The following is a 144,179-nucleotide window of genomic DNA, read 5'->3' on the forward strand; positions in this document are numbered from 1 at the left end:
AAGGTAAAATGCCCCATGAGCCTGTAACGGGTGGGAGGGGTGCCTATAATTGCAACCTAGAAGGAAGATGTAAAAGAAAGAGGTATTACTTCCAAAACGTCACCTCGGCGTTCTACCAAACTTACTGCATGTCTAAAAGGGTCCCTGGCTATGCCGTACTCACTGCTCCTGGGTCACTGCCCCGCTGTGTCTGCCCTCCCCGTGGGAGTTATTTAAGCTTCATTAGGAAATGTTTTTTTAACCCCTCTACCTGTCAGTCTGCATAGCTACTGGCTGTGTGATTGACAGTAGTCAGAATCGTGCAAAAGAAAATCTGATGCTGTTTTTTCCATATTTAAAAATACATATAAATGGAAAAATAGATTGTTTTCTGGCTGGTTTGATCTGTAAAAATCAGTAGAAATGGAACATTGGGGGCCTTAAACATAACTCCTAACAACTTGGTCAACAAGAGAAGAAACTGTAATTAAGTTACCATACATTGCCTCCCAGTCTCTGAGTGACTGGTTATTGCTGAAGGTGCCATCAGCACTAAAAGAAGGTGTGTGGTCCTTCTTCGAAATTTCCAGGCTGTTTGTCTTTGTCTCAGGAGGTGCCATCAATGACTGACTAGAGGATTGACCCATATCCCGGTTCCAGTCTTTATAAACGTCCTCTTGGACGCACATCAATCTGCCGCTGACAGTAGTAAGTCTGATTGTCAAGCTCCTGCCTTCTTAAACATGGCTACATTCAGGTGATTGTTTCTGATCCTCGATATCCCTCGCCACAGCCACATCACACCACACCTGAGAGACCTGCACTGGATTCCTGTCAATAAGAGGATCACCATCAAGCTCCTCACCCACGCACACAAGGCGCTCCACAACACCGGACCGGCATTCCTCAACAGAACACTCACCTTCTACACCCCAAACCGACAGCTCTGCTCCACCGACCTCGCCCTCGCCACCGTCCCACCCCATCCGAAGAGCGACCACCGACGGCAGATCGTTCTCCCACCTCGCCACCAAGACCTGGAACACCCTCCCCATCCTCTACAGCAGACCCAGGAACTACTAACCTTCAGGAGGCTTCTCAAGACCTGGCTATTCGAGCAGTAGCAGCACCCCTCCCCTCCCCAGCGCCTTGAGACCCTCATGGGTGAGTAGTGCGCTTTACAAATGCTTGATTGATTGATTGATGGACCCTATGAGGCAGTGACCATGGTGCCTTGAATGGTGGTACTAGAACACAAGTCACTCTTAAATAGGGTTCTAACCTTTCCTCCTGGATTCTGGCACCTAACCAATACCTTGCCCCCATGTCAATACTCATTATTTGGGCAAAATGGTTGGCAGACTGAAATGGCTGGCTCCTAGGGCTTCCACTGCGGTGTCACTATTATGATGACAGTGATGGACCCACGAAATACTGGAATGCTGGAGCACATACAGTAGCACAGGGTGGAGTGTTAAGATAATTGCACAGAAAGCTATGGATCAACCATTCAGTGTCTTCACTCTGTATGACATATATCCTTAGTGTTTTGTTAAATATCTTTGTGCATCTTTCTAACTCCCTATTAGCTTAGTATGGTGTGATTGTGGTGCACCATTCAACTTCAGCATCTTTACATCTTTAGTTCAAACAGGGAGGTTTTCTATGAGACGTTTCCTGCTGTTACCGTTGCATGTTGCACGCACTCTTCAATGGCTGTCACATTTAATTATTTCTTCCTATGACATCATCTTTGAGCATGCTGTCTGAGCTATAAATTTTGCATGCTCTTCTTCATATTTACTTTGCATGATGGCCACCTCAGGGAGGTTTGCTGGGTGTCGCAACTAATAGTCAGCTGGATTATCAATTGTTGATCAATATATCATGGAGAACGTGTGTTTCTGTAACTATATAGCTCAGTGGTTTATGGCCAGTTATTACTGAAAAGTTGTGCCCAGGGAGATACGGTGGAAAATGGACCCAGCACTTGTTTATGGCGAGTGCCTCTTTGTTGAATTTAAGAATATCTATTTTAGGCGTCAGAAAATACCCTGCTTGCATATTCAACTGTGGCACAAATGTCTCGGTGTTGTTCTTGTAGTATCACTACCCCCATGCAAATCGAGCTGACAGCGATGACTAATTTGGTTCTTTTCTTTTCTTGGTATTCAAGTACTTCAATGTGGTGTCATGTACATAGATTATCCACTTCGGTGCTAGGCCTTTTCCCCCCTGTGCTAAGCCTTTTTTTGCTATTTGAGGTAGTTCGCGCTTAGGCCCCTGTAACTTTTTGACCACATAAGGTATCCATGCCAAATTTGTGAGCATTTGTTACAACATCATGGGGAATTTAAAGGTACCCAGGATTTGTGGATTCCCCAGGAGGGGACCCAGAAATTAGCCAAAATACAGCCAAATGTTGATTTTTTGGGGAAAAAGTGCTGCAAATGAAAGCGTCTGGGTTTTTCCCTGCAAATGGTATCAAAAAAGGGTTTGTGGGGATGAAATCACCATTTCCCCAGCTTTTAGGGAATGACAGACGTTTGTCAGAAAACCAAAATGTTTTACACAGTTTTGGCATTTTTCTGGGACATAGCCTATTTTTGCTATTTTTTGTGCTTTCAACCTCCTTCCAGTTAATGGTAGAAATGGGTATGAAAGCAATAATGGATGCTGGAAAGCTATACATTTTAGAAAAGTAGACAGAATTCTGAATTCAGCAAAGGGTCATTTGTGTAGATCCATCAAGATTTCTTTGTAGAAACTAATGGTTAAATATAGGGATAAATTGAAAATTAGTTGAAAAAAACAGCCTTTTGTGTCAATGTTTTCACCTGTAACTTCTTCTAATTATGACAGCTCTTTGAAAGCAATATACTGTTACATCCGCTGGACCTTACTGGTTGTGGGGATATATAGGACTTGTAGGTTCACCAAGAACCTGACGAACCCAGAGTCAAAAACTGAGCAGCAACTTGCAATGGTTTTTTATTATGTACCGGGTATATAGCAATTATTCTGGGCAAATGTATACATGGAAAAATCAGTATGAAAGACACCTATGTATTCCTGAAATGGGAACAAAATATAGAGTTTAGAAACAGTAGATATTTGCATATTTCCGAAGTTGGGAATACTCATACAAGCATGAGAATTATCGGTCATTTTTCAAAATGACTTCTTTTTTACCCATTGTCTTTCATTCGGAAGGCAGAAATGCATCAAAAGTCAATAGGTAATAACAGTTGCTTTACAAATCTAAATTACCCTAAGTCTCCCGATAAAAATGGTACCTCACTTGTGTGGGTAGGCATAGTGCCCACGACAGGAAACGGCTCAAAACGCAATGTGAACACACCACATTTTCACAATGAAAAATTACCCTTTTTTTGCAAAGTGACTAGCTGTAGTTTTTTAACCCTAGCTCTGCCGGCACCTAGAGAAACCTAGCAAACCTATACATTTTTGAAAACTAGACACCCAGGGGAATACAGGATGGGGTGACCTGACTGGCTCACACCAGGTTCTGTTACCCAGAATCCCTTGCAAACCTAAACAATTGTCAAAATAAACCATTTTCCTCACATTTCTGTGGTGGAAAGTTCTGGAATCTGCGTGGATCCACAAATTTCCACCCACCCCGCATTCCCCAAAGTCTTCCAAGAAAAACTGTACCTCACTTGTGTGGGTAGGCCTATTGCCCGCAACCCAAAACGGCGCAAAACGCAACATTGACACACCACAATTTCACAGTGAAAAATTACCCTTTTTTGGCAAAGTGCCTAGCTGTAGTTTTTGAACCCTAGCTCTGCCGGCACCTAGGGAAACCTAGCAAACCTATACATTTTTTTGAAAAAAGACACCGAGGGAAATCCAGGATGGGGTAACTTGACTGCCTCTAACCAGGTTCTGTTACCCAGAATCCCTTCGAAACCTAAAAAATTGTCAAAAAAACATTTTCCTCACATTTCTGTGGTGGAAAGTTCTGAAATATGCGTAGATCCACAAATTTCCACCCACCCCACGTTCCCCAAAGTTTTTCGAGTAAAAGGGTACCTCACTTGTGTGGGTAGGCCTACTGCCCGCGACAGGAAACAGGGCAAAATGCAACTTTTTCACAGTGAAAAATGACCCTTTTTTGGCAAAGTGTCTAGCTGTAGTGTTTAAACTCTAGCACTGCTGGCACCTAGGGAAACCTAGCAAACCTAGACATTTCTGAAAACTAGACACCCAGGGGAATCCAGGATGGGGTGACCTGACGGCCTCTCACCAGGTTCTGTTACCCAGAATCTCCTGCAAACTCTAAACATTGTCCAAAAAAACAAATTTTCCTCTCATTTCTGTGGTGGAAAGTTCTAGAATCTGCGTGGATCCACAAATTTCCACCCACCCCGCGTTCCCCAAAGTCTTCCGAGAAAAACGGTACCTTACTTGTGTGGGTAGGCCTTGTGCCCGTGACAGGAAATGGCACAAAACGCAACATGGACACACCACAATTTCACAGTAAAAAATGACCCTTTTTTGGCAAAGTGCATAACTGTAGTTTCTTAACCCTAGCTCTGCCGGCACCTAGGGAAACCTAGCAAACCTATACATTTTTCAAAACTAGACACCGAGGGAAATCCAGGATGGGGTAACTTGACTGCCTCTAACCAGGTTCTGTTACCCAAAATCCCTTGCAAACCTAAAAAATTGTCAAAAAAACATATTTTCCTCACATTTCTGTGGTGGAAAGTTCTGGAATCTGCGTGGATTCACAAATTTCCACCCATTCCGTGTTTCCCAAAGTCTTCCTAGAAAAACGGTACCTCACTTGTGTGGGTAGGCCTACTGCCCGCTTTTGAAGTTGAAGATCAATGAAGTGGAAATGATCCAGATGCGTTGAATTGTAAAACTCAATTTATTAAGCAAATTGTGTCCAAGAGAAATGCCCCATCGGAGGACCCCCTTCTTCCTGCTCCGCTGCACACGCTTCCACCTCGCATTCAAAACCCGCAAACCCCCACCAACTGACATTCTCTCTTCCGCACGCAGCTCGAGCAGCAAAAAGGGTTGATCCACAAATAAAAGAAAAACATAAATAAATTACAATAGATTGAAGCATAATAAATACAACAAAAATATAACATAGATAAAGTAATCTAAGTTCTTATGGAGACAAAAACAATTGCGAATACAAAAGGACTAACAACTATTCCCTTAACAAAGTGATATAATAACATGACAATTAGGTGCAATAATAATCCTTCTGCCATGATGGTTTACTAAGGATGCGACACGATAACCTCCTGGTGCAAGTGTTGTGTGTGATTGATAATTCCTCATTCGTCTTATTACTAGTGGTGTCAGTATTAGAATTACCAGGTTTTGAAGAACTGACACTCTGCTCTTTGTCACACCACAACCTACTTTCAAGATCATTACACAAAGTCACCTTTCTGAGATTCCACCATCGCCTATCATCCAACCACACACAATTTCCGCTAACTTTCAATACTTTCTTTGGTTTAGACCATCTGGACATTCCAGTCTTTGATAGACCTTCAAGTGACGTTCTCACCAAATCTCCAACCTTGAACACGCGTGTTCGCCCTTTTATCTTCTCATTGTGTCTCAAAGCATATCTGCATTGATATTCACTCACTCTCCGCTCTAAAGTTTCCCTAGGTATTCTTTTAACGAGTTCCTTCCTCATCCAAGCTGGAGTGATTTTACTGCATGCCACTCTCCCCTTAAGGAGACAAAACAGAGTCTCTTGTGTGGCAGAATGAGGAGTGTTACGATAACACCGCAACATCTTCTTGACAGAAGATGTACAATCCTCACCTTCCGTATCAGCCAACTGTATGCACTCTTTCAATACCCGGTTGAACCTCTCAACCATCCCGTTCTCTCTTGGATTGTAAACTGCAGTAGTGATGTGTTTAACACCATGTTCTTTTAAATATCCTTGAAATTAATTAGCTAGAAATTGCGGACCATTGTCCGTAGTAATGGTTTCAGGATAACCCTCCCTATGGAAAATTTCTTCACAAAAATTGATGACACTAGATGCTTTGATTTCCTTTACAAAAGCGACCTCAGGCCATTTGGTGTAATAATCCATTAAGACAAAAGCAAACTTGCCAGTTAAGTTTTGTAGAATTGAACGGCCCACAAATGTCCATGGCCAGCTTTTGCCAAGGTCTATTTGGGAATGCAATCGGCGTTATGGTGGTTTCTTGCGAAGTATGTGATTTATCACTGCACATGCAAGCAACACAATTCCTCACACACCTGCCAATGTCCTTATCCATGCCTGGCCACCAAACATCACACCTTGCCCTTCTTTTCATGCTAAACATGCCTGAATGCCCCTCATGTAAAAGGTTTAACAGTCTATGGCGTAATCCCACAGGCACTACTAATTTATCCGTTCTTCTGACTATTCCAGTTAGTGATTCAACGGATAACTCACACCAAATCATTTTATACTCTGACAGCTCCATACTCGAAAACACATTCCGATTGCACTGATCGGTCAAACTCGAAACGATACGTTGGAGCACAGGGTCAGCCACAGTGGCTTGTTTCCATTCCTCTACACTAATTGCTACATTGCATGCCTCTTCGACTGACGCTATCATGCACTCCTCATCCAAATCCTCATGAATTTTATCATCTTTGGAGGTTCCTGGAAGGGGTAAACGTGATAAGCAATCGGCATAGACGTTCTTGAGACCAGGTAAATATACCACCAGAAAGTCATATTCCTGTAATTTATATAACCACTTTGCGATTCTAGGAGTGGCTTTCCCTGCCCCCTTCGTCGTGCAAATATCTATCAAAAGTTTGTGGTCGATCCTTTATTCAAACTTGGTACCCCAAATGTACGTTCTGAAATGGTTGATACCCCAAAAACATACAAGAGCTTCCTTTTCGATAACGGAATACGTTGCTTCCGCACCTTTTAAGGTGCGAGAGGCGAATGCTACCACCCACTCGTTATTGTCTTTTTTTTGCATTAAGACAGCGCCTAACCCATAGGCATTAGCATCCACAACAATAATGGATTTTTTGTGAGGATCATAAGGCTTAAGGGAAACAGCTTGACAAATGTCATTTTTCAAACTGACAAAAGCTGTTTGACATTCAGGGCTCCATACAAAATTAGCCCTTTTTTTCATCAACAATCTCAAACAGTGCACTTTGGAGGCAAAATGATTTACAAATTTAGAATAGTATTCCGCCAACCCCAAAAAGGAACGGAGTTGTTCTTTATCTACAGGGGGTGGAGCATTGTTGATTGCATCGAGAAGATTCTTTTTGGGTTTAACACCGTCAGCTGACAACGTATGCCCTAAATAGTCAATTTGAGTTACAGCAAACTTGCATTTATTAGCTGAAGCTGTCAATCCAGCAAGTTGCAATTTCATGAGAACTTCCTTTAGAATGAGATCATGCTTCGTGAGATCTTTACCCCAGACTAGCACATCGTCTTGAAAAACAAGCATGTTGTTGATACCCTTAAGAATGCTACACATTAGTCTTTGAAAAACCGCCGAAGCAGAAGCTAACCCAAAGGGCATTCTGAGAAATTGGAATGCACCTTCAGGGGTGATAAACGAAGTAAGATGGCGTGAAGAAGAATGTAACTTTATTTGGTGGTATGCATTGGATAAATCAATAGAAGAGAAATACTTGGCATCCTTAACTGAAGTTATCATCTCATTAATGCGTGGAAGAGGGTGACGGTCTATCCAGTTATTTTTATTTAAGTCTCTTAAGTCAACACACATGTGTAATTTTCCATTGGGTTTGCGTGCCAAAACAACTGGACTAAGCCAATCTGACGATTCAATAGGCTCAATTATATTCTCCTCACAAAGCCTGTCGAGTTCTAACTTTAATTGTGGTCTTAAAACCAAGGGAACATTGTGGACCTTGTGCACTACTGGAAGAGCATCAGACTTCAATATGATGCGATGCTCAAATTTATTTAAACAACCTAGTTTTGCCTTGAATAGCTCAGGGTACTTCAAACTCCAAATTGAAGTGTGAGCGTCATCCGTTAATAAAACCTGACTGGGATGATTCGGATCGAGTATCATTCCCAAACTTTTCTGTTCTTTCCATCGCAACAAGGCCCTACCTTTCTCAACTACATAGATGTTTGCTTGCACATTTCTAGTTTTGTAAGATATGTTACCAACAAAATATCCTAAAACTGGAAGTTTATTTCACAGGGATAGGTAGGGTTTTAAATACTTTTCTGCCCTCGACTCCCAGATTATGTTTTAGAAGAGCTAATTTACGTGAAGCTAAAAATGTTTCACCCCCAATTGCTTCCAGATAAGTTTCAAAGGACTCTTGCCAGCCTTCCCACTCCATGGGGGGCAACCCGGGGTTTTGTAAAAATTTGGGTGGAGCTAACACAGAATTTGAATCCATGGTTGCAAATTGCACACTAAAATATGTTACAACAAATATTAATGGACCAAAAATAACATCATGACAGTGTATTACTAATAAATTAATAAAATGATCACCATCGTCTGAGGTTTGGAAGTAATGCGACAAATTATTCTTAAAATAATAAATTAATATAACAAAAGTAGACACCGTTGGCAAATGAATACACAAGTAAGGAGTATTCTGGTTAAGTTCCAATCCATAAGACACTGAAGCAGCTTGTTGGATAAAGTTAAATTGAAGAATCAAACAAACAAATAAATAAATAAATAAAGTAGACACCGTTGTCAAAGAAGATAAGATGGAACTCTACCACTGTACTGTACTTGTGAAATTGGATTGAACATTGTTGCTAAAACGCTTGGAAAAGTATTTTATCCAGTTAAAATGAGTACGAATCAAAATAAAAGTTGTTTTGCGATGTTTCTGTGTGAACGGGATGGTTGCTGGGATACACAGTGTCTTGAAAGAAGATTGGCTGGTTGCCACGCAGTGATGCAGCTTACGTTACGCGATGACGTCCTTTTGACGATTTCCTGCTGTGCAAGGGTGATCAGATTATACGTGCGCGAGGTGCGCAGCTTCCTGAAAACGCTGCAGATAGTTCAACGGTGATTGCACGTTCAAAAAAATTAACACAATCCAAGATAAAAACACCTACATTCTTCTTTTTCTTCTTCAAATACTTGCGCACGGTGCGAGGATGCGCGACGAAGCAACGCTGTGCACAGTAGCCTTACAAACGGGGGACACACAGTCTTATTTGACTTCAAAAGTAACAGGTTTCACTGTATTGATGCAAATCAAATGCCACGCGCGCTTTTACTAAAACGTGCTCACCTCTCGATGGGGCAACGCAAAGTCATATGGACACATCAGATCGTCGAGGCTCGATTTCTGCCTCCGAAAACACTGGTTCCCCGTATCTTCCTTGATGACATAATTGACGTTATGTCTCTTTACACGCTGAGTTCAATCGTCGCCACTTTTGAAGTTGAAGATCAATGAAGTGGAAATGATCCAGATGCGTTGAATTGTAAAACTCAATTTATTAAGCAAATTGTGTCCAAGAGAAATGCCCCATCGGAGGACCCCCTTCTCGCTGCTCCGCTGCACACGCTTCCACCTCGCATTCAAAACCCCCGCAAACCCCCACCAACCGACATTCTCTCTTCCACACGCGCACGCAGCTCGAGCAGCAAAAAGCGTTGATCTACAAATCATATCGTAACACCCGCGACAGGAAACGGCGCAGAACGCAACTTGGACACACTACAATTTCACAGTGAAAAATGACCCTTTTTTGGCAAAGTGCCTAGCTGTAGTGTTTAAACTCTAGCACTGCCAGCACCTAGGGAAACCTATACATTTTTTAAAACTAGACACCCAGGGGAATCCAGGATGGGGGGACCTGACTGCCTCTCACCAGGTTCTGTTACCCAGAATCCCTTGCAAACCCTAAAAACTGTCAAAAAAAACACATTTTCCTCTCTTTTCTGTGGTGGAAAGTTCTAGAATCTGCTTGGATTCACAAATTTCCACCCACCCCGTGTTCCCCAAAGTCTTCCTAGAAAAACGGTACCTTACTTGTGTGGGTAGGCCTAGTGCCCGCGACAGGAAATGGCACAAAACGCAACATGGACACACCACAATTTCACAATGAAAAATGACCCTTTTTTGGTAAAGTGCCTAGCTGTAGTTTCTTAACCCTAGCTCTGCCGGCACCTAAGGAAACCAAGCAAACCTACATATTTTTGAATACTAGACACCCATGGGGATCCAGGATGGGGTGACTTGACTGCCTCTCACCAGGTTCTGTTACCCAGAATCCCTTGCAAACCTAAAAAATTGTCAAAAAAAACACATTTTCCTCACATTTCTGTGGTGAAAAGTTCTGGAATCTGCGTGGATCCACAAATTTACACTCACTCCGTGTTCCGCACCTGGTTTTGCAAGGGGGTCCCATGAGTTTTTGGCCCTGGGCTCGGCGACCATCTAGGGAAACCTACCAAACCTACACATTTCTGGAAACTAGACACCTGGGGGAGTCCAACGAGGTATGGCTTGCGTGGGTCCCCTAACGTTTTCCTACCCACAATCCCCTGCAAACCTCAAATTTAGCTGAAAAAAATCACTTTTTTCTGAAATTTCGGTGAGGGGAAAGTTCTGGTATCTACGTGGATCCTCAAATCTCCTCCCACCCAACGTTCCCCAAGGTCTCCCGTTAAAGATGATACCTCACTCGTGTGGGTGGGTCAAGTACCCACGACAGGCAAGGGTCCAAAACCTATTGAGGCGACACCAAAATGACCTATCACAAAACAACCTGGTTTTACAAGGGGGGTCCCATGAGTTTTTGGCCACGGGCTCAGCGGCCATCTAGGGAAACCTACCAAACCCATACATTTCTGAAAACAAGACACCTGGGGGAGTCCAGCGAGGTATGGCTTGCGTGGGTCCCTTAACGTTTTCCTACCCAGAATCTCCTGCAAATCTCAAATTTAGCTGAAAAAATCACTTTTTTCTCAAACTTCTGTGTGGTAAAGTTCTGGAATCTACGTAGATCGACAAATTTCTTCCCACCCAGCGTTCCCCCAAATCTCCCGATAACAATGATACCTCACTCGCGTGGGTGGGTCAAGTACCCGCGACAGGCAAGGGCCCAAAACCTATTGAGGCGACATCAAAATTACCTATCACAAAACAACCTGGTTTTGCAAGGGGTCCCATGAGTTTTTGGCCATCTAGGGAAACCTACCAAACTCACACATTTCTGAAAACTAGACACCCGGGGGAGTCCAGCGAGGTATGGCTTGCGTGGGTCCCCTCACATTTTCCTACCCAGAGTCCCCTGAAAACCTCAAATTTAGCTGAAAAAATCACTTTTTTCTCAAACTTCTGTGTGGTAAAGTTCTGGAATCTACGTGGATCGACAAATTTCTTCCCACCCAGCATTGCCCCAAATCTCCCGATAAAAATGATACCTCACTCGGGTGGGTGGGTCAAGTACCCGCTACTGGTTCCCTGGTCGAGAGAGGAGTAAATCCCCTTGAACACTAATGGAACATTTTATTCATCACCTCTCGGCATTTTTCGTTACTTCGCTGTTTACTTTATTTGACCTCATTTATATTGCTCATTGGATTTATGTGCATGTGATCTTATGCACTTGAGATGTACGTCTGGCCTCTCTCTATGTTTTGTTGTAGTTCTACTCCATGATATATTCGGCCTAATATTATACATTGGGGGCTATTCGGTACACCATCTATTGGCAAATGCTTTTACTCATTAAGCAAGTCTGTATATCCTTGAGTGTACGGATAGTATAATGTGGATTTCTCTCTACTTCTATCCATCCAAGCTACGAGTAACCCTTTTGAAAGAATTGACTGGCCCGGCTCCATTCCTAGCACGGTGCCCATTTACACATCCTTTTATTGATGATGTTTCGGTGGTGGACATTACTGATATCTATTTTCTCTTCTACTCTCTTTATCTTCACTCTTTGGTTTCTTTTTAATTTTGTTTTAATTTTGAATCTGATTATCTAAACTCACTTGGTTTTGGTCGCTTATTTCGTTGTTTATGTCTAGATTAGGTATCCTCTTTTTCTTTTTCCCAGCTGCAGCTCTATGTAATATTTAAAATATTTATTCTAATTTCTTCTTTTCGCCCACAGACCAACTGTTTTTATTGTTGAATAAAGCCCGGCACTATAATTAAATGATGTTGGAAATGAAGATGTATAACTCACTTTCCACTTAAGGACTTACTCTATGTGCCCTGAAAAAGGAGCTGTTGACTTATTATAAGATCTCCGAAACGCGCGTCAGCGCTTGTCTTCTTTGTATTTTCTAGTCATTGTGTTTTTTGTAATTTGTTGTTCACTGTCTTGTCATACTGTTATGGTTGTTCTTCATTCGTAGATCTTTGATTTGTTCATGCTTTATTATTGTTATTTATTTTTTGCCATTGTGTCTTGTGCTGGATAAGATGTGTTTCACTTTATCGCTGTCACCTACCTTGTATGATATTTTTTATCTTTATTATATTAAAAAAAAATGGAAAATTAAAAATGACAATAAATTAATTAACTATTTTCTGTACACCTGGGGGCGCTAGAGGGCGCACAGCGGAATGGCTGCCTCTTGAGACAGCTCCACCGGACGGGAGAAATAAATGGCGCGAGAGGCATGATAAACGGAGCGCTGCAGCCTGCAAATATCACGGAGCAGATCGGAAGGTGGGCTCCACAGATGGAGAGTGCGAGGGCTGACCGAGTGACCAGCTAGCCCCAGAAATACGGACTTCTTCACTCGGCGGTGAGCGCGAGCAACGGCTCCCAAGATGGCGGCGCCCGGGAGTACGTAGCCGAGAAGCTGCTGGCGGACACTGTGACTGACTGAACGGCTGCCGGCCAAGAATATGCTTAAGGCGCTGCGTACCCCTTACATGCGGTGAACTGCCGTGGAGGGTCCGGTGAGTCGGATGAAAACGGCGAGACACAAAAACGGCCCCGATTGGCACTGTGAGCCCCGTGCTGGGACTGCTGCTGGAGCCTCACGGGGGAACAAGATCGTCACATATGGGAGTTGCGAGATGCCCGCCTGCCTGACTACCTGATGCAGTGGTGAGTGCTGGCTATCTGGCTACGGCACAGTTGCGTGACTGGGGGCAACTAGCAGTGGCGGATGAGGCACTTATGAAAAGCCGGGACCGAGGTGGACGCTAGCCCGGGATCTTTGGATCGAACGACTGCCATTACACGTGGATGCCAGCAATGCCATGGCAGTGTGATGATGGCCGCCATTGTTGATGCGCGTTGGAATGCAGGTGGCCGGATCCCCGCGACACCGTTGAAACGCTGCAGCTGCGGGCGTAACGCAGATGGCCACATGAAATTGCTACTCAGACGATAAATGCTGGGCATCAGTCGGAAACCGGTGGCGCTGGGTGGCAGCGGCGAAAAACGCGAGGTGTGAGACGACGAAAAGCCGAGGTGCCAGCAAGGGGAGATACGGTGAGCTGCGCACACGCTGTTCTGCTAAGCTGACATACATCACAACTGCGGGGTGGACAGTGCCGCCCAATACTTCTACGAGCGGGACCTTTGGTGGCCGGCGAGGGATTCGGACGCGATGGGGAAGCCGGAAAAGTCACAAACCAAACTGACATTTGAAACCAAGCGTCAGACCAAAGGCGCTACATCGCCGCCAGACGAAGTAACGGACGTGGGAGAGCTGACACCTCCGGGCATGGCGGAGGCGCTGAGAGCCATCCAGCAAAGCTTGCAAGACATCCATGGTAAACTGGATACCATCACGCTGCGGGTCGACAACATGGCGGCCAAACTGGAGGGGCACGGTGAGCGACTGACGGAGGCGGAGACCCGACTTGGGGCGGTGGAAGACGTCTCACAAAACACGGCCCAAAAATGTGCTGAGGCGGAAAGGCTGCTGGAGGCGTTGAAAAGCAAGACGGAGGATTTGGAAGCGCGGTCGAGGCGCAATAACGTGAGAATTACGGGAGTCCCGGAGTCCACCAACACTGGCCGGATGGAAACATATGTTGAGGAGCTGGTTAAGGACGTTGTGAGCGCGGAGAACCTGTCTCCACTGTTCCTGATTGAACGCGCGCACAGTTCACTGGCCCCGAGGCCGAAGCCAGGGGCACCCCCGCGCCCTATAGTCGCCAGGGTCCTCAACTACAGGGACCGCGATGCAATCCTCCGCATAGTGCGGGAGAAAAAACAGATCACGCACCAGGGAAACACACTGGCATTCTACCCAGACTTCACGTTCGCAGTCCAACAGGCGAGGAAGGAATTTAATCCGGTCAAAAAGAAACTGCGTGACCTGGGGATTGATTACGCCATGCTCTATCCCGCCCGGCTGAGCATAACGCATGGAGGGCGCGCGATGCTGTGTCACTCGCCTCGCGAGGCGCATGAACTCATCAAAAAACTCGGAACCAAGCGCAAAGAGAAGCAGAGGGTTGATCAAGGTGCGGAAACTGACTGATGTATTGCAAAGTGAAACACAAGAAGGCTGGTGCAGATACTCCCCACCAAATGGTGCAGCTGTGGCCCTGTCGAGGTCTGTGGGGACCGACAAGGATGAAAATGAGACATACGGACTGTCAGGGACGGTGAGTGCGACCACTGCGAACAAGGATATTCGGGCTTGTGCCAGACTGGTGACTGGTAACTTTACTAATACTGCAGCTCTGCGGGGGTAAGCGCTGGCTCCTGTCTATGGGACTCTGGAGTGACAATGCCATAAAAAGATAGAGCCCACATAATGATGGACGTAGCCACTCTGTGACGAGTTGCCGTGTAAGTCGCGGGCCTGGGAAGGGCCCAGATATCTGGGTAACAAGAGAAATGGTCCCTGACAGTCAGGGCTGGAACAGGGGCCTGAGGGTCAGACATGGGAGGGATGATAAGCAAAGGACTGTTTGCTGCCCATTAAATAGCAAGACAATACTGTTGCGATTTGGATGGAATGAATCGTAAGGGCTGCTGCGCTGGGCCTTGGGGAGGGTTGTTGAGATGCCTGCATTGATATGGGAGCTATTGAGCTCCGAAGCATAATATAATCCCGTCCCCATCCATTGAGTTGGATGGAGTGGTGCGTTCTAGGCGGTCCCCCGAAGAGGGTGATCCCCGAATTCAGTTAATTCGATGTTTGATGTTAACTATGGGGTGTGTCTTTGGCATGGTTGGGGTGCTAAAGTGGGTGGGGGGACATGGGTTGTGGTTGGGATGTTGAACTGTTGGTCACTGCGCATGAGATGCATCGCTGAACTCCAAGTACCATTGCTGAGGACTAATGGGGCCATTGCCCGCTGCGACAAATGCTGGGGCGCACTCACTGAAAGTGGGGGTGAATGATACACACATGTCGATACTGATCGATGGCTGAGAACAGGATAGGGGAGGGGTATCTTAGACTGCTAACGTGGAATGTGCGGGGGCTGGGTAACCCCAAGAAAATTAGGCAAACTCTGGCATACCTAGACAGGCAGCGCATAGACATTGCACTAATACAGGAGACACACTGCGCACCGACACGCCGAATAAATGTGGGGCGGAGATGGGCTGAATCGGTACACCATTCATCCTACTCCTCGTACGCACGGGGGGTATTAGTGCTGATCAGAAAGGGGCTGAAATATATGATAGATAAGGTTGAGACTGATGCAATGGGGAGATTTGTGCTACTGACTGGTCTCCTGCGGGGACAGAGACTAGCCGTGGTAAATGTGTATGGGCCTAACGTGGACGACCCGCAGTTCTACCACTTACTGTGGGGTAAACTGCGTGAATTGCAGGCCCCTCATGTAATTTGGGGTGGAGATTTTAACCTTGCGCTCTCTGAGGATGTCGATAGATCCGGAACGACGACGGAACCACACAGGCGCGCGCTACGTGTCCTACAAGATATAATGGTTGACAGGGCACTCACCGACATCTGGAGAAGTAGACATCCGGATGAGTTGGAGGCCACACATGTAGCTACATCACACGGCAGTTGGTCCCGCATAGATTACTGGCTAGTGACTGGGGATATAGCATTGTGGACACGGGAAGTTAGGCACTTACCCAGAACACTCTCAGATCACAGCCCGGTGCTCCTCTCTCTGGAGCTCCCGAACTACACGCCACCTCCATTCAGTTGGAGATTTAATGCCAAAGCACTGATGGACCCCGTATATGCCGATACTATTGGGCAGGCGATACGGGACTTTTGTGACAATAATGCGACTTCTACGACCGACTCGGGAGTACTATGGGAGGCTTGCAAGGCCACCATACGAGGAGTCTGCATAAGCACTAACGCAGGTATTCTAAAAGACATTCGACAGCAGATACAAGCCAGGGAAGACAAGTTGCGACTTCTAGAACGGGAGTATGAGAGCACACAGAATGTTCGGATACTAGGGGACATTAGGAAAACACTGTCTGAATTCCAGAGCTTCGCGGAAGACGAAATTAAATATACAACTAAAAGACAAGTGGCGAGGGCGTATGGGGAGGGCGGCAGACCGGGCAGGCGCCTAGCGACTACCATATGCGAGGGACGTGCCCCACAAAACATACAGGTGATTCGTGGGCGCCAAGGGGAGCGGAAATATGGTGAACAAGCAATACTGGGTGAATTTGTGGCTGCGTACGGTGAACTGTACGCATCCAGGCCAACGGCCAATGAGACCGAAATCGCGGACTACCTCGAAGACGTGGCGATAGCGTGGCTGTCGGACACACACCGCGAATACCTATCCCAGCCTATTACGGTAGAGGAAGTCACTGAGGTAATTAAGTCGCTGCCGAATGGTAAGACGCCGGGCCCCGATGGATTTACTGGCGAATTTTATAAGGCGTTTGTTGACCAACTAGCCCCACATCTGGTGGAAATGTATGGTAATGCTCATGAGCAACAGCATTTACCGCCAACCCTGCGAGAGGCGATGTTATTGGCGCTACCCAAGCCACAAAAGGACCCGGAACTTTGCGACTCCTACAGGCCGCTGTCCCTTATAAACGTGGACAACAAGATATTGGCAAAATTGCTTGCGGCCAGACTTAACCCGCTCATGCCCAGATTGGTCCTGCCCGACCAATCTGGATTCATACCAGAACGCTCCACTGCACACAACACGCGAACATTATTTGCACTCACGCACTATCTAACACCTGAGACGAAGACGGCGGCGGTCTTCTTGGACGCAGCCAAAGCCTTTGATTCTTTGGAGTGGACCTATATGAGCACGGTGCTGAGGAGGATGGGCTTCCCGCCCATGTTCCTCCAATGGATCAACTTATTATATGATGCACCTGTGGCACGGGTTAGGGTGAATAATTATATCTCAGGCACCATTGATATTCGGAGGGGGACGAGGCAGGGATGCCCCCTGTCCCCTCTCTTGTTCGCGCTGGCGTTGGAGCCCCTTGCGTGCAAAATAAGACAGGGGCACCATTACTCGGCCCTGCAGTTCCCGCAGCGGCCACTGCACATATCATTGTACGCCGACGATATGCTACTCTTTGTGAGGGACCCACAGGCCAATCTGAATCGATTGTTGAGGGAGTATATAAAATTCGCGCGGCAATCCGGGGTCATTATAAACTGGGCCAAGTCCATGATCATTCCCCTGACTGACAGCACGCAACCACACCCAATGGACTATCCTCTGGAATGGAAGATGGACCCGATAAAATATTTGGGTGTGTGGTACCACAGGGACCCGGAAGTCGTGATCCGGACTAACTACGGGACGGTGATTGACGCACTAGAGGAGAAGGTGGGGAGGTGGATCCAACTGCCACTATCGGTGGCTGATCGAATCGCTATCGTTAAAATGGTGGTACTGCCGAAGTTACTCTATCTATTCACTAACATCCCAATTCACCCTCCAGCGGAGGTGTTCCGACGGATTACCTCGATGGTCCTTCGACTTATCTGGGCGGGAAAGACGGCTAGGGTGGAGATGCGGACATTGACGTTGCCCTACAGTAGGGGGGGGTTCGGGGTTCCTGACTTCTGCCTATACTACCTCTGCGCACAAGCACAGTATGCACATTTTTGGTATCACAAGGTCCCGTTTCTCACCCACACTGCGATTGAGGAGGGGGATGCTATGCCAGTTCCACTTGAGGCGATTATCACCCATCGCAGGCCTCCTTTGCACATGAACGACATAAACACCATCGATGCCACAAACAAAGCGTGGTATACCATGGGCAGAAAAGCTAATAAATTGCCACTGTATGCCCCGGCACTCCGGCTTCAATGGCACCCGGCAATATCGGTCACGCAAGAAAAAATGGGACTGGAACTGCTGCGCCAAGTGGGCATTGACACCATGGGGGACTTGTACGAAGATGGGACTTTTAAAATGCTAGAAAACCTGACATTTATCAGTAACATGACTGCCTTATTTCGCTTTAATTATCATAGACTGCAAAGGGCTATGAAGCAGCTGTACCCAACGTACCCGCTGGAACCTCCTGGGCTAACCGCGTTGCAGTGGCTAATCACCACGCCTGCGAGAAAACACCTGGTGTCCACACTGTACACGAAGATGCAGGAGGACATAGCGGCAACCACGAATGCTTCCATGGAGAAGTGGAATGGCTGTCTGGACACTCCGCTAACAGAGGATGAATGGGCTACCGCCTGTACTTTAACGGGCATGCTGACACCTAATGGCAATCTCCGCATTCTGCATTTCAAATACTTACACCAGACATACTACACACCGGCCAGACTACACCGATATGGGCTGCGGGTGGACTCTAGATGCGAGCGCTGTGGGGCAGACGGGGCAGATTTCATACACCTGGCCTGGTCATGTGAGGCAGTTGGAGAATACTGGGTGCAGGTGACGCAGATGATTGGGGCTATGGTGGGCGGGGAAGTGTGCTGCGAGGTCAAAACCTGTTTGTTGGGGCTGCTGCCTGACTTTCGAGCCCTAAAACGTAGATTCTGTATGGTTGCGCTGCTAATGGCCAAAAGGAGGGTCTCGATATGTTGGAATGGCAGGCGAAGCCCGAAGCCTACGGACTGGCTTACGGACTTAACGTATTGCAGAGATACCCTGAGGACTTATGAAGAAGAACTTCCTACCGGATCGCAGCCCAGGGACTACTGGGTGTATCTAACCCAATATTTGCAAATGCAGCAACAGACTTAATAAGCGACTAGCACATGTGATAAACGGCGGTGGGTATGGGAGACCTCTGCTTAGGAAATGAATAGACAAAATTGGATGAAGGATGCTGTTGTGACGTGACCGCAATGTTATGATTGTTTTCTGTTTGTACACAATTACAAATGCCAATAAAAAAAAAAAAAAAAAACTTTTCAAAAAAAAAAAAAAAAACTATTTTCTGTACACCTTTGGTCTGTGGGTTTGATCTATTGTATGGACATATTGCCTATCAGTAAAATACATATGTGTAGGAAGTTTAGTCTGTTTTGCTGAATACTTTAATTCCCTGAATACTTCCTCACTCATTTAACTTACTCAGGGTCCCTCATCCGTAGTTTTGTTGGGTCAAGTACCCGCGACAGGCAAGGGCCCAAAACCTATTGAGGCGACATCAAAACGACCTATCACAAAACAACCTGGTTTTGCAAGGGAAGTCACCTGGGTTTTTGTCCCCAGGCTCGGCGGCCATCTTGGGCAGCTACCAAACCCAAACATTTCTGAAAACTAGACACCCGGGGGAGTCCAGCGATGTGTGGTATCATTTTACTCGGGACAACAAGGTGAACGCTGGGTGATAGGACATTTGCGCCAGCACGGTGATTCCATGCAAACATTTGTGGAAAATCTGTTTTTTCAGCTAAAATTGAGGATTGCAGGGGATTCTGGGTAGGGAAACGTTAGGGGATCCACGCAAGCCATACCTCATTGGACTCCCCAGGGTGTCTAGTCTTCAGAAACATGTGGGTGTGATAGGTTTCCCTAGATGGCGGCAAGCCCCGGGCCAAAAAGCAGATCCCCCCCCCAAAAACGGGTAGTTTTGCTATAGGTAATTTTGAAGTCTCCACAATACAATTTGGGCCATTTCCTGTTTCAGCCACTTTGCCTACCCACACAAGTGAGGTACCATTTTTATTGGGAGACCTGGGGAAACGCTGGGTGGGAGGAAATTTGTGGATCCACGCAGATTCCAGAACCTTCCCACACAGAAATTTGAGAAAAAGGTGATTTTTTTCAGCTAAATTTGAGGTTTCCAGGGAATTCTGGGTAGGAAAATGCTGGGGGACCCACGCAAGCCATACCTCGCTGGACTCCCCCGGGTGTCTAATTTAAGAAATGTGTGGCTTTGGAAGTTTCCCAAGATGGCCGCCGAGCCCGGGGCCAAAAACCCAGGTGACATCCCTTACAAAACCAGGAAGTTTTGTGATTGGTAATTTTGATGTCGCCTCAATAGGTTTTGGGCCCTTGCCTGTCACAGGAACTTGACCCACCCACGCAAATGAGGTATCATTTTTATCGGGAGACCTGGGGGAACGCTGGGTAGGAGGAAATTTGTGGATCCACGTAGAATCCAGAAATTTCCCACACGGAAATTTGAGAAAAAAGTGATTTGTTCAGCTATATTTGAGGTTTGCAGGGGATTCTGGGTAGGAAAATGTTAGGGGACCCACGCAAGCCATACCTCGCTGGACTCCCCCGGGTGTCTAGTTTTCAGAAATGTGTGGGTTTGGTAGGTTTCCCTAGATGGCCGCCGAACCCGGGGCCAAAAACTCATGGGACCCCATTGCAAAACCATGTTGTGTTGTGATAGGTAATTATGAAGTCGCCTCAATAGGTTTTAGGCCCTTGCCTGTCGCGGGGACTAGGCCTACCCACACAAGTGAGGTATCATTTTTCTCGGAAGGGTAGGGGGTAGGCTGGGTGGGAGGAAATTTATGGATCCACGTAGATTCCAGAACTTTCCCACACAGAAATTTGAGAGAAAAAAAATTTTTCAGCTAAATTTAAGGTTTGCAGGGGATTGTGGGTAGGAAAACGTTAGGGGACCCATGCAAGCCATACCTCGCTGGACTCCCCCCGGTGTCTAGTTTTCAGAAATATGTGGGTTTGGTAGGTTTCCCTAGATGGCCGCCGAGCCCGGGGCCAAAAACTCATGAGACCACCCTTGCAAAACCAGGTTGTTTTGTGATAGGTAATTATGAAGTCGCCTCAATAGGTTTTAGGCCCTTGCCTGTCGCGGGGACTAGGCCTACCCACACAAGTGAGGTATCATTTTTCTCGGAAGGGTAGGGGGTAGGCTGGGTGGGAGGAAATTTATGGATCCACGTAGATTCCAGAACTTTCCCACACAGAAATTTGAGAGAAAAACATTTTTTCAGCTAAATTTAAGGTTTGCAGGGGATTGTGGGTAGGAAAACGTTAGGGGACCCATGCAAGCCATACCTCGCTGGACTCCCCCCGGTGTCTAGTTTTCAGAAATATGTGGGTTTGGTAGGTTTCCCTAGATGGCCGCCGAGCCCGGGGCCAAAAACTCATGAGACCACCCTTGCAAAACCAGGTTGTTTTGTGATAGGTAATTATGAAGTCGCCTCAATAGGTTTTAGGCCCTTGCCTGTCGCGGGGACTAGGCCTACCCACACAAGTGAGGTATCATTTTTCTCGTAAGGGTAGGGGAAATGTGGGGTGGGTGGAAGTTTGTGGATCAACGCAGATTCCACAACTTTTCACCACAGAAATATGAGGAAAATGTGGTTTTTTAGACACATTTTTAGGTTTGCAAGGGATTCTGGGTAACAGAACCTGGTGAGAGCCAGTCAAGTCACCCCGTCCTGGATTTTCCTGGGTGTCTAAGTTTAAAAAATGTACAGGTTTGCTAGGTTTCCCTATGTGTCGGCTGCTCTATGGCCCAAAATCCACAGGTAGGCATATTGCTAAAAACAAATCCATACCTAGTTGGCTTTCTGCCACCCTGGGAGGGATATCGGGGGTGGGCTTGCCCCGATATGCCCCCAAGGGGGTCAGCGACACTGTGGCTATTTTGGGGGGGGGTTGGGGCATTGGTATGCCCACTTTGGGCAGCCCCCACGCTTACAAAAAACCAGCGTAATCGTTGGCGTCTAGTGGGCATTTTGCCCCCCGGGGGGGCAGATTGAGAGCTACTGCACCCATCCTTCTCCCAGGGGGGGCAAAAAGGCTGTCATTTTTGCAGGTGGGGGCATTGGCATGCCCGTTTTGGGCAGCCCCCACCCTAATTGACATTTGCCCCAAAAAATCCCTGGCATCTAGTGGGCTTTTTGCCCCCCCCTGGGGGGGGGCAGATTCGGGGCTGCTGCCCCCGGGGAGCAAAAAGGATGTAATTGTTGCAGGTGGAGGCATTGGCATGCCCGTTTGGGGCAGCCCCCATCCTAATTAAAATTTGCCCCAAAAAATCCTGAGCATCTAGTGGGCTTTTTGCCCCCCCGGGGGTGCAGATTGGGGGCTAATGCTCTCATCTGCCCACCAGGGGAGGCAAAAAGCCTACTAGACACCAGGGATATTTTGGGGCAAATTTTAATTAGGGTGGGGGCTGCCCAAAACCGGGATGCCAATGCCCTCACCCTAATTAAAACTTGCCCCAAAAAATCCCTGGCGTCTACTGGGCTTTTTGCCTCCTGGGAGGCTGATTGGGGCTAATGCCCCCATCTGCCTGCCAGGGGGGCAGAAAGGCTGTAACTTTTGTGGGGGAGGGGTGGGGGCATTGGCATGCCCATTTTGGGCAGCCCCCTCCCTCATTCAGATTTGCCCCAAAACATCCCTGGCGTCTAGTGGGCTTTTTGTCCCGCCAGGGGGGGAGATGAGGGCATTAGTGCCCATATTGGACAGCGCCCACCACTAATTATAATTTTTTTTTAAAAACCTGGTATCTAGTGGGCTTTCTGCCCCCGGGGGGGCAGAAAGACTGTACCTTTGCAGCGGGAGGGGCGGGGCAATTGGCATGCCCATATTGGGCATCCCCCACCCCTAATTATAATTTTTTTTAAATCCCTGGTATCTAGTGGGCTTTCTGCCACCCCCCCCGGGGGGAGGGGGGCAGAAAGACTGATTTTGTGGCCGGGGTGGGGGCATTGGCATGCCCATATTGGGCAGCCCCCTCCCCTAATTAGAATATAAACAAAAATCCCTGGTATCTAGTGGGGTGGGGCAGAAAGACAAAATTTGCCCAAATTCTTATGGGGAGAGGAAAGGCCCTTGCCCAAGGGGACGCTCACCCCTCCCTGGTGTCTAGTGGGTGGATCCCTGCTTGGGGATCGCCCTCCTGGGGCAATCCCCAAGCAGAGATCCACTGGCGAGGGGAACCATTGGAAAGGGCAGATTCTCCCCTTTCCAATGATTTCGAAAGGGGAGATTCTCCCCTTTACAATGATACCCCTCCCGTCTTTCTATGTGCTCAGGGGGCTGAGATAGCCCCCTGAGCACGTAGAAAGTGAAAATGAAATGAGCCTAAAGGCTAATTTTATTTTCGGTTTCTGTGAAATGACGACAGCGCGACGTGCATGCTGATCGTCATTTCACAGAAACCAGGGAGGGGGCCTCGGGAGCTGGGGAAGCTCTTCCCCAGCTCCCGAGGCTTTGGGGGAGAAAAGGAAATCCCTCTGCTGTCTACAGCAGAGGGATTTCGTGCCCCTGTCCTCATGACCGATGGCTCCATCATGAGCACTGGAGCACCGATGCTCATGACGGAATCATTCCGGATTGAGCATCGAAGGGGTTAATTTATACTTTCAAATGAAGTGTGGTGCACTTCTGACATGGAACAGGGTTTTTGCGAACTGGCATTATTGATTTAGCAGAGATGCCAGATTTGGAATGAACCACCTGCAATAGCCGAACATACACAGGAAACTACAGACTTACGATATATTTTGAAGGAGTGGAGCTTTTAGAATTTTCTCTGCTTTCTTGGGGTCATTGCTCATGCCCTACTTCACTGATGTACTAATTTGAAAAAATATACACAGAGAAATGAATTTCAGATATTCACACTTCTCATGGTGTAGTGGGAGGCCACACTATGTGATTCTTTGAAAAGTGGCCCTCAGTCAACAATAGAGGTTTGGGGTATTTTTTGCTTATATTAAGTCCCTGATGCTGATTACTTCTTTAAGTCCTGACAGGGCTTCCTGGATGGAGTTCCGTAAGAACTCTACCTCAGAGGAGATTCCAAAGCTTGGCCTTTTGTAGCTTTGCAGCCCTACTTGTATACAGATTTAGTAACAGATTGGCTTGATTTATCAAGTAGTCATTTGTGATAGCCTTAATTTAAACCCAAATTGTAAGCTCATTCCAGTCTGCTGAGGCCTGTTAGTATGTCGCCAATTGTGGCTGTTAGGTGTCACTCCCTTTTGATCACTTTGTTGGGTAGCCTTATGACAATACATATTCTTACTGCTCTTGGTTATTTGGCCTCGGTGGCAACAACCATAGGCTACACCTATAGCATTGGTTGTGACACTCTTTGAAACATCAACATTTTCCAATTTCTTGAGTTCTGCTTCTACTGACAGACTGATGTGGAACCTTTTCTCAAATGTCTCAGTGCAATTGCTTTGATGGTGGTATCAATATGTAACTTAATATTCTTTGATCTGAAACAAATCTGGAATTGGCCTGAGCGGGCTGGATTTGCTCTCCCACGGGGACTGGGAGCTTGTGCCTGCTGTCTCCAACCAACAACGCAGCCCCAGTTGGAGACAACTCAGTGCGCATGTTGGTTTGGCCATCCTGAGACAGCCGGCCAAACCCACATGCAGCAGTGCCCACCACTCCTCCTCCGTGCATGTTACCACGATGGTACCGCCCCTGTAAAGAAAAGTAAAATGATAATAAGCCTGTTAAATAATCTTTCTTTTCACGTTTTGCATCTGCTGGTGGGCGGGCATCGCTCCTTAGTCGTAACAGAGGAGTCACCTCTGGTGCACCATCTGGGAGCCACTGTGATAGACATTGCCAACTCACTGAAAGGGACAGGGGACTTGCGGCAGCCATGGATATGTTGGATAGAGATCCATGAATTTATGACACCAGACGCATGCACAGCCATTTGTGCAGACAACAACTTGGTTGACATTCCCGCCTGAGTTACACTGTTTCGCTAGCTGGCAATGACTTTAGGGTGATGGGTTTTTCTTGAAATGAGCAGGGGTGGCGACGCTTATTCCGGAAAGGCCATATGAGCTGATACGACCTTTCCGGTGCAGATGTCTTAGACTTGGTGGTCTAAGCAGTCCAATCAATAGTATCAATTCTGTTCTTTTATATTTATGTGGTGGTGCCACTGGATCTTTCAAAACACATATAAGCTTATTTGTGTGCAAGACCTTCCCGTTGCCATTCAGATTGTACCCCTCCGACACTGCTTCTTCCTGAGCGATGTAAGGAACTGCCAAGAGTCAATAGCACATGTGCGTTTTCTGACAGGGAGCACTGTTAAGCCTATCGTCATGCAAGTTCAGGATGTTTCCCCTCAAGGCAGTCCCTGCGTCCGTGCTGCTCCGATGCTTGGTGTACAGTACTCAGTTGTTGTCGCACTTTGAGCACACCAGCATCAGGAATGCCCAACTCCGTTCCTCTGTGCTCTTCATCGCCAGGCTAGGTATACTGGTCTTTTGTGGGATAAATGGGCAAAGTGGCACTCTCAATTTTGTCTACCGGGAATAAGGTGATTATACTATTACAGGAGATAACACACACTGTCTCCAGTCCTGCACTTTTCACCTACAAATCTTTGATTTCAGATGTGTTAGTCCAGTTAGTTCAAGGGAAGCAAATCCAGACTGCAACGATCAAAATGCATTAGCCGATCACCAAAACGTCCAGGACTGGAAACATTGTTCCCAATGAACTGGAAGAAAGTGGTAACCCTAACTTGTGATGTGTATGTCCTGGCTACAGGAGAGGTGGATCGGAGACAATGATGTGCTGAAGTCATCCTCTTCAACAGTGAAGATGACACAATACTGTTGCTCTCTATAGGAGAAATGAGCCAAAGGAGTCATGTCCTTTTTAAAGTATTCTGTTTTATGCATCCCGCACCAGGGTGCAGATTGTGTATTGCTTGGCTGGACACTACAGTGAAATGGTTAACTAAAATTTGCAACCAATTTTAATCTCAGCTTTGGGCTCAGCTCCACCTTGAATGCTTGTCTGGACTCTTTGTATTCCTCTGTAAGGTTTGAAGTTAGCCAAGAGCTTTTGATTTGACTAAAATCATATGCATAACATACTGAATTGTAGGGGCTTTCAGCCGTCTGCCTTCAACCATTTAGTCTGTTATTGTGTAATTTGAATTATTCTCCTTCCCACTACAGCAAACATTACCTGACATTGGCTAACTTCACTGTGAGCGACGGTATTCTGTCCTTTCACAAAGGGCACAGCCACAGGCAAAGTGCTTTTTCAGATTAGAAAAATATTGTTGCTTTTAGCCAATATTTTCTTTTTTGTTTTTTATATTTATGAGGGTTCGGCATCCTCTTCAACATTAAAGTTTTGCAAGTAGCTTAATAAAAACAAAACAAGCACTTACAAAGCCAAAAGGCTGGAGGTCAATTTCAGGCCCATGCTTTACCCTTGCTAGTTAGTAGAAGATGTGAATACTAGAGGTGCTGCAGCTACAGTTGCCATCCAGGTTCTTTACCAGCATGACTTTTGTTTTCAAGTCCGGCTGGTACAAAAATGAGGGAAATCACCTAAAGTCAGTATTTTTCCCCTTATCAGTCCATACTTTTAACAGTAAATATAAGAAGAAAGCACTTTAAAATGTCTTCTACAGCTGCCTTAAGAATCCCTGGCAGATAATTAAAGCAAACAAAAATAGAAACAGGCCTTGGAAAATTGTGAAATGTCAAATTGTGTGATTCCGGGCAAATATTTTATTTCACTGTTTCCATTTTCTTCACCGAGCTGGCGCGGTCAGAGGGTAGGAACGAAGGCATTCGGAACCACGGATTGCCAACACTGCACTTTTCAGTGTTTTTTCTCAACGCCATCTCGTTGACACCAGAGACCTGGGACACCAGGGCGTATGATTTTATAGCTTAAAGTAACCACTTATTAGGGTGCTGTATCGGTGGTAAGTATTAGTTACTACCACTACCAATAAGTGTGTGAACTTTCTGGTCCTGAAGAATTGCGGTCAACCTGACCGATGCAAGAAACATGTTGACCACTATTCACTAGAGCGTAATTCAGACACCCTCACTGTAAGATTACGCACGTTATTGTTCTTAATTAAGAGTGGGACCTTTCTTATTAAAACTTGTTTTCTAGGATCTCCACTACTTATTTTAAACACACCTAGTCTCACACGCACATCACAATAGGGCCCTCACTTGCACTCACCAACCGGCAATGAATGGAATAAAGATCTCCACTAAAAGGCGCCTCTAAGGTCGCCGATCGGGGATTGCAGCGCCGCCCCGATTCGGAGCAGACCTGATGATGATACTTGACATCTGGGCCACCTGCTGACGATACGTGACAGCTTGTTCTCCGGATGTGTGAGGGTCTTTTTCCAGAAGGAGAGACCTTCTCCTGACCTTCTTCTTTCCCCAATCTTTAACAGCCTCTCTAGGAACAGCATACCTTCGTATTTTCATTCTCATTTCTGGGCTCAGTATGCTGGACCTGTCTTAAAATAGCCCCCTGTTCCTCCACTTTTGTTACTTTTGTTACAAATCCATTTTCTTCATTCTCACATATTAGAGCTCCTTCAAATATCTGAGTTCAGCATGTCAGCTGGACAAAAAAAAACTTTGTTTGATTTAATAGACCAAACTTTTGCTCCATGTATAAACAAATCAAGTCCACTTATAGGGTGCACATGAGCCATGACTTGTCTCTTAGTTCACTAATAGCATTCTCATAAGGGCAGGCCAGCAATGTTTCTCAGTTCAATTTTAACAAGCATTTGCAATGCAATAGGTCTCACATTTGTGAAAGCTAGAGTTCTTGCTGTTGAAAATGACAATGGTTTTTACTTTTGTTTTTTTGTATGCAGTGGAGTGATGATATTTGAATAGCGATATTGCCATTTGTATGGCCTTGTGGCGCTGGAGAACAACAAAATGGTAAATAGGTTATGAGGAAAGGGAGACAAGAGTAACATCCCGGAAATAGCAAACACTTACCGGGAATGGAAGATTGCTTATATCCTCAGAAAACCTAATCAGTATGGTTTAAGAAGTAACTAGGTAGGGTATGTAAACGTGGTAGTGTTGAGCCGATATATAACAAGCACTTTGAAGTCCGACAATTAAGATTAAACAGGAGCCCTCCGAAAACAGTGTTAAGTTTTATCTCGGTCTTTGAATGCACTACAATGTGACCTGGATTGCAGTGTGCGCTGCTGTGACAGCAGCTGGGTGACATCCCATTCCCTGTAGGTGTGCAGTAACAGTTTTTGGGAGTGGAGCACACGTTTTTGGCAGAGAAAGAGTATAAACATGGCACAACTTGTGACCAAGAAAGAGAAGTCCTTTTTTGTATGGAGTGATGGTTTGTGTTAGAAATGGGGATCTCTAGTTGGCAGCGACTGGTGCCGATGTCCAAATAGGGATCCTGCTTCCTAAGTCAGAGTAAGGGGCTAAACCCTTTGATAACCCCTGCTCAACCCTGTGGTAACATAGTACGAGCAGTCAGGCCTATCTCAGAGGCAGTGTGTGAAGCATTTATGACCATACACAACAACGCAGTGAAGACACTACAAAGGGACACCACACAAGTAGCTATAGAAAAATAAGTATCTTTATATAGGCTTAACACAAGGCTCAAAAGCAATCAAGAAACCACAATGCACTCAATTACAGATTCACTTCAAAGCAATAGAGGCACTCAAAAAGCGCGTGGAACGAACTTAGTTCGAGGCCGGGGTCCACGCGACCCGGTGATGCACAATGTACCTGAGATTTAAAGGGGCACGGCACGCAGCCTCACAAGGAAGCCTGATGACAGGCGGACTCGCAGCGGCCACAGCTCCCCGCTGTAGCAGTCCGCGGTGTGCACTCACGATAATCCTTGGACGGGGCTTAAAGGCGGGCACCCAGCGGTACCCGCAGGTGATAGCAAGATCCTCCAAGTGGCGACTAGGTTCGTCTTGACATCCAGAAGTAACACACCCTGTAGGGGTTTTAGCACAGATCTTGATACCCCAAAAGTCTTTGTTCTCAAAAAGTCACAAATCACTGAACCCTGCCAGAACCAGTTTGGTGTCGTCCCGGAGCACTTTGTTTTCGAGACTACATCCTGCCTTTCAGGGAGAGGGGGTCTGCCATCAGGCGCACAGTGGGAGGTGGAGCCATCATACACCTTGCCAGGCACAGCCCTGCTCAGATCAAAGGGTCACCCCTCCCCATACTCCAACTGCAGATCTCTCAATTTAATCCAGGTCACTCTCGGCCTGCCATGACCCTCCAAAACCAGACAGCCAATACACATAACAGCAGAGCACATGGGATGGCTTAGGCAAGAAAATACCTACTTCCCAAAAGTGGTAGTTTTAAACACAGAATATAAAAAAAATCGTCACTAAAAGATGCCCTTTAATATTTGGCGCTCAGGCATACTAAATTCGACTTTCCTACCATGTTCCTTGGGTCAATTAGGATTATACCAATTCATACAGTCAATTTACAATAGGGAGCATTCGCGCTGTGGCACTGAATGGCAGTGGCACAGCGTCCAGAGCATCTAACACCAGCAAACACAGAAGAGACAAAAGCGAAAAATGGAAGTGAGACCCACGCCGATGGTGCCAGGTCTAACAGTTTGGCTATCGTTGGAGACCACTTGTCATGCAAGCCCTTGAGCTGGGCTTTTAATGTTCCAAAACACCTGTGTAGTCTCACTTTAAATGTCCATATGGGGAAATAAGTGAAATTACTTTAGTAGCAAGGTCCCAGCTCAGAAGAAGGCATTTGGACATTTTAATACAAATGATAACCTTGAAACTCTTCCCTGTTACCTGTGGCACAGTCAGGAAATGCACCATATTGTCAACTGTTTCGTACATATTGCATTGTGTGTTTCTACACTTGGCCCAATTTAAACTTGCGCATGTTTACAATTTGAATGTAGTTTCCTGTTATATTGTAACAACAGTCGCTCCTTTCGGTTTTAATGTGCTGCTTACAGGTTATTAATGCATTAAGGTACGATTCCGTACACTCTCTACCGTGACCCTTTGATAATACTGAATCCAGCAACAACCGTTACTTTTAAAAGTCCTTTACAAAAAAATATAAGCATCGGGTAAATAAACCACGCTGCCATTTCACCTGCCGCACCTTAAAAAAAATAACTGGTATTAATAAATTTTAATCCTTTTCTTCTCCCTTTATCCTGAACTCCCTGCTTCCACTTCCCCCGCTTTTGCCCCCCTCCGTCTGCTACCTCCATCTCCTCTGAGCTCCAGCTGCAGCTGTGAGGCAGATTTCAGAGACAGCGCGCGGAGGTCAATACGGCAATGCCGAAGTCAGCAGAAAAAGGCGATTGTGTTTTTTTAAAGAAGGGAAGCCAAAACAAGCCGGTATGCATGACACAAGATATTAATAGGACAAAATCAGAAAAAGAGGGGTTTGCATACAACCATGTGAGCAAGGAATGCATACAAACACCAGCACACAACATCAAATAAAACAAGCATTGGCATAGCCAATAGGACTCGCTTTTGGGACCTTATAAGTATTTAGTTATGCAGCACAATATCCTTGGTGCAACAACATCAACTGTTGCATGGCTAAACACTTATAAATTCCCAAAAGCGAGACCTATTGGCTATGCCAATGCTTGTCCTTCTTGCCTACAGCTTTCTGTCACAACTCGTGAAAGGTCTTCCTTTTTCCCTTTTAGGGTATTAGTCATGAGACTCAGCGGTCCCAAGAGCCCCACGGATGCTCATTCACCATTAGCCGTGGCGATTTGGAACAGAAACTCTCTAGGACAGAAGCTATGCTAATCCTTAAATTTAATACTGCCACTAGTGGCCTTAACGAACTCTCTGAACTTTACAAACTAAATTAAAATCCTATTGCAATCAACTGGAGACAAGTACCTTTCAGTGGCCATTCATGAGTAAGTCATAGGTTGTTACTCGTTTTACCAACCATTGCACATTCTACGGACATCGCTTACTCGCTCAACTTTCACGACAGTCAATTCTTCCCACACCCGATTTTTTACCATCAATTTCATACGTCAGCAACCTTCCGGGTTCAAGCACGTTCACCCTCAAGCATTACATCAGATATACACATAAATCTATTTGTTATTAAGAGAAAGTTTTCTAACTTGACAAACACGAACTTCGCCAAAGTAGCGTCTTTAACGCCACAAAGAAGTCTTTTCTTTATGTCTTCAACACGAGAACCACTCAAAAGAGAACCACGTATGCCGACGCAACACACGTCAGCACTAGCGAGACTGGAATCGTAGACGAAAGCGACCGACAAACTCAGGTATGCCCCGCTGTCACTTTTTCGAACTATTGAGGACGAGGTTCTACTCCCCCAGTTAAACTACGTTTCAATTCATTCTAGCTCTGATGAGAATTCAAACCGGTGACAACTCGATCAAAAACCCAGCGCACAGGAATGACGCGCACCCAATCGGTTGTACACTAAGGTAACCAAGTCAATTCTTTCTAAACAATGCCGTTTTCTTCCACTATGTGTTTCATCAATATACTAAAAAGGCTCCCATGCTCTATCCCCAGCATCTAAGTGAGGATCTCCTCAACTCACCAGATACAATCGTCCCCCTTCCTCTTCCACACCGAAAACTTGATGATAAAAGTAAGCCATTTCTCAAATTAAGCTTATATTTATAATTGAGACTTTAATGGATGTTATTACACCTCCTTTTTTCACTCTTCTCCACTCAGGTTTCTACCCTCTTCCTAAAACGCTTGTCTCCATTCAAACCAAGGTAACTTTATTAACACAGAAACTAGCAATGTGTCCAAAGAGGTACAGGGGGCCCCTACTGATACAGGCTTCTCCTTCCTCACCCTACAGGTCCTGATGAGAGGCCCGGCAAACCAAGGGTCTCGAAACGCGTAGACCTTGTATAAAGACCACAAGAACTTGACAACTTTCTAAATAAGAATCATTCATAAATATACATATTTTTTTGTATGCTCTATTTCCGTGGTCCAAACAGAAAAGACTGTAAAATACGTTCTTTATGTGCTAATTTCCTGATCAAAAAGCCTGTGTGATTGTATGACTGGACAAGATTGTTTGGTATGCGAGAACAGTATGTAAGTTGCGAGTGATTGATTGGTGTGGTGTAATTATTACTAACTATTTTTCACTTTTTGTCCATTGTGATTCCTTTTTTTTTTAAATTGCTTCGGCAATAGGAAGGTATAAAAGCTTTAAAAGAAAATTATTAAAATATTGATTAATCCAAGCAAAAGATAAGTCTTCGACACTTTTTGTTTCATCTTCAAGATGTGTCCTCTTAAATAAAATGGAGTTTAAAAACTTAGCGCAGTACTAGCAGTGTTACTGTTCAATATATATGCATTCACCATTAGAGCATGTATTTACTCCCAGTGTTGTTATGATCTCAAATTGTGGCTTAGACACTTCAGATATGCAGGTACAGCAGAAGTTCTGGAGGGAGGTTAGCATTCATATTCGGTCTAGTATATACAACTTCATTCGGTCTAGTATATTAAATCACAATTTTGCCTTGTCTGAACAGTATCCGCATATATGCAATGAGTCCAGTTTGAGGGTCAGATGGTCGATATATGCAATTAATATGACTGAAAGTAGTTGGTTCTTTTTTTAGGTACTTCACCCCAATATGATTTTGGAGTAGAAACGCACTAAAATGTTTGACTAAAACATTCTGTTGTGCTGTTAACCGGGATTGGTCAGAGTCCCTGTTATTGATGCATTTATCTAGGAGTGTTTCAATTCGCTGTAGGTAACCTTTCAGTTACTTCAAATGCAGAGGGATAGAAACTCTGCCCAGTTTGAAGGCAGGGCGCTGTAGGGTAAAAACGCGTCCAATTAGACAGGGTGGAGTAGGTATCTGGTGTTCTATGGTGGGGGCCTCCTAGACTCCAGAGAGGTGCATTAAAAGGCGAGACTGTATAGTTCTGTTTCCAGGAACTTACTGAAGCGGAGGTACACCCAACTCTGTAAAAGCAGGGGATGCTGAGATGCATCAGTGGTGGTATGTGCGCTCCTTGTTAGAGCAGGTGGGTGCAGGTTCACGATGCTTGTGTGTGTGATCCCACCACAGAAGCTGCTGTTGCTTGCTAGTATGACCACTTTGCAGGGTGCATCTTGTCTCCAATGAACAGGCACAATTTTGAGGATGTTGTGAAAATCAAGTTACTAGAGAGTCAAAGGAAAGGACTGGAAGCAGCAGGATTCAGAACTTGAGCTGGTGGGTGGGATGCAAAAATCATGACCTCCACGGCAATAAGCCTGTCACAGGTAGCTCTTCCGGGCTGTGCTGCGGGACAGGGCCAGCACTGCGAGGGGGTCACATGAACAGTAGCCCGGCCTCCTTATCACGACCAGCAGACGTGGGAGGGAAAACAACACCACCAGCCCTCGCTGGGTTCACAGACTCAGAGATGGGGCCGCTCGAACCCTCCGTGCTGTATAAAAGCGAGCACTTGTATCCTCAGAAATATAATGTATGTTAGACTGCACAATTAAGAATAGCCAGGGCATGAAAAGGCGTCATGCACACAGAATGATAAAGCGGTTTGTTTGTGGAGATGGAATATGGAGTGGCATATGTTCCCAGCCCTGAGACAATGCAAATGTTTTTTAAAGTATCAAGAAAAAAATAACACATCTCAGCCCCACAGACAGGGCCTCACACGGTCCTGTTCTAGGGACCTAACCTGGGCTTAATTTGTGACAAAAAAAACAATTGACGAAAAAAGAGGAGGAAAAGGGAGGAGGGAATGCGAGGAGCAGAGGAGTCAGAATGAAAGTGACGAAAAGGGAGGGGGGAATGCGAGGAGCAGAGGAGCCAGAATGAAAGTGACGAAAAGGGGGGGGGGGGGAATGCGAGGAGCAGAGGTGCCAGAATGAAAGTGACAAAAAAGGGGGGGGGGGAATGCGAGGAGCAGAGGCGCCAGAATGCTGTATAAAAGCGAGCACTTGTATCCTCAGAAATATAATGTATGTTAGACTGCACAATTGAGAATAGCCAGGGCATGAAAAGGCGTCATGCACAAAGAATGATAAAGCGGTTTGGTTGTAGAGATGGAATATGGAGTGGCATATGTTCCCAGCCCTGGGGCAATGCAATTGTTTTTTAAAGTATCAAGAAAAAAATAACACATCTCAGCCCCACAGACAGGGCCTCACACGGCCCTGTTCTAGGGACCTAACCTGGGCTTAAGTTGTGACAAAAAAAACAATTGACGAAAAAAGAAGAGGAAAAGGGAGGAGGGAGATGCGAGCAGAGCATCAAAGAGCTGGGCGAAAAGGGAGGGGGGAATGCGAGGAGCAGAGGAGCTAGAATGAAAGTGACGAAAAGGGATGGGGAATGAGAGGAGCAGAGGAGCCAGAATGAAGGTGACGAAAGTGAAAGTGATCGCGATCAAGCGCAAGGCGAGGGATGTGCTTAATGAGCATGAGGAATGCCATATGGTGCCTATGCTCAAGTCCGCTGTAGCTGGCGGTAGCATTTTTTGAAGCCCTCCTTACTTGAGGTCTCCGCTAGACCAGCGCAAGCGCTGGGTCGGGTGAGACCTAAAAATGAAAGGACACTGGTCGCACACACGCTGTAAGCCCCTGCACAGCAGAAAACAAAACAAACAAGCCTGTTACTAAACAATTGGAATGTCTGACTTGGTCTACTGCAAAATTTAACAGGACACACAATTTAGAGCTCACAATTTTTACGCTTGAGTAGGTCAGCAAGTCATAGCTTTCTCACTTTGCATTCTGGGACCTGCAGTCAAACCAATGCCAAGAAAAACCTTAAATGGGCGAGATCCCCTACATGAACCTGGGAATTTTGGCAACAGTGTGTGTGTGTGTGTGTGTGTGTGTGTGTGTGTGTGTGTGTGTGTGTGTGTGTGTGTGTGTGTGTGTGTGTGTGTGTGTGTGTGTGTGTGTGTGTGTGTGTGTGTGTGTGTGTGTGTGTGTGTGTGTGTGTGTGTGTGTGTGTGTGTGTGTGTGTGTGTGTGTGTGTGTGTGTGTGTGTGTGTGTGTGTGTGTGTGTGTGTGTGTGTGTGTGTGTGTGTGTGTGTGTGTGTGTGTGTGTGTGTGTGTGTGTGTGTGTGTGTTGTGTGGTTGTGTGTGTGTGTGGTTGTGTGTGTAAGTGCTAAAAATTAATCTGCCCGAGATGATGCGGCCGACCTATTGCTTGCAGACTGTGCATACAACCTAGAGTGCAAGTTATCTGCCAGATTTTGATAAAACCTGGGGAAGGTTTATTTTTACCTGGCCACGTGAGTCCTCCCAGCTGATTGGCACTCCTCTAAATAAGCCACTCTCAATAGCTTGTTCAGCTTCCTTCCTGTGTGTCCCTGGGAACTCCTTAAGCTTTTCAATTGCCCTTACTAAACAATTGATGAGCTGGTAAACTCGTGGCAGAGTTATTTCATCCCTTTGCAGTGCTTCTGAGAGTGTTCCAATTTCATGAACCGCATCTGCAACACCAGCTAGATTCAGCAAAAAATCGGAAGATGTCAGGATTTTATTCAGCCCGCGGAAGCAGACCAGTGTTTGGCATCACGAGAAGTATTTAAGCTGGACTGAACAAAATGCTGGTGAAGGGCTGGGTATGACTCCCACACTGCTCTTATTGCCCTTTTGCTAGCAGCAATCCACTGAATTGAGAATACTCGCCCAATTTTCAGAATTGCACATGCAGAGATCCCGCTGATTTTTGGGAGACTGGTGGTACACAGCATCCAGTTTTTCGAAAAATGCAAGGTGCTTAAGGCCTGGCACTGTATTAACCGTGTCCACTATACTGAGCTCAAGCCGGTGGCATAGACAGTGCCATTTTACAAGGCGAGGGTATTTACAACATAGCCTGTCCAAAACACCAGAGTTTCTCCCCAGCATTACACTGGCACCATCACTGCACACCCCTATCCAATTGTCTGCAAGGAACTTGTTGCACACCCATGTTTTTCAAGACATTTCAACAGTGAGGACTCAATGCACTCTGCATCTCCCCTAGGCAACTCAAGCAAGTCAAGGAAAAAGGCGAGGGGCTCTTTTCCGTTGATAGCAGCACGGACATAAATAATTAAAACGGTCATGGAAGAATGGGTTGTTGACTCATCAATATAAACTGAGATTTTAGGAGCCTGTTCAACGATGCCGATGCAAAGCTTTCTCTGCATTTCATTAGCATTGCAATCAGTTATCTGTGTTGCAGTGAATTTGCTGTGTGGAATCAAGCCCACATCTGACTCATTAGCAACCTGCAAGGCTACTAGACCTGGAAAGTCTGAAAAGGGTCGATTATTTTTTGCACAAAAGTGAAGCGTGCAAAACACCTTAACTGTTGAAGCATGACAATGCCTCTACAGCTACAGGATCGTTGACAGCAGTACCTCCTTCTTGGATGCAGCTCGGATATCACATGTGTTAGAATGGGCTTCAGAATTGTTATGCTCATGGGTTTTTTTCTGCTGTGAGTTAACTGGCTAGCTTTTGTTAGGCCAGATGAAGCAATGCTCCCAGTGACCCATTCTCTAGTCTAGACAAACCCACACCCTGTGATGCTCCAAGTAGCGTAACCTCACTGCATGTGTTGCAGCCAAGGCGGCCATATTCACTGTTTAGCCATGGATACTTTTCTTTAAAATGAGCCCACTGATTGTGGTCCCAACACTCTGGCAAGCTGGTATCCCTTTCAAACTGGTGCCCGCATCCTGGATCTTTGGTAGCTCATTTGTGAGCTACACAAAATTGACAGTCCTGTAGTTGGGAGATGGGCAGGTAAGTCAACGCCATCTAAGAAAGTTAGGGGCGGCCGTGCGGGCAAGTTACGTCATCTTAGAAACTCCCGCTTTTGAGCAGGATGGACTGCGTCTACCCTGTAAAATAAGTGGGGGGACGCCGTCCACCCGCATGGACCCCCTACTCATGCCCTGCTGTCAGCTCACAAAACTCTGAGGTACAGGCTTCAGGCTACGACAATATTTTCAAATCACCATGATCCTCGGAGGTTACCAATTTTTGCATTTTGCACTTGTACGTCAGATGGCGGATGCCACAACCCTGTGAATCCATGAAAACGAGTGCTGTGACACCTTTGACACTGTGCCCCATGATCGGCTTCTGCGCAGGTTAGAGGAGTGTGGTATTGGGGGCACGGTGTACAATTGGTTTGCTTCATTTCTGAGTGAGCGGCAGCAGGAAATTTGGTCTCCTCCCCTATCTGCTGTAATTCTACCATTGAAGGTGGGTGTCCCACAGGGCGCTATTTTAAGTTCCACACTTTTTAATATCTCTAAGGCCCCACTTTCTCACCTAGCAGAGTCACACAGAGCGAAGATCGTCTCTTACGCAGACGATACTCAACTATTGTTCACGTGTGACAAAGGGGTGAATTTCAGAGGGATGGAGAATATGTTTGACGAAAGTCTTCTCGTGGTTACCTCTCAATCAACTTAAGTGCAACCCTGAGAAGTCCAAAATATTTTTTTTTGGGTGCCCTCCATGTGAGGAGTGGAGCCTTTGGTGGCCCCAAAATATGGGTCCTCCCTCTGCTCCAGTTAGTACTGTAACGAATTTAGGAGTGAGGCTTGATGCTTGCTTAGTAATGAAGACTCAAATACAAGCTGTTGCAGGCACATGCTTTGGTTTGATAAATATGGTCAGGAATTTCCATCCTCTACTTCCAGTGGAGTACCGTAAGATCATAGTGCAAGCTCTAATTACATCCAGGTTGGATTATGTAAAAATCCTGTATCTGGGCCTTCCTGAATATTTACTCAATCGGCTACAGGTTGTCCAGAACGCCGCCGCCAGAGCTATTCTTATGGTAAGTCCCAGAACGCACATGTCACCCCACCTGAAGGCATTGCACTGGCTCCCAGATAGGAAGAGGATCCATTTCAAAGCTTTAGCGCTGGCCCACCAAGCATTCCATGGTACGGGCGCCGTGTATCTGAGAAAGACGATTCATCACTATCAGCCCCAACGAGCTTTAAGGTCCTCAGGGCAGTCCCTTATGCTCATCCCTAAGTTTGCTCGCTCCCGGATGGGGGGACGTTCCTTTCAGGTTCTAGCTGCATGCTTGTGGAATGACCTGCCTCTATATCTCAGACAGGCCCAAAACGTGCTCCTTTTTAGGAGACAACTAAAAACATGGCTGTTCCAGAAATAGTACTTCAGTAGGGTAGGTGGAGCTCCTCTGTTACACCACAGGGTGGTGTGACCACCTTCCAGACAGGATTTAGTGTATTGGTATGGGGTGGGTTGCCTTGCCAGCACCACTCAGTCTGCATGAGGGGCACATTTGGTGTCCCTGTGCATAGTTCGGTTCAAACCAGTCCTGGGAGCCATTGGCTCCCGCTCTGGTGCGAGATTGAACAAAGGACATGGGAGTAACCTCCTCCCTGTCTAGACCCTCCCCTGGGAGGGTCCCCTGAATCTTCCCAACCATTTCCCTACGGTACTTAAGGGCTTACCTGGGTGTAGGTCTCTTGATTTGTCGTGGGATAAGATTCAGATCAGACACCACTACACTTCTACCATCTGGGCACTCTGGACTTCGTTTGGGCCTGACTTCATCTCCCTTCCAGTCTACTGCATCGCCTGTGCATCATACAGGAACCTTCCAAGGCCTGTGAAGCATCAAAGACACCTGAAAAATCTCCCTTGGAGTGAAGGAGTCAATCCCCTGCATTCGCAGGCACCGCAACTAAGTCGACCAGTCTGCAGATCATGAGCTTCTCCGGACTCCGTGGGCTCCGTAACACAGGTGGTGGTTTTCGACAGCGCCCGAGCCCTGCCCTGCCCTCTCACCAAGTTTGAGGCCAGTATTCCTTGTGGGGGTTGCAATAACCAAACCCATGTGCATTGCATCCAACTTGCAGTTGCAAAGGTCTGTTGGCTTCTTTGCAAGAAGATCTTCAAGCTCCAAGTAGCCCCAACCATGTGCACCTCCAGTGACCAGAATCTTCAGCCACACCACATCATGTGCATCGTGGCCTACATGTTTTGGTGAACTGCTTGAGGTCCTCTCGCGACTGCAGTGCCTCCTGCCTGTGGGTCCACTTGAGGGTCACACTTGTTTCTTTTGGGCTCCCCTGATTGCTCGGGCCTACCCTGACTCCCCTGCCTTTGGTGAGTCCCCTGGACCTTGCTGGTCCAGACGTTGCTCCTTCTTTGATTCCTGCTAGTCTTGCCTTTGCCATGGCTTGTTGGTGCTCCTGCCGGACACCGACCCCTCAGCACTCAAATTTATTTGTGGGACAGTTCGTGCACAGCTCCTGGTCCCCCACAGCATTGCCTGGTCTTCACAGCTGCAGAGTCAAAGTCATTGTTATCCATCCTGCGACACCCGACATCGGAGGGAATTAATCTTCTAAGTCTCCTGGTCACCCCTGAGTTACATAGACTCTGTCCCCTCTGCTTGCAGGTACCTCTCATCTAGAGTCCATCCTTGGATTCCACCGGACACTTTCTCCTTCTTCAACAGCGGCACTTTCCTGAAGTCCTCCATTGGGTTTGATGGTGGTTTCTGACACCACTTCACACGTATGCACCTGGCTTCCCTGGTGTAGGTAACGTGGGTACTAGGGTATCCACGGGTGAGGTGGCTCTCCAACCTTCTGTCTTCCACTGGGTTTCTTCAGGGTCCACTGGGAAGGGTCCTTAATCTTTAAAAATCCAATTGCTTCTTGCACATAGAGTTGTACGGAGCACCCGGTCGTGTTCCACACTGCACACGCTCTCTGTGGGATCCTTATCTACTTACCTTGGGTGGTTCCTTGGGGTCCCAGCACTTCTACGTCCTCTTGACACTGTCTTGATTCGAGTTGTGGTTCTTATACAACTTTCTTAGTATATGGTTTGGTCCGCCCGTGGGCACTGTGTTATATGGTTTGGTCCGCCCGTGGGCACTGTGTATTTTGTGCTATTTACTGTGTTTCTTTGCTAAAGTATTGTGTGCATTGTGTTTATCTCCATGTTGGAGATATTGGAACGTACTAGAGAGTATAATATAATAAATACATATTTTTATAAGTACTTGGTGTGGCTCTTTTCACTTCATCTATACTATATGATTGCATTCTGGTAAAACAAGCTGCTTTACACTCCTTCTGGACTAAGCCTGAAGGCTGCTCTCCACAGCTGCCACTTAGAGACCTTTCTAATGTTGTCTAAGACCTCTTAAATCACCAAAGGGTTGTCTGGACTGGTGCAAGGTGCCCACTTACATTAGTGGACATCATATACCAGTCCAGCTTCTCACAGGTGGTACTCGCCATTTAGATTTAAACATCTAAAGTGCGGGTGCCACGTTTGTCTCGAGAGTAAAGCAATAGAACAAAAATGTGCATTTTTTTACTTATGAAGCAATTGCAGCACCCGCGCTTTAGCTTAAGAGGTTTAACACTAAAGCGGGGGTGCCGCCATTGTAAGCAAAGTAAACAAAATAAACAGAAAAAAAGACATGCATGGAGGAGAGCGGTTCCTGTCTGCAAGAGCAGGCAGGAGAAACCTATTCAAGAAAATAGTGCTGCGAGGCAGTAATTAAAACGAACTGAGTAACAACACATGAAACGTGGTGTCCTCATGGGAGGTTACAAGATGAGAAAAGGCGGTATTAAGACGGAACAATTAAGCCTATTGACCAATAAAAATACACAATTTCCAAAAGACAGTAACAGGAGCCAATTGAAAAGAGGGGCGGGAAATGGGCAGAGCTTCAAGTCCATACCTCAGTACAGCATGCCTCGCAGAGCAGCGCATGAGCTCCAGGCTTGGCCTAAAAACTTTCACATTTTATGAATACATTACCAAAGTATGATGTGATAACATACTGTCATTTACAAACAGCACAGTTTTTGCTGAAATGGCCAACAACATTCCCACTGACCACAGTTTTACTGAGAAAACTATATAGCATAAAAACAACTATGTGTGGAAATCATGTTTTTGCAAATATTTATAATTTGAATATCACCAGGTAAGATGTTCTGATTTTTTTTTGTTTCTATTAAAATCTTTGCTTCCATCACACTTCAGAAACTTTTGATATATTCGTACAGTTCATTTCCAAGCTATTTAAATGTGTGTTGGAAAAAGAAACTGACATTCTACAGTCTGTCATTTCAAACTCCCTGTACCACAGAAAGATTGTTAGACAGTTCATTTTACAAAATCATCTAACTTTGAAGTCAGAGAAAGAAAAGTAAACACCAATATCTGCGATAAAATAAACAGATAAGCAGCAATTTGTAAAAAGACATAATCTGACATTTGACCTCTGTCTTTGAATGCATAGCTAATGTAACAAGTAAAAACTAGATGTAAAGGCATTTATTATTGCTCATTCATTGTCTGAATGCACAGAACACCTGCTCTTTACCAGCTCGCCAGAAAGACCAGTAGTTCCTAAAAATAGCTCTGCCTGATAAAATCTGACACGCCATAGCGAGTGGGCGAGTAGATTTCTCAGGACAGAAATAATGCAGACCATCCTATATATTCTATTGTACTTTGGCAGTTCCTTCCTGGCCATGCCATCTGTGAGCGCAGCAATAAACCTAAACAACCAATCAACGTATAAATTAATAAAACTGTCATTACCATTTTAATGATGTGAGCACTGGTGAGTGTGATGGCGGGGCGATTCCTGCTGTTCTTATTGACTGACAGTAGCAGATATGACACAAAAAAGTGTGAAGTTCGCTTGTCAGATTTGCCGGCTGTCTTGCAACGGCCAGCCCGACATATGCAGCACTTCCGCCGACACCAAGCCAGCAACTGTATTAACAGACGGGGGATGGCGGACATAATCCCCAGTCGTAAAAGAAGCGCTGGGTTAGCCTGTGCCATCCAATCCTAATGCTTCTCTCATGCTGAAAACAGCATGAGAGAAGATGCAGAATTGGTTAGGTTCACTTTGCCGTCAGTAGACAGCAGCCTCGGAGATAGAGCAGCGCGCCGGAGAAAGACGATCATAACCAGTTAGCAGCAGGCTGAAATCTGAGGAACAAAGCCTGCATGGCATAAGGTAAGATCAAAAAATTAAGTGAACTTACTGTGATACAAGTGCTCAATGCCCATATGGCTGAAAGGGCTTCAGTCCCCCGTCGTGTGTCTCAGCACAGGCTGCTGCAGCTTGAGCTGCTGTGGGCTCTGCTGGGCAGTGTTTACAGTCTTATCTCCGGCACGCCTGAGTTTTTCACAGGTCTTTAAAGACCATTTGCATATTTCATACCTTTGTAAACTGCTTACCGAGGGTTCGTTTTTTTTCTGGTTCCAGTACCTCCTGGGCCCCCACTATGCCTATTCGTTACAGTTGTATTTTAAATTGACTGCCATAGTGTGAGAAAGCATTTCATGAAGAGGAATATAAAGTAGGATTGCCAAAAGAAAAATGCCAGCCATGTGTTGTTTAAAGACCCTGCAAAGACCTCCTCTTGACACTAAATAGGGTTGTAAATAAAAAAGTATGTATTCATTTGTACTGTGACTTTTCTGTCTTTGTTCCCTTTAATTATCAGTCATGAATTATTCAGGCAGCCCTAGAACACAATTAAAAGTGCTTTCTATTTATATTGCTGTACGAAGTATACACAGATAAGTGCTGAAAATATGGCTTTAGGTGACTGCTTATTTTTGTACCATCTGGGACATCAAACCAACTAGGTGGCAACGCTAATCATAAGACTGGAAGTTTGTTGTAGGATCAGCACATTATTTATTTCCTCCACCCTAAATCCCTGATTAATACCATAATAGCAATAGTGTAACTTATATCTGAAACCCTACGCCACTGTCAATAACATGTTGAGTTACTTCAAGTGTCTGGGAATGCACCCTGCATTCAAACAACTCACTCCTCATTCTCGCCCTTCACTTTCACGCTCACTCTGCACTCACAGTGATCACAATGCACTCACACTGATCACCATGCACTCACACCATTCACCCGCTCACCCTGCACTCACAGTGATCACTCTGCACTCACAATGCACTTGTGCTGTTCAACCTGTACCTCACCCTGCAGTCACACGAGCACACTAATCACCCTGCACTCATGTAACACTTCACTCACCTGTCCTCCTCACTGCTCAGTCTCCAATCTCACTCAAACAAGTCCATCAATAACCATGCATTAATTCGTCCCACTCTGCACTTACATCCGCACCTAAAATCATATGGTCACCTCACTCACCTTGCAGTCACTCCTCTTACCCTACTCTCACACTGTCGCATCGATCACCTTGCACTCACATGGGCACTCCTGCCACCCACACAGCGTACCATGCAGATCACAGAATGAGTGTGAGTAAACTACGAGTAGCGCTATTAAAAAAATGAAATGTTTGTCAGAAAGGTGCTATAGAGAGATGAGGTGCATTTTTGGTGAGTGGTAATTAGGGAATAAATGGAGGAGGAAAAAAGGCTGTTGCACCGTGTGCGACAAGTGCTAGTGCCAGCCCTGGCTGGGAGTGTTAGCCCCCACCCCACCCCCTGAAGTTCGAGTCTAGTTGCGCCCCTGCTGTGATGTCTGTGTCAATGTGTGTGCACGCTGAGTTGAGTGGTCTGCGTAAGTACGTGTGTGCTGTTAACTGTGTGAGTGTATGTTGTGTTATCCCAGCTAGCGTATCTGCTGTGTACGTCTGTGTCATTTTGTGCACGAACTTTAAGTGTTAATATTTACAACTCATCCAGAAGCGACAGCACACATTTTCCTGGAAGACTAATAGGAAAATGTTTATTTGGCACGCACTGAGAAAACAATGGCTTCTCACAGAAATTCAATTACCAAGTGTCCTTCAAAGAGCGAGACCTTTTCTTACCCGCTATCTGGAAATAGGCCAGTGTAACACAAATACAGAGCTGCCTTCCTGCGCAGGGAGGGAATGTACTTTGTACGACTTTAACCTTAGGAGTGATCGCGGCACCTCCTTTAAACATCTGCAAAATGTTGACTCGATTGTCAAATTACAGAAATTGCCAAATGATATCAAGGAAACAGTTGTTTCACAACTCAGCAGGTGCCCACAATGACCAGCAGTGGTGACTAGCTCTGCACTCATACTACTGCTGCACTGTGCATTATACATGTATGACGCACCTATGCATTTCTTACGCCCTACTGTTATGTACGTGTTTATTGGAATGTATCTCTGAAAGTATTGTATGTGTCCTCATGCCGTTACCTAGCTGCGACTAGGGATACTAGATTGTGCGGACAACTGTTCCAGGAGTTGGTGGAGCAATAGGGGACTGAAGCTGTCTCTCTTCCCCTGTGCTTTGATGCTTCCAGCAAGAATAAACCTCTTTAACTTATTTCTGCGAAGAGTCCTACTTTACAATTTGGTGACGAGGTTGGGATCAGAGAAGCCAGAACAAAGGTGAATCCAGATAAGCTTTTGCATCTTGTCAATAATTGTATTTCTATGGAAGAAATTAGAAAGAAAATAGTAGATACCCACTTGAAGTACAAGGAGCAATATGATTTGAACATGAATGCTAAAGACTTTATAATGGATGTAGGAATGTTAGTAAAAGTGAGGAAACCGGGTAAAGTTAAGTAAGGTGAAAGTCAGTTTCCAGAACCTTTGACTGTTGTTAAGGTCTTACACAACGCTGTAATGTTGCGTGATGGGAAGATGTGGAATTTTAAAAAGATTGCTATTGTCAATCGATCTAGTAAGGGATCATGAGTTGTCTAGGTATCCGGACTTGGTTGGTGATGATGATATTTGTGAAAATATTGAAAATAATAACAGGGGAAATGGTGTGGTTGTTGGAAGTGAAGCAAGTGTGGTAAGTCAAAATGGAGTGGAAAATTTCTTGGATATTGATGAAAGTACTGAGTCCAGTTGTAGTAATAATTTTTCTGAAGCGAAAAGTGAGAGACCTTCTGAAGAGGAACCAGCTGAGTTTGGCAAGCGCATGAGGAGTAAACCTAAATGGTTATCGGACTATGAGTGTGATCTGGATGTAGTATAATTTCCTGAGTATTAGTTTGACCTTGATGTAGAATATTATATATTTTTTTTTTTCGTTTTTTCATTGTGTAAACGGAGGTGTAGTGTCGCGGTCTAGTTGACGCGCACTACGTCAGGCCAGTAATGCGAGTAGCGGCCATATTGGACGCTACTGCACATGCGCGAGTAGCGCGGCGCGAGAGGAAGCGATCGGAGCGTGTTGCCCGGCGCTCTCTCGGGGAGATTATTATTTGATTTAATAAAGGCGTACTTAACCCTCTACACTGGCTCCTGCAAGTCCTTGGGGATCACTGCAAGTACCTACAGCACATAGCAACTTTACAGTGGCGACGAGGCTCGGACGGTGAGGACCCTGTGTGCCCAGGAGGAAGGTGCCACCCCCCAACTTGCTTGTTGGAGGAAAACCCACGAGGAGGGACGTCACCCCACGCGGTAAGAAGACCGAGGGGGTCGAGGACAGACGCCTACGCACCGGGAGAGCGCGGCAGTGGCAGACAGACGCCAGAGGGTGGCACGTGGGCAGTGAGTGTGCCGGCCACGCAGCGGAGGAACGCTACAGGCGGACCGTAGGAAGGCAGCGGAGACCCTGGCGGAATCGGGTGGCGACGGCGCAGGCAGCTCCAACGAAGTCCCAGGAACCCGAAGAAGGGGAGCGAGGACAGAGGCGCCAGGTAGCCCGAGGAAACAGGTGGAAGCCAAAATGAGCGCACAGGCATCAGCATTAACGACGCCGATCCCGTTCCTTCCACGTCCAGGAGAACCCCAAATGAAGTGGGAAGACTGGAGGGAGTACTTCAAAAATTACCTAGAAGCGCTGGAAGATGAGAACGAGGAGGCGTTCTCCAGTGCCAGGAGGAAGAGGATACTCTTACACAATCTAGGACCAGAAGGAATACGGGTATTCCAGAACCTCACACCGGTCACCAGACAGGCAGCGGACACGGACGTGTTCAAACACGCCATTGAAGACTTGGACAACCACTATCGTCCCGCAGTGTGCACCTCTATCGACCGCTACAATTTCCAGCAGAGGAAGCAAGAAGCGGGGGAAACGATAGACGACTACGTGGCGGCGCTGCGGAAACTTGCGATAACGTGCAAGTATGGGGCGTTAGGAAGAATTCATTAAGGACCAAATCGTAATGCATACGACAAGTAAGACGGTGCAAGATAAACTGTGGGCGAGTGGAGATGCGACGCTGAAAGACGTGATCGCCATAGTGAAAAGGGCAGAACTGACCAAGCGCTGTGCAGAGGCCGCAAAGAGAGACCAAGCCCCAAGACTCACAGTTAATAAGGTGGACGACGCGGACCAGTATGGACGAGGAAAAACAGCGCCTGGGGAGTACAGAGGAACACCCAAAGGGAAAGGTAAACCAGGACAAACATGGAAGCAAGACAAAGGAGAAACGGTGAAGTGCTACAGATGTGGAAGCTCGAACCACGCAGCGCACGACAAACGGTGCCCCGCCTTCAGAGCCAAGTGTGCGTTCTGCGGCCTGGTCGGTCACTACGAGAAAGTATGTCGAAGGAAAGGGAGACAACACGCGGTGAAATTCGTGGCGCAAGACATAGGAGAAGAAGTAGAGGGACAGGAGGAAGACGACGAAGTCCTGTGTGTGGAGGACCAGGTGCTGGGCATCGTTGGGAGGAGATCGCGCAAGCCCCAGTGTGACATGATCATTGGAGGAGTAGGAATCACCATAGTGGCGGATTCGGGGTCTCCTTACACGATCGTCCAAAGATCGGTGTGGAACGAGAGGTTCAAACCCACTTTGGGCACACATCTAGAACCACCCGACATACGACCAGTCACCTACACAGGGGAACCCATCCCGATGGTAGGGTTCAGGAAGCTATTGTTCCAGTTTAAAGAACGAAGCGCCCACTGCAAACTGTACGTTGCGGAGAAGGGACCTTCAGTCCTGGGATGGATGGACCAAGGAGAGTTGGGCGTACAGCTGAATCCAGGAGGGGACACCCAAGTGATGGTAACCCTGGACGGAGATGAGTCGACGGCAGCGAAATGGCGGAGTGGACACCCGAAAGTTTTTGGCGGCGCAATCGGAAAACTCGAGAAGTTCTCCCACAAGATCGTCCTTAAGGAAAACGTCAGCCCTGTTGCGCACAAAGTAAGGAACATACCGATCGCAGTGAGAGAGGCGGTACAACAGGAACTACACCGGCTGGAGGACGGGGGAATCATCGAACCCATCGACAGCGCGGAGTGGTTGGCGCCTCTGGTAGTGGCCATGAAACCGTCAGGCAAGGTGCGCCTATGTGTGGACCTCAGAGAGTTAAACAAGTGCATTGTGGTAGAAAAATTCCCCTTGCCACGCATAGAGGAAATGTTGGCCCGCACGAAAGGCGTGAAATGGTTCTCCACCATCGACCTACAATTGGCGTACCACCAGGTAGTGCTGCATCCCACGAGCAAGAAACTGACGTCATTCATAACGCCGTTTGGATGCTATCAGTTCTGCCGCATGCCCTTCGGTCTAGCTTCGGCAGCAGCGGTGTTCCAGAAGCTGATGGCCCGCCTATTCAAGGGCATAGAGGGAGTGCAATACTTCCAGGACGATATCCTAGTAATGGGGACAGAGCTGGAAGACCACGACAAGAAGCTGGAAGCGGTATTGAAGATCCTGGAGGAAAACGGCCTGACGGCAGAATGGGAGAAATGTCATTTCGGGATGACATCAGTCACATACCTGGGGCATGAGATAGGAGCGCATGGGATAACACCGAAGAAAGGGAACGTGAAGGCCATCTGCGATGCACCCCCGCCCACCTCCAAGGAAGAAGTACGGTCATTTTTAGGGATGGCGGAATACTATAGCAAGTTTGTCCACCATTTCGCCACGAAAACACACTACATGAGGCAACTCACGAGGGACAAGACGGCGTTTGTGTGGACGGAAGAGACGCAGGAAGAGTTCGACACGGTGAAACGTGAAATCAGCCAAGCGATCCCGCTGCATGGGTACGATCCTCAGGGGCGATCCATATTGATGACGGACGCAAGTGACAAAGGGCTAGGAGCGGTGCTCATGCAAGAAAGACCAGAAGGAGGGACGGAGACGATCAGCTTCGCGTCCAGGACATTGACGTCACCGGAACAAAAGTTCAGTGTGATTGAAAAAGAGATGCTGGCCGTGGTATGGGCCATGGGAAAGTACCGCCAGTTCCTGTGGGGCACAAGATTTCAAGTGAAGACGGATCACAAACCCCTAGTGAAGGTTTTGACGTCCGACGGCCATGCCAGCGCCACACCCCGGATTGCGAAGATGACGCTGAAACTCCTGGAGTATCGGTACGACGTGGAGTACATACCGGGCTCGAGAAACAAGATTGCAGATTACCTCAGCAGGGCGTCAGCGATGGAAAGTGCCACCAATGGCACGGAAGACGAAGACGAGATGGTAGCCCTGACAGACGACCCAGAAAAAGCCATCAGTAGACAGGAGTGGAAAGACGCGTATGCAGCGGATGAAGATCTGGACGACATCAAGATGTACATTGTACGAGGGTGGCCGGAGAGGAGACGACAGAGACCCAAGGTCCGGCAGTTCTACGAGGTCAGAGAAGAGCTGTCGGTGGGAAACGACGGGGTGTTCGTATACAGAGGAAACAGAGTGGTACCACCGGAGAACATAATACCGGATCTGCTATCCATAATACACGAAGGACACCTGGGAATCGTGAAGATGAAGGCCAGGACCAAACAAACGTATTGGTGGCCAGGAATGGATATGCAAGTGGAGAGGCACGTAAGAGACTGCGTGCAGTGCCAAGGAGCGGACAAGATACTGAAGCCAATGAGGCCGCCTCTAGGGAAGTTCACGAGTCCCAGTAACCCATGGGAAGAGGTGGCAGTGGACATCTTAGGGCCTATACTGGATGATCAGGGGATACCCAAATACCTCTGTGCGTTAGTGGACAAGTACTCAAAGTGGCCAGAGGTACACATCTAAGAGGTCATGGACACGGACGAAATACTGCGCTTCCTCAAGGCAGTGTTCCTCAGGGAAGGCATACCCAGGACCATAATCAGTGACAATGGCCCCCAATTCACCTCGGACAAATGGGCCAAATTTGCAGAAAGGAACGGCATCCTACTTAGGCACACGTCGATATATCATCCGGCTAGTAACGGACAAGTAGAAAGGTTCAATACGGTGCTCATGGGCTCCATACAAGCTGCCATCACGAGGGGCAAAGACTGGGAAAAAGAAGTGCAAAGTACAGTATGGGCATATCGCATCACCCCCACCGGTACGGGGTACAGCCCCTTCCAGATCTTGCGAGGAAGGCAACCCTTCACCAGAGACAATGTTGCTTGGCAGGAGAAGACCATCACCAGCAAATGGTCTCCAGCAGTGGTACAACACAACCTGGAGAAGGCACAACGCATTTACACGGAACACTACAACCGCAACAGGAAGGTGAAGGAGACAGTATTGGAAAAAGGGGAGTGGGTCAGAGTGAAGCTGGCAGTTCTGAAGCGGAAGGGAGAAAGCAAGTACTCCCCACCCCTAAGAGTAGAAGAAGTGTACGACCGGGCAGCATTGCTCAGTGATGGAAACGTGTGGTCCCACGATCGCATGGCCAAGTGCAACAAAATCCTACAATGGCCCCGGGAGGACACGGAAAGGGAAACACCGACAGAAGGGGCGACAAGGGACGCAGGAACGTCTAAAGGAGAGTGCGGAGAGAACATGAGTGAAGAACAGGATGGAGAGAGAGACATACCGGATGGAGGGCCCACGGAGGAAAGGACCCGGGAAGACGGTGAGAAAGGAGAGAGAGAGGGCCAGGGCACTCCGGAAGGAAGGAGAGGAGGCCTGGTCGCAGAAGGAGGCCGAGAAGGACATACCACCCCGGTAAGACACACCCGAGTGGGGCGAGCAGTGGTGAGACCATCCAAGTTTAGAGACTATGAAATGGACTGACCACCTGGTCGGGGTACATTGTGTTGGATGGTATAAAAGGGGGAGGTATGTAGTGTCGCGGTCTAGTTGACGCGCACTACGTCAGGCCAGTAATGCGAGTAGCGGCCATATTGGACGCTACTGCGCATGCGCGAGTAGCGCGGCGCGAGAGGAAGCGATCGGAGCGTGTTGCCCGGCGCTCTCTCGGGGAGATTATTATTTGATTTAATAAAGGCGTACTTAACCCTCTACACTGGCTCCTGCAAGTCCTTGGGGATCACTGCAAGTACCTACAGCACATAGCAACTTTACAGGAGGGAAGATTATTGGAATGTATCTCTGAATGTGTTGTATGTGTACTCGTGCCGTTACCTAGCTGCGACTAGGGATTCTAGATTTTTCGGACAACTGTTCCAGGAATCGGAGGAGCTAGAGGGGACTGAAGCTGTCTCTCTTTCCCTGTACTTTGATGCTTACAGCAGGAATAAACCTCTTTAACGTATTTCTGCGAAGAGTCCTACTTTAAACCCACCACTTTGAAAAGTCACCAACCTGCCACTGCTATTGAGTTAATTCAGAAAAAGGGGGAAGTAGAGGTAAAAGTTAGGTTCACCCTCCACAAATATATCTAGCAAATACGACTATCTGAGCAAGTCCGATAGACAGGAACCTAACTGGGAAAAAACAGAAGGTGTAGGAAACAATTTGATCCTTAAAGACACCGTTATCTGAAAGAGAAGTATTATCTTTTTCTATAGTCCCCTCACTCACCAGGGTTTCCCCACGGTGACATGCTTCATCATAGGGGTCCTCCCAGTCCTCTACGGACTGAGGCGTGCTGCGACTTGCGGTGTTACGTAGGAGCACTGAGAATTTGTGTAAACTATGTGTGGTGTGAGTGAAATAGTGGTGGAGTGGGAAAATTAAAATAATCAGCTAGTGGGCTACAAAATAAACTTTATTGGTGCTCTAAGCTGAGAAAATTAAAAACGGGGTAATATGACCAGGGACCCTAACTATGATGGAAAGGTGTGCCTAGCATATTATGAAGTCAACTAGTTTCGAGCTCCCCAGCTCTTCATCAGGACTACACTGGGACCAGCCCAGTGTCGAGAAACTTGCCACTCCTAGTCAACCTTAATAGGGTGAAATAAATGTGATGCCACAATAGTAAGGCATGCGTTTTAAAATATGTATACATACGTTATGTACGTCGGTATACTGATCTGTAAATTCCAAAAATCATAGTTAATTGCGAGAAAAAATATATATATATACATATATATGCATAGCGTAATGCATGATAATTATTAAAAATGTGAACACACTACACACAGGTGGATGCACACTTCCATGACTGACGTGCCGCTAAGTGAAAGACAGAGAAAATGCAGTTATTCACTCCATGCCGGCGTGGTGGTGGAAAAGTTGTGCTGGAATTAAATAAATTATTAGGTCTGACTAAAACACACAATAACATACAACATAAAACATATAACCTACCTAAGATAAAGCAACACTGTGCCTCATGGTCACTGGAGGGGATGCGGGGATCTCGTACATCTAATGGACGAAGGGAATCGAGATCGTTAGGAAAAAAACGGCGTGTTCCATTATGACGGATCGCCCAGCGTGATGTGGGGGGGAAAAGAGTTTCCACGCTGCATTTAGGAGGTGAGCATGGCAGCACTTACTTGTACGTTGAACCCCACATGCTTCTGACACCTACTGGAAGCCAAACCTCTTGGACCGCATTCTGGCGTGTCCTCGTAGTCGCAATGTTTTTATGTGCTGGCGGGCCTGTCTCGAGGCTCGAAATAGAAAAGGGGAATGTTCCGGTGTGCTAGTGGGGCCGCCATCTTGGAAAGGGGTGAGACAGACGGTTTTTGATACTATTAAGTATCCCAATATGTTACCGTGCGGACTTAATGTTCCAGACAGGGTAAGAGATCGCTCACAACAAGATAATGAGGGCGAAAGGTGGTACTCTGATGAAGCCCATATTTAGAACTACAATTGAATAAAAATCGAACTACAATTGAATAAACAGGTTGGGACTGTTCAGGCCAGGGTCAGGGGAAAACGACTACGATGGAAGCCGCCATGTTAGAATGGAAAAGGGAACCGGATGAATTGTCACTAGGAATAGGTTCCGATTTAGTGCTTAGTGATAATCGGCTGTCGGGCTGTGAAGAAATAATTATAGTGGCCACATATGAGATACAGATTGAGGAAATGATAATGGTTAATGGAATGACTAGAATGTTGTCTTAATGGATACCAATGTGAGAGGTTATTTATCAAAGTACAACCTGTAGGGAATAAAAAGCTAGATCAGCAAATGTTCCAGTGATTGTTGTACAAGTAAACAGTTTAGATAAACTGTCCCCAGGGTATGTCATCATTGAGACCCCTGTCGTCCGAACGTAGCTTGAACACCCAACGTTGTTCCTTCTCATGTAGCTGTTTCTCTACGTTGGGATGATTCTTGACGTGTTCCAAAACGACCCAGTTGAAGTCGTTGGGGGTGTGACGTTTTTCCAGAAAATGTGTGGTCATCTTAGTGTTATCCCGTTTACATCTAAAATTACTCCGGTGCTCGATCATACGGGTGTTTACTTTCCTGGTGGTCATGCCTACGTAGTGCAAATTACACACGCAAGTTATTAGGTAAACAACACCTGATGTGTTACAGTTAGTGAACGACCGAAGATTCCAGGTTATCCAATTGTTGCATTCCACTGTCTTAGTCACCTTGGTCAGATGACACACACTGCAGTTACTGCATGGGAAATGGCCCTCTGGTAGGGGTTGGAGCAGGCGTTGGGGACCTGCGGTTTTAGATGTCGTTGGTCGTGTGTGGACAAGATGATCCCTTAAGTTACGTGCTTTTCGATGGCTGAACATAGGTTCCTGTAGGTCTAGGCCACCGCTGTTCAGGGTGCGCCAGTGTTTCTTGATTATTTTGCTCACCAAGTTGGATGCAATACTGTATGTAGTGATACAAATTTGTCTCCGTGGCTCATCCTGTCTGGCTACAGTTTTTGTCTCTAAAAGAGCCTCCCTGTTGTTATTGAGAGCCCTTTTCCTGGATCTGGATACAAGGTGTTGTGGGTAATTACGCTGTATCAATTTCTCTGATAGTTCTTTTGCCTGAATGTTGTAGTCTTGTGTTGTTGTACAATTCCTTCTGAGGCGCAAAAATTGGCCAAAAGGGAGGTTGTCCTTGTGGCTGCGAGGATGGAAGCTGTCATATATCAGCAGGCAGTTCCTTGCTGTAGGTTTGAAATGAGTGGTACTGTGGAGGCGTCCGTTCTGTGCTGATATATTAAGGTCTAGGAAGACCATGGTGGATCGGCTCATCGAGGAGGTGAATTTCAGAAACGGGTCTTGTTGGTTAAGCCAGACTAGGAAATCTTCCGCTTCCTGTTCATTGCCTTCCCAGATCAACAGGACATCGTCTATGTACCTTTTCCATAGTTTAATATGTTCAATGTGAGGATTGTGTTGGTGGAGAATATTCTGCTTCTCTAAATGGTGCACATACAACCCTGCCTGACGGAATTAAAACGCGAGCAAATTAAGACCTTAATACACGGTATCATGATGACTGAATATGTGAGAGCAAACATCGCCCCACGAGGCCTTATAGTCAGAAATGAACCGTTCATTTTCCAAAACGATAAAATTTTCAAGAAGGATTGGTCGCTAATATCCTGGCACTGCACCAGAGATTGGCTAGTGCTAATAATAAAAACTGCAGCACGCCTCTCTGAAGAGATGAAAATTAACATTCATGATTTGGAGATACGCCTCAAAACATATCAGAGTACAGCTGAACTGAAAAAAAGACTTGATGAACTCAATAAAACCATGACCGAATTTGAAATAAGTCTAAAGGACGCAAAATATATAAAACTGCGCAAAGATCAGCAGAATTTCTCACTGGAAAAGGTTTACCCATACACCAGAGACGATTATGTTCCCACTAATCGCAATCCAGGTTATAATACTGAGAGCGATGGTTCAGACACAGGTTCGGATCTATCCGATACCAGCAGAAACTATAACTCCAACAATCGGAACAGACGATCAAGAGGAGGACGTCAAAGAAACAGAGGCGGATTTGGTTGGCCCCCGTATCAGAACATGCCACCATTTGCCCCGCCCCCACAGTTCTTCTATGGACCACCACCTTTTCATCAATCTTTCCCACCCCAACCATACCCATACTGGGATGGTCCACAAAATCAAGGACAGAATCAGTCTTTTTTAGGAAGAGGCAAGACCCCGAGAAGAGGAAAAACCAGACAGGGACAACAAGTGCAGTGGGCCCAACCACTAGAGGTGACGAGGAGCCATACCCGGAGTATGGGACCACCCAACCTGCCATCAACAAGCAACAATCAAGTCTAGCAGTGAACCTATCAAACATAACTATTACACCTATACAAAAAAGCGTGTTAGAAAAAGGATTAGGCTTTGTCCCCACAGCAGCTTTGGACAAATTCAAGCTGATATGCGAATTAAAGGAGTTTATTCGCAGAATCAAACTGGAAGTCTATTTCAAAGATAAAGAACCAAGCGACAATGCCACCACCGACACTGGACTACATAAAAAATCTAATTTCACCCCTCCACCACATAACCTTCCGGTTGAACTACTGGCTTTTGAGAAAGCAGTTATAAAAGAGGTGACGGAGATAGATCCAAGAACAATTAAAGTCTTTCATAATACGAGCAAAATTGAGCAGGAGGCGATCTACCAACTATCTAACAACAAGGACCTGACTATTAAACCAGCCGATAAAGGCGGAGCTATTGTTTTACAGAATACTATTGATTACCAACACGAATGCCTACGACTACTAGGTGATGAACGTAACTACCTAAAAATACAACAAGATCCCACTGAACGACTGCGCAGAGAGATCGCAAGTCTGGTGGAAGAGTCTCTGACTAACGACTGGATCAGCAAGAGAGAGGCTGATTTCCTGGAAAACAAAAAACCAATAACACCTTACTTCTACACGATCCCGAAGATACATAAATCTATGGAAACTCCCCCAGGAAGACCCATAGTATCAGGGATCGGTTCGATTTTGGAACCCCTGTCTAAATTTGCGGATGCCTTTTTAAGACCCTTGGTTCAGGCTACAGAAACCTATCTACAGGATACCAAAGCAGTCCTTTGTTTAATCCAGGATCTTGAATTCAACCCCACAACTAACATTCTGATCAGTTTAGATGTGGAGAGTCTGTACACGAGTCTCCCTCATAAGGAAACCTTAGACATCCTTGAAGAGGTACTTTACCTAAATGATTGGGGTTATCACACACCCAGACATGTGGTCCTTGAGTGTTGCCGTTTGGCTTTGACTGAGAATTTTTTCCAATTTAACGATGTCCTGTACAAGCAAACCCACGGTACCAGCATGGGAAGCACATTTGCGCCGAGTATGGCAGGGTTGTATGTGCACCATTTAGAGAAGCAGAATATTCTCCACCAACACAATCCTCACATTGAACATATTAAACTATGGAAAAGGTACATAGACGATGTACTGTTGATCTGGGAAGGCAATGAACAGGAAGCGGAAGATTTCCTAGTCTGGCTTAACCAACAAGACCCGTTTCTGAAATTCACCTCCTCGATGAGCCGATCCACCATGGTCTTCCTAGACCTTAATATATCAGCACAGAACGGACGCCTCCACAGTACCACTCATTTCAAACCTACAGCAAGGAACTGCCTGCTGATATATGACAGCTTCCATCCTCGCAGCCTCAAGGACAACCTCCCTTTTGGCCAATTTTTGCGCCTCAGAAGGAATTGTACAACAACACAAGACTACAACATTCAGGCAAAAGAACTATCAGAGAAATTGATACAGCGTAATTACCCACAACACCTTGTATCCAGATCCAGGAAAAGGGCTCTCAATAACAACAGGGAGGCTCTTTTAGAGACAAAAACTGTAGCCAGACAGGATGAGCCACGGAGACAAATTTGTATCACTACATACAGTATTGCATCCAACTTGGTGAGCAAAATAATCAAGAAACACTGGCGCACCCTGAACAGCGGTGGCCTAGACCTTACAGGAACCTATGTTCAGCCATCGAAAAGCACGTAACTTAAGGGATCATCTTGTCCACACACGACCAACGACATCTAAAACCGCAGGTCCCCAACGCCTGCTCCAACCCCTACCAGAGGGCCATTTCCCATGCAGTAACTGCAGTGTGTGTCATCTGACCAAGGTGACTAAGACAGTGGAATGCAACAATGGGATAACCTGGAATCTTCGGTCGTTCACTAACTGTAACACATCAGGTGTTGTTTACCTAATAACTTGCGTGTGTAATTTGCACTACGTAGGCATGACCACCAGGAAAGTAAACACCCGTATGATCGAGCACCGGAGTAATTTTAGATGTAAACGGGATAACACTAAGATGACCACACATTTTCTGGAAAAACGTCACACCCCCAACGACTTCAAATGGATCGTTTTGGAACACGTCAAGAATCATCCCAACGTAGAGAAACAGCTACATGAGAAGGAACAACGTTGGGTGTTCAAGCTACGTTCGGACGACAGGGGTCTCAATGATGACATACCCTGGGGACAGTTTATCTAAACTGTTTACTTGTACAACAATCACTGGAACATTTGCTGATCTAGCTTTTTATTCCCTACAGGTTGTACTTTGATAAATAACCTCTCACATTGGTATCCATTAAGACAACATTCTAGTCATTCCATTAACCATTATCATTTCCTCAATCTGTATCTCATATGTGGCCACTATAATTATTTCTTCACAGCCCGACAGCCGATTATCACTAAGCACTAAATCGGAACCTATTCCTAGTGACAATTCATCCGGTTCCCTTTTCCATTCTAACATGGCGGCTTCCATCGTAGTCGTTTTCCCCTGACCCTGGCCTGAACAGTCCCAACCTGTTTATTCAATTGTAGTTCGATTTTTATTCAATTGTAGTTCTAAATATGGGCTTCATCAGAGTACCACCTTTCGCCCTCATAATCTTGTTGTGAGCGATCTCTTACCCTGTCTGGAACATTAAGTCCGCACGGTAACATATTGGGATACTTAATAGTATCAAAAACCGTCTGTCTCACCCCTTTCCAAGATGGCGGCCCCACTAGCACACCGGAACATTCCCCTTTTCTATTTCGAGCCTCGAGACAGGCCCGCCAGCACATAAAAACATTGCGACTACGAGGACACGCCAGAATGCGGTCCAAGAGGTTTGGCTTCCAGTAGGTGTCAGAAGCATGTGGGGTTCAACGTACAAGTAAGTGCTGCCATGCTCACCTCCTAAATGCAGCGTGGAAACTCTTTTCCCCCCCACATCACGCTGGGCGATCCGTCATAATGGAACACGCCGTTTTTTTCCTAACGATCTCGATTCCCTTCGTCCATTAGATGTACGAGATCCCCGCATCCCCTCCAGTGACCATGAGGCACAGTGTTGCTTTATCTTAAGTAGGTTATATGTTTTATGTTGTATGTTATTGTGTGTTTTAGTCAGACCTAATAATTTATTTAATTCCAGCACAACTTTTCCACCACCACGCCGGCATGGAGTGAATAACTGCATTTTCTCTGTCTTTCACTTAGCGGCACGTCAGTCATGGAAGTGTGCATCCACCTGTGTGTAGTGTGTTCACATTTTTAATAATTATCATGCATTACGCTATGCATATATATGTATATATATTTTTTTTTTCTCGCAATTAACTGTGATTTTTGGAATTTACAGATCAGTATACCGACGTACATAACGTATGTATACATATTTTAAAACGCATGCCTTACTATTGTGGCATCACGTTTATTTCACCCTATTAAGGTTGACTAGGAGTGGCAAGTTTCTCGACACTGGGCTGGTCCCAGTGTAGTCCTGATGAAGAGCTGGGGAGCTCGAAACTAGTTGACTTCATAATATGCTAGGCACACCTTTCCATCATAGTTAGGGTCCCTGGTCATATTACCCCGTTTTTAATTTTCTCAGCTTAGAGCACCAATAAAGTTTATTTTGTAGCCCACTAGCTGATTATTTTAATTTTCCCACTCCACCACTATTTCACTCACACCACACATAGTTTACACAAATTCTCAGTGCTCCTACGTAACACCGCAAGTCGCAGCACGCCTCAGTCCGTAGAGGACTGGGAGGACCCCTATGATGAAGCATGTCACCGTGGGGAAACCCTGGTGAGTGAGGGGACTATAGAAAAAGATAATACTTCTCTTTCAGATAACGGTGTCTTTAAGGATCAAATTGTTTCCTACACCTTCTGTTTTTTCCCAGTTAGGTTCCTGTCTATCGGACTGCTATTGAGTTATCGTGCCTGGACGTTTGCATCATCTTTAAAAAGTGGCCAAACGGCTGATATTTAGCTTTATTCGCATGTTGATTTCCGAGTCGCTGTTTCCTGACCTTCGTGGTCTTTGTTACATCAACATAGTTAAGTCAAGGAGCCATCTTTGTGAAAGATGTTTCACGCTCTGATTAGTTCTTCCGACTCTTTTAAGCGTCGAGTTTGCGTCACTGCGGGGAACTGGGCGGTTAATCTCAGAGCCATGTTAAACCAGAGACATGTCATTGCTAACGCCCCCAGGTTCGAATCAAAAGAAATAGATTTACTAAACACGAAGTTTGCTTCGCGTTAACAGAGGTAGACCCGTTTCACGCTACACCGGACGTTAAAACTGCATTTGTGATGACCCACCAACGTGAAAAGAAAACTGTGAGATCACTAAGCAAACAGCGAGGTGGGTGTGAACGAAACATCCACCAAATTGGAGAAAATAGGAAATTAGGGCAGGAAAATAAGACATCGCTAATAATCTCTTGTCGTTTTAAATGCCATAAAGGTGGGTTGAACCTGCTCGCTGTACTTCCGCGTGCAATATTTACTAACCACGAGGACAGTCCTATGAAACTGCTGATTGGGCGGTGTCAAAACAGACCTTTTTGATTGGCTGCATTTTGTAACCCAAGCTAGGCTGCAGAAGGCGCTGGGTCATCCTGGTGAGCTGGGACCGGAAGTAAGTTTGTGATTGCTGTTTCTTGTACCTTGTCTGACTGTTGCAGTAGCTTGGTCATCCTACAGCAGGGACGGGAAGTAAGTATAGTTTTGCTGTCACTCCAGCGTTCCGCAGTGGCCTGAGAGGAGCGATCGGCGCACTGTAAAATAGATTTATCTACTGGAATTTAGGTATGTTACTCAGAGATCATTGTTATTTATACATACATCACTACTGTCATGAAAAGCTGGGGGCAAGAGTAGCCTAACGGTTATTTTATCTATTTTGTATAGCGCGACATGGTCCGGAGGCATCAGGGCACATTACATGAGAACAGTTAGCAAACGATCACAGGAGTACATTAGAGGCACCACAGGGCTCTGGTTTAGGAATTTGGAAACTAGCCTCGGCTCAGCAAAAATTTGTGGTCAAATCACTTAATTTAATCTTTCAGGAAAACCTGCCAAATTGTTAGTCTATAAAACCTATCTCGATAGCTATTGCTCAGTTGGGTGTATGATGTTACTGTCACTTCACAACTGAGTGTATGTCGGTCCACTGGTACCTTATATTTTGTGACTACTTATTGTAGTCATATATGACAGGTCTTCATATAAGAGCCTTGGGGCACTCGGGTAGAAGATGAGTTCTTCATTTCATGTTAGAATAGAGAAGATAGGTCCTTCAGGACTCCATCTCCCTCGAACTCCCTATCTCCCAGCTTTTACTCAACAGCACACACCAACATTCTATTATATCATTCACTCTTAGCGTTCCAGACACCAGCTCAGACATGCAGGGACTGGGGACAACCAGAATACTAAACACCTCCTTTTCTTACAAACAACACAAAGAAAAGCCATTCCTTTGCAGGTGAAGTACAATCATTCACAATTACTCAGTGTCCAACATGTCTGGCTAAAACGTGTACCCAACAACAATCTGCAGAGCAAGCACAAAGACACCAACAACAAATATCAGTCACAGAATCTCTGCTACAGTCAAGACATGAGGCTCTCCACACGTCATTTCAGACAAAGAAAGATGACAACAACTAGTTGTGACTAATATTTCACAACACTGTTGCCCAATAGTCCAAGACTTGCAAGTCCATCAAACTCGCGTGTGCCAACTCACAAAGACTATTCATAACATTTATGCACACAGGACTTCTGGTCATGCACGCTCAGTGACGTGAAGGCCAGGTAAGGAAACCCATCAGCTTCCTTCAACAAATGGTTTTGTTTCCCCAGCACTCTATTACATCATTCACTTCTAGCATTTCAAACACCAGCTCAGACATAGAGGGAACGGGAATAACTAGGATACTACACCACAGTAAAATCACTGCGCTATACAACTGCCAGTAACTTAACACTGGATCCTCACTCCTGGGTGTTTATGTTTATTCTGAACTTATAGCTATGTTTTTCTCTTCTGTGACATAAACACAAGTCAGTATGTGTATTTACTATGACCATACTGGCGTGTAAATAACTTTTTGATGGTCGCATCTGCATGTTTATTTCTTTATTATGACTAAGCGTGTGCATCTCTACCTTCACTGTAGTCTTGTCGCTATGGATATATTTTGCTGTGAGCTTACGTTTGTTTGTGTGTGTATATTTTCTGCAATTGTCTGCTCTCTGTGTATGTTTACCAGGTACACAGTGTTGTGTTGTCAAGCGCAACCTTCACAAATTATTTAAGTTCTTGGTACTTTGTGCAGCCATCTGTCTTCATACCTTCAAACCGTACCGTATTTTGATGATCGACGTGTGCTAAGGATTGTTTCTAATATTTTGTCTTCATACCTGACATGCCAAAATGACCATCTTGCAACAGTTCAATATCTTAACCTCACAGTTTTCGGTACCATTAGCTTATTGCCTTAAAATAGATTGCCTTTCAGCACTGCTAACTCCTGCCCCACTACTTTATAGTTGATCAACAACGTTTCCTTTCCTTTGGTTTGACCTCCTTAATCTCTTTGTCCTGTTCTGTACTTGTCTTCCATTCCACCACACTAATAGATCCCTTGCAACATCATCTGGCCCTTGCCATCGACCAGTCTTCTTGGTCAAAATCCACTTCTTCACTATAACTATTGGCAATCCATGAACATTGAATTGACACTGATATTCTTGCAGCCAAGCACATACGTTAAATTATAAGTTAACTCCTGAAGATAATATATCAATTTAGCCAAACAGAGAGTGGCTTTACCTCCATCCTTCATAGAGAAAACCAACTGTTTTAAAATGCTTGACCACTCACCATCCCGAAATGTCTTAAAATTTGTGACCACTCACCATCAAGCAAGTGCCTCTTTCTCAGTAGTACTATATGAGCTTCATGCCCCTCCGAATGTTTGTGATGCGAACACCACCACTGTTTCACTACTCCCTTTTCCTTTTTCAACATGACTTTGAGGCTTTATACATTGGCATCAATAACAGTAGTCTTATAGGGTTTAAAGTTCACTGACTCCACTTAACACCTCTTTATCTTTTGAAAAGCCTCTTTAGAACTACCCATCCATTGAAAATTGGCATTGTTCTTCATTAATTCACTCGGATCCCTGGTCGTGTCTGAGAAGTGAGCCATAAACTTGCAGACCCAGCTCTTCTTCACTGACCTTCACTAACTCCATTGTGGGCCTTAGGCCATCCCCTTAAATAGTATGGCCTAATACCCAATAGTATGACTTAATTAATCACAGATTGGCACTGTCAATCCTCAAGGTCAATCCAGCTCCACTTAAACCCCCCAACACTTTCCTTAACACAATGCTTTTCTTGATTCCTATCCCAGATAAGGATATCCTTGTGGAAATGCTTCACCTAGGGCCAGCCCTCAGACCACTTTTGCATCTGCTTCTGAAATACAGCTGAAGTGGAAGTTCAGCCAAAAAGGACCACAATTTCCATTGTTCTTTTCAATCCGTTCTTTCTAACCAGGACCACATATAGTGGCATATGTATCAAGCCCTTTTCCCATTTGCAAACAAACCGATTCTCTGAATCGGCCCGTTTGCAAACGGGAAAAGGCCTTTTGGGATGTATCATCCCAAAAGGGCATCGCAAATTAGAGAATCGCAAAATTTGCAATTCTCTATTTTGCGATTAAGGAATCGCAAATTGCGATTCCTTAAATGCAACGTATGAAGCACAGAAAAAGTGCGATTTGGCCTTAAGAAATCGCAAATTACCACCAACTTCAAGTTGGTGGTAATTTGCGATTTCTTTGAAAAATTCACTTTTTTGCATTTTTCAAAGTGTCATGTGGCGCACATACATGCCCTTAGGGCATGTATGTGCGCCACATGTGCACACATACATATTTCAGGGGTGCAACAGGGTGTCCTTTTGACACCCTGGCACCCTTGAAATTGCATTCTCATTTTGCGATTCTCCAATTGCGAATCGCAAATTGAGAATGTCTTCCAATTCATTCCTATGGGCCTCCTAGCCCATAAGAATGAATGGGAAGGTATTCCTTAATTGCGATTCGCAATTTGCGAATCGCAATTAAGGAATGCCAAGGAATCGCAAAATATTTGCAACATTTTTATTATATCCCGTTTTGCGATTCTCAAATAGCGATTCCCTAAAAATCGCTATTTGAGAATCGCAATAACTGTATTTGATACATATGCTTCATAATGTTCTACAGACCTCACACCCATTGAACTTGAAGTTCGTTTCAAAACAGCAAATAATTGTCAATTTTTCTCCACAATATTCTTCAGGACTCATATTCATACTTTTTAACTTTACACCCAACAAATGATTAAATGTACACTCATCGGTACAGTGAAAGGTGAGCACAAGTCCACCCACATATCTAAATATACACCATTCACTTCAGTAGTACAATTATGGCGGGTGAATTTTCATGCTCTTTTACGCATACTAATACCTCATCATCCTCAGTGCTTTCATACTTTTTCCTCTTTGACTGTATTCACACTTAGTTTTTGCATTGTGAGCTCTGCACGCTCTTGAAAAATGCCCTGTCTTATTACATTTGAAGCACATAACCCTAATAGTAGGAGTCATTGGCTATCACAACACGTCTTATGCTTTCACAATGTTAACCTCTTATTCTGCTCGCAATAGCTTCTTGCTCACTAGCTTTGAATTTATCCTTGCTCTTCTCGAGCTCACCCTTTTTGTTGCTCTTGGACATGTTAATCGTGCTAACACCCACTGGTCTTGTTCTTTTGATTCAGAATCTTCTTCAATCTTGAAGTTTTCTCCAATCTTTTTACAATTTGAATAACTTAGTTCAGTGGAGGATCTTTAACACTTAAACTTTTCTCTCAATTTTTTAGATTATTAGCTCTATTAATAAGCGGATCTCTACTAATCTCCTCATGGAAATCTCTGAATTTGCATGTGTAATCAAGAATACCTAAAACTTATGTACTGTCTAATATTTCTCCAGGTTGTTCCCTTCAGAAATACTTTGGCTGCTCCACTAACACATTTGTTTTAGCCTTATAGTTTTCCTCGAGTGCATGCATGACTTACACAAATGAATCGTCCTCCTCATCCACATCTTCAGCACTCCTGGCCATCTGGTTTTGGTAATTCGTACCTTTCTCACCTAAAATATGTCTCAACAACACATATTTATAGCTGGTTGCAAATAGTTCATCACCTCTCACTTCTAAGTAGGCTTCGAATGCATCTCTCCAATTCTCCCAGAAGGAGGTACTACTGACTCCATAATATTCATACATCTTCACAACAGTAATACTTGGGTGGGACGGCAGTTGGTATAACACCCATGTAAGATCTAAAATTGCACCAAATAAGAATAACTTGAGATAAAGTTGCCACAGTCGTCAAAAGTATGTGGGGCTTGCATTAAATTGCTAAGTTATACCTGTTCCGCAGTCGTTAAGTAATTTGTAAACACTTCATTACAGTCACATTCTGTTATCCTGAGCAATGCGTCTTTACCCACCTGGACAACATGCAAGGCCAGGAGCAGTTGATAAAGGTCTGAGAAATGGATCTGAATCATAACATTAGCTGATGCAGCCAACATCTTCCTTGAAGCTACGTGTATTGTGAGCAATACATTTTCATGCACAATGCTGCTGTAGCAACACATTTACAGTTCGCTATGCTAGTATGGTGTAAAGTGAGCGCGTAAAGCCTTTGCACGGTTGCATAAATGGCTAGTGAGTCCTGAGCCCATTGTTAAGCTCGACTGATTCTGCTCTATTTATTAAATGTAAGTACAAATTTGTGAATTTAGGTTTTTCAGTCTGTTTTTCACCACGCTTTAATGCATTTTAGATCTTATATTTTCGCACATCTTTAGTTGTATGTATAAAGTACAGCAAAGATGGCACCTTAAAATAAATGTTGTGTTATACTGTACCAATTACTGAGAACAGGGTCGGTCCATGTGATGGTTAAATGTTAACTGTTAACCATTGGCCCATACAAATGGAAAGCAAAATCATACTGCATGGTGTTGGTTCCTTGCAGTATGCCATTGTAGCTCATTCTTTATTGAGCCTCCTTTGACAGCCTCACATAATGTCAGAAAATGGGACAAATGCATGATTGCACAGTTTCAATTTCATAAGTAGGAAAAACAAGATTAAAAATATTTGCATTACAAACGTTTTGCAGAAGTTCATCACTTTACTTTAAAGTAACACATTTTGCAACGTTTTCGTTTTAAACCACTACCGTGTGAGTTGTTGTTTTTTAAATGCACTGGCAAAGAAAATAGGCCTTGCTAATAAGTAGAATGTCTTCATTAGTGAGGAGGCTGTTTCACTTGAAAGTCAGAGCTGTTTGCTTTGCCAGTGCTTGAGCATCAACATAATGTCACCCAGTGTACATTCGAAATCTCTACAACAGTGAACGTGCCAAGATGCAGGACGAGTCAAGAGACAATTTTCAACTAAATTGTAATTTTGTTAAAATATGCCTCATGTCCCCTGTTATGTAACATTTATCTGGGGAACTAGCTATCCGGACGGTTTTTGTAGTAGGGCTAGTGGTGGGACAAGTGCTGTCAGCGTGTTGCTCTTAGGCCAGCTAGGACTATTGTGGGACAGGAATGCCATACATTTATACCTATGGATACATCTGGTTGGTGATTGATCTGTGGATTCAGTGTCTGAGAATACTTTGGCTGGCAGCATGAGGCAGCCTCTTCCCTGCCCCTCCCATCCTGATTTTTAAGCCCAGTTAGAAATCCCGTGCATATAAGTGCACACCTGCTGTGGAAAATCCAAATTTACTACGTGGTCACCCCGTATTTCTTGCCTTTTTATGGACTCTATATTTTTGCTGTTTTCAGAATTCTGTGTGCTTTAACCTTGTTAACTAGTGGCAAAGTGCCTGTACTCCACCTTTAAACATGGTCGAATATTACTAATTGGTATATTTAACCTAACTAAAAATCCATAGTGTATGGTTCAGAATGTACCCAGTGCCTGCAAGTTAAATGTTGCTGGTGTAATGGAGCACCAATTGTGCCATCCACTACAGTGGCAGTGCAAACATGGCTTCAGGCCTACCATAGTAGCCTTACTGTAGAGGTGTATGAAAACAGCAATTCGACCTATCAAAATAAACCCTTTGACAGGTCAAAACCTTGCTTTTACATATTAATAAGTCACCCCATGTAGGCCTTTGTGGCCCACAAGGCAGGGTCACGGTATTTTAAAGTAGGACATCTAGAAATTTAATGGTAACGTCCTTACATTGACGAGCACCCGAACACTATTTTTCACAGTGGCAGGCCTATATCTACCCAATGTAGGAAACCAGAGTAGAGCTTAAAATCCTAATATTGTATATCTGGAATGGGACCAACTAGAAAAATAATTGAAGAACTAACTTAATAGTTATTTTAAAAAATCCAATTCAATGGTGAAGTCACATTCTTTAATAAATATTAAGGAAAATGAATGTTTAGAAGGTTTCCTTTCCCTGGCTAAAATTCCTAGAGGCTAATTTCATTGGCTCTCAAACTTATTCCAGCCATTGGTCAGCATTTGAAAAGGTGTGAAATGCCTCCCAGGAGCAAACAAAAAGCTGACCTGCACGGGCAAAGATGACTTCTCTGACCTCTCAGAATATGCAGGGTGGGGACTGTGAGCATACATTTTGACCTTACAGTGTCACATCTTGCTTGAATGTCAAATACTGATTGACAGGTCAGCTGGATTTACATATAACATTTTGGGGGCACACTTGATAGGAAGGGAAACAAGGTGTCAAAACAATTCTGGTGTGGCCACTGTCTAGTTGCTGGAAAACCTGGAGTCAGTTAAAACAAAATACATATATACTTGCATTTTATTTAAAACATTGGACTTAAAACACATTTAAAAAAAAACATATTTAAAGATATTATAGGTAATTTTCAAAATGTCCAATAATATTACTTCTAGTGTAGGAGTGGCTTTTTTGGCTCTGCTGGACATGCCACTAACTAGCTTTGCCAAAATCATCATTGCCTTCCAATCCACTTTGCACAAATCTACTGGTTTAATTGAACTCACTGTTACAATTTGGGCAAAAGGTACATCAGCTGTTGTTTCTTCCATTTTCCATAGGTACCAGCATTTATTCACAATAGGATAGCAGAATATAAACTAATTTAAATAAATTTGCTAGTTGCAATCGATGCTTTGTTATTTAAGATTAGTAAAAAGTTACTTCATAAGGAATCTTTAATGCTCCACCCTCACTATCCCACATGTCATAGACTGGAAGAAAATGCCACAGCTCGTATCTATATCACAATAATAATCCTTGAGGATTTATTCAACTTCTGTTAATCAATTCAATAGTCACCGTAGTGAACCTAATTTACAAAAAACTCAGATACAGAAAGAAAAATACAAGAAAGCCACAATTCATTCTTTTGTATTTGCTTTTATCTGAAATTAATCTTTTTTTGTTTTTTGAATGTTTTCATTGATTTCATGCAAAAACATACGGAATATACAAATCAAATTTGAACATTGGCAACACAAACTACTGTCTCAATATGAAACATCAGCAGTAGTTATTGACACTTTTCTCTCCAATATGTACCATCCACAGTTGGTCATATAACACAAACCATTGATTTCAACAATTGTAATGTATATTGACATCAAATGAAATTTATTTGCGTCAAAACAGTGTCATAGCGTCGATGTTTCGGTCTCCTTATCTGTAAGGTTATCCACCGAGACCATCATCAGGACCAAAGTTGCACCATGTATCTAATATAGAAATACATACGTATAATAAATAACACATAATTTCCAACAACATCTGAGTTCTACTTAAAGTAATGTCAGTACACCGAAGGAAGACAGGTCAGCAGGTGTGTGCCATTTACATCACCAGAACGGGTGTAGAAGTACTCAATCCCCAAGAACTATATAGCCACCAGTGTACAATATAAGTGTAAGCCATACATAACTAATAGTGCCACACTTCTACCTTCAGAAAACACCCTGTAGTGCAAAAATGTTAAAAAACTTTTAAACACTTACTCCTTCAATAGAGATCTCACTCTCATTAGATTGTCTCGTTTTTCAAGGAAGCACTAAATTTAAAAGACAACCAAAAATAAAAACGAGGGAACAAAGTCTACAATCCCAATCACCAGAACAAGAAACACAACAATTAAATACCACTACAAACAGCCGTTTACTTACAAAGAAGCAGCTGCTTTCGTCTGTACTTCTGTACTCTGAAAGTAACCAAAAGCAACAAAGTCAAAAAATCAAACGGTCAACTAAGACTCGTCTCACTATATTCCTAGCAGCCATAGACTTCTATATAGCATGTCCAGTTTACCTCTTAAACCACCCAGTCGGCTTCTCTGGTTCCACTCGTCAAACAAGTCCGAGCAACAAGCTCGGGTCAGGGCGGAAGCTAGTTATTTAACAGGTAGCGTCATAGACTCCAAAAGATAGCCACCGATTAACGGGAATGGATCGGCCATCTTGGAGTGTAGTCCTCATTACATATAGCCATAGGATAAGAATAAAATCTGTCATAACCAAATATTGACGAAAAATTGGTAATAGGGGTTTACCGCTTAAACATTACCCCATATTAACGGATGATGGCAACAATTAAACATGTCCGTTTTTTAAGACTATCGCTACGATATATCAAAGTAGAAAAACCAGTAACAATTGGAACATGTCAGCCAAAAAGTCCCAATGGTTTTTCTATCACTCTTAAGTTAGAAAGTCTAAAACTAAATGGGACAGCACTTTCAAAATTACAATGTCCAGTGTCCAACGGGTCAGCCTAACATTTAGTAAAACAGTTTATACACCATGTGGCCAATCTAACCGTAACGATAGAAAACTCAAAAAACTCTCATAAACTCTCAAACAATGAGCCCAGAAATGCAAAAATAATAATGCAAAAGTAATCCTGGCCCACTAAAAACTCTGTACAGAAACTAAGGCCTGTATAGCTCAACACCAAAACCTAGATGGCTATATAGTTCACAATGTTGCCAGAGTTTGCCATTCAATGTACGAATTGAATCCCCTCTCTACTGTTTTAGCAGACCAAATCCACCTGTTTTCCTTCAATGTAAGTGATCGATCCACATTTTGTCTACGTTTTGTGTTTTTTACAGTCTCTAACACAAACCATTTCATTTCTGAGTGAGTATGTTCTTTTGTCATATAATGTTCCACCAAGGGTGCTGTGACCACTTTACATCTAATGCGTGATTGATGTTGGATTATACGCTTTTTAATCTCTTGTGTTGTTTTACCAATATAATATAGAGCACAGGGGCATTCTATGCAATAAATCACATTCTTGGTAAGACAATTTGTATGCTGTCGCAATATCCATTCCTTACCATTTATGACACAAGATTTTACCACCGAAGTTGTAGGGCAGGCTACACAATGTCCGCAAGGGTAATGACCCATTAAGGGTGGTAATCCCCATAGGTTTGTCAAGGTAGCAGGAACTGGTTCTTTATATGCCCTCACAAGAGAGTCCCTCAGGTTTCTAGCCCTCTTGAATGCAAAACGAGGTATTGCCAACTGTGGTTCTACCTTCTGGATCAAATGCCAGTTTTTTGTCACAATCTTCTTTATTGAATTGGATTCGGTTCCGAATGTTGTTACACACGTGATGGTTTCTTGTGTGGTTACTGGGTCATCCTTAGTCTGTAAAAGTGCCTCCCTGTCGTAGTACCAGGCCCTTTTGAGAGAGCGTTTGATTAATCTATAAGGGTAGCCCCTCATCGCCAATTTAGTTTGTAATATTTTGGCTTCTCTGAAATAATCCTCCCGTCTAGTACAGTTTCGTTTGATCCGAAGAAATTGTCCAAACGGGAGGTTATCTCGTAAATTACGAGGATGATGACTGGTGTACTTAAGCAATGTATTCCTTGCAGTGGGTTTTGTAAATAGACTAGTGGATAGTCTACCTTCATCGTTTCCTATCCTCAAGTCTAAGAAATTTATTGCTTGTTCGTCATACTCTAAAGTAAATTTTAGATGGTTATTCTGTCGATTAAGCCATGTATGGAACTCATGTAGTCTAGCAACTGATCCCTCCCATAACAAGAATACATCATCGATGTATCTAAGATACTTTTTTATCTCGTTCTCAAAAGGGTTGTTATTGTAAATCACTTCTTCCTCAAAGGCGGCCACTTACAGGTTCGCTATATCAGGAGCAAAAATTGCTCCCATGGCGACTCCCTTGACTTGACCATAGTAGTCGCCATTGAAAAGAAAGTAATTCTCTTCTAGTGCAATTCTTGCGCATTTAGTGATGAAGTCCGATGGTACTTGGTGGGGGCGCAATCTGTGTTCTAGTGTAGTATTAATCACATTTAGGGCCTCTCCTTGGGTATATTGGTATACAAGCTTTCTATATCCATCGTAACAAGGATATTTTGTTGTTTATTGAATGCTTGTCCTTCTACTGCACCAATCACGTGTGTACTGTCCCTGGTGTAAGATTTTGTTAACACTACAAATGGTTTGATGAAAAAGTCTACATATTCAGCCAGTGGTTGTAAAATGGATTGACAGCCCGCCACAATGGGTCTTCCGGGTTTTTTTTTATCATGTTTATGGATTTTCGGTAGCGTATAAAACGCTGGTATGGAAAAATCACTTTTATTTAAATAGTCGAATTCTTTAGGACTCAACCATAAATTGTCTCGTCCATTCTTTGTAAGATCAAGGATCTCTTTTCTAATCCTATCTGTGGGATCTTTTGTCAATTTGACATAGTGGATAGTATTATTCAGTTGACTTAGAACCTCAGAGTCATAATCAGACTTGTCTTGTATGATGATGCTCCCTCCCTTGTCAGCAGGTTTGATAATGATGTCGTCCCTGCTGGCAAGGGTTTTCAATGTTAGATGTTCCTCTTTCGTGAAATTATATTTCACGCAATGTTTGTTTTTGAACATTTGTTCTATCTCCATCAAAACTACATTTTCAAAAGTAACCAACTCCTTGGGCATCAGGTTCGTAGATGGATAGAAGGTCGAGGGACATCGTAAACCTGTAACACTATACTGTGTTACAAATGGGGTTTTACTAAACATGTACTTCAGGCGAATCGCCCTAAAAAACTTATGTAGTTCGACCTGTGTTGTAAACATATCATTTCTGTTGGTAGGAACATATGATAACCCATGGCTTAGTAGCTCAATCTCTTTTGTACTTAATTCATGATTAGATAGATTGAAAATGGGAACTACTTCAAGGTTTTGGGGATTAGAATTCACCATTATAGAAGGACCGTCCTGTGCCCTTGGTTCTACCACTCGTAGTATGTGTTCCTGGTCTGTCGGAATCCTGGAGTATATTGATTCCTGAACCACCCTCTCCTGGTGTGGCGAGTTCTGCCTCTCTGTGGGTGGGGGCCCCTTCCTAAAAAAGGAGATGAAGATTGCTGATTATGCCCTCTTCCGTATCTATAATTGGAAGTACCTTCACGACTATTAGTTTCTTCAGAACTTGAAGAACCTGTGTCTGAAAAGGTAGTATGTTTAGGTATCCAATTGGATGGATTAGGATTTTGTTGAAAAAAGTCTTTTTTCAAAAATGGATAGGTACGTTCTCTCGAACAGTTCTTAATATCTTTTTGTAATTTTTCAGTTTTCTTTAATATGTTGTTTCTCTGAAAATTCAAAATAATGGTCTCTAATTTCTTTAGGAATTCTCGAGCATTTGTGACCGAGGTGTCTTCTAGAATTTGTTTTTCCAAATCTGCTATTTCCGCTTTCAACTTATCTATGTGTTTTAGAGCTGTTTCGATACTGAGGACCATCCAGCTTCGTGAGCATTTATTTGAAACGAAGCTAAAACCTACTTTGAAGTACTCATCATCTACAAAGATGACTGGAATATTCCGTACCTGTAGTCCCACTGGGATTATATTATTGTTCAAACAGTCTGTAAGGAATTTCGCATGCAATTCTGTTCTTATAAGTTCGTATCTAGTCATGCACCATGCTGCTTTCTCTGGCTGTCACAGTATAGGAGTTCGGAGAAAATGTTCATAAATCAGTATTTGTATTGGTTGGTTTTCACTTTCTCTTGAGTATATCAAATAATCAAACAAAATATGGTCACATTAACAAGGGATCAGGGAGTTGAGAGCCCATTTACAGTTGACTACTGGATCTAAATTTTATTTTAGGATCACTGGCTCAGAATCCGTGTTAGTCTGGAGCCCAGAACACGATCTGATGTGCCTATTAGTAGTTTACATCTCACCTTGGATTTAAGAGGATGGAGTAAGCTATAGAGCAATGATGATATGCATCAATTGCATTGTCTGTCCTTATGAAATTCAAGCATCTTAATATGGTGGTAATAACAGTTAGCGTTTAGGAGCCTTTGTCCCTTCTCCTGAGGCAGATTATGTCTTCCCGGCACTCTGCCTGTCCTTCTCACTATCCCACCACTGCACAGCTGGATACAGAGGATGGTGTTAATTCACCTTCTCACAGTGCATTGCCATATCCCCAAGCTCAAACACAAATGTGTCCATATGCTGACAGCCTTGGGATAGTTTCTAATTCTAAATGCAAAAAAATAGAGAAACACTTCTTTACTAAATTAAGTAGAGAAGTGTAATGGTCAGTAATTCCTACTCACTGCAACCTGTGATTACTGTAGTTGTAGTCCACCGCTTCGGTGGCCGCACACCTGAGGTGTAAGTGATCACTCATGGAATTGTCGTTGATGTGCAGAGAAGAGGGTCTGACAGCTTTTAATCAGGGCAAACAGACTCCATTTCCGAACAGTTAGAGGGAACATTTGGGAAAGTATTCTCAGTCATGGGAACTGTTAACTGAAACTGCACGAATAAGCTAATACCCACCACCAACCAGCATAATATAAAGACCGTGCATATGTTGCTTCTTACATTTAGCTTGCTTATTTTGCAGTTTGTAAGCTTGCAGTTTTTCCACAAGCAGTTGGTTGAAGAAAAAAAAACGAGGAGCTTATGGTCGAAAAGGGATGCGATTTTTACTGTTTTTAGGTCGAGGACTACCGGTCTGCCGAAAGGCAGAACCGGAAGTCGGAGATTTAATGACTTGGAGAAGAGGGGCTTGATCCAGCCCCTCTTCTCCCCTGTTCTCCATTGGCTGGCCTCGTAAATGTTGGCCAGCCACTGGAGAAGAGGTCAGTCACTCCGATCAGGCCCCGTCCTTTTCGGATCGGGGGCGTGGTTTTTGCGAAAAGTCTCAGGGAGGAGACAACAGCAAAACACGCCCCCGAATCCGAAAACGACGCTGCCTTTTCGGTGGTGTGTGCTTGCTCTTGTTTCTGCTCTCCTCGCTGCTCCCCCTTACATACCCCCACTTCCCATTGTCCCTTTCCTTCTCCCACGAGGGCTCCACTTCGTTTTCTGCCAGCTGTCCCTGTGCGACTGCCCCCCCCCCACCTACCTCGTGACTCCCCTTCTCTGAACCCGTAATTCATGGTATACCCGCTGTGCATTGATGCCGCCCCCCACCAAAAGAACCCACGTTCTGAGGCTGCCACATATGCCTCCCCTTTGTTCTGTTCGAATCCTCCTCGCTTCCTGGTGCTCCTCTGTGCCCTCCCCCTTACTCCTGGGCTCGGGCTTCTTTGTTTACAAGTCAGACGCTGGATGGTTTGTGGAGGACGGACTGTGGGACTTGTGTAGTCTCTTTTCTTGCCTCTGCTGCACTCTGTTAGCTGTCTTTTGCGCTATATACGGCCAAGGATGTTACTGTAGATGTAACATTAGAGTTGTTTGCATTTGTGCATTGCACACCCCAACCTGATGAATTTCAAGATGCTCTCATGTCAGTATGAAGAAAAAGGAGGCACTATAAAAAAAGTAATTGCTCGGGTTCACACAATGCAGTGAAATCGAAGCCGGGATTGAGGCAGTGTTTTCTTTCTGGTTTCACGTTGAGCAGTTTCTCAACAACATAGTTCTATCCTTCTCTGTTCCATTTTAGATCAAAGCCTAATGCTTTGCATTAAAATCTTTGCGGTGCTAAATCAGTGCGCTGTGTTACATACATCAGGGCGCTGTGTTACATACATCAGGGCACCGGATGTTTCACAAGGATTGGCAGTGGTAGTGTTGGGCAACATTCGAGAATGACATTTTAGTGCCGAACCTAAGATGAAAACCAGCGCACCTCCCTTTGGTCAGTGCATTGAGACCATTTGCTCCTCATAGCCAAAATTATTTATTCATTGTGATCGATTCTTGAAATATTTCATCCACCCACTCCTCACCATTCAACTATCCAATCATTCATTCAGCCATGCAGCCCTGTCTCTCGTCTCCATCCAGTAATTCAATGATTGGGCAACGTTTTATAATCGAGAATTGTTGTAAAACGAAGCACGATTGCAACTTTTTCATGTTTTTCTTGTGGGAGAAGAAGTCGCCCTTGCAGTGGTCAGGCTCGCTCGCTGTATGCAGTGTGTGTGTGTGTGTGTGGGGGGGGGGGGGGCTGGTCTGACAACGTTTGCTTCTTTTGGCTCCCAGTGTGGCCATGCCATAGAGAATATGAATACTAGAGAACTCGTGAGAGGGAAGGCGTTGGAATACGCATCATTGTTTACCTCATACGCAGAATAAACGCAAACTGGATTTCCGACGGTAAACACGCACATTTAACGGTCAAATCGTTCCACTTGACATGCCCAGCAAAAAAAATCCTTTATTATATTAACACAAACAGTGGTTTACAAGTGCATATCTCCCAAAATCATTAGGCAGGTAATGAAGCATTTGCACAAATGTAATTGCATACAGCAATCCTGACAGGTCATACTGCTGCATTAATAATCACCACAATTCGTCCCGATGATGGAAGCAATTTAGAACGCTCACGTTTATGAATGATGGTGCATTTCCTGCATGTGTCATTATTATGTATTAAGGATGCCACCTTGTTGTGACTTTCTCTGTAACGTTCCCATTGAGTCTAAATTAAGGTTAGATGAGTGATTTTTATCCGAAAAGCGCAGCTGGGTTTGAGTACCTCAAATTTGCCTACTAATATGCTGTATAGTGGCGCCGCTCTGAAGAAAAAAAGATTAAAGGCCGCTTAATGCAACAAGCATTTACAATGCAACGGTCTCGGCATTGTTAAAGTTAGAGCTATTGGCATTGCTCATGACAATGCCGTTTCTTTAAATGTTTTGAAAACAAAAACAGAAACAAAAATAATGTAATGAGCAATGCCAATAGCTCTAACTTTACCAATGCCGAGACCATTGCATTGTAAATGCTTGTTTTATTTTTCAGGTAGGGAAAGGATCTCCTGAGGGAGGCCTTTAAAGTGAAGGAGCAAGATTTCTGTGATATTGATCTCATTAAATGTCGCTTTTTTGTGTGTCCCTTTTTAAAGATATTTAAAAACGGCATGTATATTTCAGAAAGTAAGAAATGTAGATCCTGAATGCTAGTGTGTTATTTATCTCATTGCTCTTTTTTATTTTCAGCATTGATCACCATGGCGTCATACTTTGACGAGCATAACTGTGAGCCAACCGACCCACAGGAGCAGTATCGACGAAATGCCCTGCTGGAGCTAGCCAGGTAGGTCCATGCACTGGTTAGACTAGAGGGTGCAGAGTTGACACTTGCAGCCAGTGCTTAATTTGAGCCAGTGGGCCACCACCACTCATGTTTGGAGACCAGCACTTATTTTTCCTAATTGGACATTTCCTGGGACCAAGAGAGGGAAAAACACACAAAGCATAGAAGGGTCAGCGAAAGGGGCAAATAGTATCTGGTTTTGGATTAAAAAGTAATCGGGTGGTTTTCTTAATGCTGATATTTAATTGCACAGACCTTGGTCTTCTAATCAGAGGTTCGGGTGCAGGCATGCATTCATTCTTTTACAAATTAAGCGCTGCTTACAGCACCAACTTTGAGATAGATTGTTCTCAGGATTGATCCACTGAGCATGGGCTCAGGTCATTGGAGAAACAAAGAGAAGTGCAGTATGTAGAAAGTCGGCTCTCTAGAGGGTGTACCAATACGAGGTACATTGTGCAGAGAGTCCAGGCAACCCTTATTGGTTTACCGAGGCAAAAATTATAACATTTTGTAATAGTGTAGGCGAGCAGTTTAGGCTTATCAGAAGATAATGATAAGCATTTGTTGTACTCGCAGGCAATGAATGAGACGCACTCAAGAATAAATCCAAAACCAATTTAGAAAAATAAGTTGTATTGTTATATACATTTTGATACCAAGAACTTCGTTATCAAGTAAGTACTTTTTAAAATATTGAATTTCACACGTAAGTAAAATGTTCACTTAAATGCGTCTTTACACACCAGTGCTTTTCTGTGGGGAAAAAATGACATATATCGCATACAGTTATTTACGGTCGGTTTCTGGGGGTCTCTTTCTGGAGGGGGCCAAGGTCCAAAGTACCACCAGCAGTTACTCATTACCTGCCCTGGGGCGTCTAGATGCAGAGGTGCTGGTCCGTTTGTAGCTGTGTGCACTATGCCGGTGGAAAAAAGGGGTGGGGGGGCACCTAAAAACAGTATGCATAGGTGAACTTGGGGACAGGTCTGGGAGCTCTCAACAGGCGGCTCAGGTAGCAAGGGTCTTAGGAGCAAGGGGCTACAGCCTGTTCTCGGGAACCCGGTTGGAGCGCTCAGGTGCAGTGAATTGGTAGGCTGGGCTCTGTGCATTAAAGGCTCTCGCGGTTGTTGGTCTCTCCGGTTGAGGGTGCAGAAATCAGGATAGCTGGGTCACTCTGGAAGTGGATCGCTGATGCCCCTGGTTGGCTGCTTGGTCTCTGTGCTGTTAGAATCCCCACTGGACTTAAACATGTCCTGTCTTAACTTTTCTCTGCACTTTGAGTGTGGTGAGGGGTCCCCTAGGGTGGCACAATACATGTTGCAGCTGTTGGGGGACCCTTTTTAGTCTCCCTGCCCTAAGTACCAGGGGTATCAATTACTAGGGACTTACAGGGGGTGCTAAAGTATTGCCAATTGGGGGAACAATTGTACAGTTTTAGGGAAAGATATCTGGCACTGGGGACCTGGATAGCAGGAACCCAGTGCACTTCTGTCAAAATTGCATCAAATACCAGGCAAAAAGTGGGGGTGACCATGTCAAAAAGTGGCACTTTCCTACACAGGACAGGCTACATAGCAAGGACTTGGAGTAGAGCTATGCCCAACACATGGGCATATAGTTTTGGTAAGAGGAAACTATGTAGGAGTGAGGTAAGGAGCAGGGGGAGGGGCATATAATTGCAGTCTTAGCCTGAGACACTGACTACTCTTTCTTTGCTTCTCAACAGGGTAGGTGGCAGTGTGAATTTTGTTGTAAATATCTGTCCTGCGCTGTTGGTTCTGGAAACCAACATGCACAAAGATGTATTTTGACTATTTACCATCTCCTTCCTCTCGCAATAGCCCTTCTCAACCAGTGGGTTTCCTCTTGCAGATCACTCTTCAATGGAATGGATTTTGAGGATGGTCCAATGGATTTTGTGGACTGGGATCACAGGTTGCCACCTCCTGCGGCCAAAGAAATTGTCGAGAGTCTTCCTACAGTGACCATAACCCCAGGACAGGCAGGTAAGGGAGTCCAATCTTTTCCTCCGATTTATGCTGCTATGCACAAAACATGCACAAAACATGAATAACCATGAGCGCTGCATTCTTTCATGACCAGATCTTCGAGGGACCTATCTGTGCTCTCTGCAACCCATCTCTCTTAACCTCTCTTAACCATAGGTTCATATCATGCAGTTGATAGAAAGCCTGACCCTGACATCTGTGACTGATCCCTATAGCGAAGGGATCCCTTCCTGCAGACCCCCAAAGGTGCTACCTGACTCGCTCGAAATAGGGACCCACTTTCTTGCAGTGACCAGAACCCCACCATTGCAACCCTTCACTCCCTTTTCTACAGTAAATAGAAAACCACAAATCTGCCATTCCTGACCCGTCACCCAAGAGTTAGTACCATTTTGGTGCAGTGACCAGAGAGCTCCATTTAGCTTGTCAGTGACCCATTACTTCAGAAAGATGTTCCTTTTACCGCAGAGACTAGAGGGCCTATTCTCTGCAATCTACCACTCTAGCACGGGGCTTCTTTTCCTGAGCAGAACAGAAAGCTTTGCTCCTGCCATCTGTGAGCCCTCACTCATAAGCAGGTATTCCTTTCCAGTGGTGGGCCATGCTGGTGTCATTTAGACCTTACTTTGACATGATTAAGGTGTAAAATGTATTCTGCCAATTACACCCTTCACACTTGGTCCTTTCCTGCAGTAGTGCCTAGGTGTATTGAGGCCTAGCCGCACTCCTAAGCTTTATGTGAGTTTAAAGGTGGGTCTAGGGTGACCCAGGATCCTTTGGTAGATGATCATTTAGTTCTCCCTCCGATGAGCACCCTTGCTGTAGAAGACCTGTGAGGACCACTACTTTCCTGGCGAAGTTGTTCAACTAAGCCAGAAAGAATGTAGGCATTCCATATAGTAGTGGCTACCAGTTACTCAAATTACAGACTGCCTTTGAGATTTGCAGTACTATAGAGAATAGTACATGGGTCTTGTTTTGGACTTGTAATATTGGACCTATTGAACAAATATGCAACAAACATAATCACCTAATGCCCTTGTAATACTTTCAAACCTGCATCCAACCATAAAATAGCTGTTATGTTCCTTTGGTTTGTCTGTTCTGTGGTTTTCTGCCATGAATCACATTTTTTAGATGAGTGCTTTCAGGAGATATTGTGCCTGGTGACATCTGTGCTTTTCTATCTACTGCTTTGGCGTGTCTTTCTTTAACATAACAGATAAAGGCTTAAAGTGTCCCGTCTGTCTGCTGGAGTTTGAGGAAGAGGAGACCGTGAAAAAGATGCCTTGTGAACATCACTTCCATTCTGCCTGTATCCTGCCTTGGCTCGGAAAGGTAGGAGCTTCACTGTAGCCTACACTTAGTGTCAGCACATGCTTAAGACCAGAAGGGAAGGGGCACTGATCCTGCCATATGCAGCATATGCCATGCCTTCTGCAGAAACGACGTAGGGGTGTTCATCTTGTGGAATGAAGGCGTTCCCCACACCTGCAGGCTCTCCACTAAACGCAGTAGAATGCTTCTGGCTTCGACCTGCTATTTCCAATACGTGCCTCTGTATGCACTCACCATAAGAACCTATGGCCACATACCAGAGACCCCTTTCACACTCCAGGACCACTCGCACACCATGGCATGACCGTACCAAAGACCCAATGCCCTATGTTTCCAAACCACGGATCCCATAACCATCCCAAACCCAAACAACCATACAACCCTCCACTGCCCTATGCCACAAGTTTAGGGTCCCATAAACACTAAAGTATCCAATACCACTGCCCGTATGACATACCACAACCCAAGAGTGGCTTGCTCCCCAGTGTCCAGGATTCATACGCTGGCCCCATGAACACCTCCTACCCTAGGGTTTTCCAACAACCCCAACTGTCCCAGTGCCTCACCTCATCACAGGCTTCAACCACACAACTACTTCCCCCAATACCGCAGGACCCAGTCTCACCCCAGGGCCTCTTACTTTATACTCCACTCTCATGCCTGAGTATGCTCACGCCCTATAACCAACACATTGTGGCCCTATACTGCACGTCCCTGCCAATATTGCATGTAGCGATCTCGTCTTCACACCCTTGTCCTATACTGCAGGCTCAGTTGACATCGCATGACACAGGGCTGTACCATTCCACAGGGTCCTGACCACATCCCTGACTGGTACTTCAGAAACCCACACCACAGACCCTTACACTCACTGATTGTTTTTAGAGGCCAGGCCTCAGACAGTCCCTTAAGTTAAACATCAAGCAGTCCATCTGATCGCAGTTATGGCGCTATGATCGTTGTAAGAAGCTTTTACGGCAAATGCTTTTGCAAAGGGTGTTGATCTCCAATTATGGCTTACAGTTTGTTCTTGTTGCAGACTAACTCCTGCCCCCTGTGCCGGCATGAACTATTAACAGACAATGAAGAATATGAGGAGTACAAGAAAGATAAGGTAACGAGGGAACCCTCGCCCCCAGCGCATTTATTTGTCATGAAGCAAGGGCGGTGGAGAAATACTGAACTAAGATCAAGGGTTAAGGCAGAAAAGAGCTTAAAAGAGATTGGGAGAAGGCAGGACGGGAAGCGGAGGATGAACTAAACTGCATTAAAGCAAGAGCTGTCGAGAGAGAGTAGGTAAAGGAAGCAGAGGCATAACCTGCTCCGAAGAGCAAGAGAATGGGACAGGAGCAATTGAAGAAAAGAGCAAAGCAGTAGTGTTGGACCTAGCGTCCTTGGGTAGCTTGACTCAGGTAGAAAAGGCTTTATTCCAGAATTTTACGTTGTGCTTGCTTCGCATTCACTTCACACTCTAGCACTTAGCCACTTAAGAGAAAAATGACACTACACCGTTCGTTTAGAAAAGGTAGAAAAGTTTATCTTCCCTTATCAAATGAATCAATTAGTTTTTATCCGTTACATTTCAGATTCAAAACATTCCATTCTGTTCAAATAAGTAATACTATTCTACATCAGATTGGCAGATAATTTAGTATCACAGGGTAATTCAATCCAGCGCCTTAAATTACAGCCCCAATTGCAGCGCTTTGCATAACTTGTACATAACACTGGCAATCAAATGGTTATATAGTCTACACAATACTCTTCAAGACAGATGATTACATTACAGGCTAATTTTAGATCCTACGAGGTCTTTGGGATCAGACTGTTACACTAGCAATTTTCTTTCAGAGTATACACTATAATTGAAAACAAGCGCTATACTCAAAATTCACAATGCCCTCGAAATTAGATGAATACGCTAAGCGCTATACTTTGATGTATCAGGGATAGTCTTAGGTAGGCTTACAACTCCGGTTAGTCTTGTTAAAAGTACGCATGGCTTCCCTCCTCGATCGGCATTCTGGTCCAACAGGACACCCACTGGCATAGGTTCCCCACACTTTTGGTTATCCCCAAAATGCCCAGCTTACTCTTTGCCTTGCGTCCTCCTCACGGGGAGCTTTACGGAGACAGGAGCTGAGATCCTCTCTAAGCGCTACCAAGGCTTGATGTATTCGGGGGAATATCTCCTCGGGGAGGGGCGAAATCAGGGACCTTTTCCTTCCGCCCGCCTCCCCAGGAGCTTTACTACTTGTAGGCTTCCAAGTGGACTGAGGGCACGCTCTACTAAGCTTCCCCAGTCCGTCGGCCTCACCTCTTTAACGGTCTCTTTTAGGAGTTCAGCGCCGGGGGGAGGTCATCCTCAGCTCCTCATTGACCCCTCACCCCCGACACCAGTACTTCCAGCCTCCGCGTCGGCTGGAGGCGCGCCCGTAGCCGACAGGAGCAGCGCGGCTGTCGGGGGGCACGGCCTCCTCACTCACCCAGGAACAGCGGGGGTGGCGCTTCCAAGTCCACCCCCGTCACGTGACACGAGGAAGGTTGCTTCGAGGCTCGACACAGCCCTCGTCTCCTCAACGCAGCCTCCTCACGCCTCTGGCTGTGCCGCTCGCTCGCAAACCGGCACACTGGAGCCCCGGATCTCCTCACAATGCCCCAAGAGACTTCAGGGACGCTCTACTAACCCCTAGGCTGCGGCGGTGAGTGTGCCCAGTTAGGGTTACCAGATGGGGGGTGGCTAAAATTAAGCAGGCGATCTGCACACCCAGGCAGTCAAATTGGTTAGCCAACTCCCGGGGTCTACAACAAGGTCACCTTCCTCTCCGTCAAGAATAATGGACGGTCAATAGTTCTGGAGTCCAGTATCCCAGGCAACCACAGGGATGTAGAAGATATAGCCAAGGACGGTGCCTCTCTACCCTGACTTCCTTCAGAGGTCTTGATTAAGTAGGAGCGCCTTGGGTAAAGGTGACCCCAGAGTCAGTGGCCGTGGACAGGGACAGGTCAAGAGGTCGAGGGTGGTATCGGCTGAGGAGGGAAGTATAGCAGAACCTCAGTACTATCAATTTCCCTCTCTAGCGCATCCACCTTCCCACTCAGATGTCTTACTCCTGACTACCTCACAGCACACCTATCATCCTAAAATGGCCGACCTACCTCACCTCTATTTATAACCTGGGCCCTGACTGGCCAGATTGGTCCAGAAGGTTCCGGAACCCCTCATGACAGTCTATGGCCCAGGTTCTAAGGTGACAGTTTAGTCCACCATTTTGTGACAACACTCACTCCCTTCCTCCATTTTAGTGAGACACCTTGCGCCTCTCCCTCAATTAGTGAGAATGGGGTGCCCAGAGCCTCTACGTCCACACCCAAAAAGAAGTTAATGGACAGAAAAATGAGAGGGTAAAGGGAAGAAAATAATAAAAGAGGAGGGAACAGCCAAAAGGGCTGACGGGTCTAACACGCGTCCCCCCCCAGCTGAAAGTGGGGAGAGCTACCCAATCCCTTGGGAGTTCTCTTCACTAAGGCGGAAATACCTGGAGAGACCGTCAGCATTGGCGTGGTCCACTCCTGGGCGATGTTCCACCCTAAAGTCCATTCCCTGTAGGGAGATGGATCACCTCAATAACTTGGGATTCTCGCCCCTCATTTGCATCAGCCACCTGAGGGGCCGGTGGTCGGTCTGAACCAGGAAGTGCGAGCCAAACAGGTATGGCCGCAGCTTCTTCAGAGCCCACACCACCGCAAAAGCCTCCCTCTCAATCGCACTCCACCTCTGTTCCCGGGGGAGTAGTCTACTAGCCAGGAAAACCACCGGTTGGTCCAGACCCTCTTCATTGAGCTGCGACAGCACTGCCCTGATGCCATGCTCCGACGCATCCGTTTGAACGATGAACTCCTTGGAGAAGTCAGGGGCCCTGAGGACAGGTGCCGCACACATTGCCTTTTTCAAGGTGTCAAAGGCTTGTTGACACCCCTCGGTCCAGATTACCCGTCGAGGGTGCTTTTTAGAAGTGAGCTCAGTCAAGGGAGCCACGAAAGTACCGTATCCCTTGACGAAGCGTCGGTAGTAGCCAGTGAGGCCCAGAAAGGCTCGGACCTCCGTCTGAGTCTTGGGGGGTTCCCAGGCCATGATGGTTTCAATCTTGGCCTGGAGGGGTTGCACCTTGCCCCGACCTACCAAGTGACCGAGGTACACTACCGACCCCTGCCCGATCTGGCACTTACTGGCCTTGATCGTCAGGCCCGCCTGCTGCAAAGCCTGAAGGACAGCCTGCAGGTGACACAAATGGTCCTCCCAGCTGCTGCTGAAGACAGCGATGTCATCCAGGTACGCAACCGAAAAGGCCTCCATCCCGGAGAGGACCTGGTTCACCAGCCGCTGAAAAGTGGCAGGGGCGTTCTTAAGCCCAAAGGGCATCACACAGAACTGGAAGTGACCCTCAGGTGTGGAGAAGGCTGACCTTTCCTTTGCTCCATCTGTCAGGGAGATCTGCCAGTACCCAGATGTAAGGTCAAAGGTACTCAGATATTGGGCAGCTCCCAACCGGTCAATGAGCTCATCCGCCCTCGGGATTGGATGAGCATCAGTCTTTGTCACAGAGTTCAGTCCCCTGTAATCCACACAGAACCGGAATTCTGGGGTAGTGCCCGGCGGGGCAGCTTTGGGTACCAGTACCACCGGACTGGACCAGGGACTGCTTGAAGGTTCAATCACTCCCAGCTCTAGCATCTTGGTGACTTCTCCATGGATGCTGGCCTTCACCTTATCCGATAAACGGTAGGACTTGGACTTCACAGGTGGGCTGTCCCCTGTGTCCACATCATGGGTACACAGATGAGTCCTTCCCGGGATAAGGGAGAACAGGGAAGTAAACTGCTCCAAAACTTGGCGGCAGTCTCTCCGCTGTTCGGGAGTTAGGGATGGTGAGAGGATCACTCCCTCCACCGACCCATCCTTCTCTTGGGATGCAAAAAGATCAGGAAGAGGTTCACTTTCCTCTTCCTCTGACCCATCAGTCACCATCATCAAAGTGACCTCGGATCTCTCTTGGTGAGGTTTGAGGCGGTTGACATGGAGCACCCGATGGGGCTGTCTGGGGGTCTTAAGGTCCACCACATATGTGACCTTACCCTTCTTCTCAATCACCTCAAAGGGGCCTGACCAGCGATCCTGGAGAGCGCTAAGCTCTCCAGGCTCCATCACCCACACTTTCTGGCCAGGCTCCAGCTCCACCGGATGAGCATTTCGGTCATACCATTCCTTCATGACCGTCTGGCTGGCTTCTAGATTCTCGGAAGCCTGTTTCCACAACCGAGCCATTTGGCTACGAAAGGCCAGCATATAGCTCACCACATCTTGGGGAAGTTTTCTGGGAGTCCTTTCCCATCCATCCTTCACCAGGCTGAGGGGTCCTCGAACAGGGTGTCCGTACAACAGCTCGAAGGGGCTGAAGCCCACTCCCTTCTGTGGTACCTCCCTGTAGGAAAATAGCAAACAAGGTAGGAGGACGTCCCATTTCCTCCGCAGGCTCTCGGGCAGACTCCTGATCATGCCCTTTAAGGTTTTGTTAAACCTTTCCACCAGACCATTGGTCTGGAGGTGATAAGGGGTGGAGAACCGGTAAGTGACTCCACACTCTTTCCACATAGCCCGCATGTAGGCCGACATGAAGTTGGTACCTCTGTCCGACACAACTTCCTTGGGAAACCCCATCCGGGTGAAAATCCCCATCAGAGCCCGTGCCACCGCAGGTGCAGTAATGGTCCTCAGAGGGATAGCCTCTGGGTACCGGGTGGCATGATCCACCAGAACCAGGATAAACCTGTGACCGGCAGATGTTGGTGGATCCAATGGCCCAACAATGTCGATGCCCACCCTTTCAAAGGGGATGCCAACGACAGGCAGTGGTTCCAGGGGAGCCTTCAGCTTCACCCCTGTTTTCCCACTAGCTTGGCAGGTTACACACGTCCTACAAAAAGTGTCGGACGTAATCCTCATCTGAGGCCAGTAGAAATGAGGGACAAGCCGCGCAAAGGTCTTGTCCTGTCCCAAGTGTCCTGCCATGGGTATTTCGTGAGCCAATCCCAAAAGGAAGGCTCGGTAACGCTGGGGAACTACCAAGGCCCGGGATGATCCATGCACTGGAGCCTTGGGTTCGCTATAAAGGAGACCATCTTCCCAGTATATGTGGAAGTTCCCCGAATCGTTACCCGCTGCCTGGGCTTCGGCCTGTCGCCGCAAACCCTCAAGGGTAGGGCACTCCTTCTGGGCCCGACAAAGCTCCTCCCTAGTAGGTCCTCCCTCCACCTGCCATTCTGCAGGAGTAGGTAAGCCCTCCAGGGAAGTCACATCCCCCTCCGTAGACTCCGGGACCACTTCAGTCGCCCCATCCACCATCTGAGGTTCAGATGCCGGGGCAGGCTTCCCCTGTCCCCGTTTACCCTTTCTGGCAGCTGGTTGGGCCTTTGTCCCAGGCTCCAACCTCTGTGAACTCCCTCTTCAGGCAGTCACGGACCGTGTGTTGGCACACGTCCACTCAGGTGTCCCCAACATCTCCATGTGGGCCCTGAACTCGACCTCCTTCCACGCCGAATGTTCAAGGTCATTTCCCAACAGACAGTCGACCGGCATGGCAGGGCTTATCGCAACTCGTAGAGGACCCACAACCCCTCCGCACTCATAGGGAATCTGGGCCACCGGATAGTTACCCTCTCGGTTATCAGCCATCACAACCGGGTGGACTACATTGGCAACCACCTGCTCTGGGGACACCAGCTGACTCCTTACCATAGTCATGCTGGCTCCTGTGTCCCTCAGAGCCTCCACCCTCTGGGCATTGATGGTGACCCATTGCCTGTACTTAGTAGTATTCGAGGGCACCTGGGTCTTAGGAACCATCTCACAATCCCCTAGGGACACTAAGGCTAGCCCTGCCCACTCACCTCCCTTATCTAGGGGCAACTCCTCCCCGAGCACTACGCTTGCCACCCCAGGGGTCTTTCCTTCAATGGGAGGGTGTGGTCTCTTGGGACACTTGGCATCCCCCTTGTAGTGCCCAATCTCACCACACTCATAACAACGGACAACCCTAGGCTGCTGACCACGGTCAGGATAAGGGGGTTTGTGGGGGCCAGCCTTAGGAGGGAATCCTAATCCCTTTCCTTGCGAACTCTTTTGGGGGCCTTTAGAGAACTCCTTCTTTTTGTCTCCCCCCTCTTTCTTCTGGGGGGCGCCCTGTCCTACCCCTTGGAAATTCCCTCCAGTCCCTTTTGAGGATACCCGGGTACTTGCCCAGATATCCCCCTCCTCTGCAAGCTTCCTGGGATTAGTTAGTTTGCTGTCCACCAGGTGTTGACGCAGCTCCGGAAAACTTTTCTCGAGGAGGTGCTCCTTTAAAATAAGGTCATACAACCCCTCATAGTCTTTCACCTCACTGCCCTGTACCCAGGCCTTCTTGGCGTAGTACAGGAAGACTACCAAATTCTGGGTGGCCAGCTTTTGACTGCCCCGAAACCTCTGCCTAAATTTCTCAGGGGTCAACCCAAACTTTCTAACTAGGGCGACCTTCATGGTGGGGTAATTGGTCTGATCTTGCTGCTCCAAAGCTAACAGGGCATCCCTCCCCACCGGAGGCATATACCTATATAGACCACCCCCCCACTGTGCTTCGGGGATCCCATGGGTTCGTAAGGAGACCTCATAGGCAGCCAACCATTTAGCAATGTCATCCCCGACACCATAGCTGGCGACTACGTCCTTTGGCGGATAGGGTCTGGGCTCCCTGGGGATCTCTCTATATACGCTGCCACCAACGGGACTGCTGGGGGTTCCAAACTGTAGGGCCTTGAGTTCCAATTCCTTTAAATGGAGCTCATGGAGGAACCTCCTCTCCTCCCTCTCTTTCTCCAAGCGAGCCAGATCCATTTTGAACTGCCTCTCCTCCCTCCTGTCAACTAGATCAGCTGATGACAGCCCCCCCCCCCCCCCCCCCCCCCCCCCCGAAGCGCTACTACCTGCTCTTGAAGGGGCACTAGGTCCTACGTCCATGTTGCCGCTCCCAGGGGGAAAAAGTAATTCTGTTTCTTCCATGATGTCCGGTGCTGGTCCCTCCTCCCGTTTTCCGCTAGGGTGGGCCATAACCCAGGCTCTCAAGCTAGTTTGGAGTTCTATTTTCTTCGCCCCCTGCTTGAAAAATACCTCCCTCTCCTGGCAGAATTCCTTTAGTTGGGTTACCGTATATTCTTCCAGCCTACCCAACTCAAACTCCATCCTACCAGGTGGGACCCAACTCTGCAGAAAAGAACTTCACAATAGGAGACCTTTCCTTTAAGAGGAAGTACACCACAGGACAGGACAATTTTGAAAAACTCCAATCAGGGAGACAACTTGGAGAAAACTCCAGTAAAAACAATCAGGTGTAGGGTGTGGTGCGCGCCAAACTGCTAATGAGTGGATGCATGCACAGATTCAGAATCCCACCGCTGAACACCAACTTGTTGGACCTAGCGTCCTTGGGTAGCTTGACTCAGGTAGAAAAGGCTTTATTCCAGAATTTTACGTTGTGCTTGCTTCGCATTCACTTCACACTCTAGCGCTTAGCCACTTAAGAGAAAAATGACACTACACCGTTCGTTTAGAAAAGGTAGAAAAGTTTATCTTCCCTTATCAAATGAATCAATTAGTTTTTATCCGTTACATTTCAGATTCAAAACATTCCATTCTGTTCAAATAAGTAATACTATTCTACATCAGATTGGCAGATAATTTAGTATCACAGGGTAATTCAATCCAGCGCCTTAAATTACAGCCCCAATTGCAGCGCTTTGCATAACTTGTACATAACACTGGCAATCAAATGGTTATATAGTCTACACAATACTCTTCAAGACAGATGATTACATTACAGGCTAATTTTAGATCCTACGAGGTCTTTGGGATCAGACTGTTACACTAGCAATTTTCTTTCAGAGTATACACTATAATTGAAAACAAGCGCTATACTCAAAATTCACAATGCCCTCGAAATTAGATGAATACGCTAAGCGCTATACTTTGATGTATCAGGGATAGTCTTAGGTAGGCTTACAACTCCGGTTAGTCTTGTTAAAAGTACGCATGGCTTCCCTCCTCGATCGGCATTCTGGTCCAACAGGACACCCACTGGCATAGGTTCCCCACACTTTTGGTTATCCCCAAAATGCCCAGCTTACTCTTTGCCTTGCGTCCTCCTCACGGGGAGCTTTACGGAGACAGGAGCTGAGATCCTCTTTAAGCGCTACCAAGGCTTGATGTATTCGGGGGAATATCTCCTCGGGGAGGGGCGAAATCAGGGACCTTTTCCTTCCGCCCGCCTCCCCAGGAGCTTTACTGGCAATCAAATGGTTATATAGTCTACACAATACTCTTCAAGACAGATGATTACATTACGGGCTAATTTTAGATCCTACGAGGTCTTTGGGATCAGACTGTTACACTAGCAATTTTCTTCCAGAGTATACACTATAATTGAAAACAAGCGCTATACTCAAAATTCACAATGCGCTCGAAATTAGATGAATACGCTAAGCGCTATACTTTGATGTAGACTCCGATCGGCATTCTGGTCCAACAGGACACCCACTGGCATAGGTTCCCCACACTTTTGGTTATCCCCAAAATGCCCAGTTTACTCTTTGCCTTGCGTCCTCCTCACGGGGAGCTTCACGGAGACAGGAGCTGAGATCCTCTCTAAGCGCTACCAAGGCTTGATATATTCGGGGGAATATTTCCACGGGGAGGGGCGAAACCAGGGACCTTTTCCTTCCGCCCGCCTCCCCAGGAGCTTTACTACTTGTAGGCTTCCAAGTGGACTGAGGGCACGCTCTACTAAGTTCCCCAGTCCGTCGGCCTCACCTCTTTAAAGGTCTCTTTTAGGAGTTCAGCGCCGGGGGGAGGTCATCCTCAGCTCCTCATTGACCCCTCACCCCCGACACCAGTACTTCCAGCCTCCGCGTCGGCTGGAGGCGTGCCCGAAGCCGCCAGGAGCAGCGCGGCTGTCGGGGGGGCGCGGCCTCCTCACTCACCCAGTAACGGCGGAGGTGGCGCTTCCGAGTCCCACCCCCGTCACGTGACACGAGGAAGGTTGCTTCGAGGCTCGACACAGCCCTCGTCTCCTCAACGCAGCCTCCTCACGCCTCTGGCTGCGCCGCTCGCTCGCTCGCAAACCGGCACACTGGAGCCCCGGATCTCCTCACAATGCCCCAAGAGACTTCAGGGACGCTCTACTAACCCCTAGGCTGCGGCGGTGAGTGTTCCCAGTTAGGGTTACCAGATGGGCGGTGGCTAAAATTAAGCAGGCGATCTGCACACCCAGGCAGTCAAATTGGTTAGCCAACTCCCGGGGTCTACAACAAGGTCACCTTCCTCTCCGTCAAGAATAATGGACGGTCAATAGTTCTGGAGTCCAGTATCCCAGGCAACCACAGGGATGTAGAAGATATAGCCAAGGACGGTGCCTCTCTACCCTGACTTCCTTCAGAGGTCTTGATTAAGTAGGAGCGCCTTGGGTAAAGGTGACCCCAGAGTCAGTGGCCGGGGACAGGTCAAGAGGTCGAGGGTGGTATCGGCTGAGGAGGGAAGTATCGCAGACCCTCAGTACTATCAATTTCCCTCTCTAGCGCATCCACCTCCCCACTCAGATGCCTTACTCCTGACTACCTCACATCACACCTATCATCCTAAAATGGCCGACCTACCTCACCTCTATTTATAACCTGGGCCCTGACTGGCCAGAGTGGTCCAGAAGGTTCCGGAACCCCTCATGACAGTCTATGGCCCAGGTTCTAAGGTGACAGTTTAGTCCACCATTTTGTGACAACACTCACTCCCTTCCTCCATTTTAGTGAGACACCTTGCGCCTCTCCCTCAATTAGTGAGAATGGGGCGCCCAGAGCCTCTACGTCCACACCCAAAAAGAAGTTAATGGACAGAAAAATGAGAGGGTAAAGGGAAGAAAATAATAAAAGAGGAGGGAACAGCCAAAAGGGCTGACAGGTCTAACAAGTAGAAATTGAGAAAATATTGAAAAGATGGAGAGGACATCATAGAGAATAGGTCCTGCCAAAAAAGAAGAGGAGACAAAGGGATAATAACAGCTTTGGAAAAAAGAGATGAGTAAAGGAGGGGTGAGAAGGGGCTACTGAGAGGGGAGGTTCGAGAAGACGGAACTTGTAAGATAAGAGAGCAGCAAGTGCCAAGGAGAAGAACATAATGGGCAAATGCCAAGAGGTCACTGATTGCTGAAAGGAGCAGTAGAGAATAGGCGGTCCTAAAAAAAAAAATAGAGAGAGTAGAAAGAAGTCAGAGCAGGAAATGCTGAGGTGAGAGCGGGAAGAGAGAGTGTGAACTTATGAGAGGGGAAGCGTTTGGAGAGCTGGAACTGCCGAAGAGTGAGATGAAGAGGACAGGTTCAGAGAAGATACTGGCTGCTGAGCAGTGTGCGGAGAAAACTGGGTTGGCTTGGTTGACTAGAAATAACAGACCTACTCTGCCTTTTCAGTGACTTCAGCTTCTTGATGACTTACAGGTACGGAGGCAGCAGCGCGAGCACCGTCTAGAGAACCTGCATGGTGCAATGTACACGTGACACACCTGGATACGTATTTCCTTGCATCTGAGGCCTTCTCCCCTTATGACCATCCGTTAACTCCGTGAAGACAGTGCCTACACAGCCCAACACAGGGCTTGCTCGACCATGTCCTCTCTTCTCACTGGTGATCAGATAGTATCAACATGAATTTACTCCAAAGCTCAGAGCAGGCCTTTCTCTAACTGTTCACTAGCAGCAGGAGGACTTCCACAGTGAGTTTACATTGACGATATATGAATTAAAATTATGTCTCCCTGTGTGTTGTTAGGTTTTCAGTCTTTTTTTCCACTGTGGCAGAGCCTCTGGTATTCTGTTGAACAGGACGTCGTGCCATGGCCGTAACAAGAAATCGCGAGTAACAACATCGCATTCCTAGAGCAAAGTTGTGTTTGCTGAGCACACAATTTAAACAGACCACTTCGAAACTCAGGATTTTCAATTAAATTGAGCAAAAGGTTTCTCCTTAATTCTTGAGTAAGCCACCCACACTTGTGTCACTGAGTGTGTGTTTGAAGTGAGTATATTTCCAGTGACAATGACGTTTTAAAAAGTTAATACAAAAACAATAAAGTTTTTCTTAATTAAATGTTCATTGATATTTTAAAGAGTAGCATCCTGATTCAGTGGATATTACTTGTTCCTAAACTTCCTAATTGTGTCAATGTGTTTTGAATCCTGGAACACGGTGAAGGAAAAGAAATATGTTTTATCAAACATTTTATTACTTGGTGCCTTTCAAATATGCACTTACTTTTGAATTTACCTCCGATTTGGGTTTGGCACTGCACTCACAAACCGTATCCAATGCTTATGACCTCACAATAGTTAAACCAACAAGTCCCAACACCTAAAAGCACAATGTGGTAGCAACACATACTGTCATCGCAATGTGTTAAGTAATCTCATCTGTAACATAATGTACAACATTTGTAATTGCAATTCTGACATGAGGTCATGGGCTTGGCTTTCAGTGTGGGAGTTATGGTTTATATTGCTGTTTTGTGAGATACATTTGCAGAGTTAATCATAGTTTGCGAATTTCGGCACTTCCTTGGTTTCAATTCGCAAACATAACTGTACTTAAGCTATATGTTTTTTTTCTGTGAATTTACGGTTTATAACACGTGATGTAACAATATATTCCACAGGAACCTATGAAATTTGGAGAATATTTCACAGGTCCCTGTATGATATGGTGTTCTTCATCATCATCATAATTATGACAGCCCCCAAACCACTCTCCAGAGCTTTGATATTTTCCAGGCCACTAGGATAATGCAGCAATGGAGGACCAATGTGGCAGGGTTTTCAAAATTATGAAGAAGTAAGGTAAATATGCAGCACGTTCTCTGCCAGTATTATTTTGATACATTTTAAGCTAGAAACAATTTTTCTTTGTTGAAATCTGCCAATTATGTTGCAAGTAAGGGAAAACAATTGTAATGCGACAAATACTAAAGCCACAGAATCACATAATTCCTCTTGCCCTGACCATTTTCCATTGTTTTATGTATCATCTATTCAAGAAAGGTAAACAAACCTAAATATTTTTATTTCACTCAGTGCTCATTGTTGGCTTCACTTTGAAGATATGTCTCAACGATCTCGCCAATCTACAGGCAGAATGAGTTTTTTTTAAGTACCTGGGGGATGATTTCTGTCTGCTAAATTTCCACCATGTAAACCATATAAATTAAGAAATCACTGGTGTGTTACTGCATTCAACCAAACAGTATAATCCAGTAGTTAGCTTATTATTTCCAATGAAGATTTCTCTGTTTGAAAGAGATACGCCCTTTTCCAACCAACTGTCCCAAAATAAACATAATAGGAAAAACGTATAACTGGTAACCTGTAAAAGGTTCGTGTATTGACATCTTGGTGATCTTTGAACTCGTAGTTCATGATGTCACTGTTCACCAGAATCCTTCGATGACAATATATGGTTTATGGCTATCCATTATGTATCCTCTACACGTGTGTATGTGTGAGTATGTATGTTTAAGGACGCACTCCACAGCAATCAGTTCAACAAGAACTTTATTCACAGGGAAAGCGACATTTAACAATTCTGATTTCACTCGTAACCTAACGTGTTTTCGGAGTCCCTGCTCCTTACTCAAAGGAGTTCACTGAAATTTTGTAGGCAGTCCCAAACACATCTTTTTGTTATTATTCTAATGACCGTTTCCTTCCTCAGCGCCTCACAGGTGAGTATTCTTTCAACAGCCTGCTGCTAATCATAGTGTCTGAGAATCACTTTTTTCCCCCGGTGGGCTCTGCTCAATCCCAGGCCATTTTTGTGGAATTAAAGCCCTCCAGTGGGCCTCAGAAAAGAAAGTGCATGGTTTAATTTCAAGAACTGCTTTACCATCCTGGGATTCACATATTTCAAATCCCTATGGTCCCTTCTATTTTCCAAGGGCTGTGCGATCCTCCACGGCGGGACTGCCGTGAAAACATGCTCCTGTACTTGTCCACAATTAAGGAAGCACTCCACAGCAATCAGTTCAACTTGAACTTTATTCACAGGGAAACCGGCATTAAACAATTCTGATTTCACTCGTAGCCTAATGCGTTTCAGAGTCCCTACTCCATACTCATAGGTGTTCATTGATTGCTGTGAAGTGCGTCCTTAATTGTGCACAAGTATAGTAGTGTGTATGTATGTGTGTGTGTGTGTATGTGTGTATATATATATATATATATATGTCATATGTATGTATGTGTGTGTATTCACTAAAAATCCAAAAATTACAGGGACATTCAAGTTATGTTCAGATTTTACACACACAAAACCATAGAAATTCAGCAGTCCCTTCCTTGCACAGTTTTCTCATCAATAATTTCACTGCAGATGTTGCAGTGATATCAGTGATGTTATAGAAGATGTCATGAGTAATGTAACATGTGGGGTAAATTAGCAGCGCATGGCGAGGGCGCAAGTTATAGTTACCCTAGGGCACGAGTTATAGTTACTTGAGATAACTATAACTGCTGAATTCCTATAGTAACCTTTGGGGTTTTTTTGTGTGAATTTCTAAGGTTTTGTAAATTCGATTTCTTAACTGTAATATCCCTAGAACATTTGTTTTTTTGCAGTGAATTTCTGTGGTTTTTAATGCTATTTCCTAACTATAATGTCTCTGTAGCCTTTGATTTTTTTCCCCAGTGAATTTTAACTATTTTTAATGGTGTTTCCTAACTATAACATCCCTGTAACCTGGGTGTGTGAGTGGCTGTGTGTAAGTGAGTGTGTGAGTCTGTGGTGGATGTGTCGGTGCATGTGTGAGTGGCTTTGTGGGTCTGTGAGTGGATGTATAGGTGCTTCTGTGGGTCTGAGTGGGTGTGTGAGTGGTTTTCTGTGGCTCTGCTTGGGTGTGTGAGTGACTGTATGAGTGGGTGTGTATGTGTGTGGTTTTCTGGGTCTCTGAGTAGGTGTAAGTGTCTGTATGGATGTATAAGTGGGTGCGTGAGTGGTTGGGTGGGCGTGTTAGTGGGTGTATTTAAAAAACATTTCAAATTGGGATCTGGATCCGCAGATCCTTCGCAGATTCACCTGGGGGCCGCTCTGAGAGCTGCAGCGTATCTTTGTGAATTCCCCAAAAATGTTTCAACATTTTTTTTGCCCATGAGCGGTCCCTCACAGATCCCTTCATCAGTCCCATTGGGTCAGGATAACCATATCCTGACCCCTTATATCCTATTTACACTTTATTCCCTCCTCTGTCTTAAATGCTAGGAATCTCAACAAACAACTATGCAGGGGTTCTAAGGGAGACCCCATCAAGAAAGTAAGACCTAAATTCAAATCCCACTGAGGCATGATAAATGGAGTGGGAGGAAACTTATTAGTGAGACCCTTAATGAAACTCATGACTATAGGAGATTTAAATAAAGAGGGTTGGTCTGGTAAGCAGAGTAAAGCTGACAAAGCAGACAAGTAGCCTTTGACCGTTGCTACTGCACAACCCTGCTGTGCCAGGAAAAGAGAGAAACTGAGAATATCAGACAAATGGGCTTGTAAGGGATAAATCTATCTCTGCACACCATTTTACAAACCTGGACCACCTACCAGAATAGACAGATTTGGTGGAGTGTCTTCCAGCCGATAAAATACCATGCACCATATCCGGCGGAAGAGAGACAGAGCTCAGGTTGCCCCGTTCAATCTCCAGGCATGAAGGTGCAGGCTCTGGAGGTGGTGGTGTAGAACCTCCGACTGCGAGAGGAGGCCTGCCTTGAGAGGGTGATGGAGAGAACGTTGCGATGAGAGGTAAAGGAGGTCTGTGTACCACACCCTTCTTGGCCAATCCGGAGCGATCAGTATGACTGGGGCCTGACCTTGGAGAATCTTCCTCAGAACTCCAGGAATCAAGGGTATGGGAGGAAACGCATAAATAAGCTGTGAGCCCAAGTCTAACTGAAACACGTCTCCCAACGCTTCCCGCATCGGATACTGGAGACTGCAGAACGACAAGCAGTGCGTGTTCTCGTGAGTGGCAAACCGGTCCAACCGAGGAAATCCCCACATCCTGAAAATATGATGGACCACCTCCGGATGAAGACGCCGCTCGTGATCAGCCAAGTACTGCCGACTGAGACTGTCTGCTCGCACATTCAGCACTCCGGCCAGATGATTCGTAATCACACAAATCTGATGGTCCTGAGCCCAGGACCAGAGTCGCAGAGCCCTCTCCAGAGACAATACAACCCTACTCCTCCCTGTTTGTTTATGTACCACATCGCGGTAGTGATGTCTGTCAGGACCTGAACAGGCTGACCGCGAAGGGGGGGAAAAAGGCCTTGAGAGCCAAACGTATTGCCCGCAATTCTAGATGATTGATGTGAAACAATCTTTCCTCTAGAGACCAAAGGCCTTTGACCTCCAGATCCCCCAGATGAGCTCCCCACCCTAGATTGGAGGCATCTGTTATCACTGTGCCCCCCGGAGACGGCTTCCCTTGAGACAGGTTGTCCGAAACACTACACCATAACAGCTACGCTGCAGTGTCTCTGGAGATGCTGACCACCTCCTTAAGATCTCCGTTGTGCTGAAACCACTGCCTGCAGAGGCATCACTGGAGTGCCCTCATGTGCCAGCCTGCGTGGTTGACCAACAGTATACAGGAAGCGAACAGACCAAGCAGGCGCAAGACCTTCAGGACTGGAACAACCGCTCCATTATGAAAAATTGGAATCATAGGCGCCTAGAGGTCTAGGATCCTCTGTGGAGGCGGTAAGGCACGATTCACAGTAGTGCCCAGTGCAGCCCCTATGAACAGGATGCGCTAAGAGGGCACCAGGTGAGATGTGGGTACGTTTATCGAAAAACCCAAGTCGAACAACAAATGTGTTGTTACTTGCAGATAATGCAGCACCATCTCTGGCGACTTTGCTTTGAGCAGCCAGTCATCCAGATAGGGAAAAACAGGAATCCCCGATCCCCTGAGATGCGCTGCTACCTCCGCCATTACCTTCGTGAAGACCAGTGAAGCGGATGTAAGACCGAATGGAAGGACCGCAAACTGGTAGTGCTGAGATCCCAACATAAAACTGAGATACTTCCCATGTGACTTCAGGATGGGAATGTGAAAATACGCATCCTGCAAATCGATCAACACCTTCCAGTCTTCCTGCTGCCCTGCTGCAACACCAGGAGAACCTTAGCCAGATCATGAGGTCTAGGATCAGCCTCAATCGCCCGTCCTTTTTGGGGATCAGGAAGGATCGAGAGTGGCATCCCTGACCCCATTCCTGCTCCGGAGCAACCTCTGTCAGACCTTTCTGTAGCAAAGACAGAACCTCCTGTTGCAGAAATATCAGGTGGTCCTCTGAGCACCAAGCCTGGCGAGGAGGGGGAAACTCCCAGAAGGGAAGGGCAAGCCCATTTTCTGCGAGATCCAAGACCCAGAAATTTGATGTAACAGATCTCCAATTTCAAAGAAAATGGGACACCCGACCTCCCACGGGACCATCATGCTCTAGGTTGGAGGATCTAGAGCTGCTTCCCTGTGGTATCAGTTGGGGGAACAGGAGAGGAGGAAGAGGAGACTTGCTGCTGAGCTGTGCCTCTCAGGTGACCTCTACCTTTTCCTCTGTACAACCTATACAGAGGGTACGCCTGTTGCTGCTGGTGCCTTGCCCGAAAGGAAAGAGTCTTGCCAAACCTTCGAAATCTGCGGTACCCAAAACCTCTGGGCTGGGACGGTAGACCCAACGATCACGCTGTGGCTCTATCTTTAAAGCGATGTAGCGCGGAGTCCGCTTTGGTACCACAGAGACGAGAGCCATCAAAGGCAAGTCCAATGCAGTGCTCTGTATGTCAGATGAGAATCCAGACACCCTTAGCCAGGCGCACCTCCTGGTAGCCACTGAGGAACCCATAACTCTAGCAACAAAGTCCACTGTATCAAGACCTGACTGTATGACTTGACGGACACGCTGTGCCAGCTAAAACCTCCGCAAAATGGCCCTGAACGTCCTCCAGAAGTTTGGGGATCACCTCCTTTGCAGAATCCATCGGAGCGTGGATATAGCGACCCAGCAGACACGTCGTATTGTGGATTTTAGAGCCATACTGGCTGAATAAAACACCTTTTTAGCCGATTGATCCATCCTCTTAGATTCTGTCTCCAGACGTGGGTGGAAATGAGCCTATAGACTACTTATTAGCGCATGATGCTTGGACTACCTAGCACTCAGGAGATGGATGTGTGGAATGAAAAGCTGGATCTCTAGGTGCTACCTTACATCTCCTTGCAACCGATCTGGACACAGCAGGGGCAGTCATTGGCTTCTACCATACCTCTAAAAGGGTCTCAGTCAAAGCCTCATTAAAGGGAAGCATAGGTTCTATTCCAGAAGAAGGAGAATGAAGAACTTCTGTTAAAGTATTGGACTTAAGCTCTACAGTAGTTAACGGCAAGTCCAGTAGATCAGCTGCCTTTCTTATATAGAATGGTAAGAGGAGACCTTCTGTGATAGAAGGCTTTTCGGTGAAGCGAGCTTCCACTCTGGAGAAGTGTCAAAACCACTAGCCTCCTGCAGTCACTCAAATTCCTGCATAGGGTCAATATTTTCTTCCTCTGTAGCCTCTTCCTGCTGTTCCTGATATTCTTCCTCCTCTAGCAGCCTCTGTGCCTCCCTTCTGGATCTCATCCTGGGTACCGGAGTCAGCGCCAGATGCGGCGCCTGTGACTTCGGGACCGGCGTCGATGGAGGCTCCACAGGTTTAGCTGAAGGCGCCCGGTGCGGCCGACTCTGCGCCTGACCAGAGCCAGACGGCGCCGGAGAGGACTCCAACTGCACTCTTGTGTCAAGAACCTCGGCGTCTGGAGTGGCCAACTCCCCGAGGTCATCGGCATAAAAGGCATGAATAGTGCCTGTGCAAAATGAGGTAGCAAACCTCCAAGATTGTATGAAAGCGGTCCCATGGAGCCAACAGGCACACCAGCAGGGTTAGTCGTCATGGCAAACATGCCGAACATTGCATTCAAGAATTGCAAAGGATCTGTACCTGGAGCCGGAAAGGGTGGTTAGGGATCCGGTACCACTGGTTCAGAGGCCGCTCGAGGGGGCTGTCTGACTAGCTCTGGTTGCAGCACCGGAGACACTGGAGCCAGGGATAGAGAGGCCGGAGGCAAAGGCATTGCTTCTCTGGGCGCCGGAGAGACTCTCAGAGCCGGAGAGTGTGCCAGAGTCACCTGAGGTGAAGGAGAAGGTGAGACTTCATCCTTGCACTGACGTCAGAGTACTGGGGACACCGACGTCGGTAATTTATCCTCAGACGAACGACGTCTGGATCTATGAATTCGCTTCTTGTGCTTCCTCGACGACTTCGAGGTATGCGGAGTTGGCGACTTGGACTTGGATATCGTCCTTCTCAGACCCCTTTTCTGTTTCTTCGCCCTGGCCATAAACAGCTTGGCCTCCATCTCTTTCAGGGCCTACAGATACATGTGCCTGCATGACAAACACCCCTCGACATCGTGGTACGGCGAGAGGCACCAAAGACAATCCTCATGGGGGTCAGTGATAGACATATGACCCCCACATTCCCTGCAAGGCTTAAAACCGGACTTCTGGGCAGCCATGTCACTGCTACAATTTCAGGAAAAATCCTGCAACAATGAACCTCTGGGGGAAAAAAGTTACATGTCGATGGTGCGGAAAAAAGGGAACTGATGTAAGCACGCCAATGAGGTCTTCCTATGGTTTGATGATGTCATGCGGAGTCGCATGTGCGGCCGTTCCATTGTGACGTCCTCGTTGACATGGGAGAGCTATGGAGAAAAGTTTCCATGGAATGCTACGCATGGGGGTAATTCAAAAGCTGAGGAATCCACAGGCAGATGTATCCATCAGAAATGGAAAGTTTTTCCTTGGCTTCTGTCTGTCTCTAGGAAAACACTAGTCCAGGCCTTGATTACGAGTCAAAACCAAAGTGTATGATGGACGGGGTGTTGAACATTGCAAGCACTCACCCCCAGTCAACTGATCTGGGTTTAATCCATCATCATTCTTTAGCTAACTCCACCACCCCAGTTCAGACATGGCCATATGCAAATCAGTCTGACCCTGTGCCTCATGGGAACAGTCCAGTCCGAACTGCCAAGCCATGTCTTCCCTGGACTGGAAACCAGCATCCTGGGACCGGTTTCTGGCTAATCAGCCGTCATCAGCCAGGCTAGCTTGAATCCAGTGACAAAGTGAGCAAGGGGCCCACGTCTGGGCATACCCTGCCAACTTAGGGCGAACAAAGGAAAACCAAAGGGGATGATTACGAGTCGCCTGGTCTACAGAATCGTGCTGCTGGTTGTGTCGAATGACACGCTGATGTCTGAGCTACAGGTTGTGCAGAGCACAGCCACCCGATTTGATCTGCAATCTTCCCTCAGGCGCTCCTTCTGCACCCATTTTGAGTGTCTTGCATTGGCTACCAGTCAGGAAGCATGCTGTCTTCAAGTCATGCTGTCTCACTCACAAGGCGCTAACCAACAAAACCCAAGTTTATCTGCATAGTAGGCTCTGCCATTACTGCCCGAGACTGCTACGATCTACAAACAAAGCTCTGCTATGGATTGTTTAAGTCTGCCCCTCAGTATTTGGTGGCAGATTCTTCTCATACGTTGCCCTATTCCATTGGATTAAACTTCCTCTTCAAATTCGCCTGTGCACAGAGCAGAGCAGGTTTAAAGGCATCTGAAGACGTGATTGCTCTAATGTATTCTGATGGCCCTGAGTTAGTGAAGCACCAAGATACCCCTCCGGGTGTGAGTCGTTGCGCTATAACAACTGGTAATTACATACCATAACAATTATTTGGACATCCCAGTACTACAGGTGGATGTCAGTAATGCCTAGCCCACCCCCGTATACCGGCTGGCAGCATTTATCCCAGGCAATGCAGGGGGGCTGCACAGCCCATAGAAAGGATTGTATTTAGGATGTTAGGTCCAGGTGTAGGGAATTCTCACTGGGAAGTACCATCATTTTAAATAGGTCCACTGCCTAGTAAGTTTTCAATGTTTTCTCCCAATTTCGAATGTCACCCATCATGGCTACTGGGGGTGGGGGAAGGCTCATCTACATATTGGGTTTGGATCCCGCGAGATGTCTAACCCCAGGTATTTAAAGCTCAGCCATTTAAGCGGTATATTTATTTGCCAGATTGAGACTTCGGGGTTGCCCTGGAGTGGCAGAAGCAGGGACTTACTCAAGTTTACCCGCATCCCCGGTGATCGCGTGAAAACCATGAATATTTCCAGGCATCTGGGCCCTGAGAGATGTGGGGTTGTCAGGAAGAGCAGCATATTGTCTGCATAGAGTGTAATCTTTTCTTCTAGCCTCTGTCCCAACTCCATCCAGGTATTTGAGCATCGCATCTAATAAGGCTTGTCAGGGGCTCTATGTCCAGGGTGAAAAGAACTGGGGACAGTGGGTATCTCTGCCTAATGCCCCTACATATTGGGAAGGGATCCGAAATGACGTTGTTCGTCCTGACTCAGGCTGAAGGAGCAGAGTTCAGCACTCTAACGTAGCTTTGGAATCTGGGCTCAAATCCCCTCTACTTGGGAACTGCAGTCAAATAGGACCAGTCGATGGAATCAAATCCTTTCTCAAAGTCCACTGATAGGAGGGCACTTGGATATTGTAGGGAGTGCAGATGGGCCATTGCCACCTGCACTTGTCGGATGCCTTGTGATGCTACGGCCGGGTATGAAGCCACATTGATCGGGTGGAACAGAAGGTTGATGACCTTGTGGAGTCTGTTTCCTAGGATGTTAGTGAATATTTTGATCTTGCTGTTGATCAGGGAGATAGGTCTGTATGAGGAGCAGCACTCTTTCGGCCGACCTTCTGTGAGGAGGACTACAACCGTGGTCATATCAAGCTCAGCTGGGAAGGAGCCTTTAGATATAGCCTCAAGGTAGAGGACAAGGAGAAGGGGGTAGAGGATGTCCTGATAATTAGTCGTACTATTTTTAAATAGAAAGCAGTCTGGGCCAGTGGCCTTGATGAATTTCATAAACGTCAAGGCTTCATTAATCTCTACTGAGAAAGGTTCCTCCAGTTTCGTCCGCCTTTGTTGAGGAAGCCGTGCAAGAGGGTATGTCCTTTAGAATCGGGTTCTCCCGTTCTTGGCATATAGTGTGTGGTTGTAGTCCACAAACACAGTCTCAATGTCCACGGCAGTGGTCTTACTAGTTCCCCGGTCATCTATGATATCGGGTATCAGCCTAGATGTCAGATCTTTGGTGGCTAACCAATGGAGGAGTTTCTCAGTTTTGTTCATGTGCTCATAGACTCATCCCGTTGATGCCACCCAGCAGCAGCGGGCCTCGTCTAGAGAAATCTGTTGCAGTGAGTTTCGTGCCAGATGGTGTGTCAGGGCTTCTGACGTCTCTGTGGTTTTGGCCTTCTAGTTCCAGAATTTGAGTCTCGAGGAAGTCATAGGCAGCTGCTTCTCGCATTCGCGATTGTACATTTTCACCAGCCCCCAGGCGATAGCTTTACCTGCCTCTCAGAATGTGCCAGATTAGGTTACAGGGCCTTTGTTTATGTCTACATATCCCTGGAGTTCAGTTGTTATGGGTCTGCGCACTGGTCATCTGTCAGATACCATTCATTTAGGCGCCATATGGGTCGCTGCATCTCGTCAGGGGCCTCCAACTAGGCTATTATGTGTGTGATCAGAAATGCCCCAAGGGAGGATCATCGGGTCTGTTATGGAGTATAAGGAGATTAATGCGTGGGAGTGTCTTGTGTGCAGCAGAGGGGTGTGTTTGTATAGGTTCTGGGAGGGGCCACACTCGGCTGACATCGCACAGGCCCTGTGAGTTCATCCTGTTGATCAGTTGTTTAGCTTTTGTCAGATGGCTATGGGGCCCATCGCGTCCAGTACAGAGTTGGGAACCATGTTGAAGTCCCCCTCCCCCCGTACAATGGTGCCCTCCTAGAGGTCCAATAGTGCTTTCTTGATATTGACCAAGAATTGTAGGGACAGTTGAGGTGTATCGTATGAATACAGAAAATTTAAGTGTTTCTCCCCATGTAGGCCCTCCACTCCCACGTACCAGGCCAAGTTCTGTGTTGCCATGCTCTTGTAAAATACACTTTTTGACGGTTGTCTTAGGGACGCCCATGTGTGAATCTGGAATTAATTAAGTGAACATCTAGAACAGAAAAACGACTGTTTCCCCGCCCCACACTTGTACTCCTAAAGCATTAGTCGCCCCATAAATTCCAAGAAAACAATATGTAACACAACTGCGTGTGTGGCTATAGCTATGTGACCTTCTCCTCCATAGAATTATCTATTGAACTGAAACTGTCCCTCAAGCGGATCTGCGACCAATGGGTCTTGAGCCTGTGTAAGGTGTGTCAGGTAAGGCAGTAGTTAGGATCAGATTGCCATCGTCCGGGAGTGCCCCCCACCAGGGGAGCAGCTGGCATCCCGGTGGGCGGGTATCCCTTTCTTGACGATTCACAGCTCCACTGGGATTCCTCCATGCTGAGGTAGAGGATCACCTTGCGGAGGATCACATTCCAGGCCTGATAATTAAGGATGCGTGCTATTATTGGGCAAGATAGAGCCTCCGGGGGCGGGCAGGTGTGCAGGGCCAGGAAACGGTATGCACGCTCCACCACAAACCAGGAACATCTCAAGCTGATTCTCTGCTGCACCCTCTGGGAAACTCACAAATCCAAGATTATTGCACCACAATCTGTTTCCTGCATCCAGTGCTTGTTGTTCCAGGGCCACTGTTGTGGAGCACAGATTGGACATTTGCTTTTTAAGTTTGGTCATGTCGTCCTCCAGTGTGGACACAGCCTTCTGCCTCACAGACCCTGTGGACCTCATTGCTGAGGTCCTGGCGAAGCAGGGAGACGTTCACTGTGACTTCTCCTTGTGAGATGCCTGGATAGCCTTTAGGATGGTTTTTAGGTCCGTGGGCAGGATGCAGTTGAGGGGTGTTACCTGTGAAGCCTGCAGCTTCCGGTGCCTGCACCATGAATTTGTCCATCTTAGTCTGTGAGTGTCCCTGTGAGCTTTTGTCTGTGCCCATTTTGCCAGGGGACTGTGGTCTGCTGAGTCCCAGAGAGGGCCAGCACCGCAGTTATCTGGATTGTGGAACTTCCCTTTGTGTGGTGGGGGGCTACAGAGCCAGCCTGGTCTCAGGCTCTTCCCTTGGTGTTGTATGTGGGGTCCTTTGGCATGTGGCAAAGCAATCCTCTTCCATAGATGATTGTATCTAAGGTGAGTGGGGTGACGATTGTTGTGCCTGTTGTCGGGATGCTGTGACTGGAAACTCGACAACCCTGCCCACTTGCCTAGTCCTGCAGGGAGCAGGGAAGCCTGAGCACCCATGGGGGGGGGTGGGGAGGATGCATGTATCTTCAAGCCCTCCCTCTGGATTTGGTCGGGCAAATGCTCACTCCCTCTTTGCCACGGCCCTCCATCCCTGCCCTTGCAGGTCATCCTGGTGCAGTATTTTTTCATCCTGGTTTCACTGCCTGGTGCCTCCTTCCGTGTGGGGGAGCAGGAGGCATGCACCATCCCTGGTTGATCAGGCTCCTGGATTCCACAGGAAGGCATCCAGAAATTGGCCCCCGGGGACAGTTAGTCCAGTACACAGTGGCTGGTTTGGTCTATGCCCTTATGAAGATTTTGCAGGCCATGGGAAAAGGAACAGTCGACTCACCAAACACTCTGGACCACCGTGTCCCCTGTGAGTCTTATCCTGCTCCCAGGAGAGTAGATGAGGTATCTGGGGGACCCAGGCCCCACACCAGGCGGGGGGGGGCAGATGGGGTGTCTAGTACATGCATGACACTGAGGTTCCAGGAGTTCAGCTTCAGATTTGCCTACTGCCAATTTACTCTGCTCTCTTCGGTGCTCACTGCAGGGGGTGTTCAGCAGCGGCATGGTGGATAGACAGGCATTTTGGGCAACGGGATAGGTTTGGATGTCAGAGGACGTTCGGAAGCATTTTCAGAACGCTGGTGCCATCTTGGCCGTCCAGGCCACCACGTGTAGCCCCTATTTTTAAGAAGTGAAATAAGAACCTTACTGCCTGCTATCAGCCCATATTGCTCCTTTTTCAGTGCTGAAAACATTTGGCAGAGATCTAATCTTAAGGTTAGAGGCCTGAGCAGAGGAAAATGGTACCCTCTCAAGATTCAATACAGATTTTGCTCGGGATTGGGAACGGTGGAGCAATATCTCAAACTGCTACCTGTTAGTAGTGAAATGCAGCAAGGCAAAGCGGGAATTAATCCACATGGGTTTTATGGATTTAACTGACGCTCTTGATCTAGTGAACCGTTCAAAGCAATGGCAGCTGATGGAAATTCAGAGGGTGGAGAAGCCTTTAATTAGTATTTTAAAGAGATTACATCTGTACACGCCCGTTAGGGTATGTTACAGCATTGATGAGGCCTACACAGAAAAAAAAGGTTTGTTGAGAGGGGTTAGACAATCAATCAATCAATCATGTTTCTTGTATATCGCGACTACTCACCCTTTAGGGTCTCAAGGTGCTGAGTGGGGGGGATGGATCTGAGGTTAAGTGGAAGAGCCAGGTCTTAAAATCCTTCCTAAATTGAGGCAGCGACGGTGATTGCCTGAGATGTAGCGTCGGGAAGTTCCAGGTCTTCGCAGTGAGGTAGGAGAAGGATATTCCTCCAGCGGTGGTCAAGAGGATCTGTGGGATGGTGGCCAGGGCCAGTTTGGTGGAGCAGAGATGTCTGGTGGGAGTGTAGAAGGAGAGGCGGTGGTTGAGGTATGCAAGTCTGGCATTGTAAGGCTTCGTAGGCATGCGTGAGGAGCCTGAAGGTAATTCTTTTGTTGATAGGTAGCCAGTGAAGGTCTCTCAGGTGACCCGTGATGTGACTGTGGCGGGGATGTTCAGGATGTGTTTGGCAGAGGCGTTCTGGATGTTCTGCTGTTTCTTTATTTAGGAGTTTTTGGGTGGTGCTGGTGTAGAGTGCGTTGTCGTAGTTAGTCTGCTGCTGACAAGCGCATGGGTGACTGTTTTCCTGGACTCAGTGGGGATCCACTTGAATAGCTTACGAAGCAGGCTGAGCGTGTGACAGCAGGACGACGAGGTGGCGTCGATTTGGCGGTTCATAGAGAGAGAGGAGTCCAGGATGATGCCACGGTTTTGTGCGTTGGCCGTGGGCGTGGGGGGGAGTTCAGAGCACTGTCGGCCACCAGGAGTTGTCCCAGGTGGAGGGGGTGGAGCCCAGGATGAGGACTTTGGTCTCGTCTGAGTTGAGCTTGAGGCAGCTGTCCTTCATCCAGGTGGCGACTGCCTTCATCCAGTAGTGGAAGTTGCTCTTGGTGGCTGTGGGTTCATCTGTGAGGGAGAGAATCAGCTGGGTGTGGTCAGTGTAGGAGACTATGTTGAGTCCTGACTTCTGACGATGGCTGCCAGCAGGCCATGTAAATGTTGAAGAGGGTGAGGCTCAGGGAGGATCCCTGAGGCACTCCGCAGCCAATCTCTGAAGGTTCTGAAGTGAAAGGTGGAAGTCGGACTCAGTGTTTGGCCGGTGAGGAAGTAGCAAAGGCATTTTGTGGCTATGATGTGGATGCCGGTGTCATGGAATCTTGCGCAGAGCGTGTGTTGAGAGATGGTGTCGAAGGCGGCTTGAGGGCAGTAGTCCGGCATCGGTTGAGGAGGGTGCGGAGCTCATCTATAGCGGCGTGGAGAGTGGTCTTGATGCTGTGGTTGCTTCTGAAGCCTGATTGGGAGAGGTCCAGGATGTGGGTCATTTCGATGAACTCAGAGGTTGGCGTTGATGGCTTTCTCTAGGTCTTTGGCTGGGAAGGGGAGCAGAGAGATGAGTCTGTAGTTCTTGATGTCCTTCGGATTGGCAGATGGTTTCTTCAGCAGGGGGTTGACCTCTGCGTGTTTTCAGTCTTCAGGGAAGGTGGTGGACTTGATTGAGCAGTTGATGGTGCAGCAGAGTTCGGGTGCAATGTAGGTGCCGGCTCTGTTAAAGATGTTGTGATGGTAGAGATCCGAGGGGGCTCTTCATGTTCCTGACGGTGTCATTAGAGGTGTGGGTGGTCCAGTTAGGCAAAATCTGCTGGGGTTGGGAGCCATTTGGTGCGGTGGTTGTGGGTGAGATGGGTGTCTCTTGGGTTGCGAAGCTGTCATAGATCTCCTTGATCTTGCGGTGGAAGAAGGTGGCAAGGTTGTCGCAGAGGATTGAGAGGGGAGAATGTCTGCTGCCTCTGTGCTGGGTTTGGAAAAATGATTTGACCACGGTGAAGAGTTCTTTGCTGTTGTGTGTGTTGCCATTGAAGAGTTCCTGTATGGCTGCTTTCTTTGTTGTTCTGATGAGGTGGTGGTGTGCGATGGTGGCCGTTTTGAAAGCCGTGTGGTCTGCCATGATCATGCTGCTCCATCTTTTCTCGAGCCGTCTGCAGGTGTGCCTGGACTCTTGGAGGGCAGGGGAGAACCAGCTGGCTTTCTTGTAGGGCTGCTTGCCTGAGTGTTTGTTGGTGCAGTAGGAGATCCAATGGTGGAAGTTGTGTGCTGAGGCATTGGCGTACGTGGATGTCGGTGGTGGGGTTTTTGCTGCGGGAGGTGGTGAGCTGGACTTTGTGGCCTTGTTCCAGATTCTGCAAGGATAGCAGTGGGGGTGGTGACGTACGGTGGGTTTGATGAAGAAGAAGTGGCTGACGGAGATGTTGCTTGCGGAGAAGATGGGGTTGAGCATGTGTGCTGCTGAGTGGGTTGGAGAGGTGACCAGTTGTTGGAGTCTGATCACACTCTATAGCTAATAAATCTAGGGAGGGTAACCCACTTTCCATATCTGGGTTTACCATTTGCTTCATCCCTAGATTGGAGGCATTTGCTTACCAATAGAATGCAACAACTGGTGTGCTCAACTGAGGCAGTTCACAGATTTTCAGCTAAAATAGAGGAAAAACAATCAAAGTTATAATGGAGATATATAAACCTAAATTAAACCCTGCAGGTTCATATAGGGCCAGGGTTTGGGACCATGCTAATCCGAGCCCCTCCAGAGGGTTGAGAACTACTTTATACATATACACTGGCAATGCTTCTTATTTAACAGCTCCCCATATAAAGTATTTGAATGGCAGTAATTAGTTTTATACGCTCACCTTTGAAAATCAGGAAACTCGTCTGTAAATCCCAGGGGGTGAGATTGCAGATGAGATACCTGGGAGTTCTAATAACCCAAGAGATTGAGAAACTTAGTAAGATGGACCAACCTGCCCCTTATATCTATGGCAGAGTCAATTTGGTTAAGATGATTGTGCTACAAAAAAATCATTTTTTCTTTAACTCTATACCTCTCACTTTTCCCAAAGAGTGCATCGCTAAACTGCAGGGTAGAATTGGTAGTTTTATCTGGGCCTCAAAAGGAACTAGGATTGCTTGGAAAAAATTGAGGAGAAGGCTGGGTTCCTGACTTTGCCTGACCGCCAGATATATTGCTATGCATTCCATTTTGAGAATTCACGGATGTTGACTAACAAACCAGACTGATCCTCAATGGGTAGACTATATGAGGCAATGCTTAGTGGATTGGGGCAGACCATTTCTTGCTCAAGTATGGGGATCCGAAATACTTTTAAAAAGTCAGGCTGAAAGTTTTGAAAACCGCATTAACAAAATGGATATATTTTAGAAAGAGATTTAGTATCCCATATTACACGTCTTTAGCCCCAATCTGGGACTACCTGGGCACATCAGAATGTTTGGAAGTCCAGTTAAGCCACCCCCTAAAGACAGCTGGCTTAAACTGTTGGTCAGATCTGAGTGCAGGATCGGGAATGGCGGAGTGGCAAGCTCTGAGTGCATGTACTAATGGCCAGCTAACGAGATTCAAATATTATTAGCTACAATCATGGTGGGCAACTCAAGAGTGGGTAGAGGAAGAGAAGGAGGTATGGTCTGAATGGGTGATGAAGGTTGGCTCTTTAAAGAAGGAAGTATTGACGTGGTATTGGGAGTTTTTAGAGGCTGAGGACAAGAAATACCCCAACTTATCCTCAATTTGGGAAGAGGTAATCGTCGAAGGGGATATAAGGCAGATATGGCAAGTATCTTTTTATACATTATATGCTGTGGTGAAATCTGCTTTACTTAAGAGAAACCATTTGTTTACAACACACAGGGCCTACTGGTCTCCAAGTAATCTGTCAAAAATGGCTCGGAAAGATATTGGATGTTCGAAATGGAAGTTCTTAATGGCAGATGACATACACATGTTTATGCAATGCCCAATACTGGCTCCTTTCTGGGGCACTGCATGTAATTTCATCTGCAAAAATAACCAGACATTGCATGAAGGTAAGCCCTCAACTTATATTTTTGGGGATCAACCCTGAAGGATACTGTGGTTTAAACTCTGCCAAAATGAAGTTTGTTTTATGTGGTTTTGCTGGCAAGACACGAGATATGTAGGCTTTGGAAATCAGCAAATGCACCGTTTTTTAGTGACTGCTCAAAAAACATCAAGTTAATAAGTGAGATGGAAATAGCCTGTGACCCCCGGAGCCTAGAGATATCAATAGAGGGTCCAATGATTAAGCCATGCTTGCTGTGTCTCTTTGTTTTCTCTTTCTTCAGCCTGGGAAGGCCATTTCGGAACTGCAGTAATCTTGTGGGGGTAGACACCCCCTCCGCCCCCATGGGAGAAGACCTACGCCAGCACGAAAGAGATGGTGGGATGAGGACAAAAAAAAACCAATAAGGAAATCTTATGTAAATGACTTATTTATCTATATTTTAATGCTGTTTTTAATTATTTATTCATACTTCCTATGCATCAACTATATGTATTGCTGCATCTCTTATAATAACGATGAATAGCCAGCAAGAAAGTAATTAACAAATGTACAATACAAGAGTAAATGGATATGGTGCTTCTTTTGGCATTGGAGAGGGAGGTCAATACCCCTATTAGTCCTGCCATTTTAGCACCGGCCTTCACTTTCATACTTGAGTAAACTCAAGTATTAGGGTTAACGTCTGTAAAACCTTTCTGCTGGTCATAGCCTATAAGAACCTTTTATTGCAAGCCATTTCTTTACAAATGAGATGGTCATTATACTTCGTGCAGGTCTTCTCCACTTGTTGTTACCTCCTACGTACAACATGCACCTTCCTTTATTTGGGGATCTATTAAGAAGTTCATTGATAACTGACTGTGACATTGTTTAAGACCACTGTTATCTAAAAGCATGAATTAATATTGCATTATAGGTGAGCTGGTGTTTGATAATAATTTATTGTAGATAAGGATAATATGAGTTGGTATATATCAATGTTGATTGACTGTGTATTTATTATACATCTTCGAATTAATTTGAAAACCTGTTAATAATGAGCAATCTGCCTTGCCATAAACATATTATTTTTATTTCATTATTTTTCTTTTTTGTTTATTCAATTAACAGACCCACTCGTCTAGTAACTTAGATTAGACTCTTTTCCATGGTCTAGATTTAAATATAGAAACAAAATGGTTGTGAAGAAGGTGGTGTAATAAATCAAGGCACTACACCGAAACGTGCATCGACTGCCTTTTTTGTGTTCATTCTTCTGGGCATCCAAAGGAAGAAAAGAAATACAGATGTTTCTTCATAAGTCAGGACCTCAACTGATAAACAGAAACTGTGTTTTAAATGTACAGTAGATCGTCTATATGGACTTTAAACTAGAGTTTTTTTGCATGGTAAGTTATATAAATACTATTGATACCTTGTTTTGATTAAATATTTTTTTATAAACATGTTTTATGCTCTAAATCAGCACACAACAAATCAGAGTTTAGCACTGGGCCTCAGTTACCCCAGGGGGTTTAGAGCCTAATATTAGACATATTGCCAAGCAGGTCAATGCTACACAGATAGCTATCTACATTGGAATACACGTATAAGAAAAACAGTGTCATCTTTTTATGCTAGTATTATAAGGTGTTGCATCTGACTGTTCTGTGATCTCACACACCAGCCGGTATGCACACCGTTAAATTAAAAGAAAAAAAAATTGAAATACAACATATGAGGATATCGGAATGGGGACCTATAGTGAAGATGTGTGCCCACAGGGCAGGAAATCCGCTGTCACTATGACTTGTGGGAGTGTAGAAATGCTTGTAACAGGTTAGAGGATAGAATTATGGACACCACACGTCTATAAGGCCCAACCCCTAGCCATTCAACAGTTTATGACGATTCTTCACCATCCACCAGTGGAGGGTTTATCTCTCCCGCTTTGTCTGTAATTGGGCGTCAGATCTCAAAATCTAGTCCCAGGCCCTATGTTGATTAATGTTATTGATGTTTTTTTCAAACAAATTATTGTAGTCAATAATTCATCATCGTATATTTATAAAGAAGGTTTGGCAAGACTGTTAGGATAAGAATTAGGCATTGATATGCTTTTTGCTCAGTGGTGTATAGACCAAGTAGAATAAATAGGTTTAACATTTTGATTTGGGATACCTTATTAACTAATACTTCAGGTGAAGAGTTTTGGTGTTACTTTCTTATGATTTACTGGGTACTCTGATACCTTTTAACCACACCCTAACAGTGATTATTAAATTGATAGCAAGCAGTAAAGATTACAGTATTTACTGGCTGCGGAGAATAAGTTATTTCCTTCATTAATGCTCTTTCTAATGGATACTCGAACTGCAGATTCCTCACTTTTAGAATTTTCCCAAGTATCAGACGGGATTGCAGGATTTGTTCATCAATCCTTTCCGTGCACCTGTAAATAGTGCTGTATGGCTCCACAATGACTTCACACTGATGGAAGGGAGCTGCGTATTAGTGCACTCCTGTGTATTGACATCAGTTTCTTAATCTTCTCCCTTCCGCGCCGTCGTACTCGGAGCACTTTAATTGCAGGTGACAGTGTGCCAAAATCTAACATAAAAACCTTATTATGATTCCAAGAATTGGAAAGTGGGAGGGTAGTAAAGAAATCTGCAGTTGGATGAGGTAGCTAGAAACAGTGTAACACAAGGTAAGTAAATTGTCTTTCTGTTGTATACTTCTAACTGCAGAGTCCTCACTTTTAGAATAGATACCACAGCAGTACCTCCACGAGGGTCTGTAGAGTGGACTCAGATTCAAAGTCATGCAAGACCAATCCGGCAAAATTGCCCTCCTGCCAGATGTGAATGTTGAGGCGGTGTTTTGTGAACATGTACACCAATGCCCCCATTGTAGTTTGGAAGATTATCAGAACTGCACCCCTCCTTTTCAATGCTGTTGTTGCAGCCTTGGTCTTGGTGTATTGAGCCTGAAGGTTTTATGGGGGTTCCTTCTTAGCCAGCTCTTAAAAAATGTAATAGAATGAACTTTCCACCTGGTCATAGTTCTCTTTTGCGCTACCTTCCCTTTATTGGTCCCATTAAATCCCACAAAGAGATCATCCTCCACACTATGGTTTCTGGTATGGTCAATGACCTTAAGATCACAGCTCTCTTGGGGGTCAAGCTGATAGAGCATCTCCTTCTCTTTCGAGGTGTGTGGCAGAGGAAAACAAAAAGCAGGGTAATCGACTGGCCAACATTGAAGTGCAGTATCACTTTTGGCAGGATGGTAGCATGAGTCCTCAACACCAACTTGTCAGGGAAGAAAGTAGTTTAGGGAGGGTGCACAGGGAGAGAGAGAGTCTGTAGTTCATTCATGCAGCATGTAGAAGTGATGGCGTATGAAAGAGTGTCTTGATTGGGCATAGGCTCTAATAGTGCTTTAGGCCCTTCTCAAAATGCAACATAGCCAGCAATTTTAAAACGGAGGGTTGACCAGACCAACATAAAATGGCCAAAAGTGCCGGTAAGTAATCATTAACTGTGCTCACTGCACAGGCATGCTGGGCCAATGACAAAACAAACAAGACATCTTAGTTTGACCTGCAGAGGTTCGAGATGAGATAACCCACACCAGGCTACAAACTATCACCAGCGCCCAGCATAGATGCACTTCCAGGATGAGGGTCTCGCTGTAAGAATAAAATCTACTACTTTGGGCACCAAGCCAAAAGAATGCAACCATTGCAGCTCAGTATCCACATTTGGAGAAGTAGGTTGTAGGTATTCAGGTGTAGGACTGTCCCCTGTTGTAAGATTGGAGGTCCTCCCGAAGGGGTAGTCAGATCAGAGGATAACAGCCCTGGAGCTCTGGGTACCACACTCTCCTGGCGCAGTCCTGGGTTGTTAAGATAACTTCGGCCTGGTCTGTCCTAACTTTCCTCAAATCTCAAGGTAGGAAACTTAGAAACAGGAATGCATACAGTAGTCCTGGCTCCCATCTCAGACAGAATGCGTCTCCCAGTCACCTTTATTGGAGGAAACAAATGTGTGCAGAGCTCTGCATGTTCATGATGGTGGTGAACACATCTAACCAGGACATGCCCCAATGATTAAAGATCCCCTATGCCACCTCAGGATGTAGACACCACTCATGGTCCACTCCAGGTGGTACCCAGTTCAAGGACCCCGGGAAGTTGCTGGCTACCAAAAATATCTTCTGGTTCAGCACCCTGCAGAGACGTATCGCCTCCTAGCACTGGATCCAGGTCCCCTCCTTCCCTACTTGTTGCACTACTACATGGTGGTCATGTTGGCCATTAGGTCCTGTTCTAGCCTTCCCTTTGGTTGGTAGGATGACTTTCAGAGTCAGACTGATCGCCTGAAGTTCCAAAAGGTTGATTTTGAGTTGCCTCTCTGCTGGAGACCAGAGGCCTCTTATCTCCACTTCTCCAATATGACCCCAGCAGTGACGCGTCTATCACAATGATGATATCTAGGTGGGGAAGGGCTAGGGGCTTGCTGCAGGTCTGGCAGGGCCTTATCTGCCACCACTGAAGGCCCTGAGCCACCACGTAAGGTTTCTTGCAAGATCTGGGGCCTCATGTAGGTAAATAAATTTTACCGGTTCTTAAATACCGAGCCGTACCAAATCGGTAAATTAGAATCGGTAAGTTATATGTAGGTAAAAATTCGGTAACAGTTACCGATTCGGTAACATTCGGTAAATACGAATCGGAATTCACCGATTCGGTAAATACCGAGGTGATAATTACCGAATCGGAAAATACCGAGGTGGTATCTACCGATTCGGAAAATACCGAGGTGGTATCTACCGAATCAGAAAATACCGAATCGGTATGTACGGATTCGGTAAATAACATCACATGACTTGACGAAACAGCTAATCCTGTGCAACGACAGCCCACCCAACCAGGAACTGCCCACACCCAGGCAGGTGTACACAATTAGCCGACGTGGCCACACCCAGGCAGGTGTACATAATTAGCCGACCCTGGAGAGGCTTGGAGTGCAGAGGAGAGGCAGGGAGCAGTTGCATGTGCGAGCGGGAAACGAACAGCATGTCCAGCCAGAGAACACAGAAAGACGGAGGGGAAAGGAGGAGGAAGCTCAAATTCAGCCCCAAGGAACTCCAGGTGCTGGTGGAGGAGGTGGTGAAGCAGCACCAGAAGCTGTTTGGGAGGCAATCCCTGCAAGTGCCTGAGGCCGAAAAGCGCAACATATGGCTGGCCATCCAGGCGCAGGTCAATGCTGTGGGAGTGACCCACAGGGACATTGAGGTCCTCAAAAAGCGCTGGTATGACCTGAGGATTGTGACCAAGAGGAAGATGGGCGACATCCAGAAGGAGGCCAGCCAGACCGGAGGTGGAACCAACAGGGCACCTGCCCTCACCGAACTGGAGGAGCTGGTGGCGGCCACAATCGAGCAAGAGAGCGTCGTGGGTCTTGGGGACGCCGACAGCTCTGCCAGAGCCGCAACACACCAAGGTAAGACGAAAGCACAGCAATGTAGCCTCCCCTACCCCTATCCCACATCCCCCATTGTGAAACGAGAATCACACTGCAGTCCACACGTGTCAGTGCAGACAGGCAATGCATTCCGGGAGATGTAGTCAGGGCAACACTAACCATGACGTAAATGTCACAGGGCAACAAGGCATGTCACGCACTCGAGGCACAAGGAGACAGAGGACAGATTGGAATGTGAAATGATTTATTGTGACGCTTGCAATGCAGCCCTTCGGGGACACTGAGCCAATGTTGTTTTTCTGTCCACAGATGTGACATCATGCAGTACAGGGCATGCTGCAGGGGAGACGGCACACCAGCCACAAAAATCACCTCTAGCCAGCACGAGTTCAGACCAGGGAGCAGGCCCACTGGCAGCCGCACCACCAACACAGCCAGCCTCGCCGCACACAGAGCCAGCATCACCTCACCGAGAGCCAGCATCACCACAACCACAGCCAGCATCGCCACTCATGTTCGAATCACCGGCCACATCTCCGCTTGCAGGTGTGAGAATGAGGAGGCGTCCAGCAGCCAGGCTACGAGCCTTCGACACCTCGTCAGACGACAGCATGGGCCCAGAAGACCGCACCGGGCACCAGGAAGGGAGCCATCCCACTGTGCCCCACACCTCACAGGCAGCACAGACGGGAGCAAGAGGGCGCCGCAGGTCGCGTGTCCAGAGTCCACCAGCACCCCCTGACGGCCATGGTGTCTTCTTGGGGCTCGAGGGCCAAATGTTGAAGCAACAGCGCCTGCAATCAAAGGCAGTTATGTCAGTCCAGAGGCACATGCGGGTGATGAAGACAAGCTTAGTCAACATGGACACAAACATTGGCGGCATGGCTGCGGGCATTCGGGACATGTCCCAGTCAATCCAGCAGTTGTGCAGCAAATTAGATGCTGACATCGAAGCACGGCGCCGGGAACGCCAGAGAAGGGACACTACCAGCAGGGCACTCAACCGTCTGGCAACTGCGACTTCCCTACTTTGCCGGCGCTCTGTGACGATGCAGGAGGGCCTAACACAGTGCTGCAGCGACCTGTCTCGGGGGATGGTGCAGGTGACAAGTGCACTAGGGGTGCTATTGACTAGTCAGGCGTCGACAACTGCTGCAGGGGATGCTGCGGAGAGCATCGACACCAGCAGCAGCATCACACCCCCCGTCCCCGAAGCACGCAGGAGCAGCAGGCGGCTTGGGGTTGGCTCTAGTGAGGATGCACAGGCCGTGCAATCCACCACTGCAGCGCGTATGCGCAAACATTGATGTGGCCCTGCTTAGCCACTTCCCATTGGGTGACGTAACCCTGGACATACTCCTTGTATAGATGGTATATTGCCAGATTGGCCTGTTCATGTGTTCATGGCGTGGTGCCACATTAAACTACGTCATGACTTCTCACAACTCGCTGTGTCCCCTCACTTACTCAGAAATAGTTGCATGTGATCTCTGCCCGTCTCTCTCTCCCATCGATTGCAGTTGGCACTCTAGCTGCGCTGCCCTCTGGCTGGCCTGACTCATCCTCGTTGTCCTCAAAATATGTTAGTTCCACATCTGTACCTTTTTTCGTGGCAAGGTTGTGCAGCATTGCACAAGTGGCAATAATCTTGCAGCAGGTGATGGGTTTGTACTGGCGTGCGCCTCCCCTCTTGTGGAGGCAGCGGAACCTGCTCTTCAGTAGTCCAAACGTGCGCTCCACCACATTGCGTGTTGTTTTGTGGGCCACGTTGTATCGTCTCTCACTCTGGGTTGCTGGGTGTAGGTAGGGAGTGAGGATGAATGAACAGCATGCATATGCACTGTCGCCTGGATGAGTAAAAGGGAACCATCAGTTACATGCCTCTATACACTCTGATTTGCAGGTTGCAAGGGGCGTCACTGTTACTTACCCAGCAGGTATCCCTCTCCGAATTCGCCGGCACTCAGTCGTGTGTAGATCCCACTATTCTGGAAGATGTAAGAGTCGTGGGTGCTCCCAGGAAACTTTGCAACAATATCTGTGATGATGTTCCCTGCATCACAGATCACCTGCACATTGATGGAGTGGGTGGACTTCCTGTTCCTGTAGATGTGCTCTGTATCAGCTGGTGGACAGATTGGGATGTGTGTACCATCAATACAGCCGATGACATGGGGGAACTGTGCCATGTGATAAAAGTCTGTTTTTGTTTTCTGCAGTGCAGCCTGTGTGTTTGGGAAGCTTATGTAGTGGTGCATTCTCTGCATCATGGCATCCAGGAACTTCCTGAAGAAACGGGACAGGCAACTCTGGGATACACCACCCACCGCAGCTATCACCACCTGATAACTGCCGGATGCCAGTAGATGTAGGCTGCAGAGCACCTGCACATGTGGTGGTATGGCGTGCGCCCTTCTTGTTGGCTGGTCCAGGAGTGGGTGCAGGTCCCTTATCAGGTCCATGATGGTTTCGGGGTGTAGCCTGTACCTCTCATGTATCTCTGCATCAGTCAGCTGTAATAGTGTGATGCGCTGTCTGTAGATTTGTTCCTCCCGTCGCCACACCCTCAGTCCTGCTGCCCGTAGACGTAGGCGCCTTGCAATGACGTACATGGCGGCCATGTTGTCCACGCTGTTGCATTTTGGGATTGCTTATGTGCATTGTTGATGGTTACCACCTGCTTTCAATCCGTGTTAATTACCGACTCTTATTTACCGATTTTCCTGGATTTCTTAATTACCGACTGCTCCTACATGTCATTTTAAATTTTTACCACTTCATATTTACCGATTCGTTAATTATGTATTCGGTAAATATGAATCGGTATTTTAGAATTCGGTAACTATGAATCGGTATTTACCGCCTCATATTTACCGAAAAGTGGTTTTTGGACTCCTACATCTCACTTGTCTGAATACCGGTCGGTAACGGCATATTTACCGAAAATCGGCCGTTACCGACCGGTATTTCGCTACCTACATGAGGCCCCTGGAGAGCATTGGATTGGCTACCACCGGCTCTGGACTGATTTAAACCTTGGATTCCACTACAGGTTGCATGCGGTGTAAGGCCCCAGAAGGATGCACAAGTCCAAGAAGCCTCAGAACCATTATCACAGGACCAAGAACTTAGTCTGAAATATCGAGATCAGATTATGAATGTCCAAGACTCGCTTCGGCAAAGGAAAGGCCTTGTACTCCATTGCATCGAAGGTAGCCATCCTGAAGGAAGTCCTCTTCATAGAGCACTGGTGGGACTTTGGCTCATTGATGGAAAACCAAAGAAATCAATAGCCTGGACATTGTCCAGAATTGGTTTGTAACAGACCTGCCTTTATTGGCCAGTCGTCCAGATACAGCAGTACATGTATCTTCCAACTTGGACAATGAACTGATATCACTTTCAGTCAAGACTCGCTCCTTGCGTTCTCATGTGTACCACCAAGGGGCTGAATTGTGGGACTCTCCAGTGTTCTAATATGCTTCCAGACCTTTCCCTGCATGCATAAAGTGACATCCAGCTATTTGGATGCTATTCGAGAAATGCCATACATTCCCAATCCACGCCGGGTTTTGTGGAAGCCAGTCTGCTAATGCTTGAAACTCCATTATCTATAAACCCCTGCTCACTTCTTCAGCTCCACCCGTGCAGGCAGAGGATGGGTGGAGGAGTTCAGCACACCTGTGGCTGGCAGCTGCTAGCCTGCTCACACCTGATACATGTGATTACTGTGAGCTCTTTTAAGCCCCAGCTTCCTTCAGTCTAGTGTTGATCATTGTAGCTGTGTTCCTGTGAGACCGATCCTTCTTTCCTGAGCTTTTGCTGTCATTGTTTCCAGAGTTCTTGAGCTACAGTTATTCTTTGATTCCTGAGCTATAGCTATCCCTGTTCCTGACCGAGCACTACCTGCTGTGTTAACTTGATTCTTGAGATTTAGCTATCCTTGTCCCTGAACTAGCAGCGTTACCTTGATTCCTGAGCTATAGCTATCCTTGTTCCTGAACTAGCACTGCCTGCAGTGTTACCTTGATTCCTTTGCCTGAGATGCAGCTATACCTTGTTCTGGAATTAGCACTGCCTTCAGTGCTATCTTGATACCTGAGCTACAGCTATACCTTGTTCCTCAATTAGCACTGCCTTCAGTTCTACCTAGACTCTTGAGCCTTAGGTATTTATTGTTTCCTTTATTCCTAAACCAGCACTATCTTGTGCTCTCTTAATGCCTCTCTCCTTCTGTATTTTCCCTTTTCCCAGTGCTTGCCTGTTAGAAATGGGGGTCTCTGGTTGGCAGTGGATGGCCACTGTCCAAGCAGGGACCCTTCTTTCTAAGTCAGAGTGAAGGGCTGCACCCCTTTGACAACCCCTGCTCAACCCCTGCTCCACCCTGTGGTAACGTAGCACGAGCAGTTAGGCTAATCTCAGAGGCAGTGTGTTAAGCGTTTATGACCATACACAGTAATACCGTGAGGAACACTACAAAGGGACACAACACAGGTAGGTATCAAAAAATAGTAATCTTTATATAGAGGCTTATCACCAGACCAAAAAACGAGGAAACCACAATACTGAACAAAAATAATTCTCTCTGGATGCTGCAAAAATAGTTCCAATGGGGAATGCAAAGCTCAGTTCAGGGCAATGGTCTCTGCGACCCTTTTTACTCACAGTTCTGAGGTGTTTGTCAAATCCACAAAAAATGCCGCTCCGGCGGGTTAGCGATGTTTTTCCTCACGCTCTTAGTCACGGCCGCTCGCTAACGGGGGTTAGCGACAATTTTGGGGCCCGCAACTGGGCAGGGCGATGATCAGGCCAGCGAGCCGTCAGCGGCAGCGAGGCGACGATTTTCCTGACGCTCCGCGACTGTAGCGATGATTTTCGGGCCGCAAACGTGCGGGGCGATGATCAGGCCAGCGAGCTCTCAGCGGCAGCGATGCGATGATTTTCCTGACGGTCCGCGGCTGTAGCGATGCTTTTCGGGCCGCAAACGTGCGGGGCGATGATCAGGCCGGCGAGCCCGCAGCAATGTGGTGATTTTCTTGATGCTCCGTAGCTGTAGCGATACTTTTTAGGCCCGCAAACGTGCAGGGAGATGACCAGGCCAGCAAGCTCTCAGCGGCAGCAATGCGATGATTTTCTTGACACTCCTCGGCTGTGGCGGCTCGCTAACAGGCCTTAGCGACGAAAATGAAGTCTACTGGTCCTGAGACTTCAGTCAGGGGGCTAGTTCTCTCTCTAGCCCTTGGGTGATTGCAGGTTCAAGATTAAAAAGTTCTCTTACAGCTCCTTTTCCCTCCTTTTTCCAGTCCAATGAAAACTCCTGCAGGCCAATCCAGGGAACAGCACACAACACCAGGACAGTCCTCTCCTGCAGCTTTCTTCAGTTCCATGGACAAGGGTTGGTCTTGAGATCCAGGGGCAATACAAATTGTAGGGGTTTCAGCACAGATATTTAGACCCCAAAAGTCTTTGTTCTCAGAAGCTACAAGTCACTGAACCCAGCCAGAACCAGTTCTGCCCAGTCCTGGAGCACTTTGTTTACCAGGCTGCATCCTTCCTTTCAGAGTGCAGGGCAGAGACATCAGATGCACCACAGGTGGTGGAGCCAGCATTGTGGAGGGAAGGCACAGCCCTATTCAGGTCCCAGGTGCAACTCCTCCCACCCATCTAGAAGCAGATCTCTCTATTCACCACTGGGACACCTCACCCTGTCTCCTGGAATTCCCCAGCCCTGTCACTCCAGAACCAGACAGCCAATACACATAACAGCAGAGCACACTGGAAGGCTTAGGCAAGAAAATACCTACTTTCTAAAAGTGTATTTTCAAACACAGAATATAAAAATAAACTTTACTAAAAGATGTATTTTAATATTCTGAGCTCAGGCATACTAAATTTGTTTTTCTACCATGTTCTGTGGGTCAGTTAGGACTATAGAATGTAATAGTCAAACTGCCCATTCTGGCCTATGGAGAACAGGTAGCCTTACAGTAGTGAAAGACGAAATTGGGTGTAATTCACTACCAGGACATGCTACACAAACCAAGGCATGTCCTGCCTTACACATACAATGCACCCTACCATAGGGGTGACTTACATGATCCCAAGGGAAGGTTCAGGGGCTGGGAAGTGGGTGCACTTCACAGCCAAGATGGCAGTTCTGGACTGCAATGGCAGGTCTGAGACACACTTTACAAGCTGCTTCTGTGGGTGGCGCAAACCAGCGCTGCAGGCCCACCAGCAGCATTTGGTTTGCCAGCCCTGGACACACAGGCCACGCTACTAGGGACTAACAGGCAAACCAAATAAGCCAATCATGTATATACCAATTCACATGTCATATTTACACAGGGAGAGCATATGCACTTTAGCACTGATCAGCAGTGGTAAAGTGCCCAGAGTCATAAAGCCAACAAAAACAGGTTAGAACAAATCCAGGAGGAAGGCAAAAAGCTTAGCGATGACCCTGCAAAAAGGGCCATTTCCAACACGACCCCCTTCCAGCCAAAACGCAGGGGAGACCAATCACCACCTCGATGGGCTTCCCTGCTTTGGGCGGTAGAACACAGAACTGGCCCGTGACTGCAGGACATATTCCAGTTCTACGCCAGCCTGAGCCCTGGTGGATCCCTGTGTCCACACCCTCAGGGCCCACTAAGACAACCAAGGGGGAACTCTTCCCCTCACCTGTGGACACCACCTGTGCAGCACCTAACCCTAGCTTGCTCACAGGTGTGTCCCACCAGAGAGACAGCAAGCCACAGTTCCCACGGATAGTAGTCAGCGATGAGACCCAGGCCCCATACCTCAGGGCTCTCAAACCTCTGAGGCATCAGAGAGCGGGGGGCAGTAGCCCCGGGTGCCCAGCACCTTTTGTCCACTCGCCCTTCTGTCAGGTCAGGCACACCACTCTGACTCGGACCCGCCAGCCCTGGGCCTGTATCCAATGGCTGGGCGAGAGACAGGGGTGGACTTTCCCACACCCGGTCCTCCTCCTTGGGGCTCGGTACCCTCCCACCTGGAATGGTACCCCCTTCCAGAATTGTCAGGGTACCTGTGGCAGGAGTCCTGCACAATTCGCCCACCAGTTCAGGGGTTCTATCCTGCAACTGGCATCCCAGCCTAGGGTCTGTACCCTTGGACTGGGCAGAGGTCAGGGGTGAGGCTGCCCTCTCCCCGCCCCCTTTACTGGGGCCCTGCAACCTCCCACCTGGAGAGGTGCCCCCATGACACAAACCGGTAGGGGCACTGTTAGCAGTGGCCCCTTCCTCCAGGTCAGAGGGGACACCCTGAACCTGGCCCTCCAACCCAGGGTCTGTACCCTTAGGCTGGACCTGTGCCTGGCAACCCAGGACTTCTGTGGGAGTACACCAGTTCCCCCCCCAAGGAAAACACACCCCTCTAGAGCTGTGCAACAGTCTGCCTGGCACACCAGGACTTCCTGGGGAGCACACAGGCCCCCCTCGAGGGAAACATACCCCTCCACCAGTTCAGGGTCTTGACCCTGCAAACTATCTACTAACCTGGAAAACCCCTCAGGTGACACCGGGGTCAGAGGCAAGGACTCCATCCCTCTGCACCCCCTTCCAGCATACTGCACCCTCCCACCTGGAGTGGTGCTCTTAGAAAAAAAAATGGTCGGGACACTGCTTACAGTTGTCCCTCCCTCCAGGTCAGACAACACCTGGACCTGACTTCCCAACTCAGGGACCAACCCCCACGATTGAACAACTGCCTGGCGAACCAGGACTTCCTGGGGAGTACAAACACCCTCTCCGAGGGTAACATAGAACTCCTGTGTTGTGTGACAGTCTGCCTGGCGCAGAGCTCCCAGTCCCTGCCCACCTGACAGGGCACGAAGATCTTCCAGGACAGAAGTGGTGTCACCATGGTCATTCCTCTGGTGCTCAGCCCTCCTTACTGGCCCCTGACCCACTGGTTCTCCCACTGGGGGCTCCTTCCCCCTCTCACCCCTCAAACTGGACTTCTGCACCCTCCCCCTAGGAGTGGCACGGCCAGACACAAGAACTGTTGGAGGCCTGACTACGGGCACTCCCCGCTCACCTAATACAGGGAGACTCCCCACAACTGACGGTCCATCCGGACAGACTATATTCTCTACCTGGTGTTCCCTCATGGAACCATCCAGTACTGGAGACTGAGGGGGGGGGGGCACTTCGGGACCTATCCCAGTCTCACTCCTACTCCCTCGAGAAAGGATGTGAGGCCCTACAACCTCCTCACAACAAAGGGACCTAGCTGCATCACTCCGGACCTCTCCCACCCCTCTGGGTTGGAAGACCTCCGAACCACTCCTATTAGGGTCATTCCCTAATGCCTCTACAGAGCCTCTGGTACTCACCCAGAGGTCTGCCTCCTGTGCCATCTCCCTAGGATCCGGGAACTCGCTCTCTAACAGGTGTTGGTTTAGTTCTGGAAAACAGGAACTCACAATATGCTCTCCCACAATTGGATTACACAGTTCCACGCAGGTGCTAACCTTCACCTCACAATCCAGTGCCTCACATACGTACCCCACACCATTCTCCTAAAATGGGCGAGACATTACATTACTGTCACTATCACTCAACCCACAGTCTTCTGGGTGATTCTCACACTCATACACCAGGACTTCAACCACGGGGGAACCCCTCTCCCTGCACCTCACATCTAGAGTTGGTAGGGTGTCCTTCCCATCACTAGGACTATGGGCCTCTGCGCTAGTTCCCCAATCCACCTCAGGGACACTGCACACCAATGGAGCTACCTCATATCCTTGAATCCCCTGGTGTAGATCAACCCCCTTCTTCGAGTCAGGTGCCACATTCTGGGGGGGTGTACTACACTGTCATCATTACATAACTCTATTTGGCTGCCACCACTGGACCTCACCCTCCCTGGTGAGTCCAGGCAATTAAAACTGCGCTCAGGGAACAATCTACCCTCCCAAACTAACTTCTCCTCTACTGCTATCTGCGCTCTCTTGTGGAATTCCTTAATAACCTCTTTAGGAATGTATACTCTGCTCTCTATCTGCACTACTGGTATACTGCCACCAGAGGGACTGGAGGTATCTCCATTCTTTGCCTTAATCTCCAGCTCCCTCAATGCTCTCTCATGCTCAAGTTTCATTTTCATCATTTCAAACTCTAGCTTCTTGATCTCACGGTCTCTCTCCCTCTGAACTTCTAGTTGCATCTTAGCCATCTCCCTATTATGGCGTCTCTCTCTTTCCCTGTCCTCCATCTCCTCTGGGGACAGACCCCTCGCCGACACACTCGTGCCCGGGCTGGAAAGCGCTTTACCACCTACTACATCAATCACTTCATCCACATTCTCTCCCTCCACCACAGGGTCTCCCATATTCCTAGGGGCATCCCTGGCTGCTAGCCAGGCCTTCAGTGCCTTGCAGAAATCTTCTTTCCTGGTAAAACCTGTAGTAGGGACTGTAAATTTCTCACAATTTTTTTTAGCTCCTTGGAAGTGTAGGTATCTATCTTCTCTTCCCAGGAGAACTCTTCTGGGTCAACAACTCTGGGCTTGGCCATTGTATCAACTGGCACTCTTAATCAAAAATAGACAACAGCAAAAAAATCTCAAATACGTATGTAGCACGTTATGGTCTGCACTCACTAGTAGTGTACACTATAATTACTGTATGCGGTCACAAACGCAAGTCCAGATCCCCACCGCTGACCACCAATGTTAGAAATAGGGGTCTCTGGTTGGCAGTGGATGGCCACTGTCCAAGCAGGGACCCTTCTTTCTAAGTCAGAGTGAAGGGCTGCACCCCTTTGACAACCCTTGCTCCACCCTGTGGTAACGTAGCACGAGCAGTTAGGCTAATCTCAGAGGCAGTGTGTTAAGCGTTTATGACCATACACAGTAATACAGTGAGGAACACTACAAAGGGACACAACACAGGTAGGTATCAAAAGATAGTTCTCTTTATATAGAGGCTTATCACAAGACCAAATAACGAGGAAACCACAATACTGTACAAAAATAATTCTCTCTGGATGCTGCATAAATAGTTCCAATGGGGAATGCAAAGCTCAGTGCAGGCCAATGGTCTCTGCGACCCTTTTTACTCACAGTTCTGAGGTGTTTGTCAAATTATCCACAAAAAATGCCGCTCCGGCGGGTTAGCGATGTTTTTCCTCACACTCTTGGTTGCGGCCGCTCGCTAACGGGGGTTAGCAACAAAACTGGGCAGGGCGATGATCAGGCCAGCGAGCCCTCAGCGGCAGCGAGGCGACGATTTTCCTGACGCTCCGTGGCTGTAGCGATGATTTCCGGCCCGCAAACGTGAGGGGCGATGATCAGGCCAGCGAGCCCTCAGCGGCACCGATGTGACGATTTTCCTGATGCTCCGCGGCTGTAGCGAAGATTTTCAGGCCACAAACGTGCGGTGCGATGATCAGGCCAGCGAGCCCTCCGTGGCAGCGATGCGGTGATTTTCTTGATGCTCCGTAGCTGTAGCGATCATTTTTAGGCCCGCAAACGTGCGGGGAGATAATCAGGCCAGCGAGCTCTCAACGGCAGCGATGCGATGATTTTCTTGACGCTCCTCGGCTGCGGTGGCTCGCTAATAGGCCTTAGCGACGAAAATGAAGTCTACTGGTCCTGAGACTTCAGTCAGGGCGCTAGTTCTCTCTCTAGCCCTTGGGTGATTGTAGGTTCAAGATTAAAAAGTTCTCTTACAGCTCTTTTTCCCTCCTTTTTCCAGTCCAGCGAAAACTACTGCAGGCCAATCCAGGTAACAGCACACAACACCAGGACAGCCCTCTCCTGCAGCTCTCTTCAGTTCCACAGACAGAGGTTGGTCTTGAGATCCAGGCGCAATACAAATTGTAGGGGTTTCAGTACAGATATTTATACCTCAAAAGTCTTTGTTCTCAGAAGCTACAAGTCACTGAACCCAGCCAGAACCAGTTCTGCCCAGTCCTGGAGCACTTTGTTTATCAGGCTGCATCCTTCCTTTCAGAGTGCAGGGCAGAGACATCAGACGCACCACAGGAGGTGGAACCAGCATTGTGGAGGGAAGGCTCAGCCCTATTCAGATCCTAGGTGCAACTCCTCCCACCCATCTAGATGCAGATCTCTCTATTCCCCACTGGGACACCTCACCCTGTCTCCTGGAATTCCCCAGCCCTGTCACTCCAGAACCAGACAGCCAATACACAGAACAGCAGAGCACACTGGAAGGCTTAGGCAAGAAAATACCTACTTTCTATAAGTGGTATTTTCAAACACAGAATATAAAAATGAACTTTACTAAAAGATGTATTTTAATATTCTGAGCTCAGGCATACTAAATTCGTTTTTCTACCATGTTCTGTGGGTCAGTTAGGACTATAGAATGTAATAGTCAAACATTCTGGCCTATGGAGAACAGGTAGCCTTACAGTAGTGACGAAATTGGGTGTAATTCACTACCAGGACATGCTACACACACCAAAAAATGTCCTGCCTTACACATAAAATGCACTCTACCATAGGGGTGACTTACATGATGCCAAGGGAAGGTTCAGGGGCTGGGAAGTGGGTGCACTTCACAGCCAAGATGGCAGTTCTGGACTGCACACAGACTCTGCAATGGCAGGTCTGAGACACTTTACAAGCTGCTTCTGTGGGTGGCGCAAACCAGCGCTGCCGGCCCACCAGCAGCATTTGGTTTACCAGCCCTGGACACACAGGCCACGCTACTAGGGACTAACAGGCAAACCAAATAAGCCAATCATGGATATACCAATTCACATGTCATATTTACACAGGGAGAGCATATGCACTTTAGCACTGATCAGCAGTGGTAGAGTGCCCAGAGTCATAAAGCCAACAAAACCAGGTTAGTACAAATCCAGGAGGAAGGCAAAAAGCTTAGGGATGACCCTGCAAAAAGGGCCATTTCCAACACTGCTTTTCTTCCCATTACCTTTGTTACAGTTCTTAGTTTGCTGTCTTCCTATTCCTACTGTGTTACTTCTAGGTTCCGTGTGAATTTATTACCTGATTCTGCCAAGTGTTCCCTTTTTTCCCCTTTTTTCCTGTACCTTGATTCCTTGATTTCTGAGTTGTAGTGAATTCCTTGTTCCTTGAACTAGCACTGCCTTCAGTGCTACCTTGTTTCCTTGATTACTGAACCAGTCCTGTTTAGTGCACCCTTGTAGTCTCTATTCTTCTGTATTTACCTTTTCCTAGTCCCATCCTTCTTTCCATTTACCTTTTGTTCCAGTTTCTACCTTGCTTTCTTCCTGTTGTCTTAGCTTCCAGTATCCTTGTGGGTTTTGTTTCCTACCTTCTGCCTAGTATGTCCTTTGTTTTCCCCTTCTTTCCTGTTAAGCACTTCTTGCTAGTTTCTTGTCAATCGTGGCTTTGTGTTTAGTTCTACACCCTTGCCGTTACCGCCTTGCATGTTCCTGTTTGATCGCCAGGATCCGTGGGCACAGCTGACAACCTAGGTGGTTTCTTGTTCACTGTGTGTATTGTCTTTGAGTTACATTTATAATATCACCATAGGTATCAGCTCCTATGACCCTGTCTTTGCATATATATCCTATATGTATGTATTTGCAGTCAGTATCTGTAACAGCAATTGTGGGTGAGAAACTTACTGAACTTCAGTCTTACCGTATGGTGCTCCTGAGTGCTTTACCCCACATTCACTTTATTGTTACTGTTGTTATATATATATATCTTGCACGTCTGTCCTGGGGGTTAGTTATTCTGAATGATAAATTGCCTCTTGAGTCTCCCTTAGATCCCTTTTCTCCTCTGACTCCTTGTGTTATCCTGGGCAGTGCTGTGCTCCTCTTTCTGCTTTCTTTTTCTGCCAAGCCACCCGTCCTTGCCCAAGTCCCTGACACATGCCAGTGACCTAGACAGTCCTGACACTTTCATGAGCAAGTGTGGTAAGCTCAAAGAGCAGCACAGTAAATTGGAAGCACTCCAACTCCACTGTGGACCGCAAACAGCATATGTGGGGCTATATGAAAGCACACATCCTGCAAGTCCAGTAATGCCATCCAGTCTTCTGGATCACAGCAGAAAAGATCTGAGCGAGAGCTATGATGCACTGCTTATGACTTCACATATTAAAACACTGATGACGTCTGAAATGTATGGGAGTGCAAGTTATACTTATGTCAGTTACATAACTTATTAATTTCAGAGGTTTTGTTCCCTTTTAAAACAGTAGTTTTTCCATAGTTAAAAGGCCTACATATATCTCCACTTTAAGCTTATTTTTTTCCCAGTGAATAAGGCAGTAAGTTAAAATGTTACTACCTTACTCATATATAACTTCACTTTAACCTTTGGTGTGTGACTATATGCCAGTGGTGGTTGCCATTGGGTAGTTCTAGTTAGAATAGGGTTTTCATAGGAATGAATTTTTTTGTTTGTTTATAACATCTGAAAGAAACATGTTAGTTATAGATTCCTTACCTTAGAATTACCCCCAGGTGTCAGACTCGATCTGGATTTTTTTTTCTTTTTCATCAGCAGTACCTCTGCGCGTCGGCAGGTGGCGCCTGTCAGCTCAGCGTCCGTCGTGGTCGCCGGAATGACATTGCGGTAGCTACTTAGATGCCGCCCTTGCTCGCTGACGTCAGTTCTTTCTTTTTCTGCGCCAGCCAGCGCAGACCCGGAGAGAGCAGTACCTCCAGTCATTTTTTGACTGAACATTTTGAGCGACTTTGGTCGACGTCTTTTGAGTCTACGACTCCTGGTGCACGTAGGGATGCCCGGCTTCAAGGCTTGCGGATCCTGTTCTCGACTGATGTTGGTTACGAATCCGCACCGCATGTGCCTCTTTTGCCTAGAGCACGACCACGACCCCAAGTCGTGCTCTGACTGCCGGTCCATGGTGCCGAAGGCTTTGCAGGAGCGGTCCGGGAAAGCTTCTGGAGCGTCTGCAGTCGGCTCCGTGCCGTTCGAGGTCCCGGTCGAGAGGGAGGTCGAGGGACCGGTAGCGGAGCCATCACCATTCTTCCAAGTCATCGAAGTCTTCATACTCGGGGATCAGGTAAGTCAAAGCACAAGACGAAGTCGAAGAAGCATCGTCGCTCTTCGACTTCTCCTCGGCGGGCGGCCGAACCGACGAGGAATGTGGGCGGTGCCCCAACCGCTGCTCCGCATGCGGAGCCATCTCTGAGTTTCCCTCTTTTCCTGGGACCCGGAGTGACTCCCGCCCAGCTTCGTACGTTTTACAAGGCGATACATGCCATCTTTCGGTGGCCCGAACCCGCCGGCGTGCCTTCGGGCCCCGCGGACTCGGTTGGGGGGCCTAGGCCTTCTCCATCGGCAGCTCCGGCCCCGGCGTTGCAGGCCCCGCTTGGATCCAGGCCTGATCCGGATCTGCACCAAATGACCTTATTACGCCTCCACCGGCGCCGCTTCCTCCGGCACCGCTACCGCATTCGACACCGGTCGGCCCCCTGGATCCGGACCAACCTCAGCCGATGCCGGATCAGGCACCAAGAGGGGTTTTTGGGCCCCTGTTTACTCCTGGGTCACTTTTAGACCAGATTGGCACCCAGAGGATGAGGAGGAGGACTGGGAGGGGTCAGGTGACCCTCTGACTGACCAGTTGGATAGTTAACAGGACTGGAGAGAGGAACTGGGGGATGCCAGGGGTCAGGACACCTCCCCTGACCTTAGCATGATGTCTCCTCCTACCGTGGCTATGGAGGAGGGAGCGTTATACGCAGTGGGGTTGCATAGGGCGGCTGAGGCTCTCAACCTCGAGCTCCCTACAGTGGCAGTCAGGACTAACCTCCTGACAGAGGTGCTTCAGCCGGCAGCGAGCTCTTCGGAGCCTCTGCTTCCGTTTCATGAGGCCCTTAACAACGTCCTTTTGGGCACCTGGTCCAGGCCCAACACGGGGGCTCCCGTGGATAGGACCCCACTTTTCTCTCCCAACACCCCACCCCTTAGAGCTTGGTGGTCCAAGCCTCCACTTCCAAGAGCGCATTCCCTACCACTCCACCGGAAAGGAATTCCAAGAAGCTGGATCATCTTGGAAAGAAGATTTTCTCTTCCACCAGCTTGGGACTGCGGTCGGTACACACCGCATGTCTATTGGGCCGTTATTCCCACTCTGTGTGGGACTCGGTTGCGCAGCTGCTGCCTCAGTGTCCGGAGGAGGCCCGGACAATGCTCTCTCAGGCTATTGCGCCCGGGAGGGATGCGGGGAAGTTTACCATCTGTTGTGGGCTGGATACCGACGACTCTCTGGGCAGGACGATTTCCACGTTCGGTAGCTCTTCGACGCCATGCCTGGTTGAGATCGACTGGCTTTTCTGGGAATGTCCAGAATACCCTCATGGACATGCCCTTTGATGGCCGTCGCCTTTTCGGCCACAAAGCGGACAACACTTTAGAGCGTTTGAAGGACTCACGAGCTACGGCCAAGTCCTTGGGCCTCTCCAGCCACCCTGCGCAGTCTGCTTTTCGCTCCTTTTGTGGCTACGGAAGGAGTGCCCCATTATGTCCCGCCCAGAGCCACAGGCCGCAGCAAGTTTCCCAACCTTCACGTGGCCAGGGAGGTGGGAACCACCGCCGTGTTTCAGGGGGCCACCGGGCGGGCCAGTCCACCCCCTCCCCCCCTCTGCAGCAGCCTCTAAACCTTCCTAGTCTGACATTTCAGGGCCATCAAACGCCAGTGGGCGGCAGGATTCGCCATCACCTCCCCCACTGGCGCACCATCACGTTGGACAGGTTGGATTTGCAGGTAGTCCGAAGGGGCTACTCCCTCCCCTTCGAGGCTACCCCTCCAGCCATGCCACCTTAATACCACCGCATGTTGGGGGATCATCTGGGCCTTCTCCAACAGGAAGTCGTTGCTCTCTTGGCCAAGGGAGCCATCAACCGCGTTCCTGTCCCAGAAGTAGGTCGTGGTTGTTACTCCCACTTCTTGCTGGTGCCCAAGAATGACAAGGGCCTGCGTTCTATCTTGGATCTCAGGAACATCAACCGCTTCCTCCGGAAGAAGTTGTTCAAGATGGGTTTTTTTTGTTTTGTTTGTTTTTTTACCCGGCAGTGGGAGATCTATTACAAATAAACAATAAATTACAGTTTTACCATAAAAAAGGAATTCATTCATTTATTTAGTGGGTCAAAATGGACTTGTCTATATGATTACATCCTATCATAGCAGAACCACCAGTAAGACAAGGACCCAAGAGAGAGAAAAGAGGAGAAAAAGAAGATAATCCTTTAGATGGCCTGTAAATTCATGTTATCGCGCCACTTCATTAAGGGCTCACATATCTGTAGTCCTCTTTTTTGTGCGTGTCTCCATTTTTTAGCGTAAATAGCGCTCTCTAATTTACATGTAGCCAGCTTCCAAGCCTGCCATTGTTTAAACGAGGGCAGATTCAGATCTTTCCAATGTGAGGCCAAGCAGATCCTAAAGATAGTCATTGCGACAAAGATTAAAGCACCCCCGCCTTCCTATTAATCGTTTCATATAGCCACAGCATGATAACAATTGGGGTGAGTTGAATGTCTGATGATAGGACTACCCCCAGGAATTGTTGCACTTCGTCCAGTAAAGTTTTTTAATTTGGGCATGTTGCAAACATATGTACCAGGTCCGCAGAATACTCAGAGCATCTAGGACACATTGTTCCCCTGCCAGTTCCCCACTTAGCAATCCTACTAGGAGTGATATATAGAAAGAATCCAGTTTTATAAAACTGAGCCTGCAATTTAGATGACAATAGATACTTTTGAGCAAGACTCGGTGTAAGACAAAAGGTGTTAGGGGGGGTGTTCAGTTTCTGTTGCCACTTTTCATCTATCTTTCTAAGACTGTCCGGCATTTGGTTATTTAATTTTGTATAAATACAGCCAATCCGGAGTGATTTTGTCCCTTGGAGTTTATATATGAAATCTATCCTTGCAAAGCCTACTAATCCTCCCGATTTAAGCAGTAGACAGTCTTTAATGGCATGGTATAATAAAGGTCTGATTATCGTTTAAATTATAATGGGCTTTCAGATCGCTAAACGGCCGCACACCCTCCGATGTCACCAGATCCCCCAGTTTTGAAATACCGGCTCTATACCATTTTTGAAAGTATGTATTTCCAAAGATAAGTGGCAGGTTTAAGTTGTTTTTTATGGGGGTGTAATGGTTTAGCCTACCTAGTCCAAAGATTCTACGTATGTTAGAGAACACCCTGTGTGCATTAATTAAAGTTTTGAATCGGACCCGCTTGTAATACCCAAATTCCAACTGCCTCCAAAGACATATCCTGGCACCCTCCCCTAATAATAATGAATTGGGAGATAGGAGTCCCACGGGATTCGGATCTGGGTGTTCATGCAGTAAGTCAGAGCAATATTGCAGGACTGTTGCCCAATAGTATAATTTTAAATTGGGTAATGCCCAGCCTCCCCTATCTCTAGGTAGGGAGAGTAGTTTATAAGCCCTTCTTGGCTGCGAGTAGGCCCAAATAAATTGGGAAAAGATTTGTTCGAATAAATGAAGGATACTATTATTAACCTCTAACGGAATAGTTCTAAAAAAATAAAGTAGCTTAGGAAAAAAAGTCATCTTTATGACATTGCATCTTCCTACTATGGTTAGATGCAAATTGTCAATTTTTTTGAGTGATTTTTTAGTGTCAGCTGCTAACGGGGTCAAATTCTCTTTTACTATTGAATCTAAATCAGCAACGATATTGACCCCTAGATATTTTGCCTTTTGAACTACTCTGTTGTCCACCCAATGTATTTCATCGTTTAGAATTATCTGTGTTTTTGTTTTATTGAGCGCGTACCCGGATAGTTTTCCAAATTCTTGAGCCTCTTGTTCCAGCTCCTTAATGGCAGCTTTAGGTTCCGGGGTGACTACAGCAAGGTCATCGGCATAGGCCATGATCTTCGTATCTATGCCAAACCTGCTTACTGCCGTTATTTCAGGATTGAGTTCTATTTTATTGATGAGCGGGTTAATAAAGAGGGCAAAAAGCAAAGGGGAACAAGGGCACCCCTGTCTTGTTCCTCCTGAGATCTCAATCTGTTCTGTCAGATGGCCATTGATTAAGATTCTAGCTGAAGGGTTCTTATATAGTGCTTGAAGAGCCTGCACTATCTTGGGACCTAAGCCGATCCGTCTCATGACGTCCCAAAGGAATTGCGAGGAGACCCGATCGTAAGCCTTTTCAGCATCGAGTAGAATTAATGCTATCGGATCTCCCGCCACCCAGGCAGCGTCAAATAGAGTGATGGTCCTACGGATGTGCTCTGTAGTTCCCTTTTTAGGGATGAACCCGTGCTGCCATTTAGAAACAACAGTTTTGATGTTAGTAGAGATTCTGGATGCCATGATTTTAGAGAATATTTTTGAGTCCGTATTTATGAGGGTTATTGGCCTATAGGAGGACATTTCGAGTGGTGATTTATCTTTCTTAGGGAATATTATGATTTTAGCTGAGGACCAGGAGGGAGGAGAAGAAGCGCCATTTAAGATGGAGATGACCACTTCCGTAAAAATATCTTTAATCTGCAATGAAAAATGTTTATAAAACTCGACTGGAATGCAGTCCATACCTGTGGCTTTGCCATCGGGTAGGCTTGCTAATGCAGTAGCAATCTCTTCCCACGTTGGGGGGTGTTCCATTTGGTCACGGTTCTCTATATTGAGTTCGACCATCGGTGTTGACTCGAGGTATTCCGCAATTTCTATTCCCCTAATCTCTGAAGGTCTAGTATCCTCTTCTGTATCCTCTTTTGCATAAAACTCCCGAAAGGCCTCTTGTATTTTAACGGGGTCATTTGTTACCCCATCTGAAATTGTATGGATTGAAGAAATTGCGTTGACAGATGACTGCTGCCTAATAGAGAGTGCAAGTTGATGACCAATAAGTTCTCCACACTCATATAGTTTCCCTCGGACCGATGCCCATTTTGCCGCTGTTCTCTCAGCAAATATCGACCCAAACTCTGCTTTTGCAGCGGCTACAGCTAGTTGTGCCCGCTCCTGCTTTAACAGCTAATGTTAGTTTCCTTTCTGCTTTTGCCATTTTATCTTGAAGGTGAATCGCCTGCACCTTCTCTCTTTTGTTCCTACTGATAGAGTACTGGAGCATTTCCCCCTGATTCCTGCCTTTAAAGCGTCCCACACAATCATTATGGGAGCTGACCCCACATTTATGCTGGAGAACTCCTGGATCCAGCCCTGCATATACTCTCGATACTTGCAATCATGTAACAGTGCTTTTTCAAAGCTCCAGTTCGAATTTGGCCCTTTATGACCCCGTCCCTCTAGGTTTAAAATAAGTGGGTTGTGGTCTGACAAAAATCGGGGTGCAATATCAACACAACATGACTGGGCCAGATAGGAGAAACCAGAAAGTAATCAAGTCTTGTTAGAGAGAGATGAGGAGCTGAGAAAAAGGTAAAGCCGTCTTGTTCAGATTTTAGATTGGCCCATACATCCATCAATCCATGAGTATTTATTAAGTTTATTTCAAAGTTCCATCAGATTTCCAGGTACTGGGCAAGTTTAAATTTAAGTCACAACACAGAATTATAGGAAGTGGCCAATGTGCTAATGCCTCATTTACCCAGTTAATTATACCTGGGTCATCTAGGTTACTACCGTAAATAGAGCATATAGTAAACGTAAAATTTGGAGGAAGGAAGCACCCTGCAATTACAAATCTCCCAAGACCATCTGATGTTACTCTGTTAACATTAAGAGGCATTTTCTTGTCAACTAAAATCCCAACTCCTTTGACCCTAGCCCCTTGTGAGGTTGCCCCGATTACTTTATACTCTAGTGAGTAGAGCAAATACTTCTGTGCTCCTTCAATATTTGTCTCCTGGAGACATACAAGGCCAGCCCACAGCGAACACAATCCCTGTGCTACTTTTTGCCTTTTTGGAGGGTCATTGAGATATTTACTGATACTAATCTAAATTTGTTTAACATGCTCATTGACTGGCCCAATTTATCTGACCCTGTATAAATACCCAAGTTTTTGTCACATTAATCTCACAATTTATCCCAATCATATTTCTAACTTCTGGTAAGCCCTTCCCCTTTCTTGTATATCTTTTTCCCCCTCCCCCCTCTCTTTTATCTGTCTTTTTATTCTAATCTTCCCGTGTCCCATTCAAACAAACAGAAGATCAGCTGAAGATCCACTAAAAATCTGTTAAGAAAATCAGTTTTCCCCCACTGCAAACCTTGTGTCCCATTATCACCCCCCCCCCCACCCCCACATTCGAGCAGTCAGGAAAACCCTGAATGATAGTTAGCAAGTGTGAGTCCCAATCACCATGCTGCGGTGTCCTAAACAATCTGGACATGAGTCGACCTATATCTATTCACGGGGATCCCCCCCATAAGCATCCCACAGTGTATGCTGAAAAAAGAAGGATGCCAGCTTAAGCTATTGATCTATGATACATATCAGAGTCGCTAGTTAGTTCAATCTTTTTCTCCCCATAATGTCTTTTAAATATTCTCCAGCCTTGATTTCCGACATGAATACCCGCGTAGATCCATCAAGAATGACTTTCAGTCTGGACGGATTCATTAGGTAGACTTGGGCGTCTTGCTGTTGGAAAGGGGATATTAACTCGCGCAGTCTCCACCTGCGCTCTACAGTTGCATGACAAATCCGGCTTGGGGAAGAATTTTATACCACCGGCTTCTTTCTGGGAGTTCGGTCTAGCCTTGTCGTATACCAGTTGCCTCAAGAGAAAATTCCCAAAGAAGACCAAGAAAACCCTGGGTTTCTCATTCTTCGAGCTTGTGTTGTCTCGCCTCTGCTTGATGTTAAAGGGGAAGCGGTGTGCCCTTTGAATCTCTTGGTCCCAAATCCAGTTAGTTTGTGTGGGGAATGTGTCTCGAAGCAATCTAACGATAAACCCTCTGGGGTCATCGCCTTCAACGCCCTCGGGGATCCCCAATAGTCGTAAGTTGTTCCTCCGTTGCCTATATTCTTGCTCTTCCATTTTAGCCATTAGATCTGTTAGACAGACCTCGTGAGCTCCTCCCTGTTCCTTCACCTTAGCTACTTCTACCACCAGTGACTCTGTCTGAGCTTCCACCATTGAAACCCGGTCACCAATGTCCATACAGATCTAATTTAACTTCCTGATGCCACCTTTAAGTTTTTTGGCGGCCACCTTAGCGGTAAGATTATCTGAACGAGCTTCTTCTTGAAACTGTTTTATAGAGTTCATTATAGAGGCCAGGGAAGGTTCGCACGGGGTTTCAATAACAGTTTGCGGACTTCCCTCCTGTTGAAGACTGGGCTCGCCCACGAGGGGGAGTAAGCTGGGGGAGTCTGATTAATACCACTTAAGCTGGTTGTGTCTTTTGCTCAGTGATTTCTTTTTCCGCTGAATAGTTCTCGTAGTGGGCTTGGGGTCATACTCATTATCGCTATCGTTCCCGTTGGACACAATACTTTCACTGGAGCTGGTGAGATCATTCTCAGTGCTGGATATGGAACCATCAGATACCGAGTAGAAGGTTTCTCCAGTGGGATCAGGAGTCCGGGGCACTACAGGGCCGGGATTATCCGCTGATTTACTATTAGCCACCTCATTTGTTTCCTTGACTCTATTGTCCTGACTGTTCTCTCCCTCTGTTCCCCCGCTTGTAATGGTAGCATCCGAGGTACCGATGAGAGGATCTAAACTCATCATCCCTGGGAGCACACCAATTTCAGTCCCGATAGCCCCTAAAACTGTCTGAGGGGTGGTCTGTTCTGAGGTCCCCTGGGGTCCCTCTAGGGTCCCCTGGGTCGTTGTGCAAAGAGCATTAGTATCGTCCCGTGTAGGTGTAATTACTGCAGTGGTTATAGAGGACCCTTTAACCACTGGGAAATGCTTGCTAATAGAGGGTGAGACTCCTGAGTTTCCCACAGCACCCTCTTTCAATGAGCCAGTCTTTTCAGTGTGCTTTTTAGCAGCCCCCAAGTCCTGTTTACCTTTAGTTAGCAGATCAGTTTTCTCAATTTTATCTGTGTCTCCTTGCGGGAAAACGGGTTAGGCTCTTCTGCCCCCGGGTGGTCATAATTGCCTCGCTTCGAATCCGCTTCCAAGGCCCCACTGTTACAACCTTCCGTGGTCTGTCTACCAGCCTGAGTCCCGCCTGGACCCACCGGCGAATGCCGTACAGCCCCCAGTAGCCGCAGTGCCAGCGGTGTGGTAACAAGATAATCGAATCGTAACTAAGGTTGAGACGCGGAATTCCATTCTGCTTCGCGGAGCTCGCTCTGTACCTTTGGGCGCGAACATCTACGGCGGCGTTTCCAGGTCAGCTAATCGTTCCCTGACCGCTGATTTCCGACTCTCCCAGCATGCGGCGTGGCGATTGGAGTCGGAGTTCCTCACACTAGCGCCATCACTGCTCAACCTCTCGAAGTTCAAGATGTTGACACTCGCTCAGGTCTTGTCTGCCCTCGACCCGGGAGACTGCTTGGTAGCGTTAGACTTGCAGGACGCCTACGTTCACATCCCTGTCCTGCCGGCCAACCGGCATTACCTGCAGTTCACGGTCGGCCGCAAGCACTTTCAGTTTACCGTGCTCCCCTTTGGCCATACCAGGGCCCCTCGGGTGTTCACGAAAGTGATGGTGGTGGTTGCAGCTCATCTGCGGAGATCAGGGGTTCCAGTCTTCCCCTATCTCAACGACCGGATGTTGAAGGCAGGCTCGCCCCAGACTGTTAACGCCCACCTCCATACTTTGGCCGACCTCCTGCATTTGCTGAGGTTCTCCATCAATGTGCTGAAGTCACACCTGATTCCCTCTCAGAAGCTCTTCTTTATCGGAGCGGTTCTGGACGTGACGCGGTTACGGGTCTATCCTCCCAAACAGTGAGTCCGGGATATTCGGGCTATGATTCCGATCTTTCAGCCTCTATCCCGGGTTTCGGTCAGGATGACCCTGAGGCTGCTGGGCCTCATGGTCTCCTGCAACCTGCTGGTCGATCATGCCAGGTGGCATATGTGGGCTCTGCAGTGGGACCTGACGTTCCAGTGGGCGCAGCATCAGGGGAATCTGTCCAATTGCATCCAGATCTCGGAGGGCACTGCACGACAACTGCAGTGGTGGCTCACGAACCAGGATTGGGTCAATGGCAGATGCCTCTCCCTTCCCCAACCAGAACACACAGTGGTGACGGACACATCCCTTCTGGGATTGGGCGGCCACATGGGAGAGGCGGAGATCAGAGGCCTCTGGTCTCCGGCGGAGTCTAGGCTCCACATCAACCTTCTGGAGTTCCGGCAATTCGTCTTGCACTGAAGGCATTCCTTCCCTCTGTCCGGAGAAGAGTAGTGCAGGTGTTCACGGACAACACCACCGCAATGTGGTACTGCAACAAACAGGACAGGGTGGGGTGGTGGACCCTATTTCAGGAGGCCCTGCACCTCTGGACATGGCTGGAATATCAGGGCATATAACGATAAAGCATACAACAGCTGACCAAGGTCAAGCACTTCAATTCCACTAGTTTCATATAAGAGCAAACAGGTGCAGCGACTCCCAGCATCCGCCATTGAGAGATGCCAATTTGATAAGAATGTCCACAAGAGAGGAAGGTGCACTCTGATAAAAGTTAGTCAGGAAACACACTTGTAGTCAAAAAGTTCTTCTTTTTATTTAAAGTTGTTTGTTTTAAAACCGGCACACAGCTAATGCGTTTCGTTCCCTAGTGCCACAGGAACTTTGTCAGGGCTTACTAGGAATGTCATATAATTGAAAATACCAAACTATGTCAGAAATAGTTCCTTTAAGGTGTGTATCAACACCAAATCGAATTGTCCAATTTAATCAATCCAAATAATTCTGGATAACGCAATAATCATCAAACAATGGTTCACAAAGAATCATGCAATGGTTCCCAAATGTCTGGGAGAGCAGGTGTGGATAAAACCTGAGGCAATTTCTTAGGACAGTGAAACAGGCATCCAATGCGGATCACACAAGTTCAAACAGTCGCTTGCAAATGTAGAGACACACAGGTGAGGGTAAAACCCACTATAAATATCTTAGCGAGGGCGGAGAAGTGCTGAGCAGCATGGTAACTGGCAGCAGCGTCAATTCATTGACGCTGCTGCCGGTTACCATGCTGCTCGGCACTTGTCTGCCCTCACTAAGAAGAGAGGTTCCACTGTCTGGATCCAAAACGTGTGCTGTCTTATTATCTGGACCGCACCAAACAGTTCGGGGTGGATGACCAGCTCTTTGTTGGCTACGTGGGGGCCAAAAAAGTTCGGGTGGTATACAAACGGACTATATCTAGATGGGCCGTTTTGTGTATCAAAGTCTGTTATTCTCTGGCGAAGAAGGAGCCTCCAGTGGGGCTGCGTGCCCATTCCACCAGGGCGACAGCAGCCACTGCTGCTTTAGGGCGAGGAGTTCCTCTGAATGACATCTGTCAGGCAGCTACGTGGGCATCATTGCACACATTTACGAAACACTACTGCATGGCCAGCCAAGTCCGGAGAGACAGCTTCTTTGGCTGTTCTGTTCTCCAGGACTTTCTGGTGTGATCTTGGTTCGCAGACCCACCTCCGGGTTTGGTATTGCTGGGGTATCTATTCTAAGGTAAGGAATCTATAACTAACATGTTTCTTTCAGATGAACAAGTTACTTACCTTCGGTAACGATATATCTGTAAGAAACATAGGTTAGTTATATATTCCTTACCACCCCACCCATCCTCCCCGTTCTGCAAACTGATTTCTAGGGTTAAGGATATCCTTTCAGGGCCCTAGTTTTGTGCACCAGTGGTCAGTGTCTTGCATGGCTCTGCGTTTCTGGCGCGAAAAGTCTTGTACAGAACTGACGTCCGTGCGCGAGGGCTGCGCCTAAGTAGCTACCGCAACGTCAGTCCGGCAACCACGACAGCAACGACGGATGCGGAGCCGACTGACGCCACCTTCCGACGTGCAGAGGCACTGCTGATGAGAAAAAAAAAGCTTTCCGGATCCAGTCTGACGCCTGGGGGTAATTCTAAGGTAAGGAATCTATAACTAACCTATGTTTCTTACAGATATATTGTTACCGAAGGTAAGTAACTTGTTCTTTGTGGCAATTTTTACGAATCTTCACAAACTTTTTACCACAAAGTCTGATCCACCACAGCTCCTTCTTGGAAAGTTTTAGGAAGAGCCATCAACCAGGAGTTGGGAAAAACAGGGGGTGGGGGGACCCTAAAACACGCTTTCTCCATTCATTTTAAGTTTGGAAATTTGGACAGGTCTGGCCTGAACAGCAGACAGGATTTACACCAAATTTTGCCGATAGCTAGATCTTGGTACACAAAGTGTGCTTTTTATGTTTTGCCTGTGAAATCTTATGTATTAGTATTAAACAAAAAAAAAAGAAAATCTTAAAAGGGGCTTGGAACCCGCCCAGTACTTACTTGAACTTAGCATTTGTTCATTCCAACGTCACTCTAATTTGCATGCTTCTGATTGGTCAGCATGTCGTCACTTCCTGCTCTGCTTGTCTGTCCATGCCATGGCATTGAGCTTAGTCCAAGTACAGTTTCCAGTCGCTGACTACTGGCCTTTGTCTTCCACTGTCTATGCACACATAATGTGCTTTTTTATTTCATTCTTATCAAGCTCGCCATTCGAGTGAATCTGCAGGCCATCTTCTCTCCTACCAGTTTGTTGTTGGCCTCCTCCCCTGCATGCCTGCAGAGGTACTTTAAAAAAAAAATGTGCATCTTATTAATGCATCTGTAAGCTCAGTCAAATCACTTAATCTCCCCGTGGCTGCCTGCATTTGTTGTTGGTTGCCCGTCCACGTCCCGCCCGTAGCTGCTTGCCCCCACTGAACTCCTGTTGCACAGGTCCCCTCCTCCCCCAGATCCCTTCCTCCCCCGACCCTGCTTTTCACATTTATTTATTTTTTGGGTGCAGTTTCATATAGGGCCAACACAACCCAAAGGTATTGGAACACTTTACATTAGCACGAGTTACTTTACACAAGGACACATTTATTTTTGTAGACACAGGGATATTAAGTGATTTTTAACTTTAAAATGTGCTGCACACCAACTAGTGCTGGGGTCACCTATAGTCTGCCCAGAGGAGAGGTCATTGTGTGCAGGGCTAAACAAATAAGAGGGCCAAAAGCAATAACGTCCCAGTTACTTCACATCAGCGAGGAGGGACTGAGCAGGAAAGAAATCTGCAACAGCTCCTGCTGGCAGCTGCAAGATTGAGCATCCACAGTGCTTTTGTCGAGCAAAACCACATGGATAAAGGCAGCCATTGATGACAATACCGCTGCGTAGGCTTCCGGGGCCACCTGCGAACAGAGTCAAGTGGCTTCTTTCTCTGCATCACAAGGCACACTTGGCTCCTTCAAGCATTGTTCAAGCGCTAACTGTTCCATAGCAGTATGACTAGATATGATATATTGCCCAGATGAGGACGTGTGGGCTGGCAGGTGACATGCTGCAGATGGCACAAGATCTACCTGGAGAATCTGGGCAACTATCTTGGTCGAATGTATTCTGTGTTAGTAAGCAATCCCCCTTCCTTATACAGACAGAATTCTGTCTGCCTTCTTTATAGGCACCGCCTTAATGTTACTTTTTTTTTTTTTACTCTTTGCAAGGAGACATGCAGCCTGTATATTGAATGACTCTGAACAAGTTCTTCTCTGTCATCACTATAAGTTCACATATTTATTGCTTACCTCTTATCCACAATGCTGAGTGCGGAGTCTTTTCTCTGCAGCTTTACTTGGTACCCCTTTCACTTTACAGCTGGAACACACAATCATTTCTCCATTCACATGAGTACGGATTGCTAGGCCATTCCATTGTCCTCTATGTACTCCCTAAACTTGTACATTCACAACTGGATTGCTTGAACAACCTTTGTGATGGTATTAAAGCACATTTTCCATGCCACGGACCTTTGGTGCAGATTGGGGAAGGCCATCAAATGAACACAAGGAGGCATCATTTTGATAATGCCTGTTTAGTTGACACTTGGTTGTGTGTGGTTAGAAGTAGAATTGTTTGAGTGAGCCAATGCCAAAGTAAAACAAGCACTGGCAAAATCTATTCGCTTTGTCAATACTTTCTTACATGTTGCACTGCTGTGGAACATGCCTCAAAGCAAATAAAAAACGCTATGATGCGGTCAAAGCTAGCCATGTAATAGGTTTTTTTTTTTTACTTCACGTCATGTTGCAGAGCAGGTCAACTGCTGTCCACTATGTACAAAAAACATTGACAAAGACAATAGATTTTGCATAAGCAAAACTTATTGACTTTGCCGATGCTTGTTGTGATTTGGTGTAAATCCGTTCAGTAGTTTTTGAGCGATTAAGGCTCAAAAGTTTTGTATATATGAGTCAACAGATCTCCAGACCAGATCTGATTGGCTGCAACCACATCAGGCGGCAGCCATCTTAGTACTCAGTACTCCATCACAAGTCCTAGAAAAAAGGTTGAAAAAAAGTTATTAGGGGGCAGGGTAGGGATACCCTGCCCTCCCCCAGGCAAGGTGGGTAATTCCCAGAGGGACAAAAGTGTGCATTTGTCTTTTTGGCAGCAAATTTGCGGTAGATATATATATATATTTTATAAAAAGCGACTAGTGGAAAAAAAATGGGGGGGGTTTGTATTTACTTATTTAGAATAGTGGGGCCCGTGGCTCACCTCCCTGACTCTATAGGAGGCTTCAGGGATGCCATCACCCGGGGCTGTGGTAAAATTAAAGGGGAGGGGGTGCATTCCTCCCCGAGCCTCTATGAGGCCCTGGGCATCCCCCCCCCCCCCCCACCCCCCACCCGAGGCTGATTCAAAATTGAAGGAATGTGAGGTGCCTCGTTCTCCTGGCAGGGCCTTATAAGGCCCCCTGGGACCCATTCTCCAGGACCACTATTTCCTAAAGGGGAGGGAGCACACAGCCCATCCCTGAATATCTAAAGGCACCAGGGATCCAATCCCCTGGGGCTAGCTCAAAAGATTTGTCCTGAGAAGCCCACCCCGCAACAGTTTCTCTTCCAGTAAGAGCGCAGCCATGGAAAAACAATGTGCATTCCCACCCAGTGAGAGCTGAAAAATGCTCCAGTTGGGTGGGAGCACACATTTCTTTTCCCTGCCAGTGCTTTTGCAGGCAGGGAAACAGTAATTGCTTTCGGCCTGCAGGAGTACAGAAAAATACCTGCCCCCATTAGGCGGGAGAAATGGCGGTTCCTGTTACACCCAAGGTGGGTGTGCGTGGGAGGCCTGGGGCCACAGAGCCCTGGGGGTCCCCTGCGAACCTTAACGTTGTGTCTTATGGGTGCCCCCCTCCCCTTAAAGAACAATATGGCTCCGGGGCATGGGATCCACACACCCTCCTAAAGTTTTAAAAAAATAATGCAGTTTCCACTCCTGCACCCAGGATGGGTACTGGCAGGGGAACTAGCGAAGCCACTGACCCCCTCCCCCCGCTGCTCTTAATTTTAAAAAATAAATAAATAAATAAATAGATGGGTGTCCTGGGAGGGCCCAGGCTGCCAAAAAAAAAGGTTTTCAAAATGAATAATAACTAAGCAGCAGGAACTGCTCATTTATAATTCACTGCTCCTTGCAAGGAGCGCCCCATAATGCCCTATAAGTGCTCTTTAAACATATATTTTGGTGGCGCTCCTAGAAGGGGTAGGGCCACCACCAATCCTTTCTTTTTAATTGTGGGGGCGGCTGCAGGAAGTGGAGCAGTCCCCCAGCTACATTAAGGAAAAAGTGGTACGTTCTCTGGGTCATTGAATATATGATCCCAGGAGAGTTCACCATATTTTCCTTAATGGACTCCTTGCTGTAGCTCTATGCTCTTCAGCTGGAATGCAGAGCTCCCTTGTGGTTGGTTGCAGCCAGGCTCTGCATCTAATCATACGCCTTGCTTGGATGAAGACCGTGCACTGATGAAGGCAGTGTGCTGCTTGGGGTTGGCTTCCTGTGGGGATGCAGGTCCTGCGTCCAATCCCACAGTGCAGGATTGACTGTATGCATGTTGGGCACAGGACCTGGCCTGTGGCCAGATCATGCCAAATGCCACGCAACATGGAGTTGGTGTTTTACTCAAAATAACCCTAGAAATTCAGTGAAAAAAATCAAAGGCTAAAGTGACATTCTAATTAGGTAGGGTAATAATATCTAACTTTGCAAAACGAAAACCTTTGAAATTCACTAAAAAAAACAAAGGTTATTGGGTTGTTGAAGTTAGGACATATTGTTTTAAACAAACAAAACCACAGAAATGCACCAGTTCTAGTTTGGTCAAGTAACTAGAACTCATTCCCTAAGCGATCTATAACTTGCACCCTTGCCATGCACTGTTAAACTCATTAATTGAATTTATTAACACCATTATATGTTTATTGTTTTTCTGTTTTATTTGTTTATCAATGAATGAACATTTTGCGCGCATAGTCTTTCTTCACTATCATTTGATAGCAAACAGTCCTATGTTGATCTCTAATAGGCAACTTTCACATATATATCGGTAACTGACACAGTGTTCACACACTCGCGAAGACATCAGGCAGGGCGGCTAACCGAACGCACTGACAATTCATGGCACAATAGTAAGTAATTCTAGAGCACGCGACTCCGTAGACTTTTTTCTGTAAGCGATAAGAAAGCGTGGCACTCTATGGCGCACGCACAACTGAATGAGGTCGCGCTTCCAGAGGAATTTAAATACCAAACTTCAACCGCACACAAACACGTTTGGCTTTTTGAGTTTATTTTAAGTTTTTTCACTACATATCTACAATCGTTTTCCCGACTTCATGTCGATATTTTTGCAATATCATCACACGATCAATAGATAGTCACAACGCGCGCATCAGATAAGCACTACAACACATAGAAAAGTCAACCAACGTTTTTAAACATGCTTTTGAGAGACAATAGAAAGACGCATATAATATAGTCCTCTGTATCATTTATTGTTAGATATTCCCCGGAAGAAGGCTTAACACCGAAATGCATTGGGATATGTAACATTGTGACATTGGTAAATACGATGCATCATTGAAATGACAAAGAATTTCATGATATAAATGAAACTCAAACCATTGACAAATCGTCAAGAAACTTTATTGAAATGAACTTGAGAAACTATTACAAAAATCGATACTCCAGTGCCCAGGGGACACACCCAACCTTTGAGGGTTTGCTACTCACCTTTTAATTACCCCACATATTACATCACTCATGAAATGTTCTATGACATCATTGATGACAAAACTACATAGCGGGGCGCATCCTTAGTGACTGATGGGTCTGCCCCACTTGCCCCCCACTTTTTGGCAGACATAAATAGAGTATGTAAGGCTGAGCAAAGGTCAGCCAGGCAGACACTTTATGTTCAGATCAAGCAGCCAGGCGCACTACATATGCTAAAGGCACAGGTGCCGGGCTGCCTGAGCTGAACTTTGCCGATCTGAAGATATCACAGCCTTGTGGGTGTGACCTCCTCAGCCCCGCAAAGCGATTGGGGGTTCTCCCCTTCTTGGTGAGGGGGGAGTGTCACAGTTAGCCTCAGACCTGGGTGCTTCAGTTTTAAGCCCTAAAGTGCCCAGGGCCCAGTTTCAATCAGCGACACCTCATCAGAGAGTGGGGTGAGGTCAGCAGTCTTACTGCCCCTATACTACTCGGTTACAAGTAAGGGACTGCAAACTCCTCTCATTGGCTGACC

The 144,179-nt window shown here is 46.6% G+C and overlaps 1 protein-coding gene and 1 long non-coding RNA gene across 4 annotated transcripts; both read left to right on the forward strand.

The window, feature by feature from the left end:
- The first annotated feature begins 59,072 nt into the window (after positions 1-59,072).
- On the forward strand, positions 59,073-90,763 carry RNF181 (ring finger protein 181). 3 transcript variants are annotated; one of them, XM_085635208.1, is made up of 6 exons: positions 59,073-59,127; positions 75,098-75,194; positions 77,070-77,203; positions 78,429-78,544; positions 79,584-79,658; positions 90,115-90,763. In XM_085635208.1, exons 2-6 carry the CDS (start codon positions 75,109-75,111, stop codon positions 90,172-90,174), a joined length of 471 nt encoding a protein of 156 aa, XP_085491334.1. In that variant the 5' UTR covers positions 59,073-59,127; positions 75,098-75,108; the 3' UTR covers positions 90,175-90,763. The 3 variants fall into 3 exon arrangements, with proteins under 3 accessions (XP_085491334.1, XP_085491332.1, XP_085491333.1); XM_085635206.1 differs by having other exon boundaries at positions 59,101-59,297; XM_085635207.1 differs by having other exon boundaries at positions 59,109-59,204.
- A 14,172-nt stretch (positions 90,764-104,935) lies between these two features.
- LOC146784271 (uncharacterized) lies at positions 104,936-114,932 on the forward strand. Its single transcript, XR_014970820.1, has 2 exons — positions 104,936-108,431; positions 113,797-114,932. It is a non-coding gene; the product is annotated as an uncharacterized LOC146784271 (long non-coding RNA).
- The last annotated feature ends 29,247 nt before the right edge of the window (positions 114,933-144,179 follow it).

The sequence above is a fragment of the Triturus cristatus genome, chromosome 11 (genome assembly GCF_964204655.1).
Source record: "Triturus cristatus chromosome 11, aTriCri1.1, whole genome shotgun sequence".
Lineage (NCBI taxonomy): Eukaryota > Metazoa > Chordata > Amphibia > Caudata > Salamandridae > Triturus > Triturus cristatus.

What these genes read in the sequence shown, in the direction of transcription:
- RNF181 (XM_085635208.1), top strand. Translation starts at nt 75,109, where the DNA reads ATGGCGTCATACTTTGACGAGCATAACTGTGAGCCAACCGACCCACAG. An exon ending in GCCCTGCTGGAGCTAGCCAG is followed by an intron (nt 75,195 to 77,069) that starts GTAGGTCCATGC and finishes TTCCTCTTGCAG; the next exon opens with ATCACTCTTCAATGGAATGG. An exon ending in CATAACCCCAGGACAGGCAG is followed by an intron (nt 77,204 to 78,428) that starts GTAAGGGAGTCC and finishes TTAACATAACAG; the next exon opens with ATAAAGGCTTAAAGTGTCCC.